The sequence below is a fragment of the Leptidea sinapis genome, chromosome 16, assembly GCF_905404315.1.
Source record: "Leptidea sinapis chromosome 16, ilLepSina1.1, whole genome shotgun sequence".
Lineage (NCBI taxonomy): Eukaryota > Metazoa > Arthropoda > Insecta > Lepidoptera > Pieridae > Leptidea > Leptidea sinapis.
In genome coordinates, this window is record NC_066280.1 from 9233446 (window position 1) to 9377624 (window position 144179).

The following is a 144179-nucleotide window of genomic DNA, read 5'->3' on the forward strand; positions in this document are numbered from 1 at the left end:
TATAAAACTTCTACATAGTGTTTCACAATTCGACAGTAGATCTTAACGGGACCAGGACACATCACTATTAAAACCAGCAATATTTCGTTCCCAAAATTTGTCAATACTATATACACGATACTTTTATCGTAAAACCACCGATATTAACAGGAACAGCCGCACATTATGCCTGCTATATTTTTTTCTAACAGCTGTATTAAATTCTATTATATTCTTTATATTGGGACTTTTCCGGAAAGGTCACCACAAATTTAGCCCATGTTAAATTCAGGTGGGCTACCAAGTAAAAACTAATAATACAATGTTGCAACGCATTCCTGTTTAACCGGTAATGGTCAGTGTTTTAAAACAACAGTCTTATTATTTTATTTTAAATTCTGAAACATAATATACCTACACATGCTGCACAAATGCGTGTTAGTGTAAAAAGTATAAATTGTATAGGGAAAAATGCATAGGATAACTAATGAGTATAGTATGGCTGTTATATGAGATAGAGCAGAGTATCAGCAGTAGACTATGAGCAAATCAGTGCATTCACCATTATTTAATATAAGAAAACAATTTTATAAATTAATTACAACTTTTTATAAGCATGACAAGGTAATAACTGCTTTGTAGTCATAGTAAACAAAAGTCACTAATTTCTTCTTCTATGAGTAAGACCTCTATGACACTCCCCCTCACGATGACCTTCAGGTCTGAGTGACGCCTATTATCTTTAGAAGCTTTAACAATCTTGGTTGTGGTAATGCCTTTGTAAAGGTCTGCCTCCATATGTTCTGTGTCCTTGTAACGGATGGTCTCTAATTTCTTCTGGACACAATCCCGTATAAAATGTTCCTTTATGCTGATATGTTTCGATCTCTTACCAGTCATTTGATTGTTTGCTAACATCTGTGCAGCCAAATTATCATTATAGGTCGTAACAGTTTGTTGAAAAACTCCAATATCTTCCAACAGATATTTTAAGTGTAAAGCTTCCTTCGTTGCTTCTGTCATCGCCATATATTCGGCTTTTGCTGTTGACAAAGCTACTGTTCTTTGTTTCTTTGATGCATAACTGATAAGACCACCACCATACTTAAAAATATAACCGGTATATGAACGACGGTCAACGGTACATGCCGCCCAGTCAGCGTCGGCCATGCCTGTTAGTGCCATTCCTGATTGTTTATATCTGATGGTTACATTCTTCGTTCCTTTTAAATAACGAATCACCCTTTTTGCAGCTTGCTAATGTGTATTATCAAAACATGTATTATATTGGCTCAAATAACTAACAGCAAACATTATATCTGGTCTTGTGGCTAGAACGAGGTACATTAGAGATCCAATTAACATTTGGTATGGTATATACTCCATTTCTGTTAGTCCATTACCCTTCTCCAGTTTCAGACCAGTCTCCAAGGGCGTTGACACTGGCTTACATTCAGCCATGTTGAACTTATTTATTAAATTTTCAATATAATTCTCCTGTGACAATGTTATTTCTCCCCCTACATGGGTGAATTGTATGCCCAGGCAATGATGGAGTGAACCCATATCTCGTAACTCAAAAACTTTTTGCAGTTTTGTTTTGACTTCTCGTAACAACATTTCTGATTTATATGCTAGTATTAAGTCATCCACATAAATGTTTGCAAACAGCTTTTCTCCTCCTTTTTCTAATATATACAAGCAAGGATCCGCTGAAGAATTCTTAAATCCGATTTCCAACAATTTCTCATGTAACTTTAAGAACCATTGTCTTCCTGCTTGTTTCAAACCATATATGGCTTTGTTTAGTTGACATATCCCATTATTTTTATATCTATTTATATCTAAAAGCATTTCTTTTGCTTTTTCATCACCTCTATGTCTTTTCCATGTGTAATTATGTTTTTTAAATTTATCCAGATTTTTCAGCTTCTTCATATAAATTTGTTCATCTAAGTCGCCGTTTAAAAATGCAGTACACACGTCTAGTTGGGATAACTTAAATTTATTTTCAATTGCATGTGCAATAAGTATTCTAAGAGTACTCATTTTTGCAACAGCTGCAAATGTTTCAGTGTAATCAATTCCTTCTTTCTGATTAAACCCACGCGCCACAAGTCGTGCTTTTCGTCTATCTATTTCTCCCATTGCATTATATTTATATTTTAAAATCATTTTACTATCAATCAAATTTTTGCTTTCGTTCCTGTATACAATTTTCATAGTATTATTTTTAAGATGAGATTCAATCTCGCTTATTATTGCATCTTCCCATTCATCCATGTTCTCGTCTATTTCACAGAGGAATGATTGTTCAGCATCCATCTCATAATCTTGATGCCATGCTGGTGGTTTTCTCTGTCTTTTATCAGTAGAACTAGTCGGATCTATTTCATCTGTTTCTGTATTTGCGTCAACAAATATTTCATCATTGTTCAATTCCTGGTCAGTTTCATCAATTTCATGTTCTATCAAATCTTTATTGTCTTCTACATTTTCTTTTTCAGGAAAAAATATAATTTCTATTTCCTTTTTATTAACTACATCTTGTTTTTGTTCTCCTTTGATCTCGTTTTCATAAAACATTTTGTCCAGTATTTTGACATCTCTGCTAATCATTACCTGGTCTGTTTTTGGGTTGAAAATCCGGTATGCCTTGTAATTTTCCGAATATCCTACAAAAATTCCAGGTGTCGCTCTGGCTTCAAATTTTCCATTTTTATGTACAAACGCCTTAGTTCCGAATATGTGAAAATGTCTTACTGACGGAACTCTCTTTACCCATTTTTCAAATGGAGTCGGGTTATCAATACTTGTGCAAGGACTACGGTTTGCCAAGTAGTTAGCTGTATTAATAGCTTCAGCCCAAAAAACTTCTTTCATTTTGGCGTCTATCAACATACATCTAGCTTTATCAAGCAATGTCCTATTTTTTCTTTCTGCTAAGCCATTCTGTTCTGGCGTGTATGGTGCGGAAAGTCTCCTTTTGATGCGATTCTCCTTCAAATATTTGTCAAAATTATTGTTAATATATTCTGTCCCATTGTCACTTTGTAAGCATACTATCTTCTTTTTGGTAAATCTTTCAGCCTCATTTTTGAATTCCTTAAATTTTGATAGAGTTTCATCCTTAGTTTTCATTGTATATACTCTTGTATATCTTGAATAATCATCTGTAAATGTGAGAAGTATTTGGAACCCCCTTTCGATGGCTGCCTCATGGGACCACATACATCAGTATGCACAATTACTAATCTTTCATTTGTACGTTGCTCATTTTTAGGTGCATTAAGCGGTAGTTTTGTTGCTTTGCCTTTAGCACAGACTTCACAGTCTTTAACTGTGTCACTTTTATTGAATTCTAAGCCTTTCATAATTTTCTTATTAAGTGCTATTCTCATTTGTCCTTCATTTAGATGTGCTAACTTTCTATGCCATTGTTGCATTTTGCTTGCTTCGCAGTAATTAGCTTTCTCTTCTATGTTTTCTTTAACGTAGTACAAACCGTCTGAATGTCTCTCTGCTTTTAACAGAATTTTATTGTTTCGCATCACGATAGCATTTTTTTGTTTAAATAAAACTGTTCCACCTTTGTCTGTTATTTTTCCAACTGACATTAGATTTGTAGTCAGTGATGGTACGTACAAGGCTTCAGTTAGTTTCAGATTTGGTATTTTATAGGTGTAAAGTTTTGCTGGACCTCGTCCTTCGTTTTGTGCAAGACAGTTTTCTGATGCTAACCTTAACGTTTTGTTATCAGCTTTGTCCATATTAATGAATCTTTTCAATCCATGACTCATATGTAACGTACATCCGCTGTCATGACACCATTTCTTAATTTTTTCTTTATTATCAGACGTATTTAGTCATGTTTCTTCTAAGCAACATAGACTTGCATTATTTTTATTAACTCCGTCCACTTTTGACCAGCATTCATGAGCTTTGTGTCCTTTCTTTTTGCATTTAAAACATTTAACAATAAAGTTTTTATTTTTGCCACGTTGTCTACTATACAGCGCCTCTTGTTCAGAGTTTTCTTCACTTGTACTAGCTATATTTTTTCTTGCCTCAGCTTCTTCAATTATCTTTATTTTCAAGTTGTCTGGATCTGGTAGATCATCCCTGGATTCTATTGCAATTCTAAAATTTTCAAAAGATTGAGATAAGCTGTAAAGCATCATAATACTTAGAAGATCTTTATTAATTGGTATGTCCATATCTGCTAGTTTATCGACGATATCCATAAATTTATTCAAGTGATTGACAATATTATCACCATCTTTCATCTTCTTCAATATCAACTCTTTTAATAGGCTTTCTTTTCTTGCAGGACCTTTGCTATAATATATGCTTTCTAGCGTATCCCAGACATCTTTACTTGTTTGTCAATTTTTAACTTGTTTTAATTCGCCCGGTGATATTATGAGAAATAGCTCGGCTAACGCTAACTCATCTTTTTCCATATAGTCATTCAATGCATCACCTTCTCGCGTTGGTCTCTTAATTTTATTTGAAACATAGCTCCAAAGGCCAAGTTTTAATAGTACGGATTTTGCATGGATCCTCCATGTATCGTAGTTTTCTCTTTTCAATTGTTCTATGTGCACGTGATTACTCATTTTTCTCTTTTATTCCCGTTTCTGGGCCCATAACCTGTATGTATGTATATTATATGAGATAGAGCAGAGTATCAGCAGTAGACTATGAACAAATCAGTGCATTCACCATTATTTAATATAAGAAAACAATTTTATAAATTAATTACAACTTTTTATAAGCATGACCACGTAATAACTGCTTTATAGTCATATCAACCAAAATTCACTAATTTCTTCTTCTATGAGTAAGACCTCTATGATAATGGCCCACATTTCTCTCATTTAGGCCACAGTCACATATACAGGGATCCCTAATCCTAGGTTTTGCCAGAAATACTGGTGGCCCGTGTCATCATAGACACGGGTGATTTTTAGTGACAGACGATAGTTGACATATGTCACTAAGCTACTAATACTAAACGTCAAAAATTGCCACTAATCACTAATGACAAATGACAATTCTTAATTCGTAATTTGCAAATTTCGCAATTAGTAGTTTGTTTAGTACTTGAATATAAAAATATCATTATTATTGTTGAATGTTCAATAAGTTTTATTTCATATATTAGTAATGGGATCTAAAAAGCACAAGAAGGATTCCAAAAAGAAGAAGCACAGGAGTAGATCACGTTCCCCTTTAGATGGCGAAGAGCGCGAGCGGAAACGCCATAAGAAACACAAAGATCGCAAGAAGGATCGATCTCCAGATGGTAAGCTTCCCATTCTCATGTAAATATTGAAACGCTGACCTCTGAGAATGATAATCGAAAAGCAATATTTGAGTAATTGACTTGTTATTCTAACCTTAAAATTATGCCAATCAAAGTTAGATTTAAGCACAGAATATCATTGCTGGAGGTAGCGTATGATAACGTTGACATGATAATGGCAAATTTTGCTCGTTTTCAGAGTGGTGCCATTCGAGATTAGTGTGCAACCTGTGTACTTCTCTGGTGTGGTGGGTATGAGGTAACATTGTCACAAACACCGCGCTATTATTTAATTGAATATAATTTATCAAATAAATATTCCCCTGATCACTTAGTTGCATTTTGAATTTTTTTTTATTAAAAAAATCAGAAAGTAAATTTTCTATATAGTTAAAAATATATTATACTGTCATCATTATTGTTTGAGTTTTTATTCATAGTAAACAGGATTAGTGCCAGCTATCTAGAAAATGTATGAAATATTAACTACAGAAAGTGTGAACTGTGTTATTTGGGTTAAAATGTGAGATTGGTTAACACATTGCTTAATAATATAAATATATAATAATAAAAAAGCCTTTATTAACAATCTATAAATAAGTGCAGTTACAATTCTAATCTTAAATCTACTATTTTAATTTGATTATATAAAAGTACTTATGTGATACTTTACTATATTAGACACCAGTTTCTAGATTGTTTTGCTTTTCAGCATAGGCCTCCCCAAGTTTTCTCCACAAAGATCTCTATCTCTTGCTGTCCTCATCCAAGTCGGACCTGCCACCTTTAGAATATCATCTTCCCATCTTCGATGCTGTCTTCCTTTATTTCTGGTATTATATCTTGGACACCATTCTGTCACTTCTTTAGTCCATTTCTCAGTCTTACTTCGTATCATGTGTCCAGCCCATTTCCATTTCAGTTGTTGGATATGATATTTTATATCTATGACATTGGTTCGTTTTCTTATTGTTGCTAGCCCACATCGCTTAATAGCTTATATCAATAATAACCAGTGACACTACAGAATTGGTTTTGGCAAAACATCATCTAAACATATGTCCACACCTAAAAAGAATGTGAATTTAAAATTTGTGCCCCAAGAATTAATTTGAACAGTTTTTGTCTATTTTGTAGCAGTTATATTAAAATAAATTTATGTTATTTTTTCACATAATTCAAATATGTTTTTATTTTTTTATTTTATTCGATATATTTTAAGTACAAAAAGGATATATCTAATATGAGCGCATAAAATTTATCAAATTTCAGTAAACATAATTTTTGATGTATCTGAAATTATTGTGGATGTGGTTACTGCCAGGTTTTGGTATAGTCGTTTTTTGGACAGACACAAATAAATATAAAGTAATATTTTTAAATATTTTTTTTTAAAAGGTTTAAACCGTGTATATAATAATTAAGTCAATACAATCAATTTAATTATCATAACATTTCACATGCTTTACAGCCTGCATGGTAACTGGTAACTTATTTTTGACAGAAGTAGAGACTGTAACATTTATGTGCTGAATGGAATATGAATAATTTTCATTTAGCAACAATGGAGGCACTCCATATCCTATGTATGGTATGCAAGAGGACCTTGATGACAGTGATCATCAACAGTCAATTTCAACATCCAATCCCAAGAAAATTAATTGAATTAGGCGTTACTTTGCGGAAATCCATAATTATACAAATGATGTAAGTTTTCTTAAGTGTTAATTCCGCCAATATTTGTTTTTAAAACAATTCCTCAACATGTTTCCTCAGGATGTGTTGTCTTGCCAAAATCTGGTATGAGACTCGTAATTAACACTAAAGAAAACTTAAATCATTTGTATCCAATCCCAATTTTGCTCCATTATCTCTATTAACATAAAGCAATCAATTCAGTCTGGAATTCAAGGTGTCAATCTTGTCCAAACCCATAGACTATATAGAAAGCTTACCTCTGTGAAATCTAACATTCATACATACACCAAGCCAAAAATACCAATAGTCATTCCAAATATGATTTGAAAAAAGTGGTCACCAAAATGTTTTATATAATACTAGCTGCCCCGACAGACATTGTTCTGTAGATAATAAAAAAATACTGTTTTATAGGAATTCGCCAATAATATTTCAAAACATCAAGAATTATTTCGTAAAAAATGCTCCCTGTTGTTATAATGAAATTGTTTCACAGCGGAACTGTCAAACCTAACCAACCATGTAGTAATCCCTATTAAAATCCGTTCATTACTTTAGGAATTCATCGCGGACAAACAACATGTCACGTAATTTATATATATTAAGATTGGTTATTGAAATGTCAAAAGCAAGTAAATTGATTATTTTCTAATTTAGGATTGAGTTTTGATATTCTCTAGTACTCAGGTGACATAATTTTTATATGTTATGTGGAATTCTAATATGAATTAATAAGAATCTATTTCATGCACATACCACCAACAATTTTTGATACTCATTCCTTGTATACCTGTATTTATTATTATTTGAACTTCCTTCCTTGTGTGGTGTTTCTGGGACAAAACAGCATGAATAAAAAATGCGCGTAGATCTTCCTTAAAGGCTGGCAACACTCCTGTGATTACTCTCGTATTTCAAGAGAATGTAGGCGGTGGTGATCACTTAACACCAGGTCAACCATACACTCATTTGTCCTCCTTTTCCATAAAAAAAAAAAACAATCAAAATCAGCAGTAACTCCAACAGAAATTTAATAGTTGTAAAACACTATGTTAATAATTATAACTACTGATTATTTTTGTGTACACCACTGTTTCAATTTTAATATTCCTTGAGTATTGTGAGCTGTTAAATTGGGTCTACTTTTCTATTACTAGAATAGTGCCCTTGTTCAAAACAAAAAAAAAACACTTTAATTTAAAAACGCTTAATTATTTTAGTTGTTTTATAGAAAATAATTTGCCAAATTATTGTAAGTTTAGTAAATCCTTAGTTTATATATATTTTATCTAAGAACATTTTGTTAATATGCTCAATTATTTGTTATATAGTATGTGTCTAGTAAATGTTTTTTATCATGAGCAGTACTTTAAGATAAATTACTTGTATAAATATTGCTAAAATATCGAAGTTCAGTATGTATAATCTTATATCTTTGAGCGAGCTATTCTTATATATATATATATATTATATTCTTATATATATATATCTATTCTTATATATATATCTCGGAAACGGCTCCAACGATTTTAATGAAATTTAGTATACAGGTAGTTTCGGGGGCCAGAAATTGATCAAGCTAGGTTTCAATTTTAAATAATGTAGTTTTATCCGTGTTTTAATGAGAAACTGCTACAATAACATTAGAATACAATGGTAGAATTCGCCACCATATACAATACTATAATAGTTCAGATGGGACATTGGGTGATCCGGAAAACAGAAGACCCCGGTTCGAATCCAGATGTCCTATTAGTTTTTTTTGTAACTTCATAAAAATCCGAGCAAGGCTCGGTCGTCCAGATATTATATATTATTTATGAATTGCTAATTTGATTGAAGTCAAAGTCCTTAAGCAATACTCCTGTGATTCCTCTGGTGTTGCAAGTGAATGTTGGTGGTGGTGATCACTTAACAGGTGACCGGTACACTCGTTTGTCCTCCTATTCAATACAAACAAATAAGTTATACCTGAGAATAAAACAAGACTATGTTTAATGTTGACTATATTGCCGACTATATTACAATGATAATTCTGAAGTTTTCCGAATGTTAGGCAACCTTGACAATAAATACGGGAAACACTATATACATCTAAATACAACAAACTTTTAAGGTTTAAGAATAAACCAAGAATATTGTTTTATTCTCAGGTATAACTTTTACCAAGTCAAGGCCCAGATAGCTTAAGTGTACTGGCTGCCATGGGAACTATTTCACTACACTCTTTTTGAAAACATGAAGAAATACCCAAAAATTCTGTCTATTATTGTGGATGAGAGCTGTGTTGCAATTTAAGTGTTATGTTTGTTGCAGTTGAGGAGGTACCTGTGGACTCGCATCTAAATGTCAAAGACAATGGAGCTGTACGGAGCCGTAGTCGCAGTACCAGTATCCCTCCAACTGACACACGCAAGGATAAAAGTCATGATAAAGAAAGGTATACCAAGAAGAATTTATTCAAACAATACAAATCTTATAACTATATTTCCAATACTATGACTACATAAAATTAAAATTATCATTACATGGAAGTGTACCAAGAATACTGGCAGCATTTCCTCTCTGGATAGCTAAGCTGATCCGTTGACTGAAATAGCTGCCAGCGCTTGGGCTTTCAGTAGTCTTATTGAGGCGTGAAGATAGCGCGCCAAGTGTCTTGACACCAAACGGCACAAAAATGTATGACTCACTGAGACCAATGTATTTGCGACGTTTGGTGTCTTCGGCAGTCGAAGCAGCAGCCCCAGCACCAACTGACGTAAATTGGACATGATGGCCTTCTCGGTGCCCAAGCCACCAGCGTCTTTCCATCAGGACGCTTGCCATCGCGGCGGGTAATTGGCTCTAAAACAGCTGGTATACCAAGAATGATTTTTATTATACTATTTTTAAAGTACATAGTTCAATAAACAAAAATTTATTAAACTTTCAAACCCTTACAACTTAAAATATTGTAATATGATTGTGTATTTCATGATTAGAATTATTTTCATGTAGCACACTAGCCACACAGACGAGAAAAAAAGAAGGACTCTGTGTCACCTTACATAACAGTGAGGCACCAAAACAAGCCGGTGAACGTGTAAATACATAGCCCCACGCATACACATACACTTACACTAATACAAGCCGATCGGCCGGCATTATGAGATTTGCCATCGTCTGTGACAGAACAGTTTGCGTCTCAATAAAATATTTTAAAAATGCCGTCGTTCGTTGTGAAAAAGTGTAAAAACAATAATATAAAAGTATTTGTGGATATATGATTAGGTATTTAAGGCAGAAAAAATTGTGTAACTGGTATACCCAGTAACCACACACACACACTAGCATAAAAGTGCTTCACTTGCTAATATCACGTTGTGGAGTCCTTCTTTTTTTACTAGTCCGTGAGCCACTATTGTTTTGCCATTACCTCCCAGAAGATGATCTTCATTAGCAACACTATCGAAAATTATACAGGATAATATGTTATTTTGATTATCAGGTTCAATTACTGGCCAGATATATTGATTTTTAAAAAATCCAGTGATGCAATTTTAGTTTTTATCAAAATTGGGCCCGAGACTCCCTTGAGTACCGTTTGCTTTTATAATAATACCAGAATTAAAGACATACTTTTCATCACCACTTCTAGGTTATATAAAATTAACAGATCATTTAAAAGCAATGGTGTTCGATTTTATAAAAAGTTGCTTCCTGAAAAGTTTCTGTCAATAAGTTCAAAGCCACAATATCTCAAACAAAAACCTATTGAAGAATCCTTGGATGATCCTTCATGGCAGGTGTCGTCATGCTCCTAAAATGCCAATGTTTGTTTCGGTGTCCTGGGGCGGGGCGTAAAATCTATACGATATGGTCGAAGAGATGCATCAGGCTCAATTTTTTATATTAGACGGGTAAACCCATGCACATGCTGGTATGAATCTTAACTCCTCTGGGCACTCCCAGAAGAACTCCTAGTAGATGCAGAAAGATCCCATGTCTCTACGCACCGCCAAAGAACCAAGCCGATCAGAGATGACTTGAACATCGATGATTCGAGCCGCTCTTTATTGTATGCGGTCAAATGGAAGAAGCCCAGAGGTGAGAACAGTACCATGTGAGTCCGAGTTTGCGCCTAATATATGTAGTTGGAGGCGGTGACTTGAATTGAAGTACTGTCTCGCTTAAGTACACCAACTTTTTAGAGAACAATTTGACCACGTCCCTCGATATATCGACGCCAAGTATGCCGATTCAGGCTGTTAGAGGAGTGATCTCGAATCGAGTGGATGCGACAAAGGGAAACATTTTAGCGGTGAACGCACAAACTTGTGTCATCCTGGGGTTGAATTGAAATAAATTTTGTCGGCAGACTTTGCAAATCACAGTCTCGATTTTAGACACATGTTTTTTCGGGTTCACGTCGACGCATTCCGAAAGATGGTGGGCACGGCCGAAGTAAGAAGCACTTCATACAAATGTATTCTTTGTCTCTGCTATTTCACGTTGGATTTAACTGTATCACTATACAGTTAAATCCAACGTAAGTTTATTTAGACTTAGGACGCAACATGGCATTTCCGCTTTTAAATTAAATATTTGTTAATTTCATACTTTTGACCTCAATTAATAAATAACTAATGAGTTGAGTTTACTGTATGGGAGTATGTTATTACTATTTACTACCAAGCCTAGTGGCTTCTTCATAAGAAAATGTTGTTAATACTATATATTATAATATTTTCAGACGAACAAGTGTTGAGAGGTCAGTGTCACCAATAGCTCAGCCGTCATCAAATCAAGAAAGCTTATCAATTGAAGAAACTAACAAACTTAGGGCTAAACTTGGTCTCAAACCTCTAGAAGTGACAGAGAAAACAGGTATGTAGTTATTTTAATAATAATAATAATATATCTTTATTAAAAGGTTTATGCACCCAGTTAAAATTACAATAATATATGTATAAAGTAAAATAATATAATACAATTAAATTTAATAATAAATAAATTAAAATACAATTCTGTATTCAGGTCTATTTATTTCCTATTAGGCTCCTGGTGCACTGAACGCCAATGATTGTGAATTGAGCAATCCAGACACCCGGCTAGCGTTTTTTTTTTATGGAATAGGAGGACAAACGAGCGTACGGGTCACCTGGTGTTAAGTGATCACCGCCGCCCACATTCTCTTGCAACACCAGAGGAATCACAAGAGCGTTGCCGCCCTTAAGGAAGGTGTACGCGCTTTTTTTGAAGGAACCCATGTCGTATCGTCCCGGAAACACCGCACAAGGAAGTTCATTCCACAGCTTTGTAGTAAGTGGAAGAAAGCACCTTGAAAACCGCACTGTGGAGGAGCGCCACAGATCCAGATGGTGGGGATGATATCCTAACTTGTGGGGTGTCGTGCTCAGGATGTCATTCTTGGATTCTCGCAATCAGCTGCAGAATGTTGCGATACGCGATCTCATGACCGCAAAGAATTCCGGTACTCTGGCCTCGGCGAACATGGCCGACGCGCTACAGTACCGAGGCACCCTGATGTTGTTGATGGCACGCCTGGTGTACTTTTCCCAGAGTTGCACCTTCACTGGGTCAGTACACTTAGCAAAGTGACACAACAGCACTATTACACCTAACAGATAAAGCACGTCTCTCCCGTTCTATAAATTCATCGTCCTTGAGGTACTCAGTCACAATGTGACCGAGATATCTGAACCGCTCAACCCTCTCGAGTTTCTCTCCATCCAAGAAAACATCGGGGAACCGTCCGGACCTCCTCCTGAACGGAACAAAATCGCAACTGTCTTCTTAACGTTATACCTATTAGATCCAATCTTCTTTATAAGTAAAATGATAGAGGTTTTCGTTAGTTTTCAAAAAGTTTTATTCCTTAAATACTTTAATAGTGAAAAAAGCTGTAGAAAGAATTGTAATTTTCAGCTGATGACGGTAAAATCAAAGATGATTTGGGAGAGTTCTACCACAAGCCGGCCGCGAACATCACCCAGCAGAAGAAGACTGAGAAGATACGCGAACGACTCGAGGAGCGCAAGGAAAAGAGGAAACTTGAGAAAAAGTATGAATATATTTAAATAATGTGATATGAATTCCTCAAGTTTACTGAATAATTTCTGTTCTAACAACCAATGAATTTTTAAATTATTTTTGATTTTAGATTAAAGACTACCCTTCTGGTGGACGAAGTGGCTTCAGATGACGAAGATGCCTCAGCTTGGGTAAAAAAGTCGCGAGAGATGGAGAAACAGAAACAGGAAGCTGCTAAACGGGTTTGTACTTGCTTTCCAATTTATACATCCTGTAGATTATTTCAATTAAGTGCAGTGTTGCACTGAAACAATCTGAAAAGTTAGTGACTATTTATTTATTTTGTAAATGACGATACAGGTAAACTGATGTTAAGTGATCACCACCACCCACATTCTATTATTTATTTTATTTATTTAGATAGTTACTCCAACAATACATCATTATACAATTAAAATTTTAGCAAATACACAAGGGATAGTACAATATGACATGTCCTTACAGGTGTAATAGTTATTTATGCAACTGTTGTGTAATAAGGGGTATTAAAACACGAATGTGGATTATATGTGGTGGTGATAATAGTATCACATGAGTGTTTTAATACCTAATTATCAACAGTTGCATACAAGACTTTATCTACACCCAGAATATGAATCCTCTAAAAGATTCTGAAACAGTTAGCTTACTGCTAACATTAAAACAGCCAGTCCTAGTAGTAACCTAATATCATCCATTACTTATATACAAATAAACTAAGTATTAATGAAAGAATTATTTATTTTAGTAGTAATTTACATTTTGTATAGTGCAATAATTAAAATTCACTTGAATATTATGTTCTTTAGGAAATTAATCGCTCATTTTTTGTAAACAAACAAAAATATCGAAGAAAAATGGCGGGGATTCGAATAACCTACTTTTTTTTACGGCGCGCGACGTTCTGGTAGTGTGGAACGCGCGTAAACCAACTGTTATTTTTTTGAAATTCATTCAGTTGCCACACATCGAGCAATAAGAATGTGGCTGTCTGTTGAAACTTTTTGAGCATGAAGGGAATGAAAAAAAATAGGAGTGTTGTAATGAAATTCAGTACAACATTACAACACTCGTTTGGATGATGTTAATGGTTATTAGATCATTGGGTGTTTTAATGTTGGCAATAAGCTAACTGTTTCATGATCTTTAATAGAGGATTTAAAGCATGGGTGTAGATAAAAGACTAGTGCGAGAAGAATAACAAAGTTGAACAGTTAAACATAATAAAATTAAAGAAATGAAGAGTTAAACAAAAATGATGATATTAAATGACTTAAATACTTTTTTACTTTAAAAAAAGAGATTTATAAAATTTATAACTATAACATAATACAATAATTTACTTCTTATATTTAACCTACATAACTAAGATTTTAATATTTTAATGCAGTTGGTTTTAAATTTATTGATATTAGTCATATGAAAGATATCTATACCATTTTTTGCAGTGATATTGTTGAGATATCGTTATTTATTGAAACATTAGAAGTATCACAGGAGCATTGCCCATCTTTAAGATTGTGTACTCGCTTTTTTTAAGGTAACTAAGGAAATAAAACAGGCAGACATCACTTTTACGGTTTTATTCTTGGTTTATTTTTAACAACTTTATTTCTGAGATGTTGACTTTAGATCATGCCCGAAGTCTCAAGATTCATGCTCGAGAAATGATTTTTTTAAAGAAATTTGATTTTGTGTAAACGATTACAATTAATATTAAAGTGGTTAACTGATCTGATCACGTGAATCTTTTATTGAAGGCGGCAATGTTGGATGAGATGGACGAGGTATTCGGCGTGAGTGAGCTGGTGGCCCAGGAGCAGCGTGGAGATGCGGAGCTCAGCTACCGGGAGCGGCACCTGCGAGGGTTGCGGGTAGCGCACGACATGGACCTGGTAACATTTGATTACTATACTTTAGTTATGTTGATAGTATTATGTCCTATGATATATTGTTATGGGGCAGTGCGGCCGATTTAAATACCATCTTTGAGCTGCAGAAGAGGGCTATTCGCGCGATTTATAACCTAGGTCCTAAAGAATCATTAAGAGAAAAATTTAAAGAAATAAACATTTTAACTGTTGCTTCTCAATACATTTTTGATAATGTTCTGTATGTTCATAAGCACATTGAGGAATTTTCTAGAATCTATGACATTCATAATGTTAACACGAAGAACAAACATAAACTTTTTATGCCTACTACTCGGTTGGGTCGAGTTAGTAAGTCTTTTGTTGGGCGATGTATATGCTTCTACAATTTGATCCCAGAAAATGTACAAAACAAATGTGTTACGAAATTTAAAAGAATTGTTGAAAAACATTTGTGTGGGAAAGGTTATTATAGCATAAACGATTTTCTTAATGACACCACGGACTGGGAATAAAGCGAACACCCTCAGGCTCTTTAATTATAAATGTTTATTGTAAGATATCACATTGTAATCCATATTTTGTATTAAAAGAAAAGCCCACTCAGTTTCTTGCGCCCATTCTTCTCAGATCTGAGGCAGTCTCTTTTGAATGGGTGGTAGTTTTTGACGTTCAATAAGTGATTTTAAATCCTATTTTGAATTAAAATATTTGAATTTGAATTTATAGCAGTACCTCTCTTACTGAAAATGAAATCAAATCTAGAGGAATTTATTTTGGAAGAAAAACTGACACATTCACACAAACAACAAAAGTTAGTGAAAACAAATATTATAATATGCTTAAACTAAATACTTAACGTATTACAAAAGAAAAAAAAAGCAATGCTTAATGTGGCAGTGGTCTTCCAAAACTGGAGTCCACTCAGTTGTGTCCATACATACATACTGTGCACGACACTGATTTTCAGTGAACCCATTGTGTGTCGTTTGGAGCTGAACTGACATATTTTGACTGCACTATGTCGACTTTCACGGATCTGACTCACCGGTTAAATTTAAAATATTTTAAATTTTAAATTATTATTATAAATTATTAAATTTAATTTTAAATTTACCCAGTCAAAAATAATTTTAATCATAAAAATTAATAAAAATATTGAATACCAGCTGATACCCGCGACTTCGTCCGCGTACACACATGACTAAGCACATAGTACTTATAAAAATCTTTATTTCTTAAAACTTAACGTTTATATTAAATGAAGATATCACCATATTTTATCTATAGTTAGCTAAAATTACGTTTCTTTTTTGCCTCCTGAGAAGGTTGGAATGATATAGAAATTCTAATTAGTTTCATTTTAAACTACTCAATATAAAAACTCAATTTGATTGCTGAACAACGGGGGATCATCACATCAAAGGAAAAATGATATTGTTGTTTTTACCTTTTAAACCTTCTCTGTACTTCCACAAATAATTCGAGATCAAAATTAGCCAAATTGGTCCAGCCGTTCTCCAGTTTTAGCGAGACTAACGAACAGCAATTCATTTATATAAATTAATTATGACATTAATTATGAAATGAACAGTGACACAACAGCAAAGAGCTTGACATTTTTTTTAAATAATATTAAATTAATAAATAGTACTGCTACTAATCTTTTGTTAAATTGATATTATTGTAACTAATGATTTAGAAGTGTATTTTGTAAAATTTGCACGACATAAATGTGGCAAACATATATTTTATATTCATGTAACATCAATCTAACATGTTTATGGAAATAAAAACTTTGATTTTTGATCTTGAGCAGCTGACTGTATCTTTGTCGCTCGGGTACACTCGGCGGACCTGAGTTCACCCGATCGAGCCTTTGACTTTACCACTACCAGTGGGAGGCTCCTTTGCACAGGATGCCGGCTAGAGCATTACTTTGTTTCGGTCTGAAGGGCGCCATAGCTAGTTAAATTACTGGGGAAATGAGACTTAACATCTTACGTCTCAAGGTGACGAGTGCAATTGTAGTGCTGCTCAGAATTTTTGGATTTTTTAAGAATCCTCAGCGGCACTGCATTATAATGGGCAGGGCGTATCTATTACCATCGACTGAACGTCCTGCTCGTCTCGTTCATTATTTACATAAAAAAAATACCTCAGAGTGTCACGGATGAACCTAACTTATTACCCACGAAAAATTGTGTACGCGGTGCACCAAAAGTTATCACTTAAAAAACTATTCCACATTTGTGTTTTCTGTACAGTTGCCCGAGGAGCGTGACACGATACTGACACTGGCCGATAAAGATGTCCTGGCCGAAGACAATGAAGACGTGCTCGTCAACGTGAATATTGTCGACGACGAGAGGTACAAGAAGGTATGAACACTTCATTATATGAGTGACTAGACGAATATTAATTAGGTCCTTTATTATAAGTATATTTGATTCAAATTTGTCATCTTATATGTACCAAATTCAAAATTCAGCTGGTCTTAATTGCTCATCTTTGGTTTGGTATAACTTAACGATTTGAGCCATTTGAAATTTTACAAAAGGTTGTTATCGGTTTTCTACTTCCAACTAAATTGTAATCATAATTTTTTTAAGCTATTGCATAGCTTCTATCGCGGGCCTTGAGCGTGGAGACCAGAATCCAGAAATTCCGTAACGAAAATAACCTAACACTTACTTACTAGATGTATATAGATATTTCGCCGCGGTCATTACAGTTGCCGTGGAACAGCGGTTATCACGTATGCTTTTTGAGCAGAAGGTCCCAGGTTCGAGACTGGGGTAGATCTTGATTTTTTTTATCACGTTTTTTTAATTTTTATTATGACAAGCATTTTAATTTTGTTTCACCTGTACCGTTGTCTGTCTGTAATCAAATCTTGCAAGTTAAATTTTACTCACTTCCCGTTTGCTTTTTTTAAAATTAATTCTATCAAAAAAAATACTGCATAAATAAAATAAATAAATAATTATAATTGCATAAGTTGATAAAAAATGCTATGCAAAATAGCTTTACCGCGGCAGTGTCGAGTGCCACACGTCTGTTTTTTTTTTATATTAACTGGCTCCGTCGACTGAATGTCGACGATTCGGCCAACGTCAAGGTGGAGAGATTTTTTTATTTTAATTTAGCTGATTTAAGGTGTTCCTGATGGGATATAAACTTTGATTTTTTTAGCTTGACTCAAAGAATAGAACTAAAAAAATACTAATAATTATAGCAGTTAGTTGATGTTGGTGGCTGGGTTTGTTATGGTATAATCTGGTGCGTGTGTGGGAATATATTTGTTATTCCTGCCACTTCAATTCCTCTAGAAAGCACAGTAACATCCTGTCCTACCTAAAGACTTCCGGGGTTGTATATGGGGTACCAAGACGTTGACCAAGTAAGTTGCTACACCTGGACAATGCTGAAGTCAAGCAGTTTCCTCTGCCACCATGTAGGCCCTGCACATGGGCCTGTCAATTATGTCTATATTAAATAGATGGCTGGGTTACAAATGATTAAAGAATGTTAATAATATTTCAGAATATAAAAGAGCGACGCAAGGCGGCTGCGGGCTACCAGGCGTATGACGAGGAGAACGAGATGGCGGAGGCTCTGGGGCTGCCTCGGGCCGTGCTGGCCAAGTATGACGAGGAGCTGGAACCTGGTGCGGCCGAGAGGAGCAGGGGCTTCCTGCTGGGGGAGCAGCGGTCGCGCGACAACGTGGCTACCTCGGTAACGCCGTCCTGTCACATACTAAAAGCATAGATTTAGAACATAGATTCTCAACGTGGGCGATAACGCCCCCTTGCGGGCGTTTGAGACTTTCGGGGGGGCAGTAGAAGACCCAGAGAAAATTAGGGGGCATTGAGATGGCGCAGATGGGGCGTGGGTAGATTAAAAAATATAGTCTAAAAAGGCAAAAAAATACACGAAAATACTCTAGAAAAAAAACATATTCTCAAAATGGGCGGTGAGCAAAATAAGGTTGAGAAACTATGATTAAGAATATGCTAGCGTACAGTCAAGACTAGATTCCTAGACTGCAAGACCGCCGCACAATTGATGCCTTAGAAATGTGGTGTTGGAGGCGAGTCCTGAAGATCCCTTGGACGGCTTTCCGAACCAACTATTCCATCTTAAAAGAACTGAAGATAAAAGAAAGGCTATCATCGACTGTGCATCTACGAATTCTGAAGTTCTTTGGTCACATCTCCAGAAATGAAGGATCGATTGAGCGGTTGATAATGCAGGGCCAGGTGGAGGGGAAAAGAGCGATAGGACGCTCATCACGCGTTGGACGGATCTTATCAAAGCAGCGACCCAGACACAGTGCTCCCGCAATGCTATAAACCGTCAAAAGTGGAGAATCGCGAGGGAGGCAGTGCGACCCAAAACTAAGGAGACCAACGGCGACTAATATTGTATCATCTTAGCAACCACGACCACTCTGACAAGAATGACCGATTGAAAAGAAGCGTACAGACAAACGAAGCGTGCGATAGGGATTATCGATTTAGTGACAATGATTGTTAGAACATATCAAATTCAGACTAGACGTCAGTACACTACAGAGATATATTCTAAGTCTATGGTACAAATACAAATCGTCTTTATTTTTTTACTACAGTTAGGTCCTTTTTTTATGGTAGAGGAAGATTAACAAGGGGACAGTTCTCCTGATTTTATGTGATCACCATTATGAGAGCAACATTCTCTTGTAATACCAGAGGAATCACAAGTGCTTTGCCATCCTTTAACGAAGTCTCCATGTCGTATCGTCCGTAAAACACCGCACAAGGAAGCTCATTCCACCTCTTGGTATTTACGTGAAAGAGAGTTCGTTGAAAACTTCGTAAAAAATAAAAATTAGTTTTTATTAATATACTAGTGGGAGGCTACTTTGCACAGGATGCCGGCTAGATTATGGGTACCACAACGGCGCCTAATTCTTCTGTGAAGTAGTAATGTGTAACCATTACTGTTGGTATGAAGGGCGCCGTAGCTAGTGAAATTACTGGGCAAATGAGACTTAACATCTTATATGTCTCAAGGTGACGAGCGCAATTGTAGTGCCACTCAGAATGTTTGGGGTTTTTGCAAGAATCCTGAGCGGCACTGCAATGTAATGGGTAGGGCATATTAATTACCATCAGCTATGTGAATGTCCTGTTCGTCTTCTTCCATTATTTTCATAAAAAATATAACTAAAAATTGTGCTCATGTTGAGGCGTTGGTCATGTTTTGGAACCATTTTGCAGGCCACACTAGTTTGTACTTGTAGAAATGTTGGTCCGGAAGGCACCTTGGTAATATAGGGTGGTGTGTTGCAACTTGCAGATGCAGGACCGGCTGTATGGTGCGGAGAAACGGCTGGAGTCGCTGCGAATGCCGGAGTTACGGGTCGCCTCCGACTACATGGATGAGCATGAGATCAGCGCCAAGTTCAAGAAGGTCAAGAAGAAGGTAAGGCCCACAGACAACTTTTTTATTCATTTATTTACTCGCCAACGTTACCTTTATCGGTGATATGGGCTCATTAACTTTATACATAACCTGCTAATAGCCTAATTGTATACAAACATAACATAAAATGGTTCAAATAAAGCACATTCAAAGGATTTAAACTGTTTTTATATTAGATTTTTGCGTAAAAGTTTCATTTTATTTAACCCGACGCGGACGTTTCAAGATCTTTTCAGGGGGATCGCAGATGAAATGAGTCAAAGATAGTATTTGTATAAAAAGTGTTTTATTTAAATGTGTAACACTCGCGTTAATCAAAGAAAATACTTAAAAATGGTACAAAAATTAATGTATAATAATGTAAGATGCGAGTATCTATATTATAACTAGATGACCCAGCAAATGTATTGCCGATATTAAAATCGCGATAAAAAAGTAACTGTTGATCGTAGATGGGTGAAAATTTGAAGTTGTATGTATTTTTTAATGCTGACTCATAATCAAACAAATTTAAAAAACCCACCCTTAACATTTAGGGGGATGAAAAATAGATGTTGTCCGATTCTCGGGCCTACCCAATATGCACTCAAAATTTCATGAAAATTGGTCAAGCCGTTTCGGAGGAGTTCAAAGTTTAACACCATGACATGAGAATTTTATATATTGGATAATGCTTGATGTCATGTAGTTCTTTCTATACTTATTACCTATTATTATCTAACAATACATTTTTAAGCTTTTTCTTAACTAATACAATCTTTATCTTGGGGGTCTGTCTTTATATGTCTATATTATTAAAAATACATAGAGTACCATATGTCTATCTGTTCGTTTACCGTAATAATTTGTTATTTTATTATTTACTAGCTGCCCCGACAGACGTTGTTCTGTAAATAATAAAAAAAAATACTGTTTTATAGGAATTTGCCAATAATCAAAACATCAAGAATTATTTCGTAAAAATTGCTCCCTGTTGTTATAATGAAATTGTTTCACAGCGGAACTGTCAAACCGTGCGTCACTAAATTCTCTCATAGAAAATATGTCCATACAAAACAAATATTGAAAATAAAAAGAATTATGGGTCCCACATCGAAATAAAAACTATCCTATCTCTCAAGTTGGACCAAATTGCACTCCATGGAGTAATCACCATTAAAATCTGTTCATTAGTTTAGGAGTCCATCGCGGACAAACAACGTGTCACGTAATTTATATATATTAAGATTAGCTTATGTTCCCTAACCTTTCTAGTATTACATTTATTATGCAGTCTCTTTATACTTTTCACTATAGTAGTAATAAATATTCTATAAGTAAAACTCCCACTCACACCTTTAGGCCAGAAAACTAGTTTGACGGGGTTATTGTAATGGGGGGGTCTTCTAACTAATTCTAGTAGTCTTCATAGGATACATAATACCTTTAACTGCACTTAAAGTCCCAGCCACTGTTCAGGCATTATCCTATTAATATTATAAATGTGAAAGTTTGTATGTCTGGATGTATGTTTAAACTTCTTTAACGCAAAAACTGCTGAATGGATTTTGATGAAACTTTACAATAATATAGCTTACACACCAGAATATTTATAAAACTATCGCGTGAATTATACTTTATATGGCAAAACAACGTTTGCCGGGGCAGCTAGTATATAAATAAATTCAAATGCATTTTTAAAAAAATGGCTCTGTCGTAAATCCTACTATTCCATATAAATATCTAAGTGTTGGGACAGCCTAGAAATAGATTATGATTATTTTATAACAATAACACAATATATTAAATGTTTTATTAGAGAGTGCCCAAAAAAGATTGTCGGGAGAGTTTCTTCTGTATCAAAGCGCCATTTGTTTCCGAAAATTGGTTGTCTACTTATCCTTAGAGGAACTCTGAGGTTTACGAGAGGAAGGAGATGAGGGGAATCAATTGTAGATTGAGCAGTTTTAACAAGAGTAGTTATATCAACATATATAATAAAATAATAGATTAATAGAGTCATCCTTCTTTCTTGGAGAAGGTAGTATGTGATGTTTTTTTGCACCTTAATGCTTCCAATTCACCTATGTTATGTATATCAGGGCAAGATGCGTAAGAAAGCTAAGCAAGAGCCGATAGATGTGGAGGAGTATGAAGCGGGCACTGCCCCATTGGAAACCGACGACACAGGTGATCACTTGCATTTTTTTTATATGAGAGGGGGCAAACGGGCAAGAGGCTCACGGGACGGGGAGAGGTGAGGCAACCGCCCATGGACATCCGCAACAACAGGTGTGTCAAGAAATGCGTTGCCGGCCTTTAAGGTGGGAGTATGCTTTTTTCTTGAAGGTCCCTAAGTCGTATCTGTACGGGAAGACCGCTGCCGGTAGTTGATTCCACAAAGTGGCTGTGCCAGGCAAGAAATTTCGAACAAAACGCGCGGTTGTGGAATGCCAGACGTCTACGTGATGCGGATGGTACTTTGCACGTAATGTCTGGTGGTGACTTCGGCCGCTGGAATCAACCCGAACAGCTCCTCTGAGCACTCCCCGTGATAAATGTGGTAGAAGATGCAGAGAGAACCCACATCTAGTAAAGTAAAGTAAAGTAAAGTAAAGTATGCATTTATTCATGACATCACAAAACATATATACATAGTTATATTAACAAATAAAAAAAAAATACTGGGTCATGAAAAGGACACCCACTCAGTATTTTTGGAAATGATTTCCAGTACTGATTTTCAGTAGGTACCTACCAAGTCGACTCGTTGACAGTAGCTGTAGACAACACGGTTCCTTTTGTTATAGGTCTTAAAAGTGACCATCCAAAAATAGTAAAAAAATAAAATAAAAGAAACTAAAAGATTGTATTGGAAATCGAGTTTAAAAATATTTTTATTTTAATTTTATTAAATAAGACATATTTTGATTTTTTATTTCGTATTTATTATTATCTCTACGTAATGCTAAAGAATCAAGCCGATCGGAGATGACTTGATCGTCGATGATTCGAGCCGCTCTTCGTTGTATATGGTCAAATGGAAGAAGCTGGTACTGGGGAGCACCCCCCCAGAGGTGAGAACAGTACTCCATGTGAGGCCGAATTTGCGCCTTATAAAGTTGCAGGCGGTGGCTTTTAGTGAAGTACTGTCTCGCCTTACTGAGTACACCAAGCTTTTTAGAGGCCAGTTCTTCCAAGTGACCACGGAACTGAACGTCGCTCGATATTTCGACGCCAAGTATGCCAATACAGGCTGTGGCAGTTAGAGGAGTGATCTTGAATCGAGGGGATACGACAAAGGGAGACTTTTTAATGGTGAACGCACAAACTTGTGTCTTATTGGGGTTGTATTGGACTAAATTTTATTTTATAATAAAGCCTTGACGTAAATAATGAAACGAAAGTATTTATGGCAACATTTGAATTTTTTTTTAGTTTTATAGGTGTTTTTTAAGCTAGCAAATGAGTGCTTGTATAACTATGACCCTCTCAAAGAATTTAGTAATAATGCAGAATTTTGAAATTGGTCATGTGTACTGGTGTAATAAATACTGATTTCCATAACTTTACAAGACATACATGAGACAGATAATGATAAAAAAACCAATAGTGGAAGAGCACTTCATAGCAAAAATCGATGTTTTCAGGGCTTGAGGATTTAGAAATATCTCGCATGCATTAATATTTCATAGAGTCAGCGTTTTGGACAGATGGGCTCTACAAAGCGCAGGTCCGTCCACACATGGAGTATTGCTGTCATCTCTGGTCTGGCGCACCCCAGTATCAGCTCGGTCCATTAGACCGCGTGCAACGCTGAGCAGCTCGAATTGTGGGGGACCCAGTGCCCTGTGAACGGCTGGATCACTTGGCGTTGCGTAGAGAAGTCGCTTCATTATGTGTCTTCTACTGCATTTATCACGAGGAGTGTTCCGAAGAGCTGTTTAACCTGATTCCTGCCGCCGAATTCCACCTTCGCACGACACGCCATAAGTTTGGATATCATCCCCACCATCTGGATGTGTGGCGGTCCTCCACAGTGCGGTTTTCAAGGTGCTTTCTTCCACTTACTACAAAGCTGTGGAATGAACTTCCTTGTGCGGTGTTTCCGGGACGATGCGACATGGGTACCTTCAAAAAAAGCGCGTACACTTTTCTTAAAGGCCGGCAACGCTCCTGTGATTCCTCTGATGTTGCAAGAGATTGTGGGCGGCGGTGATCACTTAACACCAGGTGACCCGTACGCTCGTTTGTCCTCCTATTCCATAAAAAAAAAGATGATGTTGCTTAGCTTGCCGGGTAAGTAGTCTGCGTCACTACTACGTACGACCGTCACTTATGTGTGTCATCCTGTAGAGGTGAAGTCGGAGCTGGAACGTGAGCTGCAGCAGGACGAGGACGAGGTGGAGGTGGACGCTGAGCTCCAGGCGGCCGTGGCGCGCGCACGACGGTTGAGACAAGCTCCGCCCACCGCTCCCACCACCTTGAAGGTCAGATATTGTGGAAATTAACATTATAAAAGTATTTAAACAATTCGTTATTTTTAAATTGATATCCCACTTCTGGCATTAATTAAATTAAATTTGTAACCAAAATTTATGAACGATGCGGGACTTGAACCCGCGACCGCTCGGGCTCCGTCCGACCACTCTTCTACTGAGTCAACCGTTCCAGTGACGTATAAAATTTCGTTTTCAAATTTTATTTGCGTATTAATCCTAGAAGTGAGGGTTATCACTTTAAATACATAACAAATTGTTCATAATAACCGCAGTTGCCTTGTGAAGCTCTTGCTAAGAATTTTGCTTTCGCACAGCATTCTTCCAGACAAACCTTGCTTCAGTTCAATCATCAAATGTTTTAATGCCATTTTTGAATAAATTTAAACTGGACTTAAAAACGGTTCAATGACATTCTATTTAAAAATGTGTAAATGTGCTGATTATAGTTTTGTTAATACACACTCTAGCGCTATATATTGAAATTAATTGTTTACTCTTTGAGAAAAAGCTCTTAGAGCACTTGATTTCGGAGCTTGATTACAGCGTTCTCTGGCATTTGCTAGCAGTGGCTGAACTCTTTAGAACAGAACTTACAGGACACAAAATTCTAAGACCCACAACAATGATCTTGCAATTCCTGTTTAATCGCATATAGGGCAGTGGTCTCTTTTAAATCATACCAAATATAATCTACTTTACAATCTTTTGCTATCATTCGTTTTGTATCGAATGTATTTTAGCTAACTATTGGTATAAAATTGCCTATGCGTTGTATAACATGAAATGAGCATAGTGGTGTCTAAGATTCTAGTATAAAAATGTCTATGGAAACCTCATTTTCTTTCTCTATCTGGTGTACAATTCACCATTTCCCTCTTAACTAAGAAACTCTTACATAAAAACATTTGTTGGATAAAGATTCAAATTAGTATTCAATAAAGTGTGATAGTAATAATAATCAGGTGGAAGACATCGAGAGGGTAAAAGAAGAGGAGGAGCCAATGGAGGAGTCGGGTGGTGAGGGAAGCGCGTTTATGGTGCTGGATGCGACGGCCGAGTTCTGTCGCACCCTGGGGGAAATACCCACCTACGGACTGGCACCCAACCGGGACACCACCACCGAGATCATGGTGGGTGCACGGGAACCACTCACACATTCACCACCAAGCTGACATTCATTGATGCTTTTATCAATATAAACAATACTCACAGTCTCACACCTAAATACCAACTGAATAGTTTAGTCTAATAAATAAACTTGGTATTAAAATTATGCCTGAGAATAAACCAATCATACGCAAAATTGGTAATCTTGGTTTATTCTCAGGTATTACATTATACCAAGTTTATTTGAACGGCAGTATATATGTGATGTATGTGTCAGGATTTCGAACGCGACGTGGATATGGAGGTGGAAAGTGAGATCAAAGAGGAGCACACGGGGGAGGTTGATGAGGAGGCCGCAGGCGCCTGGAGCAGAGTCGACATCGGAAAAGAGAAACCGGTCGACCTTGTCGCTGGTGAGTCAGCTGTTCACACCATTCTCATATATTACTTTTGTATTTTTTTTAACTTTTTGTATTTAAAACTTGTAGTAATCCTGACTGCATTAAATAAAAAAAATACTGGTTCCACTTGGGAGTGTCGGCAGAAGTGTAAACTTGGTCATTAATCTTGTGAATTTTTTAATATTTTGGAATGGTTAGGGAATAATTTCGCACGAATCGCTTTATTTATCAGTATAAAAGTACTGTTTGTATGTGGTTAAATAAAATATTTAACACCTTCAAAACTATTCCAATTATTTTACATTAAAAAGTTTTTCTCTCAGAAAAATCAGCTTTTATCCATAATTTCAACGTCTGTCTTACGAATTTTCGATCAGGTCACGTGTCCTGACGCGAATTTAACATTTTATCCCAATCCCAAGAAAAGAGCTCAACGCCGCTAATGAAGTTTTCACTTCAAAAAATGAAAAATTGTTGCTTTCATCTTTATTAAAATGTTAAGTCTTTCAAAATTAAATGTGTCGTTTTTAATTAATTTTTTTTTTGTTATTTATTGTAGAGTATTGTTACCGGCCTACACTCGTCTAAATTAAGCAGTTTTCAAGGAGCTTTCTCCCTCGTACTACAAAGCTATGGAATGAGCTTCCTTGTGCGGTGTTTCCGGGACAATACGACATGGGTACCTTCAAAAAAAGCGCGTACACCTTCCTTAAAGGCCGGCAACGCTCTTGTGATTCCTCTGGTGTTGCAAGAGAATGTGGGCGGCGGTGATCACTTAACACCAGGTGACCCGTACGCTCGTTTGTCCTCCTATTCCATAAAAAAAAAAATTAAACAGTACCTACACTATGACAGTATATCAGTAATGGAATTTGCCTATCTTTTCAAACTAACGTTTATTTACTCTCTCTTGCTGCGAACTACCAAACTTGTTTTCTACTCGCCCATTCCCATATTACTACAGTACCCAAACATTTTATTGTATGCTATATTGGCACTCGGACGAAAGTTTTCAACTATCTGCCTTTTCATTCAACTATTATTTAAACAATCAGTGAGATATATTTACTTTTAAAATATTAACTTTATTATAGTTAATATTTTAATAGTAAAAATTATTACTCACAACTCATTCCTTCAATCTTGTTGTGAACAAAGATATGTTAATGTAACAGCCAAATTAGGAGGTTAATCAGAGCATTATAGCGGATATTTCTTGATATTAATGTAGAGAGAAATAGCTTGTTATGATAATCCATTGAACTGTATAAATACCACTGGACAGGTTGTTACTTATGCTTGACACCAAATTTTTGTGCCTATTTGAAGCGCCACTCGCGAGCGTCCAGAGAACTAATTTTGACGAATAATACAAATGGCTGCGAGAGAAGCGTACAGAGGGCCTAACATCAACTTTTAATAAGCGATGCAATTCCGATACAGTTCAGTTTAGGTACCTAAACTGAATCGCTAAAATTCGTACCATGAAGTGCCATTTACTGAATGGTGTTTGGATCGCTTATGAAGAATGAACGAAATAAATTTGTCTGTGGTCCGCGGTGTGAGAAAGAGATGACGCTCTACAGTCGTTGCATAAGTTTGTCTCTCTTACTCGAACCATATGCGTTGCGTTTCGAAACTTAAAATGATATGATTTTAGCGGTTTTTTTGCGTAGAAAATCCTAAAAATACATTTTAAAATTGCTCTTTATAGCGTCAAATTATAAACCATTAAGACCTTTTTTGTACTTATTAAATAATAGTAATATAAATAAATATAGTTCTTTGAATTACAATTTTTTTTTTGTTTTTGTAAATAGTTTCCCACCATGTATAGATGTTTGTTTAGCTGAGGTGGTCATAACTAGTTTTAGTACCGCAGACTCGCTATGGTTAATAGCGCCAAAATGGCGAATATCAAACAGGCACAAAACCAGTCGGAAGCTCCTTTGCACTTGTTTTTGTGTTTACATGATGAATAAATGATGGAAAATACTCTTGTATCCGTTTTTTGAAAATTACTGAAAATTCCAAAAGTTTTTGAGTTGTTAAATAAATACTAGAGACATAGGAAAGTATGGAATAAAGCTTCGATCAATTACCATCACAACGTGCTGTCCGTCTCGTCCGTTACTGTTATCAAAAAAAAAACACTTTGACAACCAGTGGTAAATAGTAGAGGTCCGTGTGTAAATCTGATCGGTGGTATGCGGGACACAGGGTCGTCGGTGGGGCTGGAAGCAGAGCCAGCCTTGGGGGCTGGAGTGGCAGGTGCTCTCCAGCTGGCTCTCAGCAAGGGATACCTGGAGCGAGCTGGAAGTAGCGCGCCGCGACCTTCACGACAGCACCCGCTGGCCGCCGCGCACTACTCCATTGACGACAAGCAGCACGGGTGAGTTTTTTTTATATGAGAGGGGGCAAACGGGCAAGAGGCTCCCGGGATGGGGAGAGGTAAGGCAACCGCCCATGGACAACCGCAACAATAGGTGCCAAGAAATGCGATGCCCGCCTTTATGGTGGGAGTATGCTCTTTTCTTGCAGGTCCCTAACAGCCGTACCCAATATACTAATAATATATACTATAGTAATTTATCTCTATCTGTAGATACAGATAGAGATAAATTACTTACCTTCTACTGTCAATAATCTGAAGCTGTCTCAATATACCCGATAAGTAATTATTATCGCCTTATATTTGGACGCAATTCCATACAAACTTCTATGCCTGGTAAACAATACGTCGTCCCATTGACAGACAGCGTATACGGATAAGGCGAGTTACCGTCGTTAAGTTTATTGGGACAGAAAAGCCAACGATAATTACGATTTTTTATCTCAAGTAGACCTCAACCGTAGGTAGACTAAATATTGGGAATGGCGGGCGGTGGCCACAGTGGGTCGCGAGCTTTCGTTGCGGTTCCACGTATGTCAGGTATTGCTAACTATGGACAAGGATTTAGTATTTTTACTTGACAGTCCAATTTTGAGATTGTGTACACGAAGTAAATAAAAACAGAGAACAATGTGCTGAGTTTTTTAATTTGTATGAAGAATTGATGTTCATCATCAGCCGGAAGACGTCCACTGCTGGACAAAGGCCTCCCCCAAAGATTTCAACGACAATCGGTCCTGCGCTGCCCTCATCCAACGTATTCCGGCGATCTTGACCAGATCGTCGGTCCATCTTGTGAGGGGCCTACCAACACTGCGTCTTCCGGTACGTGAACTCCATTCGAGGACTTTACTGCCCCAACGGCCATCTGTTCGTCGAACTACGTGCCTTACCCACTGCCACTTCTGTTTCGCAATCGTTTGGACTATGTCGGTTACTTTGGTTCTCTTTCGGATCTCCTCATTTCTGATTCGATCTCGCAGGGAACTCTGAGCATAGCCCTCTCCATTGCCCGCTGAACGACAGTGAGCTTTCTCATAAGGCCCATAGTTAGCTACCACGTCTGCGTACCGTAAGTCATCACTGGCAACACACACTGGTTGAAAACCTTCGTCTTCAGACACTGCGGTATTTGGGACGAGAAGATTTTACGGAGCTTCCCGAACGCTGCCCATCCGAGTTGGATTCGACGAGTGACCTCTTTCTCGAAATTGAACCTGCCTAACAGGATTGTTTGTTTTAGACATACTTGTCGACAATTTCGAGAGTACAGTTCCCAATGTTATGGGAGTAGGTGCGACATGGACATTTGAGATGATCTTGTCCATGTTTATTTTGAGACCTACTCCTTGGAAAGCTGTATTGCCATCGAGCATATGGCTTAAGTCTTCCATGGTCTCTGCCATGATTACGATATCGTCTGCGAATTGAAGGTGAGTGATGTATTCGCCGTTGATGTTGATGCCCAGTCCGTTCCAGTCGAGAAGCTTAAAGACAGCTTGGCGATATGATCGCCTATTCTGACTCCCCGCTGCAGTCGGAAAGTCTTCGAGATCTGATCCTAGAGACGGACTGACATGGTGGCGTTTCTATACAAACACTTCAACGCTTCGATATATCGGTAATCAATGTGGCACCTCTGGAGAGACTGAAGCACCGCCCAGGTCTCGATTGAATTAAAGGCTTTCTCATAGTCCACGAACGCCAAGCATAGTGGCTGGTTATACTCCTCTGTCTTCTGTATAACCTGCCGCAGCGTATGTATGTGGTCAAAGTCTGCGCTCGAGACGATTCGTGATAACCCTAGAAAACAGCTTATATACATGGCTCAGAAGTTATATGGGCCTATATTTCGTCAAAAGCATTTTGTCACCTTTTTTGAACAACAGCACCACTATACTTCTGTGCCATGCTTGCGGCGTTTTGCCCTCGAGGATGACGGAATTGAATAGTTTCTGGAGGGTCTTAAGTACAGGGGTATCACCAGCTGCTCTCGGAAGCTCAGCTGTAATTCCATCATCACCCGGCACTGTTTTTAAGCTGTTTTAGGGTCATACTAATCTCGTACAGGCTGACGTCTGGGATATCATCGGTATAGTGTCGGGTTAATTTGGCTCTTGGGTCAATTGAGGTTATACCCTAAAAATTACTGTTCTGTGGATGTTTACTTTTCCATATTGTTGGTTTAGATAAATTTGCACTTACAAACAATTCAGTATTTTACCGCCATTTACAACACACAACATAAGTCTCGTAGTGCGGTCATAAGGCGCGGATAAGAACGTTTGAAACCTCTGCACGCTAAATCGCGCTAGGTTCCGCCTTAGTCACTTCAGTAAGGACGCGTTTCATGTTTGATATATCGCGACCATCGTCGCATACGCGCTAGGCTCGCTCTATGACACACACTAACACGGGTGTTGTGCAGGGAGGACGACAAGTACAGCCGGCGAGAGCGGGGCCACGACCGCGGCCACGGCGGGCCCGTCTCCGAGTTCCGCGAGAAGAACAACTTCCGGCCCAGCATCAAGCTGGAGTACGTGGACGACGAGGGACGCCCGCTGTGTCCCAAGGAGGCGTTCCGGTACCTCTCGCACAAGTTCCACGGCAAGGGGCCCGGCAAGAACAAGCAGGAGAAGAGGATCAAGAAAGCCGTTCAGGAGGGGGTGAGTTCCTCACACACTGGACATATATGATGCCTTGTTAAGCTGTAGCTCACACCTCTGTGTCATTTTCAGTTGATGAAGAAGATGAGCTCGACGGACACGCCGCTCGGCACTCTACACATGCTGCAGCAGAAGCAGAAGGAGACGCACTCCCCTTACGTGCTGCTCAGCGGCAACAAGAAGGAGAACAATGCCTGACTCCTACCTAAACACACACATACACGCGTGATTCATTTATAAGCAAAATAATAAACCTCATATAAGCAATACTGTTTAGAGAATTGTATGAACTTTTTATAAAACTCCCAACAATATTCCAATAGTATATATTATACTTCACAAATAAAAATTGAAATCCGTACATTATGTTTATTCCGTAATATTATGCTTGTTTTATTATTTTATTAATTACCTTTGAGACTTGAATTTTTTCCTTGTATCATAATGTTGTAGTTAAGATGAGTGATTTATACCTACATAAGATTAACTTTCAATAATGGTTCTGGTAGATAGACCGTACCTCCCATAAAATTATAGTCAACAAAATATACACACTCAATAAAAAATAGGTCTACGATGCGTGATACTGATGTGATAAATAAAAAAAGAACAATTATGCTAAACAATGGTCACACAATCAAATCAACGTCACAGAAAAGTATTATTTACGAAGGGAGTTTCTTGTTCATGCTGAAAGCTCTTTAGAAGCACCTGTATTAGTCAGCAGAATACAACAAAGAGGATGTAAAAACTACGTAGAAACTACGGGACCGTCTAAGTAAAAAGTGAAATTCAGTTTTTATTAAACGAGCAGTGATTTGACATAAGTTTGAAAGCGATGAAGTATAATCTGTCTAAGTTTGAAAGCGCACAGTTGCATAAAACGTGGTGGATTTCGGTTATCTTAGTTTTTTACAAGATTATAGCCGTCATCTGTCAATGACTGCACGTTTCATACAATCGAGTGAATCGCTTTTTTTCTTAGAAAGTCATTATCCGACTTAATGATGGCGTGTTAGCTATCAAGGAGTGACTTAGCAATACCATGGTGTTTCAAAATACGATTATTGAGAAGGTGGTAAATCCTAGCAACACTATATTCTAAACTCAAACTCAAATATAATTATATAATTATTCAAATTAGGATGTGAAATCACTTATTGAAAGTCGAAAAACTACCACCCATTCCAAAATGAATGTCTCAGGCCTGAGAAGAATGGGCGCAACAAACTCAGCGGGCTTTTTTTTTATCAAAAATATGTTTTACAATTAAAGTAACATTTACAAAGTAACATTGTACAATTAAACTTATTATTTAATAGCCTGGGGGGCGGTCGCTCCATTCCCAATCTGTGGTATCATTAAGAAAGTCATTTATGTTATAGTAACCTTTACCACACAAAGTTTTTTAACAATTCTTTTGAATAACGTAATACTTTTGCTTTGAACATTTTCTGGGATCCTGTTGTAAAAGCATATACATCGCCCCACAAAAGATTTGCTAAGTCGAGTAGTAGGCATTATAAGCTTATGTCTGTTCCTGGTGTCTATAACCAAGAAGGATTATTTTAGCAATCCTCAGCAGGTCTAAAGCTTGGTTGGAAGTGAACGTGAAGCTGAAGACTGGCCATCTAGTCCCGTTCTTAATCTGCTGGAATGTGATTTACGGTGAGTATTAAAGAGAAAGACGTGCTCTTAGCGCCCCGAATATTGAGAGTCCTTAAAGCAATCTATGAAATCGACAGTAAAGAACTTTCGTATTTAGAAATACGTTTTTCATATTGATAACTGGCGTTAAGATTTGTATGAAGGCCAGTAGAAATCATAATGGATGAGCTTAATTTTTTCTAGTGCCATAATGACGACAAACGAAAAAGTATTTAACGAATCGAAATCTGTATCGGAAATCATTCGTTCATAAGTGCATAGGTAAATAGACCATCTTGTACACGTAATAAGCGCTAAAACTGGGTGAGGTAAAACAGTGCCAAACGGCACTACCGATCTCTGCGTGTTTTAAAAACAAGTGCCCATACACATACATTATTGAGCATCAGAGTTGTGTCACAAATTAATGTAATTTGTATAATGAATCCTCGGAATCATCCGGTTCAGATTGAAATATGAACGTCGTCGGGTTACGTATCGATCTTTTTTACAGTTTCGTCCGTTTCTGATTCGAAAGTACTTAAATCCACCGAATAGAGGTTTTTGAAGTATGGTAAACGAAGTTCGGCTTTCATGGTTTCATATTCCTTAACAGAGAACGATATTCATTCCTTTAAGTGCATTGCTTACCAATTATATCATTCCATTTGTACTATTAACATCATTCAATTCAGCTTCATAAGATACATAACAGCTTTAAGGGTAAATGTATACACTTCTACAATAAAGTCCCAGCCACTGTTCAGGCATTATCTATAAATAAATTTAAATGTTTTATAAAAAAATGGCTCTGTCGTAAATCCTATTACTCCACTGCTGAATATCTAAATGATCGGACAGCCTGGGACTAAATTGTGATTATTTTATAGCGACTGTACAATATTGTATATTTTTATTGAAAAGAGCGCAAAAAAAAAGAATGCTGGGAGAGTTTCTTGCGCCGCTTCTTCTCTCTCAGAGCGCCATTTGTTTCCGAAGCGGTAGTAGTATCTAGTAGTATAAGAAATGACATCAAAAAGAATTCTAAAGGAATCAATTTTGAGAAAATAAATGCCTTTTATGCCTTTATTGTTCATCAGCGTGTGTTTACATTACACCATCTATTAGGTGGTCCAAATAAATCAAATTAAAAAATTTCACAATCTCCAGCAAATCAATAGTATTTACGTTTTATAAAAACACCCTTTATTTGTATGTAAAGATACCGAGTATTATATTATGTTATATCTAACAATGATAACTAAATAATTATTATATCTATAAAACATTAAAATTCTACTTTCAAAACATAAGATCATCCGACCATGCAAAAACCTAATGCGTCGGCCGAGTGTCGCTACTAAGGCTGAGATATAAAGAATACTCAGATTTTGCTCAGACTAAGACAGCCCAATACAAAAGTTAAGTTCGCGGTTTATCAAATTCAGCTAAGTTTTACGTATGTAAAGTATTTTTATTATAATAAGGGACAGATGAGCAGGGCGTTCAGCTAATGGTTATTGATGCGCCCTGCCCCAATGGAAATCCTGAGCGGCACTGTACTGCAATCAGTACAGTGCCGCTCAGGATTCTTGAAAAACCCAAAACGAACCCTAAACGGCACTACAATTGCGCTCGTCACCTTGAGACATAAGTTGTAAGTCTCATTTGCCCACTTGTAAAGGATAAGTCCCGGTTTCCACCAAAGCGGAGAGGAGACGTAAGCTGTGCGTGGCGGAGATGTGAGCTGTGAGAGCTCGAATACCGTCAACTGTTATCTACATAAAGAAAACGTCCTCCTTATTTTGAGTTAAAATACGTCGCTAAACTACTAAAGTCAGTTAAAAATACGTAAGGAACGCCTTTTGCATTCAAGATCAGTCAATCGAATAAATGACGCTTTCGGGTGTGCGACACGCGGGCAATAGGGCTTTTGACTTGAGATGTTGCTCTTGTAAATTTAAACAATATGTTATGTTTAAAGTGATAACCTTCACTTTTAGGATTAATACACAAAATTTGTTTACACAGAAACGTTTTATTTGTGTATCTGATTGTTTATTAAAACACGTCTCCTCTCCTCTCTACTTTGGTGGAGAACTCTTAAGTACGTTCTATATATGTCCAGCTAAGCGTGTGAGTCAGGCTCTCCAGGGTGCGTGTCGAAGCGCGGCCGGCGCGTGTTGTCTCTCCGGAGCCGCGTGGCTCGCACCAGGTCGGGAGTGGGCGGACGCCGCACGGGCTGCGTGGACGCCATGCGCAGGTGACTGTACAGCGGGATCTGGAACAAACACGTTACTTACGGTTAAGCTGACAGAGCGATCACTGATCTTCCTTCGCGTTCGAAGTAAATGCATCGAACAGCATTATATTACAAATATTGCTTAGTAGATAAAGTTAAATGTAATAAAACCATGTGTTGCCTTTATTAAGGCAGTACGGGATTGATTATACATTGATCGGGCCGGTCCTAGTTACCATTAACCATTACAGGACCGGCCCAAATAACGGGGACTCAGTGCTCTGTGAACGGCTGGATCTTCTACCGCATTTATCACGGGGAGTGTTCCGAAGAGCTGTTTAACCTGATTCCTGCCGCCGAATTTCACCTTCGCACGACACGCCACAAGTTAGGATATCATCCCCACCATCTGGATGTGTGGCGGTCCTCCACAGTGCGGTTTTCAAGAAGCTTTCTTCCACCGTCCACGTACTACAAAGCTGTGGAATGATCTTCCTTGTGCGGTGTTTCCGGGACGATACGACATGGGTACCTGCAAAAAAAGCGCGTACACCTTCCTTAAAGGCCGGCAACGCTCTTGTGATTCCTCTGGTGTTGCAAGAGAGTGTGGGCGGCGGTGATCACTTAACACCAGGTGACCCGTACGCTCGTTTGTCCCCCTATTCCATAAAAAAAATAACATTTTAACCATTATTATCAATGCATAGTAGAGATGCAGTACGCCAGTAACCATTGATCGGTCCGGTCCGAGTTACCATTAACCATTTGTCTATAACCATTATAGGACTGGTCCGAGTAACCATTTTAACCAATTAATAGTAGAGATCCGCGTACTCACAAGTAGAACCAATAATTATAGTTATTTAGCTAGTGTCATAGATTAATTTTGTATCTTAAGTAAATAAATACTTTTACTATAATACCAATATATATATATATATATATATATATCCCTAAGTGCACCCCTTTTCACTTCACGTTTTCTGCACGTGAACGTAACGGGAGTAGTACGTAAACGGTGAGGTGATAAAACCGGTGGAATCTGCTATATTTCTTGGCATAACTCTGGATTCCAAATTACAATGGGGCCCCCATATTAAAGGATTGGCCATCAGACTTAGTTCTGCAGCATTCGCGGTTAAAAAGATTAGACAAATAACTGACATAGATACGGCGCGACTAGTTCACTTTAGTTATTTTCATAGTATTATGTCCTATGGGGCAACGCTGCCGATATTAATACAATATTTGTGCTGCAGAAGAGGGCTATTCGCGCTATTTATAACCTACGACTTAAAGAATCATTGAGAGCAGAACTTTAAGAAATTAACATCTTGACTGTTGCTTCTCAATATATTCTTGATAATGTAATGTATTTTCATAGGCACATAAGTGAATTTGTTAGAAACTGTCATAACCATAATGGGAATAGATATAAACTTATAATGTCTACAATTCGGCTAAGTCAAGTTAAGTCTTTTGTGGGGCAATGTTTTGTGGGGCTTTTACAACAAGATCCCAGGAAATGTTAAAACAAAAGTATTACGTTATTCAAAAGAATTGTTAAATAACATTTGTGTGGTAAAGGTTACTCTAACATAAATGACATTCTTAATGATACCACAGATTGGCAATGGAGCGACTGCTATTAAATAATAAGTTTAAGTTGTACACACAATATTACTTTGTAAACATATTTTTTTTTTGGATGAAATAAAAGCCCGCTGAGTTCATTTTGGAATGGGTGATGGTAGTTTGTGACTTCCAATAAGTGATGTGACATCCTATTTTAAAGTGAAACTTTTATAACATCGTCTCAAACTTTTTCGTCTGTGTGTTGCATGTCGCGTGACGGTCGGGCGGCGCCTATAGCTCGCAGCAGCTGACCTTGTAGTGTATAGACTATTACTCATTTGGAATGAGTAATAGTCCAAGTATAAAATTAAGATTTATAAAGCGATTTTTATATCCTTAATGAAAATATTCCAAAAATTTTTAGCTAAATGTCTATAATGTGAACAGAAGTTTCACTTTTACCGTGGTTTCATAAAACCACACAATCCCTTTTTTTGAATAAAAATATTCAAATTTGTCTGTACCGTGGGAAGTGAGTCGTCGAGCACGATGGGATCCTGGCGATCGGGGCGGGGCGGCAGCTTGAAGTAGTGGCCGAGCATCGGCTCGGCGGGCGGCTCGCCGAACGTGCGCGTCTGGAGCTCGTGCTCGGTGATGTCACGCAGCGCGTCCACGGCCACCTGGCCCGGTACGTAGCGGGACACCTCGCCGCCGCGCCACACCTGTAGTACAAACACACACAGGACCTCATGTGTCACTCGGACAATTGACTCAGTTGGTGAGAGCGCTCAGACGGAACCCGAGAGGCGCGAGTTCGAGTCCCGCATCATCCATAAATTTTGGTGACATATTTAATTTAGCGATGTTGGAAGTTTGGGTGTTGAAATGATTAGTCTGACTGCGATAATAAGCTCCTTCATTATGCTATGCAGATCGTTTATACTAGTTGGAGAGATGAGTGTGTGTATAGATGTATAAAGGTTTTACACACACTACACCTCTCCCCTAAAAAGAAAAAAAAATAAATATATTACATATATTTTTTATACATATTTGTTCAATTTATAGTATCATTCCGTTAGATATAAAATCAAGAAAATACTTCAACATAGTTACTGAAATAATTCAAATAGGTGTTAAAACGTACACTAATTTACAAGTAATTTTCAGTTAATGACAAAAAAAACATTTAATTGTTTAAAGTTACAATTCCAAATAGGTACTTCTTGAATCATTTAAATTATTCATTACCAAAACTTATTAAAAAAAAACTATATGATAATCTAACCAATACCTAATTGAAATGATACAAATACATAAAAATATTTTATAAGTTTCTGTTTCTTACTAACAAAAGAAAACATAATGGAAACCTAAAAAAATACAGCAAAATTATTCACTAAACACAGTCTTCCAATTAACAACAAAATAAAATAGAAAATCAAAGATTTCTGATAACTTTAGCTAAAAAAAATATTTACTCACAACAAGTAATCCTTTAATCAATCCCAGAAGTGAGGGATATTACTTAAATTATAACAAATCACTCATACTGTAGTCTAAAAGTATCCTTCTTATATCTTCTTCAGGATTTTGAATAGATATCGTATTGAAGTACATTTAGAAACAACATAACCAACGTAAAAATTACACTTAGATATCTAAGTTCGTATTTCATTTGTCATCGTGCATACTGATGCACGATGACAAATGAAATGTAAAAATAACAACTGTGTTAGGCTTCTTCTTGTCAGATTGGTCATCGAACATAGAGCCAGATTCAATAGCATAAAAATGGCACCTGCTATATTTTTCGCACGCGTTAACCACGAGGTTACTAATCAAAGAAATTATACCTAATAAGTAGGCATACTTTTGGTGAATTGGTCGATGTAATAGTAGCTCGGTTAGAGATTGATAAGGTACATTTCATATTTTTATTATTATTGACACACTCTTACACAAATTATTTGCCATAAAATTGGGGCAAGACAACGATATATTTATTACAATATATTTAATTAAACATACATAAATACATATAAACATCGATGACTCGGAAACAAACATTCATATTCATCATATAAATGATTGGACTTACCGGGATTCGAGCCCGGAACCTCTAGCTTGGTTGCCAGGGTCACTAACCACTGGGCTATACGGGTCATACCTTGAAGGTTGTAAAACTAGCGACCTTCTGCACGTCGGGAGGGAAGCGCGTGGGTGTATCAATGTCCCACGGCACGAAGCTGCCCAGAGTGCCCACGTACTCCCCGGAGAGCCGCCACCCTCGCACGCTGTAGTCCGACGAGCCTCTGTCACCGACATTGACCATCAATAGACATTTCATTTTACTGAGCGGCACTACAACTGCGCTCGTCACCTTGAGACAAACGATTTTCAGTCTCATTTGCTCAGTAATTTCACTCGCTACGGTGCTCTTCAGACCGAAACACAGTAATGCTTATGCATTACTGCTTCACGGCAGAAATAGGCGCCGTTGTGATACCCATAATCACACATCCTGTGCAAAGGAGTTTCCCAATGGTGCTTTTAGTTTGGTGCTAGATGTAGAAAATATATATCTAGGTGTACTTCATTTAACAAGTCGTTATAACTTCTGCAGGATCTAGTAATGTGGCTATTTGCATGATAGTTACACCTCGCCACGGGAGTATGCAAGCCTGGGAGTGTCCAAGCATGCTAAGTAACTCTGTACAGTCGATGTTACTGTTCGCTCTATTGCACAAATACGCCAAATTTACCAGTGGGCTCCTTTGCCTTAGTAGCCAAATAAAGAATACATTAATTTTTGCACAGGATGCCGGCTAGATCACGGTTACCACACACGGCGCCTAATTCTGCCATGAGGTAGTATATGTAAGCATAATTGTTTCGCTCTGAAGGGCGCCCTAGCTAGTGAAATTACTGGGCAAAAGGTAACGAGCGAAGTTGTAGTGCCGCTCAGAAATTTTGAGTTTCTCAAGAATCCTGAGGGCACTGCATTGTAATGGGCAGGGCGCATCAATTTCCATCAGCTGAACGTCATAAAAAATAAAAACAAAACTGCTGTACGACGCCTCTCCTGAAGCGGCATCACAACTAATGAATGTGCTGTGGTCGGACTAAATAGCTGTGTTGTGTACAGTGTATGGCTCACGTGAACAGCAGCTGCAGGTGGTCCACGTAGGCCAGGGAGGTGATGCAGCGAAGGTGCGCCCGGTAGCTATTGAGCAGCAGTGGCAGTGGCTGGTCCCTCACGCTGCGCTTGGCGCGACCCTCAATCCGGTCCCGCCACAGAAACGGGAACGTCACTCGCAGTTTCGGCATGCTGATGTGAACCTGTAAGATGGAAGGAGAGATGATCATAACTATCCACCGTCTTCGCTTGCTGTTAAGCTTGGCTGTGACATATCTAAAAGATTAGAGTTAGTTACTTTTAGTAAATATAATAAATCAATGATTTTAAAAAATACACTTACTCAATACTTTTATACACATTATTTCTACGTAAGTGTCATTAAAGGATGGGGGCAGGCGATGGCTGGTCCATGAGTCAGTATCGTTACCCGGCGTTACTTCATGTGACTTGATGATCCTAAAACACTACCTCATGTCGTTTAAAAAAAATCTTATGAATTTAGTTATATACATTTTCGTAATTAGTTAATTAATTAATTTAGATAATGTAATCCTCGCTATAACTTTATTTATTTACAACGTACGTAGGTCACACTAAAAGTTTTGCGTAACTTAAAAAAACAAGATGTTATAACCAAAATTTTATGTTTATTGCGTTTCAAAATACTCTCCGTTACATTTTAAACATTTATTCATGTGACCAAATAATTTTTTAAAACAGAAGGACCACATATTTTAATGCATGTTTTCTACGTGCTGATTGAACGCTATTACTCCCTCTTCGGAATTGGTAAAAATGAAACCTCTCATCAAATCTTTGATTTTGGGGAAAATACAGAAATCACAGGGTAATCACGGGGGTATGTGCACGATGGGTGACGAGTTGTACTTTTTCGGAAGCTAAAAATGACTTAGTTTTGTTGGCCGTGTGTGAAGAAGCGTTGTCATGATGTAGGAGAACGCGTCGTCTTTCGCGAACTTTTTTTAACACCCTAGTCAAACAAACCACTGGGCAGTAACACTCTTATGATCTTCAAGTGGAATTGTGCAGATGGGACCCGTAGCTGAGAAAAAAAATGCGATCACTTTTGTTGGCCTGTTCTCATTTTCAGCCCGCTTCTGCTCCACTGTCAGTTGTGTCATGAGGGATCCAACGACAGCAAAGTTTCCAAACTTTCAATTCTTCCTATAAAATTTTCTGAATTTGGCTCATACCAATCCCCAATAGTCCTCGATTGTCTCATAGGTAATCCGCGGGTTTTCTTGAATAAGCCGCTTAACAGTAGTGTTCGGTCTTTGCATTGTATACTGTATATTATTTGATAAAGTGCCAGTTAATTTCAACTGTGCAAGATCGGACTTGCTAAGGTGCTATCTATCGCGACAGTACCTCAACACTAAGTTAAAACCGGTAGCATATTAGTGGTGCTAGGCGCGACAATTGCGTGACGTATGTATGGGCGGTTGACTAGCCTGCACACCAATTCTTCCACTAACGACCGCCGTACGAGAAAGTGCTCGGCCGCCCATCGATTGTTGAAACGTAATGCTGTTTATGGCAAGGAGCAGTACAGGTGCCTTAAGCATTGTTCTTTTTTTCACACTTGTTTTTATTACACCTACCAAAGGTTCTTCTACCAAACCTTCAGTCTGTACGGCGCCGTAACCAGTGAAATTACTGGACAAATGAGACTTAACATCTTATGTCTCAATTTAACGAGCGCAGTTGTAGTGCCGCTCAGAATTTTTGGGTTTTTCAAGACTGCATTGTAATGGGCAGGGTGTATCAGTTACTATCAGCTGAACGTCCTGCTCGTATCGTTCCTTATTGTTATTAAAAAAACAATATACAGTACTTATAATATCGAACACTCGTTATAACTTACTTTATCTACGGTAAGGTAGTTAGTCATGAGCCACACTTTGACGTAGCCAACTGTAGTGCCCGTGAAGAGGTAGTTGTTATCAACATCGGTTGCAAACGCAGCCACGTAGTCACCCGCGGTGTGGATACCCTGGAAGGCTCCTTGCAGTCCACCAGCCGGGTGGTCTGACCAGCACTGCACCTGGCCATTCTCCAGGGACAGTATCAGGGACGCTGGAACGGATAAGATACGAATACTGAGCAGTGAACTGCAGCTTGAACTTGTAGCTAAATGGGTTACGTATAGCTAGCTAGAAATGTCCTTTTTGTATTTATATATGGCGATATGTGTAGACGACCTGAGTCCTGACATATACAGTTATACTCGGCGTTATGAAAAAATGATGAGAGTGACATTTTAAGATGCTCAGCATTTCTCTAACACAAAAGTAACAGGTTGAAGTTGGTTCCTATCTGACGTTTGCATCATTCGTTATTTTTTTTTTTTGGTTTCTTCGTCCATTATTAGGACAGCAATGGGTTCAAGCCCATACAGCCGTATTCATTATTTAATAATTAATTGTCAAAGGCATCTTTGCAAGATTTTTACAAAATTGTTCTTTCTAAGAACGTAGAATAACTTAGATTTTTCCTTCGTTAGGCCAAAGAAGTACAACTTCTTGCGTGCATACATAAGTACACACACACTTGTTTTTATTTGTCAGTGTGTACGTTAGCTAGTGTTTTACTATTCAAAATACTGAGGAGCTATAAATTCCAAGCGTAGTCGTGATTATTTACAACTTGTATAAACGACTGTAATCGAAAATCGATTACAGTAGCAATAGGTTAGGTTACCTTTTCTTCCTTGCTGTCTCTCCGATAGAGATGTTCCTCTCTATCGCACTCATTTTGTCTATACACTAGTGTATTGTAAGATTTACAAACTTTAGCTCAAACTTGAGCATCACCAGCTGTTAACGTAATGACCACTTGACCTTTTCCTTTCCTGTCTAACGCGGTAAGAAGTCTTGAATGAAACTTGAATGGCTTTCATACTGATTTATTGATTTATACCAAAATTAACGATGCGGCCTTCAGGTCGCCGCAGAAGGAACCAAAGTGAGGGCACAGATTAATTATTACAGGACACATTTTGACATAAAGTATTACTGTCTAATATATAAAGGTTGAGTTACATTGTTAAGGTAGGTAACACATAAACATCAAACATCGAAATAGTAATTATTATGGGCCTAGTATGGAAATTGAATGTAAATTAAATTAATGTTAATCTATACTAATATTATAAAGCTGCAGTGTTTGTTTGTTTGTTTGAACGCGCTAATCTCTGGTACTACTGGTCCGATTTGAATGATTCTTTCAGTGTTGGGTAGTCCATTTATCGAGGAAGGCTATAGGCTATGTTTTTTTTTCAAAATTAGGGATCCGTAATAAAATTGCTATTTTGTAACACAAGGTGTAAAATCGAAAACCTATTTTTGCGTGCGCTGCAAAGACTATTGACAATAAAACAAAATGATGTACAGGCTATAATATAGGCAATATTTTATTACTTACAAAACTATCGCGTGAATTATACTTTATATGGCAAAACAACGTTTGCCGGGTCAGCTAGTAAATATTAAATGTTAAAAGGTTATTTTGACTGAACACCATCTAAGATTTTAGTATTACATCGATCAAGATCTACGGCCTTATAAATAAAAATGGCATAAAGTTATAACTTAGCATAAACCAAGAATAATATGTAAAATGTTTACAAATAGACATTTTGCTTACGAATGGTTTGTTCGGACGTATAACGTTTCCCGCGTTTATTTGCAAGGCAGCTTGTCATTAGGAAAAGTTTAGAATTATCATTGTATTGACAGTGTTGTCAACGATATTGTTAACATTTTGCATTTTCTTTGTTTATCATGAATTATATCTTTATACCAAGTTTATTTGTAAGGCCGCTAGAGTTTTATACTGAATATAAACAGTCGCTTTTATCAGAACCGGAGGAGATTCTATGCCAAAATATTATCATCGACTTAGATGAGTGTGATAAGCGGTGATGAAGACAAGGTACTTCTCTTCGGTTATCCATATTCGATTATAACGCGAAAAGGCAGCCCATGTTTTCAGAGTCGTCATCCTTGTGTAGTGACGGATCAGTCTAGGGGATTTCTTGAATAGCCTTTTTGAGAGACATTCTGGTCTCTTCGGCAATGTGGTACTTCACCTGTTTTCAATCACGTACTTACCCACGCGCATGTGGATGGGCCGTGTGGTGAGGAAGATCATGGCGTGCACAGCCAGCTGCCTCATGTTCTGCAGCCGCGAGGGAAGCGTCACCGCGGAGACGCGCCGTGCGCGCGCCTTCTGGACGGCGGACGCGGCGTCTATGACAGACTCGCGTCCGCCGCCGATACTGCTGCTTGCCGAAACCATACGTCACGATTAACAAAATAAATTTCGTCGATACTCCACCATCTGAATGTGTGGCGTTACTCCACAGTGCGGTTTTTACTGTTCTTCCATGTACAACCAAGCTGTGGAATGAGTTTCCATATTGTGTGGTGTTAGGACGATACGACATGGGTACTTGCATAAACTTGTACACCTAAATAAAGCCGGAGTAAATTCCTCTGGTGTTACAATAAAATATGGGCGGCGGTGATAACATCAGGAGATCCGTACGCGTAACGTATCATGGCGCTTCCACCTTGGAAATTCCTTCGAACGTGCTACGGACATGTGGTCCAAATCTGGCACCGGTCATTAACTGTCTTTTCCAGCTCTCAAACAGAACTGATGGAAGAAAATTTAGTGTCCACTCCTAGTCAACTACGGTTCTATCGCAAGTCGTTACCGCCCATTTCTACAAAGTTATGGAATTTATGTTTTTGGTTCATTGCGCCCATTGGTCCTTTCATCAAGGTTGTTATGGATGTGGCTTGTTCCAACTAATACCCATAGACGCTGGCGTCCCGCAAGGCTGCGTTCTATTCCCATACTGATCCTCCTGAATATCAACGATATGCTGCAAATCAGCCAACTCGAGTTGATTACCCTAAAACAGGGTAGGGTCTAGCCCCGTGGTGAGGACGTCGCGGATGTAAGCTGACGACTTTTATATTACCGCTGCTGCTAAGAACAGTAATGTAGTAAATTATAGCCTGTATGCGATATAGTTGCTCTGTAAGTGGTCATTGCTGTTTCTGATACCTGGGTCGCCGGATCATGGACGAGGTGCGCTGCGAGCCCTGGGCGGGCCCGGGCTGCGGTGACGTCGAGCGCTTGTTGTACACCATCTTGATTCTCAACATGGGCTCCGTGCACGAGAAACGTCTAAAGGTATGTGCAGATTAAGATAACCTATAATATAACTGATGCAAAAACGGTTTAGATATATTTTTTCTTAAACTCATAATGGCAAATAGATAGATAATTTTTCATTCGTCAAATACTTTATTAGATAGTCGCAAACAGAAAGTATGGAATGCTTAAGTCTTCTTTTAGTTATTTTATTTTGCTGCTCTGTTAATCTTTGCATAGCGACAGAACTAGTTGGATAGTGTGATGGTCGATAGTATAACGGCTGCACACCTGTAGGGCTGGCCGGTCTCCAGCTTCCACAGGATGAGCTCGGAGCTGTAGGAGGAGGTGGCCAGTGTGAGTGGCTGGCGAGCGGCGGCAGCCAGCACGTCATCCGAGTGCCGCGTTTCCCAGGCCTTGCCCGTGCGCCCTGTGCCGCCTTCCTCAAACTCCGTCACGTGCCGGTTCCAGCCCACCGCCATTATCCTGCAGCCAGGTGAGTGGGATATGTGGTTAGATATGTATTACTTAAATGGGTCCTGGGGAGAGAAATAATAATAATAAGTGACGTAAAGCGAACACCATCCAAACCGCCAGGGGCAACGGTCCTTAATACCACAGAGTAGGGTTGATACTTGCTAATACTAACTCTTTGCATTGCATTTTTAAGTATTAATTTTTATTAATTTTTTTAATTTTTAAGTTACATACATTGTATTGGGTTTAAAGGCATAAAGGCATTTATTTTCTCAAAATTGATTCCTTTAGAATTCTTTTTGATGTCATTTCTTATACTACTAGATACTACTACCGCTTCGGAAACAAATGGCGCTCTGAGAGAGAAGAAGCGGCGCAAGAAACTCTCCCAGCATTCTTTTTTTTGCGCTCTTTTCAATAAAAATATACAATATTGTACAGTTACTATAAAATAATCACAATCTAGTCCCAGGCTGTCCGATCATTTAGATATTCAGCAGTGGAGTAATAGGATTTACGACAGAGCCATTTTTTTATAAAACATTTAAATTTATTTATAGATAATGCCTGAACAGTGGCTGGGACTTTATTGTAGAAGTGTATACATTTACCCTTAAACCTATTATGTATCTTATGAAGCCTACTAGAATTAGTTACAAGCAATCCCTTATTTCTAGTGTTATAATAATGAAAATCACTATTAAGAGCAAAAAGGTGACGATTTTTGTGAACATATATTAAATTTTCATAAATGTACTGACAATAAACAGTCATAATATTTATTTCTTTAAATTTTTCTTTGAGAGACTGTCTATAACCAAGCTGATATATAGCACGAACAGCTCTCTTTTGCAGAGCAAACACTATATCAATGTCAGCAGCATGACCCCATAGTAATATACCGTACGTCATGATGCTGTGAAAATAACTAAAGTACACTAATCTAGCGGTCGCAACATTCGTGTACTCTCTAATCTTTCTAACTGCATATGCCGCAGAGCTGAGTCTATCTGCTAGATGGGCAATATGTGGACCCCACTGAAGCTTTTTATCTAACGTGATACCCAAGAAGACCGTAGTGTCCACAAGTTCCAATCTCTGGTCATTTATAAGTACGTTGGTTTGTACCTCCGCTGTGTTTGGTGTAATGAACCGTAAACACTTTGTTTTTTTACTGTTTAAGTGCAGATTATTCGTCTCAAACCAACGCACTATCTTTGAGAGTGCATTGCTTACCTCGTCGTCAATATCCGCACGTCGCTTCACTTTAAAAATAAGTGAAGTATCATCAGCAAACAATACAATCTCATGGCTATCATCTACCACAAACGGTAGATCGTTAATATATATAAGAAACAAGAAAGGACCGAGAATAGAACCCTGTGGAACACCTATTCGCACAGGTTTACCCGAAGACCGTTTGCCATTTACATCGACTATCTGAACTCTTTCGCTTAAATATGATTTTAACAGATTTAGGGCTCTATTTTTCACTCCATAATGCTTTAGTTTTAGGAGTAAAGTTTCATGGTGGACACAGTCAAATGCTTTTGACAAATCACAAAAAATGCCCAATGCATCCTGTGACTCTTCCCAGGCGTCAAATATGTGCTCAATGAGTCTAGTACCCGCATTAATTGTTGATAAACCCCTAGTGAAACCAAACTGATTTTTGTTCATTAATTTACAAAAATGCATTTGTAGCTGTTGAAGCAAAAGTTTTTCAAAAGTTTTACTAAAAACAGGCAGCACTGAAATAGGTCTGAAATTAGCAGGGTCAAAAGAACTGCCCGATTTAAACAAAGGTATAACTTTGCTGTATTTCATGAGGTCAGGGAACACACCCTCATCTATGCATTCATTAAATATTATTGCTAATTCAGGTGCTATAATGTCAAGTATGTATTTAACAATATTAGTCGAATGGCCCCATAGGTCTTTTGTATTTTTTAGGTTAATTAATTTGAAGATTTTTATTATATCGCTACCTGTAACATAATTAAATTTCAAGTCAGTAGAAGATACTGGTACGTGTAATTTAAGCATATCATATGCTGCTTTTGGCGAAGAGTTAAGGTATTTGGTCGTGACAATCGGGATTTCGGAGAAGTATTTATCAAATTCATTTGCAATTTCTATTTCCGAATTTATAACGCGATTATTAATATTTAAACAGATAGAGGTGTTACGGCAATTCGATCTACCAGTTTCATTGTTAATTACACTCCAAGTCGCTTTTACTTTATTATTACTGTTTTTAATTTTATCTGCAATGAAACGTGTTTTCGCTTCATGACAAACTATTTTAAAGAGCTTGGAGTATTTTTTTACATATATTTTAAATTCTTCACTATTATTGTAATGTTTCTCATAATATATACCTTTTAATAAAGTCTGTTATTATTATAGCGTACATTATGTTAGCAAAAAAAAACTGACCCACCGAACGCGAAGAACAGTCTAGTACGCGGTGCAACAATACGGAAACCAAATGGTGATCTTCTTGCATACCTCACCCATAAATGGGCGCAAGCTGTTGAATCGTAGGGAGAGGCGTTGTCGATGAGTTTGGACATAGCGAAGGCCTTCGATCAGGTGTGGCATAAAGCGCTTATAGCGAAACTGCCATCCTATGGGCTTCCCGAGAAGTTGTGCAAATGGGTCACTAGCTTTTTGGCCGATCGGAGCATCAAGATTGTTATCAACGGTGCATGCTCCGACTTAAAACCTATAAACACTGGTGTCCCGCAAGGCTGCGGGCTATCCCCTACACTGTTTTTTCTGCATATCAATGATATGCTGCAAATCATCAGTATTCATTGCTATGCAGACGACAGCACAGGGTATGCTTCCTACACTGGCCGTCCCAACATGTCCCCGGATAGCGTCGACGAGAACGGGAACAAACTTGTGTCTGAAATCGAGACTAAGCTTTGCAAAGTATCAGAATGGGGCCGACAAAATTTAGTCCAACACAACCCCAAGAAGACACAAGTTTGTGGGTTCACCACTAAAAAGTCTCCCTTTGTCGTATGCCCTCGATTCGAGATTACTTCTCTAACTGCCATAGCCTGTATTGGGATACTTGGCGTCGATATATCGACCGACGTTCAGTTCCGTGGTCTCTTGGGAGAGAAGGCCAAACTGGCCTCTTAAAAGCTTGGTGTACTCAGTAAGGTGAGATAGCACTTCACTAAAGCCACCGCCTCCAACTGTATAAGGCGCAAATTCGGCCTCACATGGACTACTGTTCTCACCTCTGGGCGGGTGCTCCCCAGTACCAGCTTCTTCCATTTGACCGCATACAACAAAGATCGGCTCGAATCATCGACGATCAAGTCATCTACGATCGGCTTGATTATTTGGCATTGCGTAGAGATGTGGGTTCTCTCTGCATCTTCTACCGCATTTATCACGCTCAGAGGAGCTGTTCGGGTTGATTCCAGCCGGCGGCCGAATTCCACCACCGGACATTACGTGCAAAGTACCATCCGCGTCACATTGACTTCTGACAGTCGCGCGATTTGCTAGAAATTTCTTGCCTCGCACACTCGCACACACTTTGTGGAATCAATTACCGGCTGCGGTTTTCCCGAACAGATACGACTTAAGGACCTTCAAGAAAAAAGCATACTCCCACCTTAAAGGCCAGCAACACATATCTTGACACACCTGTCATTGCGGATGTCCATCACCTCTTTCTATCCCGTGAGCCTCTTGCCCGTTTGCCCCCTCTTATATATAAAAAAAAACCTATCCCTTATCGAAATTTTATTGGCCACTAACTACGAGTTTAGTAACTAAAGGTTAAGTTGTGCACTTACCCACTATGTTCCTTTTAAATGCAAGCAATTAGCAAGTCGCATTTTCATTAGCTTGTTCCAAGCAATTAAGAAGCTAAGGATCGCAGCAGATGGAGGGAAATCGTACGGGAGAAACTGATGCAGCGAGGGAGTCCCAACCCTCAGTAACGAGGAAAACGACGCGAGGAGGAGGAAGCAATTTAATGAGACTCGGCCCTCCTTCTTAGTACTAAACGGGGCTAAAGCTTAGGAACGTGCTACCTGAATCTCAGTCGATCGGAAATTAAACTATACGTGAAACAAAATATGTATACAAAGGGGAACAAAAAACACTTCGCGTCATAAGACAAGACAACATTAAAATAATAAAAAAGAAAGTTTAACAATTTTAAGTATATTTTTGTAATGTTTTGTATTGTGTAATTTGAGTGTAATACGTTCGGAATTTTTATGCACTTTTTATTTTACGTTTAAATAATGGATGGATAAGTGACTATTTAAACCGTTTGGCATACTCAGAATCCTCAGATTCAGGTGAATATATTATATTACTTCATTTGACCATCCAGTAGTCATTTTATCGTACTCGCGCTATGTAAATAAAAGGAAAGAAAACAGCGCCGCAACGAAGACTCGAAGTACGTACGGCTTCGCTCACTGTCAGTGTCCTCCAGTGAATGCATGACTGGCGAATGCCGATCGTGTGGGCACGCGCATGCAACTACACGCGAATTCCCGTTGACGCGAGCGCAAAAAACCGACAAGTCATCGATCGCCGCGGTCGCTATGCCGATTATAGACGGTGATCGACGATTAGAAGCAAATAAGCCCTCCACATGATCGTGCTCGCGTGTCATCGCCGATTCTGAAGAGGTGCCATTACACGATGAATAACGATTAACTTGCCGATGACAGACGATCATACAAGTAACCAACATGTAACGATCATCGCCGGTAGTGAAGAGGAGGCATGAGGTGTATAAAAAATGAGAAATTCGGACAAAGATAAATTGTTTTATACCTATATTATGTGCCTACGATTTGTTTGCCTCAGGCCGGCTTAAATAACGAACGACTTCGAAAGAGTGCGTGGCGGCTAAACAGAAAGAGAAGACTTATCCTTTGCCGCGGACAAGACCTCGGACGGAAATAAAAGATCTTACCGTCCCTCAATCCAGAAACAGTTGGTAACTTCACACATGTGCTCAATCTCCATTTCCTTCAAACACACTCCCGTATTGAAGTTCCACACCTGTATTGCGTTTTCAGGCCGTTAATAACTTACGAGTAATGTGAATATTATAACTTTAACTTTTGAGTTTCCTACAGTTTCTTCCGAAAAGCTAATTCTGAATTTTTCTTCTTATATTTTTATTTATGGCAATTCAAAAATGAAATTAAATATGTATTAACTTTACCCAGTTATTCTTATATTACATCACTCAGGTAATATGGGTAGGCAAAGAGGATGTAAATACTACGTAAAAAGAGGCGGGACTGCCTAAGAAAAAAATTAAATTTAGTTTAATATGAAACGTACAGTGATTTGACATAAGTTTGAAATAGTAGTAATAACAGTATGGCGCTTGGCGACAAAGTATAATCTGGCTAAGTTTGAAAGCGAACAGTTGTTTAAAACGTAATGGATTTCGGTTATCTCCGTTTTTTACAAGATTATAATCTTCCGACATCTGTCAATCTATCAATGACTGCACATTTCATACAATCGTGTGAATCGCTTTTTTCTTAGAGAGTTTCGCTAGGCTGTGTGTAGGTATATATGGGACGTCGGAAGTACACGACAACCCGATTAGACAATAAAGTACCTGTGGTACTTTATTGTAAGTAAGGACACTACATACAGAGATGCGAAGTTTCCCAACGTCATTCGAAGCTAAATGTAACCGTTTCCGGAATTCAATTTTGTATTTCTTGTTCTTTCCTCTATTACCAGCTGCCATATTTTCGAAGGAATACATAACTAATAGCATTTACAAATATTTAAAATATTAATAAGTTATAAACGACAATTAATATTTAACACATACTCATTACAACGCCCAGCTTTTATATCAATCCATTTATAATTGGAGTGGGACGCTCCTTTGCACAGGATACCGGCTAGATCATGGGTACCACAACGGTGCATATTTCTGCCGTGAAGCAGTAATGTGGAAGCATTACTGTGTTTCGGTCCGAAAGGCGCCGTGAAAAGCTAGTGAAATTACTGGGCAAATGAGTCTCAACATCTTATGTCTCAAGGTGACAAGAGCAATTGTGGTGCCGCTCAGAATTTTAGGGTTTTTCAAGAATTCTGAGAGGCATTTCACTGTAATGGGCAGGGTGTATCAATTACCATCAGCTGAACGTCCTGCTCGTCCCTTGTTGTCATATAAAATCTATCTGATCCAGTTGTATCTTATAATCCATAGTGATTGTCCATACCCTTGCTCTTGAACCACCCACCCACCTTATGAAAAGTACTCTTCATCTTTGAAAGATTGATTAAGGCAATTGCGGTAGAGCGCGGCAGACAGATGCCCAAATGGTCTCCTACAGCAGCTGGACTGGATATACCTTGCCGCCTTACCTTGAGCGTGCCGTTCCTGGCGCCAGTGACGAGAAGCTGGTAGCCGGGGTCGAAGCAGGCCGCCGTGATCTCCACAGGAATTAGCTCCCCGTGCAGCAGCCGGGTGTGCGCGTCCCGAGTCAACACGTTGCGTTTACCTGGCACCGTCAAATCTTATTAAATAAAGTAGAATCTAATTTAAATATAATGATGACTGTAGGTACGAATAAATCAAAGAAAAATACTATAACATGAGATGTTACTGCTATATCAACATACCAGTAACTGGATCCCAATTAATGATGATACTGTCCATGCCACACGTGATGATGACTTTGAAGAGCGGGTTGTAGAGGATCTTGGCGACGGCGCGGGAGTGGGTGACGCCGTCCGTGTGGTGCGGGTTGATCTGCTCATCCAGCACGAGGATAGCTATCTTCATGGCAGCCAGGAGTAGCTCGCGGGTGAACGGGTTGTAAACGGCCGAGATCGGCGTCCGCTCGCCCACTTGCGCCGGGATGTCGATGTACGACTGTCAGATTTATTGCAGATCATTACGAGTGAGACATTAAAAAAATTGTCAAACAGACAGCGAACTGAAAGCGTGACGAAGCGTTTTCATTTTCATATGTATAATATCATTTGAATCTAGTCACATAAAAAAGCGAAAGCAAACCGAATACGTGGCGAACCAAATGACGTGTCACGCCGGACAAAGCAAAAGCGAGCACGAGCAGCGAGGCGTGAGCGAGATGTCAAACGTAGAACGAATGCGAGACGCGAAGCAAGAGCGAAGCACGACGGTTGTGTTTATTTACAAAACATAGATACGAATACACGAGTGGCGTCCCGAAACGCTTCGCTTTCGGTTTGCTGTGCCCTACTTTGTAGTTTGACGTCTCCGGTTCGGTTCGCATTCTCCATACTTTCAGTTCGGTTCGGTTCGCATTTATGTTTGACGATATACAGACATACTTATATAATAATTTGCTTATCGCTGTTTATTTGTTCCACGTGCATATTTTGCTAAAACTGTCATGCAACTGATTTCAAATGCGTGCGTAACGTAACAACTCGCTGTGTGGTGTTATCATGAATAGAGCATTATAGGACATATACGAAGACGGACCTGCATGCACACTTGCCCATGCACGTCCCACACCTTGATGACCCGGTCCCTGGACAGCGAGTAGACCAAACTTCCCCTGTTCTGCAGCACCAGCGCCACGATGCCGGCATGGTGCCCGTGGAATGTCACACTGGCCTTCGTGGGCACGAAGGGGTTCCACACTCGCACCACGCAATCTGGCCCACCCGTCGCCAGGACGTGGGCTTCTTCGTCAAACGCGAAGCACTGCACCCCCTACACATTCAAACTTAACGGTTGTTACTTGCTCAGCTTGTGAAATTTGTAGTGTGTTATGTAATAGTGTAATATTAAACATGACATTTCCAAATCGATTCATATTGTTTATTAGATAAATGACGACATTAGACACCAGTAAGAGGCTCCTTTGCACAGGATGCCAGCTAGATTATGGGTTCCACAACAATAGTTCTGCCGTGAAGCAGTAGTGTGTAAATATTATTGTGTTTCGGTCTGAAGAGCGCCGTAGCTAGTGAAATTACTGGGCAAACGAGACTTAACATCTTATGTCTCATAGTGACGATAGCAGAATTGTTGGGTTTTTCATGAATCCTGAGCGGCACTGCATTGTAATGGGCAGGACGTATCAATTAACTCTCTCTCTCCTATCTCGTCCCCTATTTTCACAAAAATAAAACTAACCCACAACTTGCATCAATCTCCAAGTGATTTCGTATGAAAATACATATTCCACCCAAATACTTAGGTATAACAAAAGAATGTAGATGAAGCCACAACCTGAGAGTTGAACAAAGCATACAAGATCTTATGACGATGCGTCTTTCGAACGGTTAGCTCAGGTGGCAGAGCACTCGCACGGAACGCGAGAGGTCGACGGTTCGAGTCCCGCATCGTTCATTTAATTTTGTTTTCAAATTTTATTTGTGCTAATTGTTTAATTAACTACTTATTACATGGGGCGTGACCCATACGCTAAACGCTCACCTTATCCAGGTGGAACATGTTGTGCGTCTTGGAGCCGGCCAGGTCGCACATCAGCAGCGAGTCTGGGCACGTGGCACACGACACGATGCAGTGCAGCGACGAGTAGAAAGACACCTGCCGCACCCACTCCGAGTGCACGCGCCTCAGCTCTACCAGGCGCAGCTCCGGCAGCAGGCGGGGCTGCCCACGTGTCCAACATTCACTTATACCAAAGCAAGTAAAAAAAAAATATGTGTGTGCTTATGTATGCACGCAAGAAGCTATACTTCTTTGGCCCAACAAAGAAAAAATCCTTAAAATTGTTTATTACTCGTGCTAAACTACGTTTGTAGAAGAACAATATTTTAAAAAAATTGCAACGATGGCTTTGATAATTAATTATTAAATAACGAATACGGCTGTACGGGCTTGAACCCTTTGCCTATCCTAATAATGGACGAAGAAACCACAAAAATAACTAATGTCGCAAGCGTCAGAAAATTTTAGGAACCAACTTCACCCTGTTACTTTTGTTTTACAGTGATGCGCGCGCATCTTAAAATTTCACACTCATCATTTTTTCATAAAGCGCCTAAAGAAGTATAACTTCAAAAATTTGGCAGTTGTAGATAGAAGTGAATTCAATTTATTTTTAAAAGCTATTTCCAATAATATACAAATCAAACAAAACAATATTTCAACAGTATATACACGTTGTACTTTTCACTAAATCCATTTAATTTCCCTTATAAGATATACACAGCACTAATGTTGCATAATACGTCAGCTGTATAGCTACAGATATACTGCTTTAAGCATTTCGGTAACGCGAATTCACGAGATTTGAGCCACCCAAAACGTGTCTAACTATGTATTATATTTAGGTATTTATACTTTATTTTTTTATTATTTATTTATCGTTTGCGCCAGTCATAAGCATAACCATAAGAACGAACAGAAAGAAGTTTTCACTTCAAAAATCAAACCGATATGCTAAGAAATTGATTCTGTCTCATTAAGTTTAGTTAATTTTTCAGCTTACTCTTTTCTGTAGATCAACATGTCTGAGTTGTATGAGCGACTTCCCCGGTTGGTTACGGAACGGTCCTCGCTTGATCGGCGAAAACGATAGCACCCGCACGCTCCCGCCGACGTCGCCGCAGATCAGGATGCTGTTCTCGTTGATGTCTTGATGGAAATGGTAGTGCATGGTGCATATCTGTAGGAACAATAGACTTACTATCTACCCGATATTAGACAAATAGCGTGCGAGAGACAATGACATCTCCAACGAAAATCCAGACTCCAGCAAAATAGAAAAGTAAGCGAAACTATAGTAACTAAAATTTGAAAACAAAATTTTATGACCTCTCGCGTCCCGTGCAAGTGCTCTCCCAACTGAGCTAACCGTTTGAGTGTCGTATCGTTATAAAACCTAGGCTTCATCTACAAGATCTACTTTACAGTTGATAACCTGCTCAACCCCAATATTTGCATATTAGGAAATTGACTTGAGATGCAATGTAAACGATGGAACGCGAGAGGTCGTGGGTTCGAATCCGCATCGTTCATAAAATTTTATATGTTTATTAATCTCAGAAGTGAGGGTTATCACTTTAAAAAACATAAATTGTTTTCTATAGTAACTGTAACCGATTATGATTGAGGCCGTAAACGCTTGACATTAGCTCCTTAATATAAAACCACTAGCTAACACCACATTACCATATGAAAATTGCTCCCGCATTATAGGGCTGTAACAACAGTAAGCAACGAGATGAGGAGGACGCTCAGGTGATGGTAATTGATACGCCCTGCCATAAGGATAGTTAATGCATGAAGGGTAATAGAATCCTGAGCGGCACTGTATTTTATAATACAGTGCCGCTCAGGATTCTAAACCCTAAACCCAAAAATGCTTAGTCCATGATAAGAACCTCAAAATCAACATGGACAAGACGAAGAACACGCCTAATTTCCATGTCGCACCTACTCCCGAAATTGTTGACGAGTACGTGTACCTTGGACAAACAATCCAGTTATGTAGGTCCAATTTTGCGAAAGAGGTCACTCTTCGAATCCAGGATGGGCAGCGATGGGAAGCTCCGTAAAATCTTCTCGTCCCTAATACCAGTGTCTGAAGACGAAGATTTTCAACCAATGATAACTTACGGTACGCACACGTGGTCGCTAACTATTGGTGACGATGATTGATGAGAAAGCTCACGGTCACTCATGCACATGCTCCGAGCATAGCCAACTTTCAAAATTCGCTGTGTTGGTAGATAATCTGACGATCTGGTCTAGATTGCTGGAATACGTTGGATGAGGGCAGCGCAGGACCGATCGTTATGGCGATCTTTGGGGGGGCCTTTGTCTAGCAGTGGGCATCTCCCGGCTGAATTTATAGGAAATGTATCTGTTAGCTGCACTTATTTCATTTATTTGACTTTTATTAACTTGGTATTGGTAACGCGGGTGAGTCCACTGTCAAAGGCCTGGTAGTGGATGGTATGAAACTTTTTTTGTTTTGTTCACAGTCTTCAATATCAACACTGAACACACCATGTACTCCCAACTGGTAATAACTATCTTGAGCGTGAAGGTCTTGGCGGTGCAATCGTAGAAGCGAAGTTCGCGCTCGGTGGAACTTGTTACTATGATGTTAACGTCCGGCATGCACGTCATGTCCAGTACCCAGGTGGTGCGAACCTTCAGGTGTGCTGGGAAATTAAAAGAAAAAAAAATAATTTATAAAATTAAAAGTAACTATTGACGTACAATAAACAACTAGACTCCAATTCGGCTATTAAATGGTCGTCAAAAAATATCCGAGCGCCGTTGTATATACGTATACCTTAACTTATACAGATAAAATTCAAATATTCATTCACAATAACACCTTATTTCGTGTGCAATATTGTTCAAAGTAGTAACAATACGGCATGCGCGAGACAGACGCGAACACGAGGCAAGCAATTTAAGTGTAATTTTTTTGCACAATTACTAAAAGTCGAGTTAGTTACACAATTTTGTTAATTTAAAGAGGCACCTACACTGAAATATGACACACCATCCTTTTAAGTTTGGATATGCTGTTAGTTGGACAGTTTTTCAATGAACCCTGACATTGCGTGGCGTAGTAATCAAAGCGCGGTCGACACACAACTGAACAAGAACTCTGCCTAATAGACGCGGTGGCAATTTCTGGGCGTGATTGTGAGTCTTGTTGTTTATTGTACGTCAATATTTTTATTTCTGTATAAATAAATGCATATTGTATAGAAGCATAAACGTCTCATTTGACAGGGCACTCAAACAAATGTCACACCATAAAAGTTCTATGTTAATTTGAAGTAGTACCTACTGTCAATGTACGTAACTGTTGAAGTTAATCTATTGCTAGTGTTATGTATTTTTAGCTATGTTAGTGTGAAAAATACCACAAAATTCAAGTCTAATTATGTCTATAGAAGTTAGGTCAGATTTTCATCTTATATGACGTAAATTTGCAAGAATAGATACACTGTTAAACATATTACTAAAACAGAGAAGAACCTGCGTAAAACCTTGTCATTAACAGCCTTAGTACCGCAGTGTAAGTAGGTTTAAAGTCTGAATTTATCATGTCAAGTGCATTTAACGGCTAAAATAAACACAATTATTTATTTACACAATTATTTTAGAGTGACTAGATGCCCACGTAAACCTGTAAACTTATTTGAAAAACCTCCTCGCATAACTATTTTGGGGATCAATTCACCTGTGTCGCGATTATGCAAAATTATAAACGATTAGAAATGTTTAGACCCATTCAGTGATTCGTTGCCTAGGTTTCGAAAACAATTAAAAAAATATATTGTTAATAAATAATTATTAAGTATTCTTGATGTGTTTAATACATTTATCTTAACTTATTAGGTAGATTTTGTTAACTTCCCAATTTCATTACATCATAGAATGGTTGTTTTATAACTTACTAGCTGACCCGGCAAACGTTGTTTTGCCATATAAATTTTTTTAGAGTTAGATCGTTTCTTGGTTATTGCTTTATTTTTATAAAATAAACGTAGCCTAAGTTACTCCTTATTACATCAGCTACCTGCCACTAAAAGTCGCCGTATTAGCCGGAACAAACAGACAGACAGACCGACAGACAAAAATTGTAAAAAATGTTATTTTGGTTTATGTACCGTATATGTATTCATAATATACATTTAGTAAAAAACGGTTATTTCAATATTACAAACAGACACTCCAATTTTATTTAAATGTATAGATAATTCACACAATATTTTTATAAATTATAGCCTATATGTTATTCTGGTGTGTAAGCTATATTATTGCAAAGTTTCATCAAAATCCATTCAGTAGTGTTTGCGTTAAAGAAGTTCAAACATACATCCAGAAATACAAACTTTCACATTTATAATATTAGTAGGATACTTTTTTTATATAACTATTTCACACATAATTTAGCATGCAGTATTCACCTTAAAAGGTAATGCATTTAGTAATAAGACCCTTGTAAATTAGCATAATTATAAATGTAATATTGTAATTACCGCTGGTGAATCTAATTAAAAAAATAAAAAAAATTACTAATACGGCTTTACTCGCGATTTATCGGTGTGCTACCGTACTCTTAATCACCACCCGCGCATCCCCTCGTGCCCTGTCCAGCCGCGCACTACGAGCACAAGACCGCAGTAAGAGATGGGACGTTATCGCGATCACACTACACTCACCCTGATAAAGGACCTCCGAATGGTCCGAAACTAGTCGGTACCCACACCGATAACCGTGGGTAAAGCCGTATTACTAAATAAGTTAATCATGTCTCACGAAAGTTTAAATAATTTAAACACAATTATGTGAAAAATATAATTTCCGGTTATGTTTGATTAAACCAATTATTCTACTAAATAAACTGGCATCACTAACGGCTGGAAGAGTATGCGGTTCGCAGCAACGTCATGTCGAGGGACCACCAGTTGATCATGCCGTCGCGACTGGCGGTGATGTACGCGCCAGACAAGCCGTCCGCACTGCGATCCTTGACATGTCACCATATTGAAGTTGAGTAGGCGAAATAAGACAATTGACTGACATAGATACGGCTCGCCGAGTTAACTTTTGTTATTGTATCCAACGTTAAATTATTATGGAGCAATGCAGCAGTCATTAATACCATCTTTTGCTGTGGAAGAGGCTTTCGTTCTATTTATAACTCAGGTCAAAAATTATCACTAAGACGAAAATTTAAAGAAACTAATATTGTATAGTAAAAAACTAATATATTGCAATAAGTTACAGATAATGAACAAAATACGTATGTTAGAAATCCAAAAGAATTGTTAGTAAATATTACTGTGATAAAGGTTATCACAGTAATATTGTATAATAAAAAACTAATATATATTGCAATAAGTTACAGATAATGAACAAAATACGTATGTTAGAAATTCAAAAGAATTGTTAGTAAATATTATTGTGATAAAGGTTATCACAGTAAACCACTGTAAGTAATTACTACTAATTCAAACTTATGTCAAATTACACCACGTTTCATACTAAAGTAAATTTCAATTTTTACTCAGGCAGTCCCGTCTCTTATTACGTAATACTTACATCCTCTTTGGTTACTATAACTAAAAATTACCTTGACACCACAACTTAGGAATGGAGCAATCATAGAAGCGATCACCTCATGTAATTTTATAAAAAAGAGAGCTTCGATAAATACCTAATAGAATAGAGGAGATGGATTTTGACGTTCAATAAATCACTTTAGAAATAATTGTTTTCGAATAAAAATATTTGAGTTCAGTGTGAGATCTGATTTCATAAACAATCTTTAAGTTAGTAACGGTATTAGGAACGCCGGATGAACGGGAGACTTACTTAGTACATTTTTAAAGTGAAAACTTTAGCATCGTTGATTTGAAAGGCGATGAAACGGAAAAGCGCTACAGTAAAAAGAGACACACACATAAATTCAGAAGTTTAACGTAGGTGAAAATGAGATAGGAAGTATTATACAGTGTTTTGTACCATGATTGTCATATGTATGACGCGAGTATACCTTAATATGTCATATATATAGATGCCTTCATATGTTAGCTGGTTTGTCCTTCTTTTCCATCAAAATATACATATATATATTCTGACGTCATGCACACATATGATGACGTATTACTACACAGACACCATGAGAACATAAATATGGTAGCGGTGATGGTAAATCTTTCATAGCGATTAAAATTATGTGTCTCCTAGTAACATGTACCAGGACTTCATATGCAGTTTAGAGGTTCATGCACAATGCAGGTTTCACATCTGACATGTGTACTTTATACACACGCAATTTTTTTTAAATTACGTGTAGAGGGTGATAGCGTGCTTTTCGCTTGATAGAATACGACGTACAGGAGGAAGATATCGCAAGCTTCATGTATTTAAGCTAGAGATATCCTCTTTTGTCTTATAAACTAATTAAGTTTATTTGGAAGAACTTCCAATGTGAGATTGTCACGGATGTCTGCAGAACAAGACGTAGTCTTATAAATTTTCTGGTTACCAACATTGCTACTACATGGTTAGGTACATAAAAAAATAAAATCAAATATAAAAATACATAATTCACGTAAATAAACAAATTTTCAACACCATGTGCCGTGTACCGAATCCGAAGCGGTAGTAGTATCTAGTATATTAGAAATTACATCAAAAATAATTCTAAAGGAATCAATTTTGTGAAAATAAATGCCTTTTATGCATTTTTAATTAAATCTTAATCTTTCTTATTCGATTTTTGTAGGCGGGATACCTTTGCCACATCAGGACAGAAAAGTATCCTGGAGATGGGATGACGATGCTGCGACCGCATGATGGTCGGTAGCCCCATGATGGGAAGCTGCAGGGAGGCTCGCTCATTTTCGGGATCATTCAGGAAGTAGCCGAGGAGCAGATGAGACACCAGCTCCTCCCAGTCTATTTCGCCGTTACGAGCTGTATTTATCTGAACAATGCAAACATTTTCTTTAAAGTACCTGTTATTACAAAGAACATTTTATTATATTGTAAATGCAAAATATAATAATGTGAGTTTGTATATTTGTTACGCACTTTCCTTTACACCGGATGCCGGCTACATTATGGGTACCGACGGCGCCTATTTTTGCCATGAAGCAGTAATGTGTAAGTATTACTGTGTTTCGGCTAGTAGCTAGTGAAATTACTGGACAAATGAGACTTAACATCCTATGTCTCAAGGTGACGAGCGGAATTGTAGTGCCGCTCAGAATTTTTGGGTTTTTCAAGAATCCTGAGCGGCACTGCATTGTAATGGGCGTATCAATTACCATCAGCTGAACCTCCTGCTTGTCTCGTCCCTTATTTTCATTAAAAAAAATGTAGACGATCGAAAGTAACGATGGAAATTTTTGACAGAGGTATTTGGCAGTAGATACTAATATAAAATAATACTAAGATTGTCATTAGGCATTATGCAGTCCAGTCTAGATTGGTAACAGAGTGTCGCCTTAGCAAAGAATATGTAAAAGTACAGAAGGCTATCTCCGCAAAATCATTTAAAGAAATAGGGACTCTTATAACCATACAAAAAGGTGCAATTCAGATTGCACAGCGCTATTAACCTACATTTTTAACCTAGAAGTTGCTCTGAAGAAGACAGCAAACATCTCAGTCAAATACTGGAAACTCAAGCGCTGGCTGTTATTTCGGCCACGGATCAACAGAGAGCTAGCCAACGACGTATTGATAAGATTCCACGTAGTTATACCTTTTACTACATAATATAATTATTTATATGCAGTTTTTATGTAAATACGGTGTACCTAACTATGGTACTTATCTTTAGTAACAATTACTCACTTTCATGAAGAGTATGTTAAACTCTTCGTCATCGTATTCGACATTCAGTTCTGTTCGAAGTAGATTCCTGAATTGTGATGGCAGTAGTTTGTTCCTGTAGGCTTCCGCGAAGGCTTCTTTCAGCTTCACCATATCAGCCATACTACAACGTTCGTGCAGGGGTGCGTTCTTCCACCGAGTCCGGGTCTGTGGCGCTGTACTATTTTCCGACTTCGAGGATATCGACATAATAGACTTAACATCCAGATCGTTCGCCATTTTGCTTATGTTTTATTTGATGAATAACAAAAGTAAATTCATTAAATTTCCCTCATCCTCATTAATGACAATCAAGTGTCTATTATGTATTTTGTAGTTGTCAACTTGAGCAATAAAATCTTATTAAACTTGATAAAATCATAACTATTAGCGTGCCCTAGACTACCATGCGGGATGACATGCATTTCGCGCACGCATGCATGACCGTTTCTTTATATTGATTGATGCGAATGACATGCAAACTATAGTTTGAAGGGTCATTGGTGAATTTGTGGCTTAGTTTGACCAATTCAAATTCGAGTAGAGAATTAGAGGTAGTCGTTGGTAGGTACTTAATATATTCGGACAAAAGGGCATAGGTACCTGCACACTGCTACAGAACTATATTATTTTAATCTTAAAGTTGGCGCTCATGTTACTTTCAAACGATACAAAGATCGCGGAAACGCGTCCTTTGTAACTGTAACTGTAAAACTGAACTGAAAATAATAGTTTTAAAAACTAAAAAACACACATAAATTTTTATTGTAAAATTTACTAATTATTTACTTATCGTAAAATTTACTTTAAATCAATACTATTGAGATGATGATTTGGACGCACCTACCTACTTATAATAATTAGGTTGACATATATCAGGTTTCGTTATTTTGCCTTTATCATTTATACGACTAAATAGACAGAGAAATGTGAAAATATCAAAAAAAATGAGGTTTACTGTTAACCCCTATAGCAATGCACGCAAACTAACCCAAAGTGATATGAAAATCGCGAGTGCACGTACACTTAAGCAATAAAGTGGGCCTGTTTTCATCGGTTGTCTAGCAGCAAGAAGCTCTATCTAGATTAATTATCTAAGGCCTAGATTATGAAATTGTGCTCTTATACTCTCATACCGAATATAATCGACTTGTAGACAATAAAAAACCATTAGTGTGAACTTCGAGACAGTTCTTTAGTCGATAACAATCGATCTTAAAGGTTGCATTGGATCCATATACATATTGGGAAAGCATTATTTCGTAATCAAAAAAATATACTTTGTATTTTTATCGTTAAAGTCCACTAGAACCATGGTTTATTATTATATACAAAGGTACTCTGTGGCCATGGTCATAATCATCGGCTCGTGCACAGCTGTGAGCTGACAGAGACACAACTTATTACTTAATGTCACAGATGACATACTGTCAGAGTTGAGACTTCGAGAGTAGATAGTAGGTACTTTATAAATTAAAAGTAATGTAATAAGGAGGTAGATAGTCTAGCTCGTTAGAAAATAGAAAATTAACAAGATAAATACAAAGGATAAATATTACTAATTTACATTATTAAATAGTCTGAGTGAATCAGTGAAATTCTGGAGAATGCATTAGATATGCGGATTTATAATCACTTTAGAAAATACAAAATATGCTCAATGCACTTCACACACCACTGTTGAAGTGTTGATAAAATATTACGTATGAGTACCTACATATTCTTTTTATTTTATTGAAAACGATTAACAATTTTAGAACCTCCTAAAATGGAAATATTTTTAGAATTTGTTCTAATATTGTATATATTTATCGAGCCTACAAATTTACAACTTCTTATAAATGTTCGGAATCAGGTATATGCAACATAACAGTTTTTTTAATTTAATTACTGTATTTAAAGCTTTTGTCTTAAAGCCCTTTTTTTCTTAAAACAGCGTGGAGATGTAATGCAGGAAAATATAACTGCTAATGTTTCCGAGGATACTGTTACTCTCGAGTTTCTTCGTCTTGATGGTGTTTATGTTTCTCAACTTGTTGATTTCACCAATGTAAGTAAATCCCTACGCATTGAATCCTTTAGAATTATTATTCTTGATATCAATTAGAGCATTTCCGCTACTTGGGAAACAAATGGCACTCAGAGGGGGAAGAAATTGCATAAGAAAGCATCAGAGTACCTTTTAGTGTGGTATAAACTATTTTTACAATATTGTAACATTTTATGGCTATTATTATAAAATGATTATAATCTTGCTGTTGCCCATGTGCTCATTTAGATATTTTGGTATTTTTTTTAACTAAAAACTTAAATTCATATATTGATAATATCAGAACTTTGTTTGAGACTTTGTGAAAGTGTACAAACCTGTACTGTATCTATTGTTAGTTACAATAAGAAACACTAGAGTATAAAGCTGGTGATAATTTTTGTAAATCACTTTGTAAAAATGTAATGTAAAAATGGTATCTGTAAATATTGATTTCAAAGAGTAGCAATGAGTTTCTTGCCATGTTCATTCCAAAATTTTGAGAACCAAGGTTTTTGGGGGATTTCATATTCCAATATGTTGTTGTCACTACCTATGATGAATAAATATATTATTTATTCTATTGTACTAAAGATGGAACCCACTTATTCATATTCATATGTATACTTTCACACACAATATCACAAATTCCTAAGTGGTAGTAAAATATATTAATACAACTGGAGTTTTGACATTAATTTAATTATTTCAGGAGGTGGAGGCAATGAAAATAATAATACCAGGAGAGGAAGAGTTGGGCCAAACTAATCATCAAATACTGTGTTTCCTCACTCATGCTGCTCAGGCAGATTTTATAGCACCAGATGCAATGGCCAAATTAAGACAGGTAGGAGGCTAAGATGGATAATTATTGTGGACATAATATGTAATTAATTATATTTTCATAAATGTACTGTGCATGAATAGCTATAATATTAATTTCATTCAAGTGCTCTCGATAGCTTATAACTATGTGATTTTACATACATGCCATACTCTCCTCAATTAAAAAGTCTTAGTTAACATATTAGTCAGCCCTATTTATGTATTCTTAATGTTACTAGAAAAACCCCGGAACAGTGCGTGTTGCGGAGGAGGACAAGGGCTGGCGACAAACAACAGCAACAGCTTGGGCCGGTCGTATCACACGTTTGTTGTCCCCAGCAGCAGCTCGACATTGTGGACCTGCTAAAGATAAGGTCTATTTACGAGCTGCTGACCTCAGTAGGTGGGCTCCTAGGCCAGGTAACTTACATTAAATATTCTAATTCTATGGGTACCACAATGGCACTTTCTTCTGCCGTGAAGCAGTAATGTGAAAACATTTTTGTGTTTCGGTCTGAAGGGTGCTGTAGCTAATGAATTTACTGGGCAAATAAGACTTAACATCTTTAAGGTGACCAACACAATTATTGTAGTGCCACTCAGACTTTTTCAGTTTTTCAAGAATTCTGTGGGGCACTGCATTGTTACAGGCAGGGTGTACCAATTAATATCAGCTGAATGTCCTTTTTCACATCTTTGTCATAAAAAGCAGATGACTGAAAGAAAAAAAAAATCCTGGAAATTTACTTGTATATTCATAGGAATGGAGCTTACTACCTTCACATCGGAAATCAACCCTTTTCCTGAACGAGCCCTGGCTGCCGACAGTGCAGATGGTGCTCCACTTGTGGGAGTGTGCAGTGCAGATACAGACCGGGCCACTGACTGCATCTGTCATTTTGAGGTGCATTTAGTATTAAATAATGTAACTCAGAGTTAAACAACTCAGAGTTTTTAAAGTGATAACCCTCATTTCTCTTTCACACAAATTTTATTTGTGTAACACAGAGTTGATGGTAATATATTTATTAACTCTGAAAAGTGTATAATAAAGTAATATTATTGTACTCACCTAGTATTATAGTATTAGAGAACATTTTTCTTTCATTTGCAAGGCACTATTATCTAAATAGTAAAATACACTGCCAGGACATTCACTTTTAGTTCATTTACTTTTGATTAATAAAACCTTAAAAAATAATATTGTTTGTGACGTCAATAAACAATATTCATACTATCTGGATGTTTGAAGGCCATACAGTGTATTATCGAACTTTTCAAACAATCTGTAGAGAACTGTAGTTTCACATCCCAGTGGCAGTGAGACTTCGAAATCTTAGTTCCTTTATCTTGAATTCCCTGAGGACCATATATTCTTGAATGTAAAGGGTAGGTTTTGATGTTATAATTTTAAACTCCGGCTAAGCAAGGGCATCTTGTTTCTAATTAGCAATCCCAATTTGCTCACCTTCATATCCACAGTAGGTGTTTGAGGTTAAAACCTGCCTCTGTTACAGAACACCAACCATAAAAATCAGAATCAACAGTTTAGGGTTGAATGTCTCTCCAAATAAATAAGGTAAAACTAATATGATATAAAACCAACAATACCCACAATATATGTAGTTAGTTTACCAAAGATCTGGTAGTTAAACTAGTATATAATGACAAAGTGCATGTGTAAATATGAAATGGTGTTTAGATTTGGTTTTCTTTAAAGTGTCAATAATATTATATTATTTTGCATAAAAATTAATTGTGATCATTAATTTCAGGTATGTGTGAATTGGTATCCATGTGGATTAAAATACTGCAAAGGGAAACCTCAAGGTGGTTTGAGCTATAGGTGCGGCATTAAGACATGTCACAGGTGCTACCGCTATCACTTCTATGTGAGGCACCGGGACTCTTGCCTCAGCTACATGTGACCCCACGCTGAGCCTGTGGGCTCACTCTGCCAAACTCTTGATCTAGTCATTGCCTTAGCATTTATAATGTATTTTTATAACTCATGTTGGGTGAAAGACAATAAGTACTTTTTTCTATTTTTGTAATGGATTTTTCTTGGTGCTGCATTATATAACTAAGAATAAATGTTACTTTTTAACTATTGTTTATTTAAGACTTTTATTTCATTTTAATATTACATAATTACAACTACACTTTCACAACATTCTAATGGCATCCCGGAAAAGGCTCATGACGATTTTTTCTGAGTACAAATTGTATCTTTCTTTCCATATCTTCATTATAAATTGCTTTGCATTTTTGATGGTTTACTCTTCTTCTTACCTGTTGAAATTAAAGTAAGCTTTCAGTAGGCACTACTAGATGATATTAATATATTGTTTTTATAGTGAGAGAAGGTACCTGGAAGGGCTTTTCATAATATCTAGTAAGTCGGTATTGTTCCAAGATTCCTTCTTTCCCCAGGATTCTGTTAATAAGTCTACAAGCATCATCAACGTTTTCGTTTTGCACAAATACTGTACGCGCAATAAATGATGGATGGCGATTACCTAGGAGCCGTAAAGTCAGATGCATTGTCTATTGCTGAAATTTAAAATTCTATTTAATAAAGTGTATTTAATTGAAAATGGAGCAAAGATTATTTTTAGTCAGTCTATTCGCATTATCACTAGTAACACCAAAAACAAAAAGTATCCTGTGAAGTGTCAATTTTGTCATCCATTCTATTATTTTTATTGGGGCTTTTCTGGAACGGCCACCACAATTTAGCCAACGTCAAGTTGAGGTAAGCCACCAAGTAATAAGTATCGTGATAACTCATGGTTGGCAACGGTCGGTGTTTATATAGAACTGTTTTAATTCTGATAAAAATACACTAGTTACGGGCACAGCTTCGGGGCCGGCACACGATAACACAAAAAGAAAAACGTGTTTCGGTGCAGTTGAAATAGTTAGCGCCGACAACGTTACAGAAAAACTAGTTTTTTCTGTTCTGTAGCACCGACTGAGTTCCAAGCACAATGAGTAAGTGAATTAGAAAATACAGTGTTTCTTAGCAGGAATAGCTATTCCACTAATAAAAGTGCATTGCAACTGCACGACTTATGGCCGTTTCCAATAACGTATCTTACGGATACATTGCTATCACCGTTTAATGACAAGATCTTATCTATCCATAGTTATGTCCAATATACTTATAGTCCAATGCTATAAGTCGATAGGTTATTGAAATATAAGTGAGCGTAAAAGGATAGATTTGTCTACATCTAGTAAGAAGAACTAATGATATATAGGTTATTGTACCGGCCGTTAATTGACAAGCGTAGCAAGGCAATTCATTTAACACAAGTGCCCTCAACGCGTGCTTGCGCTGCTGAAAACAGTCACGTTAAAACTTCATTATTGCTTCAAACATCTTAAATTGTGGTCTTGGTAGATTGATTCCGATATTGAATTATTGTGTAAAAGACGTACTACTACTAAGAAAATTATGTAGTGGGTAATAGATATACATATACACACATAGACATATAATATACTAACCTAACAGCCGGTTAATGCTGACCAATTTAGATGTGTGCGTTTAGTAAGTGGTATAATATTCAAAATACTAAGGTGCTAATGCCAAGCATTGCTGCGGGGAGTAAGCTGACTGTTAGTGCCAACGATTTGTGAATCAACAACAGTTATAGTAACAATAGAGATTACCTTACTTTATGTTTATTCTGACTCTGTCGCACGCTTTGTTGTCTATACGCTAGTATATTGTAAGTCTATGTATATATTTTACGTAACTCTCGACTATCGAGTCCCTGTGTAAGCATCATATTAGTGTGTGCTCGAGTCTATTTTATCACAGACGAAATATATACTGTTCAATGTTGTGAGTTTTGACATATGTTGGATTGGCATACTGAATCTATGGATGTGGAAGGGCGTCAAGGGCAATAGAACTTAGAAGTTAGAACATAGAATTCTGTTTGAGACAGCTCACAGCTGTCTTTTCATTTTCAGCTGATTTTTGTGTACAGATTCTATTTATCATTTCCAGATTGTAAAACAATATTTTAGTAATACGCAAACCGTGTATTTGTTGTGACTTCTATTAATTTTGTGTGCCATTGGCTTGGAATGTGTGAATCGTGACAAGCATCTAGAGTCCATTAACCGAGAACAAAGAGAGATGGTGCATTGAGTGCAGCGCGGGTGGCGGGCAAAGATCGTGACGTCACGCGGTGACGAGGCCGATGCGGCGAGGATCGTGACGGGAGGAGCGCGGCGAGCACGCGCAGCCGAGAGGGCCAGCCTGGCCTCCAGTGACTCCGGAGAGGAGGGCCCCCAGCCGCCGCGCAAGCGGTCGCGCAGGCTGTCGCCGGAGCTGACCATGCACCAGCCGTGCGCCAACGGTGCGCATATCAACGGCGATGCCTCCAGGAATGGAGATGTTGCGCCTGGACTGTGTATGGCCACCACTGACCAGGAGATTGTCCGTCTAATTGGTCAGCACCTGCTGTCAGTCGGACTTGAGTAAGTTCCTTTACCACCAGTCAAAATTAGGTACATCAAAAAACAAAGAATAGTTAATGCAAACTTATTTTCACTAGGTATTCTGATATAAATTTATTGTTTGTTAATTCTAAAAGATGTTGTGTACTTAAGTGATAACTTTTTAACTGATGTTTTTTGAAATTTGATCACAAAATGCTTGAGCTTAATAAGATATTTCATCCGTTTTGAAACTTATCTTCAAATTATTCTATACTATTAAAAGTCCATCCATCTACCTTTCTTCTGAAACTGGATCTTATCAATGTTTATTTTAACTGTAGTAGACATACTGCAGTGTAAAACTAAATAATTCACACCCTTACACTAGAGGATAAGGAAAAGAATAAAGACAGCATCACTAGCAATCACATTACAAGTGTATTTAGAACACACCTACAGCAATAAATAGGTGTTTCAATAGATGTCTTTCATTTTCAGTTTTCACACACAAACCTCGAGTTTTAGTTATTTTTGTCATGCATTAACACAAATAATGTAAAGTTAAATAGAGACTTGATTATCCTCAGTTAAATGGATTTGCAATTATAAATATAATATGTTGTGCAATTGTGTGAAAACCAGTTTACTATTTGCAAAGTTTTTATTTAATTTTAACTTGTCACAACAGATTGTGTTGTTGTGATTTGTTGGATAGACATAATTTGTTGATGATTACATAATTTAAATTAAATTGACTAATTGATTATAATAATATGATTAGTGGCATTTGCGATTTTATTTCATTGTCAACAATCATTAAAAGAAACAGGAAAATGTAAGCAAAGGCTACATATGAAGGAAAAATTGTAACAAAAATTATTTGCTTGAAGCTCATTGTAAACTCCATCATGTATTATAGGGGACTAAACGAAAACTAGCCAAGTAATATTTATTAATAAGATTGATTCCATTGCATTCTCTTGTTTTTGGGTTTCCATACCTTGTATTTGAGATGCCATACTTTGTGTGTTTTGTTTAAATTTTTTTTTCCAGAACAATATTATTTGGGTGGGTTTGAATAATAAGGAATTTGCTGTCTGGAAGTGCTATATCCTCACAGTTATAGTTTGTTTCCATAAAGCAAAATACTACTGGTATTGGCATCACAACAGGCGCAGCGCAGCACTCCTCATGGAGGAGTCGGGGCTGCACTTGGAGCATCCGGCGGCAGCTACGTTCCGGCAGCACGTGCTGGCGGGCGACTGGGTGAAGGCGGACCACGACCTGCGCGCTCTTCATGACTTGCTCCGGGACTCGCCTCATGTCGACCCTCACAACCTCGCCGTGAGAACACACATGGCTCATAGCCATTTACTTTCTAAAAAATCTAAAGCACACAATCATTTTTTACAACTAAATAAACACTCACAGGGCCTCGGCTTTGATCAACAGCAACTGTGTTCAGTTCACCCAACCAAGGAGACATAGTGTGACTAGCTTGAAACTCATTTGAATAGAACAACCAACAATTGAGGCACATGGCTAATGGGTCACTCTCAAGTATAAGATAAAATCCCAGCGCAAGCAGACTAAAGTGTTGCTCATTGTTGGCAATTACCAACAGATCACAAACAAGAGCAATAAAGACAGAAGAGATAAAAAACTAATTAAACATCCAATGTGGTGAGTCGTCAATAAAAACACACGACCCAGACGTTACATTATAATTTAGTTGAATCATCTGTCCATATTCCTTGAATTGTCTGACGACCTGTTTAGCCGAGTGTTTAAGTGTTTTTTTTCTCCTCTGATATTTTCTGCCATCTTGGCGATCTGTGCCTAGCACAATAAGCCTATTTATTGTCTCTTTGGTGGTTAATTTTTGTTATGTCCTTCATTTTTATAGTCAGTTCCTTCGTTAGATCTTGGTCAGTACGATCGTTAGAACTGATCTACACATTTGCTGACTATCTGGTGGTGAATCTTATCAGCAAGGTTAGGAATGCTGTGTCTTTTCAGTCTGTTGTATATGACACTACCAGTGCCCTCCAGTTGGGAAGCCAAATTATTTATATGGCATGATAGTCACAGCTGGTACTTTATGCTGTAGTTGGTGATTTCCTCTTTCAGAGTGTTTAGTTTTAGATCATCATGCATCAGCGTGTTGCTAATGTACTGGGGAATTTTACACATGTTTCGTATTGTTGTGCTTTGAAATCGTTGCAGTATTTCTACATTGCTGTTCTTTGCTGTGCCCCATAGTTGAATCCCATAGGTCCATATTGGTTTAAGTATCGCTTTGTAAATGGACATTTTCTTACTGTTTGACAACTTAGACTTGCGTCCGATCATCCAGTACATATCACTCACTCTAGAATCTAGTTGTTTCGTTTGGCCCATAAGTGTTTTCGCCAGGTCAGTCTGCGGTCTAGATTTATTCCTAAGTACTTAGCATCATCCGCTTGAGGAATGTTTTTTTATAATATTTATTTAAAATACAATATAGTTATAGCTTACAATATAATAACACACACTTAAACTTTAGGAAGCTTATCTGTGTGTGAAGCCGCTTAAAATTAAATTACATAATATTTATAATGAATAGAACAATTATTTTCAATTAATACAGTTATTACAAGATCTTATTTTAAACAAAGTATAGAAATCAATAAAATGCAAAATAAAAACTAATTATCAACTAAATGTTAGTAATTACAAATTAGTTGTCTACTTAGCTTAACGTAGATAAAATTATATTAATGAAGGATTTTGTAATAAGTACTTTTTTAAAAGTACTTTTTTTTATACAGATAAACTGGAGGACATGTTTGCTTAGCAAGTGTGTAGGTTACGTGGACAGACTTGTTTTGATTTGCTTCTATTCTCCATTTATCAAGCAATTCTTCCACTTCCGACAGTTGTAATTAGAGGTCAGCCGAGGCCTGTACTGGGTCATCATGTACTGCTAATAGGGCTGTGTCATCAGCATAGGTTGCAGTTATTTTTGTGGCATATGTGGGAAGGTCGGCAGTATACACAAGGTAAAGGATTGGACCCAATAGACTTCCTTGAGGTACCATTGAATTAGGTATATTTTAGATGTTTCGTTATTACATTTGATTTCGAAGCATGTGTCGTAGGTACGATCGAAGGATGGAGAAGAAGGAATGAGGCAGTCTTTCTATTATTTTATACAATAATCCATCATGCCAGACTTTGTCGAACGCCTGGCCGATATGAAGAAGTATATAGTATTAATGTTTTATTGTTTAAGTAAGTATATTGTTAATTTATTTATTTATTTATTCAGGAACAAAACAGTCTTTTACAATAGTGAGTTACAAATATACATAAACAAGAAGACAAAACAGTTCCATAAATTAAATACTAAATATGTTTACAATGGACAATAAAGCAAAACAAAAAACAAGATAGATATTTTAAACCAAAAGTAAAAACTACAAAATTACAATATACAAAACGAAAATTTAAACAGTTATTAGAGTATAGTTAAGAACAGGACAAAACAACAATGATTTTATTGTTTAGTATAATATCACCTACTATTTTCTTATATTTTTGTATATTTAATGAAAATATATCAATTTCAGTAAGATGTACATTGTAAAAACTACAAGAGCGCCTCACAAATGTATTTCCTGCATAATTGCTTGTATAAGGTGATACATTAAATGTAATCTTAGAACGAGAGGAGATTCGCGGTGTTATAAATTTAATTAGATTTAACATTTATTGTTTTAAATAATATATTGTTGTCTTGCAACCCATAACACAGGCTATATATTCCTAATTCGGAGAAAGATAATTTGTGTAAAAAGTGTGTCAATATTATTAGGTATATTGGCGTGTGCAGGAAATGAAATTCGTGGTGCTGGAGCAAAAGTATCTCGAGCACCTGGAGGTGGGACGCGTGTTGGACGCGCTGCACGTACTCCGCAACGAGCTGACGCCTCTGCAGCACGACACGCCGCGTGTACATCGTCTCTCTGCCCTCATGATGTGTGGTGATGCTGAAGAGTTACGTGGACGTGCGCAGTGGTCGGGCGGCCCAGGGTCTCGGGCAGCCGTATTAGCTCGCGTGCAAGCCGTGCTGCCACCTGCCCTCATGATGGCTCCAGCTCGCTTGCGTGCGTTGCTAGCGCAGGCCGCAGCTTACCAGGCGCAGCGCTGTCGGTTCCACTCAGCTCCACGCCCCGAGCCAGACCCCGACCGCCTGCCTTTCTCGCTGCTCGCAGACCACCAGTGCTCAGCCGACCAGTTCCCCATACATCCCTTACAGGTATCCATTGGTATACTAACTAGATAGATTCCTCTGGTGTTGCAAGAGATTGTGGGCGGCGGTGATCACTTAACAACAGGTGACAAGTACGCTTGTTGTACCATAAAAAAAAGAAGAAATGACTCTTATCTTAATAATACGACGACCCATATAGCCGAATGGTTACTGACCCTGACTACTAAGCTAGAGGTCCCGGGTTCGAATCACGGTAGGTACAATCATTTATATGATGAATATGAACGTTTGTTGCCGAGTCATGGATGTTTATATGTATTTATGTTGTCTTGTACCCATAGTACAGGCTATGCCTAGTTTGGGGCAAGATAATTTGTGTAAATGTGTGTCAATATTACATTATATTAAAATAATAAAAAATATGCTATTATTAATCTGTAGAAAACCCTTTCTGAATGGACTAAAGAAGTACTTATTAAGCCTACTAATAATCTGTTTAATCTTAAAGCAACTAATCGATAATATTTTGTTATATCTCCTTTAAATCTTGCCTAAAATCCTTTTAGCTATCCAGGGGGCTGATAATGGAAAATTAATTATTGAATTTATATCAGCAGAGAAAAACACGTATTTTTACCATTTGCTTATTGATTTGCCATTGCCATTGCAATTTATTTATTTATTTATTAAATTCCGCCAACAAGGTATACACTAATATAAACACAGTATAATAGAAAAACATTCATATGGTAAGTGATGCCTCAATTATAGGCGAAAATGACATGTTATTCAATTAAATAAAGCCTCAAAATAAAATATGAACTATAATATATTATATATCTACGAATACAATCTTAATATAATTGTCGAAAAATTACGATTGAGGTCATCCCTCCCTTGAAACAATCGTTTTAATATATTTTTTAAATTTGTGTAAGTTGTGATCAAATATGTCGACTTTATCGCGATGACTATTATATTCCCTGGTAATTCTATTCAAGCGAGAGAAATAGCCTAAATTAGATCCTGCATAATTACAGAGAAATGGATTATATTTCTTACACGCTCTCAGTTGAGTTTTTGGAACAGCGTGGTTAAGTTTCGATATAAGATGAGGAGAATCAATTATGTAGTAATTTAAAGGGGAACATACTGTCGAGCAAAGTTCTACGGGACTTAAGTGAGTGAAAATACTGCAGTCTACCTGTAAATTAGTCATGCCATCATGAAAATGGGAATTATGATTGTGGTTAATTTCTATAGCAGCTGTTACCACAAGACTCTACAACTGTCGTTTAATTAAATGTATTTTATATAATATTAAAGGTTCTCAATGAGCACTGCGATGAGGTGTGGTACTGCAAGTGGTCCCCGGATGGCACAAAGCTGGCATCTGGCTCCAAGGACAACACCGTCATGATATGGGACTTCGACCCTGTTGCGAAGAGACTGGCATTTCGGTAATGTTGTTTTTTAAGTACATCTACAAGTTTTTGATATTGATACGCCGTTACTCAAACCATTTTAGAACATAACACGTGGAATGGCCTTTACTGTTGCTGTGGCAGTATACATACCTATTTATTAACTAGATTTAGTTTCGTGAGTTCTAGATGTTTCCCATTAACGCATTTTAATGATAACTATATGATAATCGCTACTGGTCATTGAAGGAGATCATGAAAAGTAAGGAGATTCCAGCACTAGAAAAAGGCAAGATTTTAAACACCTGCATAACACCATGTATGTCCTATGGATGCCAAACCTGGGCCCTTACAAGCAAATATATGAGAAAACTGGAAGTATGCCAAAACCATGCAGAGGAGCCTATTGGACATAAAATTAAAGGACAGATAAAGACTAACGGACATAAGAGAAAAAACAAAGGTGATCCCCATAACAAAAACTGTGAAAAAACTTAAGTGGAAATGGCCTGACCATTTCCACTTAAGATCAGAGGCCCAAACAAGTGGTCACAGAAACTCACCCATTGGTACCCGAGAGATGCTAAAAGAAAGAGAGGCAGACAGATAATAAGGTGGGAAGATGATATAAAGAAGGTTGCTGGACCAGTTTGGAGTAGAGAAGCGCGGGAGAGAGAGCACTGGAAGGTCCTAGAGAAGGCCTATGTCAGTGGACAAGCTAGATATACAGGGTGTCCCGTAATCAGTGGACCAACGGGATACCCGTGATAGGGGTGGTCATCATCTATCGAAAACACCAAATTTTACTGTTCTAGGGCCAGTAGTTCAAAAGATATGATTTTTTAAGCATTATTTTGAAAATTCTACCCTTATCAACACAAAAGTTGAAAAAAAATATTTTTTATTTTTATTTTGCCCTGTTTCTTAACTTAAGGTGGCTGAGGAAACATGTGTCTTCACAATTAAATCCATTTTTGTGAATAAATATTGCCAAATTAAAAATTAAAAACCAAAACATGCGCAAATATCAAATAACTAAATTTGCAACGTGATGTTTGAAGCAAGCTAGTGCAAAAAAAATGTATGACAGCCTTGCGGACCATTATTTAAAAAACATCTGCAGTTCATACTGATTCCAAAAAGGTATAATTAATCATTATTGTGAAACAATAAAAGACAATAATTATTTTAAATCAACATTAGATAGCAATTTCTTGGCGGAATTTACAATAAAACAAAAGTAAATAGTTAGAATTTTTTTATTTATTTCTTATAATAAATGTTCGAAATGTCTTCCTCTTACTCTAAGGCATAGCCGGCATCTTCTTATAAAATTTCTTTTTAAACTTTTTAACGCCCTTTCATTATTTTTGACTTTTTCACTCACCACATTCAGTTTTTGTCTTAGCTGTCTTTCGTTATCGTTAACGGTTTCATATACGGATTCTTTAAAATATCCCCATAAAAAATAATCCAATGGATTAAGATCAGGTGATCGAGCTGGCCATGGGATTGTACCTCCTCGTCCAATCCACCTACTTGGGTAAGACTCGTTTAAATATTCCCTCACTTGTCTGCAATAATGAGCGGGTGCGCCATCATGCTGTAACCACATCCTCTCACATACCTCCTGTGGTACATTTGCTAATAAATTACTTAAGTCATTTCTTAAAAATTGCAAGTACCGAGCACCATTAAGCCTCGGTGGGAGCTCAAATGGACCAATAAGTTTACCATCTAAGATTCCAGCCCACAAATTGACTCCAAACTGGTGCTGGAATCTATCTTCTCGTACAATACGTGGATTCACAACAGCCCATTCATGTAAATTATGAATGTTAAACACTCCAACTCTTTTAAAACACGATTCATCGCTCCATAATATTGAATTGAAAAATAGTGGATCTTGTCGGCATCGGCGAAGCATCTCTGCACAAAAATCTATCCTCCGTTGATAATCAGCAGGTAATAGTGCCTGCACTCGTTGAATATGATAAGGGTATAAACTGTTTCTTTTTAAAATGCGATGTACTGTTGTTTTTGCTATACCAGTACGTCTTGAAATACGACGAACACTCGTAGAAGGTTCTTCTGTCACTTCGGCCAGTATTTGAAGTTCATCGACTCTTCTAGGTCTTCCCACGTTGTTTGCAGCTCCGGGAATTCTGCCTTCTAAATACGCGTTATTTACACGGAGAAAAATTCGATGATCCGGATAGCGGTCGCGATTAGGATAGCGCTCACGATACGTACGGGCTGCTTGCCGAGCGTTTGCATTACACAGACCGTAAATAAAATACATCTCAGCATATTCACGAGGAGTATAGGTATTAGGCATTTTATAAAATCCGGGCAAACAGTATCCAAATCACAAAGACAAACAAGGTCCAATTCAAGCGTCAGTCACCAAAAAAAAGAGTCGTAATGGTAGCGAAGTAAAAAACACGTGTGCAGCTACGAGCTATGAGCAAGTCTCTGATGAAACTAAGAATAATTTGAAAAATTAGGGTGTGGGGATCATAGGCGTCGGCCAATAGGACCCCGTAAACGAAAAAGGTACCTGAGCGAGAAAGAGATAGCATATTGTGTTATCTCTCTCTCGATAACAAAATAATTCTCAGAATAGATAGCGCTTAAATGTTTCTCGCAATTGGAGTCTAAAATTGGTTATTAAGTTATTTTTTTTGTAAAATGTAATATTGTTATACCTTTTTGGAATCAGTATGAACTGCAGATGTTTTTTAAATAATGGTCCGCAAGGCTGTCATACATTTTTTTTGCACTAGCTTGCTTCAAACATCACGTTGCAAATTTAGTTATTTGATATTTGCGCATGTTTTGGTTTTTAATTTTTAATTTGGCAATATTTATTCACAAAAATGGATTTAATTGTGAAGACACATGTTTCCTCAGCCACCTTAAGTTAAGAAACAGGGCAAAATAAAAATAAAAAATATTTTTTTTCAACTTTTGTGTTGATAAGGGTAGAATTTTCAAAATAATGCTTAAAAAATCATATCTTTTGAACTACTGGCCCTAGAACAGTAAAATTTGGTGTTTTCGAGAGATGATGACCACCCCTATCACGGGTATCCCGTTGGTCCACTGATTACGGGACACCCTGTATTGTTAAAAAATAGAGGAAATAAAAAAATCATATAAGTATGATAATCACACAGAATCTGTGTAGCAGAATCTATATTAATCTGCACTTTACATCAATTTTCATTAATCATCCGAAATTTGTCGAAATCTTACCCTTTAAGAAGACAGCTGTGCAATGTTGTCAGTTTTCTAATTTAGTTTGTTAAGCATGTTTTTTTTCCAATGAAAGTCAGATGAGTTGACTGGGAGTAGTTTTAGGATCTCTGTATTATTTATGAGTGTCGTAGGCTGTATATTAACGAACGTAAAAGTTTATTACGAACGCTGCCTTAACAATGAGAGTTACACATATTATGATAGTTTCGAAGATATACAGGTGGCAGCATTGGAAAACCAACTATGTAATATGGTTACACTGGTAAATACGGATGTCACGGGTAACAGGCAACAGCGGGTACTTCTTGTGGCACATCATTTTCGTAGGCAATCTGATGAGGGCTATTCAAATAAATGAGACTTCATTATCATGCTCTAGTTTAACACTATATGTTTCCCACATGTATGTGTACTGGTTCATGTGTTGGTGACATATACTGGATAAATTCGATGCTAACGGGCGCTGCTTGTGGTGGCAGGATGATCCTGTTGCCGGGGACTCGGTTTCAGATTCTTAAAAGTTATTGTGTGTATATATATGTATGGATATATACATATTTATTTATTTATGGTGTATGTGGATGATGCAGCTACTGTACTCGATAACTTTTGTATTAATTTACATTTACTTTTTTGACTTACTGTCTGTTGCATCATTTTACATATTATATTGTAATTTGAAATGATTTGTAAATCGATGTACTAAAATGTAAATCTTGATATAAAAGAGTGGCAATGAGTTTGTTGCTACTTCTTCTCATTAGCTCAACCCTTTACGAAGTAGCGGTAGATTCAGTAAGAAAAATATTTTATTTTCTTTGACATTCATAAGTGTCATTTCCGTGACCTACGTGAATAAACTGATTTTGATTTGATTTGATTTAATTAGGCCTTTGCTGGATCAACTGATCTTGGGCATGCAATGATTTCTGTAGATTAAACTCTCACATAGTGAATGACTGATTTTTGTAACATGTTGCATATTATTTCTTTCTAGGAAGTCACTGGACGGCCACTCATACGGCGTTTCGTATCTGTCGTGGAGCCCCGACGGTCGCTACCTCATCGCCGCGGGACCCGAGGACTGCCCCGACCTCTGGATATGGAACATGGAGGTATACACGCACACATTTCAATTCGACATGATGATGGCTTTATCCTCCTTTGTTCGCAATTCAATTAATTTCATAAGGTCTTGTTTAATTATTGACTACACGTCATATTAATAATTTCTCAATACTTTAAAAAGAAGAAAATATTTTTTTGAATATGTAAGGTTCCTTTTTTGAAACTATTATTTATAATAATTACTACAGGTACGAACCGCAGCATCAAAAGTTACTTATATTTAATTTTTTTTATGGAATAGGAGCACAAACGAGCGTACGGGTCACCTCGTGTTAAGTGATCACCGCCGCCCACATTCTCTTGTAACACCAGAGGAATCACAAGAGGGTTGCCGGCCTTTAAGGAAGGTTACCCGCTTTTTTTCGTCCGCGAAACACCGCACAAGGAAGCTCATTCCACAGCTCAGTAGTACGAGGAAGAAAGCTCCTTGAAAACCGCACTGTGGAGGACCGCCACACATCCAGATGGTGGGGAAGATATCCTAACTTATATTTAAATGTTGTATTTCTTCTGAATCATATTATGTGTATCGATATTTATTAGGTTGGGGAAACATTTTCTTCAAAAAGCTTACGTAATCATTTACCTACATTTAATTACAGTAGGTCACTGACCTTTACTATATACTTACTGGCGCTGTTGGCCATGTAGCGAGAGTCTGCGGTACTAAAACTAGTGTTGACAACCTCAGCTAAACAAACATCGATAGGAAAACTTTGTACTTTATTACATTGATTCCTGAAGTATAAATAGCACAGAAAACGACCGAAATAAATTCAAAATGCAATAATACTTCAGAGTACTATGCGCTTCTCTCGCAGCCATTTGTATTATACGTCAAAATTAGTTCTCTGGACGCTCGCGAGTGACGCTTCAAATAGGCACAAAAAATTTGCTGTCAAACGTATGGAACATCCTGTCCAGTGGTATTTAAACGGGTCAGTGCAGTAGGTACCTACATGACATGAGCCTCTTGCATGTTTTCCCCCTCTTATACAAAGCCCGTAGTTAATATAATAGTTTTGTTTGTGTATCCCAGACGGAGATGCTGCACATCAAGATGTCGCAGTCGCAGGAGGACTCGCTGACGGCGGCGGCGTGGCAGGCGGGCTCGGAGCGCTTCGTGTGCGGCGGCGCCCGCGGCCAGTTCTACCAGTGCTCGCTAGATGGCGCGCTACTCAACAACTGGGACGGCGTGCGGGTCAACGCCCTGGCGGCCCGAGCCGACGGAACTGTACTCGCTGCAGACACGCACCACCGCGTGCGAGCCTACAACTTCGCAGACCTCACCGACCGTAACCTGTGCGTATGCTGCATTCATTCAAATAAAAGAAATGCGATAGAAATTTGCACAGCCCTATGTGATTGAAGGCCTTTGTTACATCCAAAGTAACTGCCAATCCTACTCCCTTGCTTTCAATGCCCCCCCGCGCGTCTTACCTAAACAACCATATTTTTTTTGTAGGGGAGGAATAGTAGATTGTTAACCGAGGGTCGAAAGAATCAATTCCCGAGGTATTTAGACTATAGTCCAAGTAGGAATTCTTTCTTTTCATTCCGAATATGAGGAAAATAAAACTATTTGTTTATCTAAACTATTCATAGATAATATGTAATAATATTAGTAGTACCTATTTAAAATTAATTGTCAAATTAGGACAATTTATGTCGACTTTTGAATTTTAAATATGGAACTCACCGGGGAATTTTAGCGGCTTATTCCGCTCAAAGAAGTTTGTGCTAAGTTCACACTGGCTGTTTAGAAAGTCACATTGTATGAGTTTTTCCGTCTCTGTGGAGGGAAGCAACATTTTCTACCCAATAATCAGATCAAAACAACAATACTTTCAGAGTATGAGAAATGAAAAATATATTTACGTATTGAAGACCCTGAAGCGGGGTCCATATGTTGGATTGGGTGACTGCTGCCTCCTACCGACTAAAAGCCTCTGCTGCTAGCTCTAAAGGCTTTTACAGTGACAGGACGTGGGCCGTGGAGGCCTTAAGAGTCGCGGGGCGTCTCTTAAGGAGACTCGAACCTCGGACCAGCTGTGTGCTTGTGGGAAGGAAATTAATATTGTACAACTTATTGATGGTATTTTTTCTAGAAGAGGACCTTAAAGTATACTGGGAAAGTTTTTTTGCGCCCTTTTCTCTCACAGCGCCATTTGTTTCCGGAGCATTGGTAGTGATTCAACTGCCATCAAAATAGATTCTTAAGTTAATAATTTTAAGAAAATAAACAAGTAGCCATTGTGTCGATTTCTTACAAGTATGTGGTGTGCGTTTTCCAGCATTCAAGAGGAACATGCCGTGATGGCCATGACGCTCAACTCCTCGGACACCATGCTGCTGCTCAACGTGGCCAATCAGGGCGTGCATCTCTGGGATATCCGTATGTACACACTCAATGTTTCAGCTATTGTTTTCGCTATTACTTCAGACTAACGGCTGCATTGCCCGCTGAAAACACACTTATAGCTTACTAGCTGACCCGACAGATGTTGTTCTAATCAATTTGTTATGTTTTTAAAGTGAACCCTCACTTCTAGGATTAATACATAAATAAAATTTGAAAGCCAACAAAATTTTATGAACGATGCGGGACTCGTTCATAATAATTAATATACTGTTTTTTTTATGAAGTCGTTAATAATATTTCGTAACATCAAGAATTCTATCCTAAAATATGGTCGCTGTTGTTGAAAAGTAATTGTTTCACAGCAGAACTATCAAATCGTGCGTCAAAAAATTCTCTCATAGAAAATATGTCCATACAAAACAAATATTAGAAATAAAAACAAATTATCCTATCTCTCAAGTTGGACTAAACTGCACTTCATGAAGTAATTCCAATAAAATCCGTTTATTAGTTTAGGAGTCCATCGCGGACAAACAACGTGGCATGTAATTTATATATATTTAAGATTACACGAACGTCATACCAACATTTGTGAAAGTTGTACGCGCTTTTTATTAGGGACAAATGTCATATAAATCAGAAGTGAGAGTTTGTCAAGTGAGAATTTAACATGTGGCTTAAAACCCCATCAAGATTTTGCTGTTTTATAACAATCTTACAATTCATAGAGGGCACTATGAGGGCCTAAAAATGTGGTAACTCTGATCCAAATTGCAACATTGACTCTCCAGAGATGTCAGGGAGCATTTAAAAGCGCCAGGTTGCCAGAAAGCTTAGGCATTAGTTGCCAGAAAGTTTTTTTAATATATGCTGCATCGGATATAGTGTGTGTTGCCAGAAATGACTTACGTTACACAGACGTGGTCGCTTACCATGGGCCTGTTCGGAAAGCTCATGGTCGCTCAAAGAGAGAACTTTGGAGAACCAAATTCACCGCCATAGCCCTAATGATTGCTAAACTGAAGTGGGCACGTCACATAGCTAGGCGAACAGATGGCCCCCACAATATGGACTGGAATAGGTTGGTTCGGGGTATCGCAGGACCTATCTTCGTGGAGATCTTTTGGGGAGGCCTTTGTCCAGCAGTTGGCGTCTTCCGGATGATATGATGACTCATACATATGTAATAAGTGCCCGTCGAGCCGCACGCATATTGTGTAATGAAAACCGTGAATTTAAATCTTTGCAGGGGGCCGCGCTTTGGTGCGCCGGTTCCGCGGTCTGTCGCAGGGACACTTCACGATACACGCCTGCTTCGGTGGCGCTCATGACGACTTCATCGCGTCGGGCAGCGAAGACAACAAGGTAAGACCAGCCCTAACATGACAAAATATATACCTGCTTGACAATGTTTAATTTTATTATATACTAGCTGACCCAGCAAACGTTGTATTGCCGATATTAAAATCGCGATACAAAAGTAACTGTTGATCGTAGATGGGTGAAAATTTAAAGTTGTATGTATTTTTTAATGCTGACTCATAATCAAACAAATTTAAAAAAAAATAAAAAAAAATTTGGCGTGGACCACCCTTAACATTTAGGAGGATGAAAAATAGTTGTTGCCCGATTCTCAGACCTACCCAATATGCACTCAAAATTTCATGAGAATCGGTCAAGCCGTTTCGAAGGAGTTTAACTACAAACACCGCGACATGAGAATTTTATATATTAGATAGTTACGAAATGTCAAAGTAAAAGTCGATATTTTTAAAAATTGATTGCCACTCGTTCATCGATACTTGTATCGAATCAAAGTATCGATACCGCATTCAATACTATATTAAAGCATCGATACTTGTGGGTAGTCAAAACTTGAATCAATTAACATTATTTAAGTCATAGCTGAGGATTTATCAGACATCCATAAGAGAGATGGAGAAAAAAAGTTATTAAATTTATAATTAATGCTTTATTATGTACTGAGGTCGCTGGCTGGCTGGCCGACACCAATACGATAGTACTCAGGAGGTCTGTTACCAAAAGTCGAATGAGAAGTTTTGGTCCGAAACGAAAGAATTGAATTAAATCTTATTACCAACATACTTCGGAGCCAAATAGTGCGGACGGATTTCGTTTCGTTATCATAAAAAGTGAAGTTATAGTTACAATCACAGTAATGTCAAACAATGAAAAAGTAAATGTCAAGTGAATTTGGGAATAAGGTCAACGAAAGACAAAATATCTAATCGCTATCTTCCGATCCGAAACACTTTCGTAATAGGTACGTACTTCGTACGAAACTTCGTATTTCGATATTGGTAATGGGCAGGGCCGGATTTAAACTTAATGCCGCCCCTGGGCAGCGGAATAAAATCTGCCCCAACACTGTAATTTTACTTAAACTTATAGTTTATATATTTTATTTTTCAAAACTAAAATAACTAATTTATTGCAGAAACTTTATCAAAAAAAAAATTCTAATTAAATTTCTTTAGGTCCAGAAAATAAAAAAATCTATTATTATTTTAAAACTCCAAGGAAATAAATTGATTAAATCATTTTTATTCATTTAATGGATAAATTGAATTTCTTGAATTATCAATTATACCAAAAATTATTAATTAACAGAATGAATTAATTATATTGAGCAATCTTGATAAGACTAGAAAAATTTTTTTCACTTCCAAAATTTTAGTGTAAATCCACCGCTGGTAATGGGGCTCCAGTATCGAGAGTTGCCAATATTCGATAATGAGTACTCGTATCGTACGAAAATATCGATACCTACCATCGTATGAGTACTCCTAGTTTAAATACTCGGTTCCCATGTTGAGTCTTGTTTGTAGGTCACGCGCATAGTACTCTAATACTTGCTAAAAAATGTTAGATTTTTTGACTGCTCCCACACTGATGGAAAATATTAACAAACATTTTATAACATGTCATCGTACGACGCGGAGCACGCAAGAACGGGCCCCGCGCTCTCCGCATACCCTGCTGTCGCCCGGATTTATATGTTTAGAAGCAAATGATAACAAGTGTTTTAATTATTACAATTTGTGATATTTTTATATAAAAATAACGGACGAGACGTGCCGGACGTTCAGCTAATGGTAATTAATACGCCCTGCCCATTACAATTCAGTGCCGCTCAGGATTCTTGAAAGATTCAAAAATCTGTGCAGCACTACAACTGCGCTCGACACCCTGAGTCATAAGATGTTAAGTCTCATTTCCCCAGTAATTTCACTAGCTACGGCACCCTTCAGAGCGAAACACAATAATGCTTACACATTACTGCTTCACGACAGAAATAGGCACCGTTGTGGTACACATAATCTAGCCGGCATCTTGTGCAAAGGAGCCTCCCACTAACAATTTTGTTTAAAAATGGTGGTCAAATGATTGTTAATATTATATATAATTTTTTTTATTTATTTATTTGGAAACAAATACAGATACACACTTAAACATAAAGTAAAAATAGAAATATGAACACAACAGTAACACTAAGTACAATTAATTTTTAAATTTACACTTAGTAGCAAACAACCAGTTAATAAATAAATCTAACATATGCAGTTGTAGACATTGTTAGAGTTTAGAAGAAATTTTGTGATTTCTAACTGACTCTGTTTGTGCCAGGATTTGTTTTATTCTGAGTTTGTAAATTTTGAGCAACACGAAAACATACCTACATAACCACGGACGAGTAAAAAAAGAAGGACTCCGCGCCGTGAAATTAGCAAGTGAAGCACCGTTATGCTAGCGTGTGTGCGGTTACGGGGGATACTAGTTTCAAAATTTTTACTCCCTTAAATAATCATAAATGGCCACAAATACTTAAATAGTATTGTTTTTACACTTTTTCACAACGCACGACGGCATTTTAAAAATATTTTATTGAGACGCAAACTGATCTGTCACAGACGATGACAATTCTCATAATGGCCGCCTATCGGCACGTAGTCGTGTAAGTGTGTGCGTGGGGCTATGTATTTACACGTTAATCGGCTTGTTTTGGTGCTACACTATTATGTAAGGTGACACGGAGTCCTTATTTTTTTTACTAGTCCGTGCAACATAACATATAATAATGAATTCAGCAGAATACTTGATATTATATTGATGGGGCGCCGGCAGGTGTACATCTGGCAGCGTGAGACTGAGGAGCCGGTGGCTGTGCTGACAGGACACACGCGCTGTGTCAACGCCGTGGCCTGGAACCCGCGCTACCACGACGTGCTGGTCTCCGCTTCTGACGACTACTCGCTGCGACTGTGGGGCCCACGGGACCCCACCAACTAGCGGGCCACGGGACCAGCAGTGATGACGTCACCTGACCTAATCATCTGGACTTTATATACAGATAGATATCAACCGGTCCAATTCAAGCCAGAAGGTTTCACTTTTATGTCATGTTCATGTCATTTTTAAATACCTTTATATATTTTTTTTAAATTGCATAGCAACAGTTTTGAGATTCGCCATCTTGTTTTTTTTTTTGTGGAAATAGTAATATACAGTCAGTTAAAGTTTGGTCATAATGATGAGATGAAGATTATGAAATACAGTCCACAGTAAAAAGTTAATGCTGATATTGAAATGTCAGTAATGATGTTGCCAGCTCAGCGTTACTGAATGTGGATATTAAATAAATAATGAATTATGGTTTTTAAACAAAAATATATTTAATCAAATGAATTATATATATTATGTCTTTATAACTTTCTTAATTGCTATTTGAAATATATAAACTTGGCTCATATCGGAATATTTCCATCAAATTAATGTGATTGGTATCAATAAAAATATTACGAGATTTTTGGTCTGACATGTAAGATCGTAATATCAAACAATTGCAAAAAGTAACAAATAAATGTCATAATAAACAGGCAAAATTAATGCAATGGAGCCGAGGTAACGTCCGGGAACTGGCAATTGAATCACAGCGAACACTGTGTTTGTGACAGGGATATTGCAATAATAACAGCTATAACGGTTGCTAGAGATCACATGTGACATAGAATTAATTGTTTTAGTTCGAGTTGATGGCTTAGTTGACAACATTCGAAATAAATAAAACACAATAATCACCAGTGATCCGGTTGTGTCCGGTGACGAGTTGTTGGTGTGATGAGTGTGGAATGGTAAGGGAGTGCTCAATCTGGCATTACATATTTCTGCTGAGGTTTTTATCAATTTTACAAATCACAATAACGTGTGTACAGTTTTTGCATAATAACTATATAATAATAGTTTAGTGCCGGCAACCATGACAGGGTCTTTTATTCAATGTTAACGGTGGTAAAACTTATAATTGGCGCGAGCAAAATTATAATGAATAAATAATTAGTATATTCAGGTGGGAATTAATTACAGAATATAAAAGGGGTTTAAATTTTCTTAGAATACTTATTATTAATACATTTAAAACAAAAATGAGGGAAATAGACCGAGAGACAAATGTAACAACAATGTTTCAAATACAGGATCAATCTTCAGGGTTCATAAAATCAAACCTTTACTATAACATATTTTGTCATGTAAAATAAACCCTATTGTTAGAGGCCGAACAATATTTGGTTTGGTCTAAGGTAGAGCTGACTGGATTCGCTCTGATAGGTATAGTGGTGTTGTGCATAGATTTATATTTAGCGTTAAGTTATTGATAAATTTTAGCTTATTTGAGAGTGTGACCATATTAACTAACATTATAGTGTATTTGTCGTTGAAAGACTGTTTTATTTAGTAGTGTGTATAAATACTTGTGTAGTGGCGAAACAGCCAGACAGACCGTTGCATTTTTTTTATATAGATTCAAAATTAAAATTAGCTACAGGCATACAAATATTATAATAGATGTTACCAGTATCAGAAAATGGTCTGAAGTGTGGTTAGTGTTGCTATCGCGTGGAACGTAGTTCATATGAAAGTTCTGGAATATTCCATAAATACTTTGAATTATGATTATCGCGATCACTCTTTTAATGTCAGATATTTTGTGTTCTATATTCTGTCACTGGCTCGCATTCTAGATTCGCTTACATGTGGAATCTAAGTTTTCTAGTACTAACGAGCTTATTAAACTATTTCATCATATTACGATACTTGCAAGTTGTTAGTTTGTCTGTCTGCCTGTCGCCTATAGTTCGCCGTGATATCATCAATGTGAGGAGCGCTCCCTTACCTCCCTCGAGGTGCTTAGACTATATAATAATTAATATAAGACTCTTTCGTAATAAGGAACTAATATATAGAGACAGATAATTCGAGTAGTGTATATTTTTATACCGAATCTCCGGGACTAGGCTGGCACTCGGCCACTGCACCATCACTACCGGGGCGGGCGGGGTCATTATGTTACTATTGTGTACTCAATGGGCTCCGGTTATATTTTAATTTAATTGTTTTTCGACTGAAATGTGAGATCAATCATTATATGTTTAATTACAAGTATTGGCTAAAGCCAGACATACCGACTGTAAGTTATTGTTACGCGATGTTTCATGGGATAGAGATATATCTGAGACAGCATTACTCACAGCCAGGTGATAGACGCTTGGTTGTCATGGTGACTGATAAACAAACATAGGGCAGTGTGAAGTTTGTATTTGTTAGACGTAACAGGCTCAGAATACAGAACAAACTAGAAACAATCAACGCTGAGGCGTGACTATATTGAGGCGGTGTAAACAAGATCGTTAAATTATTGTCGATTAGCAATGGCCGATCCGCGTACAGTTTGCAGCAGATGCCAATTTTTAAATATTACGCCGTAAAATGCTACCAAGCATGCGAAGAAATCGAATGGGATTACATATAAAATTACAATACTAGCTGCTGCCACTATTCATTAGTTCGCCCGCCGCCCGACCGCACCATAGTATCGCGCACTCGGTTGGTTATCGTCGTAACTATTAAAAATATTTGTCCAAATAATGTAGTGTAAAAGAAAAAGTTTATCCACTTTTAGTGTCAGACGCTATGAAAGTATTTATTTTGATATAAGGATCAATTTGTTACTACCAAATGTGCGTTAAAAATAAATTGTCAATTTTTGTAAGTCTAATTTAAGATAAATATTTTCATTGTACATTATACATATATAACTTTAACAGTTGTCGCGGCATGCGCCAGAATAGCTAGCAGATGGCCGAATTTTTTCCTACTTACTTGACACTTATCGTTATAATTTTTATAATTCATACAATATCTTTATGAATTGTAGCCTATGTGTTATTCTGATGTGTAAGCTACATTATTGAAACTATCCATTAAAATCCATTCAGTCGTTTTTGCGTGAAAGAGTAACAAACGTGCTTCTATTATTAGTAGGATTTTTAAAAGAGCCTTAAAAGCGGTATCTAATGTATGGAGCCTTTGTAGTGCTGAACGCGGGCAGGGAGTTATGTTGGATACAGTCTACTGCGTAGAAATTTGATTGATCACTCCTAGTTCGTTCTGTATTCTGAGCTAACACGGTGCGATCGTTGGCTTATATTATCCGCGACCGCAAAATCTCACGCCAACACATAGACACACCAAAACTACATTTATTAATTATTCAATTCGATAAAACATTCATAGTCTAACTTATTTAAAATGATAAGGCAATAGGTCCAGAACTATATACCGACGAGCCTTTATCAGAGGCACAAGTAGCCAACTCTCTGGGGCCCGAGCTGAGTCCAACTTCAGACTCTAAGGCTGAGATATAGAACGTACATAGACTTCTCTCAGACTTTACTTAGGTAAAACTGAGCTGAGTGTAGGCAAGGTAAAGATTAAGAAAGGTAGGTAAAGATTATGCTAAATCTTTGTTTTCGTTTCTAAGACAGTCCATAACCTTACTATACTAAAGCAATAGAGAAACACTCTCATTACGGCCGGCTAGACTAAATTTAAAATGTTCATGTGTGTTAGTTTTACAGATGTATTGTCTAAAACGCAGAACTGTGTTCTATATCCCTAGACAATCCCTATGAATGATAAACGGCGTTATATTCACATATACAATATATTGTTTTATAAAGCATATTTTTTAAATTAATATAATCTTTAGATAATAGTAATAACTGCGTAAAAATAATAACCACCACGAAAGTAGAATCGTATAATCTTATATCAGTATTTACCTATGAAATGAACACACAGAACAATAACGATGAAAACACTAAAATTTAAAAGCGGTTCAATTTGACAGGAGACTATTGGACACTAAAATGTTTCAAAATCGTTTCATGGTCTTATATCACTCTCACAGGGTTCGCCTATTTGGACAGTATATTAAGTTTATGGACAGCCCTATTAAAGAGTACTAAAGAGCCCTAGTACGCGTATTATCACACTTGGAGTGATAAAACATCACACAAAGTCTGAGAAAAGTCTTAAGTACCCTCAATAGATCTGAGCCTAATACCTTCAGCCAAACATTGTGTTCATTCTGTTGTAGGGAATTCATTGAAGAATATATTTTACTTAATGGGACTGAAACAATTTAATTAGGGCTTACAGAAATTCGGAACTCTTCTCCAATTAGTTGGCGCATAAAACCGAATAATATACATTTATGTTAATGTAAACAAAACGTTATATCGTATTTGTAAAGCCTGCTATTGGTTATTTATAGTTTTATATGAGAAGCTACTGTAATACATATCTTTGCGAGTTCTCATTTAAATATTTTTTCATCAACAATTGCATTACAATTTACAGATGTGAAACTTTTTTTACAATTTTTATTCTGTTTTGAAATAATTGTAACTGCTAGTGGAGCCACAATAGTTATTGATTAACGGCCGTTCCCAATATATTATCTACAGATAGAGATAAATAACTAACTTCTACTGTCAGTAATTAGCTGTCAATAATTTGAAGCTGTCCCAATATACCTGATAAGTCATTCCTATCGCCTTATATTGTAATTTCCATACAAACTTCTATCGCTGGTAAGCTATACGTCGTCCCATTGACAGACAGCGTATCGTATTATCCGTACGATAAGGTGGGTTACCGTCGATTAGTTTATTGGGACAGAGAATCAACGATAGTTACGATTTTTATCTCAAGTAAGAGATAGACTGAATATTGGGAACGGCCGTAAGTACATCTGAGTACTATTTCATCTCTACAGTTTGTTATTGTTAAGTGATATCCTTCACTCCTGAGATTAAATATACAATTTATGTAATTTGTACAAAGGTATACGTTCGATGCGTTATTCAGACTGTTGGCTGAGTTGGTAAGAGCGCTCGGACGGAACCGAGAGGTGCGGATTTGAGTCTCGCATCGTTCATAAAATTTGTAAGTATATTTCATCTCTGTTGTCTCGCTGTATATGCATTAAGTGGCTTCCTTATTTGTTAACTAACATTATATTATGTTTATTTTACTATTGACATAGAATACGTATGGTAATTAATATATTAAGGGGATCACGCCCGCGGGCGCGCGTCAGTAGGCTTGTGGAAGTACAGAGAGAGAGATGGATGCAAGATGCGACGCCTGTCACCGGGGCCTTACATGCGAGTAGCGTAGATCACTTTGAGCAGCATGCCTCTTATGTTAGCGGTGGAGACTGGCGTTCAAATGTTATAAAAAATAAATAATTATAGATATTATATTAATAAATTTTTTATCGCAACCGTGTGTTTATTTAAGATCCAATTTCCAGGAGGTGTGAGTGCGTACCTACTCTGTGATAAAATGTCTTTTGTCGATAACTGCACATAAAATAGTGAGAACACGTATCAGACATAGACCAAGTATAGTAACTAGACTAATTGATAGCTTCCGTCTCACTCACACGAGAAAAAGAAAAACTTATACGAGTCTTATGTAAAGAAATGAGATAGAGGGATTAGATTTTTTGTTTCGCCATGCGTGCCGGTTTTTTCTAGGTCAGCACACCCGGTGTGCTAAACATACTTGACAGCGCTGCACAGAAAACGTGTGAAATATCCACTATTTATTCAACATCAGTGACAATTTTAAGTAGAATCGAAGGAAATATGGTGCGATGTTGTGTTTTACGATGTAAAAGTGAAAGGTAAAAGTGATAGTGAAAGAACACTGTTATATTATGTAGGTACCTATTGTATTGTCTCATGTTGGCCACGCTAAACCGATGTCTAGATACTGTACTTGGTCTATGGTATCAGAAGTACGTCTAGAAGGAATATGGAATACGAACCTTAGTGATGTAATGGCGACCCTCTACAGTCTTCCCCGATAGACACAATATACTACCGTACATACAAACAAAGCGTGCGATGGAGAACAACATGATAGGGTAAGGGTAAGCGAATCTGTAGTTACTGTAGTCGATTTTGGTTGACAAGTCGTAAGAGCTAACGCAGCACATATTGACATATCAAATACAAATATTTTTATTCAAAATCACTTATTGAACGTCAAAAACTACCACCCATTCAAAGAAGACTGCCTCAGACCTGAGAAGAATGGGCGCAAGAAACTCAGCGTGCTTTTTTTTAAATATAAAAATAGGGATTACAATGTAATATCGTACAATAAACATTTATAATTAAAGAGCCTGAGGGTGTTCGTTTTATTCCCAGTCCGTGGTGTCATTAAGAAAATCGTTAATAACCTTTCCCACACAAACGTTTTTTAACAATTCTTTTAAATTTCATAACACATTTGTTTTGTACATTTTCTGGGATCATATTGTAGAAGCATATACATTGCCCAACAAAAGACTTACTAACTCGACCCAACCGAGTAGTAGGCATAACATGTTTATGTTTGTTCCTCTTGTTAACATTATGAATGTCACAGTTTCAAGAAAATTCCTCAATGTGCTTATGAACATACAGAACATTATCAAAAATGTATTGAGAAGCAACAGTCAAAATGTTTATTTCTTTAAATTTTTCTCAATGATTCTTTAGGACCTAAGTTATAAATCGCGCAAAATTGGTCAATCAAAGTGGTCTTCTATAAGCTAGTACCTCCTATTCTAAGTCTGCACTATCCTCATGTTAGCGCCGCCAACTACGATCCGTAGTCCTACAGTGACTATAATCTGACTGTTTACGAATCACATAAGGCGTGCCATTGCGACGCGAACCCGACTATATTCTTTGCACCCGTCACGATGGAATATCTCAATGTGTCGCCACAATCTTCATACAATAAAACGAGACAATAAATAAAATAATATTTATAGGCTATATATGTATAAAATGGTGTTCGTTATTTTTACACACAATCTATCCGATGATCATGAAACTTTTGGCCCATGCCAGTGGTATGGAAGAGGAAGACAAGACATACGAGTCACCTAAAGTTAAGTGATCACCGCCGCTCATATTCTCCTGCAACACAAAAGGGATCACAAGAGCGCTGCCGACCTCTTAGAATAGTCTAGGTACGTGCTATTGTGAAGATATCTACCCATTGGGTATCATCTTGAAAAACGGCATTAGGAATCTCATGCCATAGTTTGGATAGAGGCTAGACATCCAGATGGTTGGGATGATAACCAAGTTTTTGTGGCATGTCATGCAAAGGTGGAAGTCAAATAGCTCTTCGGAACACCCCGTGAAAATGCGGTAGAAGAGACACAATGAAACGAGGTCTCTACGCAACGCCACCTAGTGAGCTAGCCGTTCACAGAGTATGGATTCCACGATAATTCGAGCTCTGCATTCCACGCGGACAAATGGTTAAAGTTGATACTAGGGTGACTTACCAGAGGGCAATACCACATGTGGCTGGACCTGCGCTTTGTAGAGCGCTAGAAAGTGGACAAGCTTGAAGTGTTATCGGGCTGTATGTATGACCCCCAATTACTTGGTCTGTGAAGCCAATTTGGCTTTGCTTTCAAGATAACTGCGGAATTGGTAATCACTTGAGATTAAGCGAACCAGTATTCCGATACATGGCTTGTCATCTGACATTTAACAGAGTAGACGTATATCGATAGGTTCTGTATTTAAAATTATAAATCAACGAACTTACTGCTATAATTACAATAAAAGTGTTAAGTGTGCACAAAGTTATCCATTTAAATAGTGTGGTGATCGGTGTTTTTCAATCAAAGTCTCTTGAAATAGTACTAAAATCAGTGTAAAAACTTCACGGTACAGAGACGAATTTAGTAGCATTAATAAATAAATGTGAGTAATTCGTCGCTACAGTAATGCGTTCCGTGGCTGGTCGGTAACTACAACGTCTACCTCAACGCGGAATCTGATACGAATCTCGCCGCGCGCCGCTTTTTGTTTTTTTTCAATCTATATTACTTTGGAAATAATTGTGAACAAAATTTGCAATGGTTGGAACTTGTGAAGCGTGCCAAGCACACAGTGTGACGATGAAACGCATACAATGTATGAATTGTAACTACATATACCACTCTGAATGTGTACGATTTACTGGCGATTCAACATCCGCACGAACGCAGTGAAAGTGCCCTAAATGCGTGGCAAATGAGCAAAAAAAGGTGGAGATAACAGTAACACTCCAGTACGAGTAGAAAAAATAAACAAAACCGCGCGAACTGTAGCCGCCAATTCCGACATTTCAGTGACTGTATGCGATGTCCCTGCAGCCTCGAGGGATAATGATCCAAACCTAATAATTAGTCGTTTGGAAAACAATCTAGACGCCAAGCTGCAGTCGATTAAATATGAAATTGTTGAAGAATTAAAAGCTACTGAAGACACCGAATTAAAAAATGAAATAGCTTCGTTATCTTCCCAAATTTGTAACGCTTTAGATTTAATCTGTAATGTTACATTGCATCTTTGATAAATAAATAAATCAACTCTTAAAAATGTCTCAGTTGCAGACTTTCTATAGTCAACTTCAGGACGAAAACGACCATTTTAAGAGTGACGTACGTACACTGCAGGAACGTATCAGCGTGTCGGAGGTTCAACTATTGGAACTGCGTTCACAGTTTTGTAGACAACAAGCGAGAATGAATAACCTAGAAATTGTAGGGTTGCCACAAACCAGTAGTGAATCGCCTGTCGATTTGGTACTGAAAATTGCTGAATATGCTGGCGTGGTGCTTAACCGTGGGGATATTGACTTTGCACATCGCGTCCAGCCTCAGAAAGCCATAGCTGGTAGACCAAAACCCATTGTAGCTAAGCTAGCGGAGCGTCTATACAAAGATAAAATACTCTCTGGCCTGAAAAACAAAAGGGGCATCTGCACCAGAGATATAGGCATCGGTGGCACTGAGAAAAAATTTTTCGTAAATGAGCACCTAACTCCTGAAAACAAACAGTTATTAAAAACAACTAAAAATTTAGCAAAGGAGAAAGCGTACACGTTTGTTTGGGTTAGGAACTGTTACATTTTTTTAAGAAAAAACGAAGAATCGCCGACCCTTTACATTCGCCTCGAAAAGGATTTAGACAAGATAAAGTAACTCTGTGCGTTAAACTATTTTTGAGTTATCTTTTTACAGTTAATTTGGTTATTTGTATTTTCTTTTTGCTCAAGATTACTAGCGTTTTTGTAAAATTCCACAACATAATAAACATCTACTTAACCACACTCAATACACTAACACTTACATTCATCAATTAACACATACACACTTTATTAAGTTTTACACAAAATATATTTCTTTTTTAACTTGCACCCAACAACCACCACCACAACAATTACCACACCCATTCTAAGTTTTAAAAGAAACATCAAAATTAAAATTATTCCGTTTCGAACAACAAGCAAATGTTACCTTAAGTATCCGTACAATTTAGCTTATCTTAACTTACTTACAATATTGTCCAATACTATACCAAAATGTGCGTGGCGTACGCACTTAAACAAATGAATTTAGACAAAACATACGTAACTACGATTATGACATAATTTTAATAACAGAATCATGGCTGACTAACGGTATCTATGATAGTGAGATCTGTGACAATAGATTACATTTTTCATTGTGACTGAAACCAACCTACTAAAAATAGATGGAGGAGTTCTACTATGTGCTTCTAAGAAGCTACATGTCCAACATCAACGCCAGTGGACCTGTGATACTCTCAAAATTTCGGGGAATCTCAACATCCATATCGGATTAGTATATGACTCACAGTTACCTATAAGACTCGAATCAATCTATTCTCGACTCGCAGAAGTTTTGGCAACCCATCCCAATGACTATTTCATTTTATGTGGCGATTTTAACTTACCAAATGTTACGTGGACTGACTCCGGACCTACACTGCAAAAACGTGGCCCAGTGGAATTGCGAAATGCTTTTGTAAATATTTTAGATATTTGTAACCTCTCTGGTTTGAAACAACAAAACACTATCTCGAACAGTAAGCGAAAAAACACCTTAAATCTATTATTTAGTAACATTGACTTTGAAGTTCACCACTGCCTTACTCCCCTCGTTACAGAAGATGTATATCATCCATGTCTACAATTTAATCTCTCGAACCTATTAATTCGTAATATTCGTCAGAAACCCGTCAATAGGCCCAATTTCTATAATGGGGACTATATCAAAATTAATAAATACTTATCACAGATTTGTGATAAGTATCAAGTATTGAATCAATTGGCACGAATAACTAGTAGCTGATTCAATTAATGAAACAATTAAATTGTTTTATTCCATTCTAAACGAAACAACAAATAAATTTATACCAGTTAAAGTTAAACATAAAACTAATTTCTCTGTGTGGTATCCTAAGTCTCTAATTCACATAGTGCAAGAGAAGCTTCAAAAGCATAGACAATGGAAAAAAGATAAAAATCCTCGTGATTACGAAGAGTTTGTTATGCTCAGAACTCGCCAAAAACTCGTACAGAGCCGGTGTTACTACACTGAGCGTATGCAATGCTTCATTCGTAAAGATCCTGAACTACTTTTCTCCTATACTAAATCAGTTTGTAATGGATTCAGTCAATACTTTGAGAGCGTCTTTGTAAAACAAGCAAACTCGTACGATGAACCAAGTTCTCTAAACTTGAATCATAATGAAACCATTTGCAAAATTACTATAAGTGAAGATGAGGTTCGTAAATTGCTGAAAGATTTAAAATCTAATAAGGGAGCTGGCAGTGATGGCATCCCACCGATTTTTTTAAATAAGTGTGCTAACAATTTAGCCTTACCGCTATCCATAATATTTAATCTCTCCATTAACGTCTTCAGTAGTTTCCCTGATGTGTGCACTTATAGTACCGATACATAAAAGCGGATCAAGATCCCAAATAAAGAATTATCGGCCGATATCGATTCTGAACGCAATGAGTAAGTTATTCGAAACAGGTGTCTATAGATACATATGCCCCATTATAACTAGATCTATTCCCTACAAGCAGCACGGATTTATGAAGAACCGTTCTACCGTTACTAATTTAGCTGTTTTTACGGATTACGTAGTACAGAGCATGGACGAGAAATATCAAGTGGATGTGATCTACACGGATTTCGAAAAAGCATTTGACCGAGTAGATCACGTAATTCTACTGCAAAAACTAAGCGTGCTAGGCGTAAATGGGAGCTTACTTCAGTGGTTTACTTCATATATTAACAACCGTATGCAAGCAGTTGTGAACTTGTGACGGGTAGTGCTAGAAGTAACTTTGTAATAATATCCTCGTGAGTACCACAGGGATCCATCCTAGGTCCGCTTTTATATAACGCTTACCTATTTGATATTGGAAGTTGCTTCCACCTTGCACAGTATTTAATATTCGCTGACGACAAAAAAATATTTGTCAAAATACGTTCACTTGACGATTGTCGCGCACTACGCAAGGAACAGAATCATAGTTAATGTTAAAAAGTGCCATCATATTACTCTGACTCGTAAAAAAATACAATTGAATTTAACTACAAAATTAATGGCACATGCATACCCAGAGTGACTGCCGTTAGAGACCTGGGTATCCAAATCGATGCTAAGTTTTCAATGAATGAGCACGTTGATAACATTGATAATGTTAAGTAATAGAGCTTTCAAAAAACGAGTGATCCGTTCCTTCAGTAATCTGGAATGTATAAAAGCACTTTAGTTTGCGTATGTCCGGAGTATTCTTGAATACGCATGTAATTTCTGGACACCCAATATATTATACATATCGAAAGGCTTGAAACCATACAGAGACAGTTTATTAAATACTTAACTTGTAAAGATTTTAAAGAATTCAAAAGTTATGAGGAAGGGTGTTCTCACTATGGTATCGGATATGGTATCACACTGGAACAAAGAAGGAATCAAAGGGACATGTTACTTCTGCAAGAAATGTTGAGTGGCTCCATCGACTGTCCTAGTCTACTGTCAGCCTTTTCATTAAACGCTCAATCTTTAAGATCGCGTCACACGCGCCTTTTGCATGTTCCCAAACCTAATACAAATTATTCCCAAAATTCCATAACTCCGCGTCTGTCACGAACTTACAATACGCTGAGTTTGACGTATTTCACTTATCAAAAATTAACTTAAAAACAGAAATAATAAAACATCGTCGTAAAAATAATAATAGGTAACGCAGCACTCACATACAAACACGCGCATAAATAACGCGCACTTACATAAAGAATATTTTTAAGTCTATTCTGTTAATATATGATTTCTTTTTATAATTTAAAATTTTCGTAATCCTTTGTGGCTTTATGTAAAACCTAGGTTAAGATTGTGAAAATAATTGTTGTGTACGCTGTTGGTTACATTAATAAATAAATATATACTAGGTCAGATGTTAAGGGTAGTATTGTCGAAGAGCAGAGGTACAACAAATGAAGAGTTGATTTAGTGTTCCGGGGGTTAAATTCAACATGATTCATGTTACCATGAATGCTGCGCCGCTCAGTGAATAAGGTGGTGCGAAACTTGCATTAACTCGGAGAGAGTGGGAAGCCTCCATTGACTTTCTCCACATAGGTATTCTTCATCTTGGGTTTGGTAGGGCCATTATAAGAATGGCTAATTATGTCACTCTTAATATATTTGGTGTTTTTAAAAATGGAATCATTCTTTTTGATATCTTTTCATGATATTACCAGAAACAAGAAAGAACCACAAATTAATATAAATTATAATTCCTTAAATAGCTAATATCATACAATATTATGTTACATGTAATATTATAAATATAAATCTATAAATTAGCTGTTCCAGACTTCTCTACCAGCTCCAGCAGAGTGTGAAGGGACGTATCGAACAATTCGCACCGGATCGGCATCTCTAGGGAGTAGAAGGGGTTCTTGAGAGCGTAGTCGGTGTACAGCTCATATATCCTCTTAAGCACCACATCACTGCCTTGCATGCTAGGCTCCGTCACCAGGATGAACTTTACTCCTGAAACATCCACTTTTCTTTGATCATCAAATAATTAAACTCTGTAGCGATAAAATTAACAATAATGAAAATTAAAATGTTTGCTGAAATGTTTTTCAAGTATTATAATAATATATCAGTTATTATGGGGTGGTAAGAAATCACTTTGCCAATAATGTGATGTCTATCAAGTTTATTTTAACCTCAATAGGTACTTACTTAAATCCAACAAACCTTCATTTCATTTATTGTAATGGTGATTGGTAGCCCCAATGGAAATCATTTATTATCTAACCAAAACTAATTCCAATAATAAACTAAAACCAATAGTAATTCAGAGTGCACTGGTTATGTAGTGTGTTCGAGCAAATCATTTTGATAAAACCTACCTAAAGTTGACTAAGTTGCACTAGGCTAACCTGAGTATTTTCACCTAAAATCGTAAAGCACATGTCAACTTCTAAGTCAGGGGTGGGCATATCATATAGGCAATTAGGCAGTGCCTACCTTGTTACGAACCTAAATAAATATAGCTCTAGTATTAAAGTTAATTAAGTTTAATTTGGTTTCTCTTATTTAACATCCACTCATTAAAATTTTTCCTTACGCTAGATATTAAATACCTCCGGTAAGCAATCCTTCCTTGTTCCAAAGTTACATCCACAGTGCCTACCTTACTAAAAAACCAATGCACGCCCCTGTTGATGTTGCTATTAGAATAAAGGATTTAAAAATCATTACCAACAGTCAATTAAGTAAAAATGACTGAAGAAACTGGTGGTGGTAATCAATAGAACATGACACTACTTCAAGCCGACCACCATTCTAAAGATCTTTAAGGATCAGATTCTGTCACATATAGGTACCTACTGTATACAATAGAATAAATGATAAGTAAAATGAATGAGTATACTTTAATAATAATGACAATTGAACAAAATGACTCGCTTGTCTTTCTCTTTGATGTCAGTATAAAGCTCCTTCATATTTGTATGATAAGTTGTCATGGGCATCAAGTTGTCGTTCTCTAGGCACACTGCAATGTGCAAGACAGCTTTTGATGCAGAGTCATGCCACAGTTACTTTCAGAGGAAGTTTCCAATTCTCGTCAGCCAAAATATGGAATAATATAAACTAGGTTTTCGTAGTAAGCTTAAAGTGTTCCTTAATACTCATCAAAAAGTTCAGGAAACTCGTATACTTGACACTAGTGCTATTTGAAAATAAATTATACGAACTGTTATTGTCATGAGTTCTTTTTAGAGAGATTCTTATTAATATCAGCAGAATTAACACTCATTCATCACTTGTTATTATTATTATTATTTTTTGCTATTTAGTGTTCTTAATTATATTAATAATTATTGAATTAGGTCAGGTCATGAAAGTTGTAGTTATACTTTAAGTAGTTTGACAATCCGCTAGACCACCTGGGGTTCTCCGGAAGACTAGCGCTGATCATATCACTTGTGGGTATGATCAGTAATTTGCTGAGGTGAACTCCAATTCTGCATGTTCATGTAAATTAATAAATAAGTGTACTTGTTTAGGTTTAAGTTTCAGAATAAATGATGTTCTTCTTTCTTTCTTTCAATTATTCTATTCAAAACATTGTGCAAATACTCAATCAACACAGATAAAAGTTGTTGCACAACTGTAAAGAATATAATAATTATACTGTAACCATGTCTGAAGCAGTATATAAGCAGTAGAAATTTTAAATACCTGTTAATGTCTGGAAACAAGACAACTTGAATGTGTCTGCTGTAAGTGTCTCTATGCCAGAACACTTAGGTACTGGGCTGAGTTGGCTGGCCAATGCAAACAGAGGGTAAAACATACTTGCCAATACTATCTTTTCATTTGTTGTAGCTCTAACACGGCCAAATCTCAAACTCATTGGGAAATTCTCCTGAAAAGCAAAATGTTTATATTATAAAGTGCTATTAATAGTTCTGATGCACAACCATGCATTGTTGATCTAGATTGAATGGGAGACTTCCTATAAAGCAATAGTTTGACCATTCAAAACTTTCATATATCATTATTGGTAAGAGGGACAATTACCACATGCAATTTATGTAAACACTACAATATTTGAAGTTAAAATAAATGACTATTCTATTCTATTCTTCCTACTGTGGCTTCTGTGGAAGATATACCACAGATTTGCCAGAATCACGTTAGATTAGACTACCAAGCTTTGAGTATGTGTCTTCTAAGTTTAACGGTAATAATTGGTGTTCAGATTACATAAAGTTTAATTTTCTAATAATATCTGAAACAAATAATATACATGCTTGTAAGACTATAAATGACATACACAAATAGAAATACTTAAATAATTAATTAATATAAGTACTAAATAATATTTACAACTTAATCTTATTTATTTTAATATATTTACAAAAGGAGTGAATAGAATGACTGAATAGAATATAATATTATGTGTAATTGGGTATAAAAATGTTTGGTATGCAGACTTAATAAAGAGTAGTTTAGTTTTATAAGTTGTTTATAAAATGAAGTGATAAAGTATGATTGAAATTGAATGACACACCTTTGACTCAATAAATTCAAATACATCTTTTCCATCTTCTGTGGTCCTTCCTGTGACCGGTGATCCATTCACAGATAAAAGAACATGACCGACTAGAACATAAGAAATTTTAACAGCCAATAAGCAATAGTAGTGGTTAACTTACAAATGTTTTGTCACAAAGATTATTCATTATTATTGAATTATAGTCTTATGACTTACCCTGGATACCGTCACGCTGTCCGAAAACTACAACAACTTTTTTGTTTTCGTATTGTAGCTTTAGGTCCAAAGGGAAACCAAAAGTTTTTTCAGTTTCGATTCTTGGAATGTTATGATCATAATTATATATTAGACCACCAGATTTACTAACAATAAACACTCCATAAATAACCATTGTTAATATGTTCGTTAATAATCCCTTAATTCATATCTGTTTGGTGCAGAGTTACTCAAATAATAATTTATTTCCATAAAACAAAAATACTTCTACAGATGGCCCTATTTGTTTACACTTTACTGTTGTAAAACTTGTAATGTTGATTGATATATTTGACAGTTTTATTGACAGCCAGACAGGTGTTCTATTCCATTATTTTTTTTTATAAAAAAAAAAGGAAGGGGCACCACAAGTCAGTAGTCACATAAAAAGCAGACCACCAAGCTTAGAGCATGTATATTATGTATGTAATGGACAAATACAAATAATCTATTTATATAAAAGAGAATGTATGTTCCCTAATAACTCCTAAACTATTCGACCGATTTTAATGAAATCTTGTGTAATAGATTCGTTGAAGCTCAAGGAAGGTTTACATATATGGTTTATATATTTAACAACCACGCATTTACCATATCTCTCGAACCGTTTATTGACAGAACAACGTCTGTCGGGTCAGTTAGTATTACTTAAATAAAACATTTATTGTGTTAGTCATAGCTTAATATTATTTTGTTTATTATATTTACATAAAATATTTACAAAAGGAGTGAAAACTAGAAAAAGGAGGCATTTCATGGGAGTGGGGCGGGGGATTTTAGGAGCTATACAATTATATAAGGAAGACTTTATTAGAAGCTAACTAAGGAACAAATAGTCCAAATTTCCCTCATCTAGTCCACAGTCGTACAGAGAATGGTCTCTTATTCTAAGTTTGGCTTGAAATACTGGAGTGCAAGAGTGGTTTAAGCGTAACGGGCAAACTGTTGAGTTTATTGTTTAATTTGGGATTCTCAATTTTGAGGACCAGGGTTTTATGGGAATTTCTGGTTGAAGTTCACAATAAAATTTGCCTTTTTTAGTTTTGGATATCTGCCACATGTTGAACCAACTCTCAAACATCTTAGGTTTTAAGGTAGTGCACAAGTCATGAGAGAAGATTTGAGAATGTTGTTCGGAACCTGTATGAGTAGCTGACTTGGCACAAGAATCTGCATTTTCATTACCAAAGATGCCTGTATGGCCTTGGATCCACGCTAGAAGTATGTTGATGTTGAGATCATAGCACTCCTTCAAATTTACTCTGATAGGTATCCTACTTTTTTACGTAATGGATTTGAGAGCATTGATTAGAGGCAGCTTTTGGGGTATAATACAATTGTTCAGGCCATGTGATTTGATAAATGTGGGTCGGCGCGAAGTAAGTATTGTCTTGCTTTATTTATGTCCCTCGTTTCTTCGAAGCCAATCGGGACTTGCCTCGCAGATGACCGCGGTATTGGCAATTGCTAGAGACATAACATCCCAGTAGCGGCAACACTCCCCGTGATGTCGAAGAGAGATGCTAAGTGGTATTTTATCTGTAAACGTGGAAATTTTAACATTCTAACATTTTACCCTGAATTGCAGCTTTAAAGAGAGGCCTTGATAGAAGATATGAAGCGTCAGAAATGGCATCAAAAATAATTCTAAAGGAATCAATTCTGAGAAAATAAATGCCTTTTATGCCTTTATCATTGTTAAGCAGAAGAATTAATAGTGTAGTAGTCACTCAGCCTTGAGGTACACCATCGTTTACATGCTTAGTGTTAGAACGGCAACCTTCGAAAACGGCCAGCTTTTTGCTTCGGCAAGTGAGAAAGCTGGTGCTCCACTTGAAAATGCTCTCGAAAACCTCATATGATGTAAGCTTGGTTTGAATAACCTTGTGGCATACTTGATCATTCGCTATGTCATTCCTCTATATAAATAGTCAATTCTTCCATATTGCTGCCATCATCTAAACATCGAATCGTGCGAGCTGTGGGCCCGACGTTTTCCAATGTTACAAAAGCGGCCAAGTGCGAGCTGGACTCGTCCATGGAGGGTTCCGTAGCAGCAAGTAACATAATATAAAAGTTCGTCTTCTCGTTGTAAGGATTTATGACGCATTAAAAAAAACTATTTACTAGATCTCGGTCAAACCAATTTTCGGTGGAAGTTTGCATGGTAGTATAATGAACATCATAATATATATTTTTTTAAGTTTCATCATTCTCTTATTTTAGAAATTACAAGGACGCACACACACACACGCACACATTTTATCACTTTTCAAACTATTCTATATAGATTGATGAAAAAAAAATTGAGTTGCAAAATTTATTGTTTTTTTTTTCTATTTTTGTGTAAATATCTTAATGCGGTTCACAGAATACTTACTAAGTTCCAATAGTATAGTTCTTATAGTTTTGGAAAAAAGTGTACACGGACAGACAGACAGACATGACGAATCTATAAGGGTTCTGTTTTTTGCCATTTGGCTATGGAACCCTAAAAAAGAACCATAAATCTATTTTAAGTACTTAAATATTTTCGCTGCAATTGTAATAATAATATTAAAACATTTATTTTCAGGCATTACCCATAGATAAACAAGCAATCTTAACTTAAATTAAATTAACTACATAACATTGTTGAGTTTCATTTGATTAATTAAATTACAGATAAAATTACAGTTAAAAATTTAAGATATGTCATAATCACAATTAAAAAGAAAATAATTAATAATAATAATTAATATAATTTATTACAGACAAAAAACATCCATAATAATTGTTAGTAAAATGTCCTAAATTATATTAGTATAATTATAATTAAACAGGCACATGAAGCCGCATAAATGCCTTTATAATTGGCGCATCATAATGACTAGCAATGGTTTCCAGAATGATAAATGTAATTCTAAATTCAAAAATACTATATTTTTCAAGTTTTTAAATGTGATGGTCTACTTCAAATTAAATTTTATGTTACCTATGTAATAATAAGACTGTATACAAAATAATATGTAAATTGAAACGCCACATTAATTACAACTCAACTTTACGTTACTTTTATCATTAAGTTTATGTTATAATTCTCTTTTGTAATATGTTATCAGTTACTAAAACTAGTTAGCAGATAAAATTGATAGTGCCAATTCCAAAATGGAGCTGCAATGCTCTCGGCACTAAATAATGTTCGTCTTCATAGTACGCCCAAAAGAACGGCTGCAACCCATTAGTGTATACTCCTGACAACGTGTATGCATTTCATGATAATTGAAGGTGACAATCAAACAAAATGTTCATATTAATTGTTTTTTTTTTTTTGAAGTATGCGTTACTTTGCGGAAATCCATAATTATAGAAATGATTTAATTTATTTTTGAAACAACAATAATTATAATTTTTTAGATGGGCAACGACAATGTTAGGAAATTTTATATATTTTTTAATTGTTACTTGTTGTAAAAAGTACCGTTTTTGTTTCGTTAAAATATTTCGGCAGTTTATTTACTAATAGAAACACGGAATTCGGACGAAAATTAAGATTTAGCCGTAAAATAGGAACATTGATGGCCTTAAGTGGTTATCTAATGGTATTACATTAAAAAAATATTGAAATAAGTTAAATTATAATAATAAATTATATAAAAACACATTTTTTATGTTATTGTTTTATTTGAAATAAAAAAAAAACATCATTAGTTTCGCTGAGGACAGGATTCGAACCTGCGCGGGTAAAACCCATTGGATTTCAAGTCCAACTCCTTAACCACTCGGACACCTCAGCCTTGAGAGATTGTTTGAAATTGTTGCTTAAATAATAAAGACTAGTTTTGACTGCGTTTGCACAACTGACTCATACTAGATTCTTGTAACGTGAATATACATATTATTATTTTTCTATGTGTAACATTATGTAGCTGTGACTTCGTTCGCGTGGATTTAGATCTATTTCGCGATCGTTGGAGTTTGTTTATTGGCCAATTAATGATAATTAATTTAAGATAACGGAAATAATTCAGTGACGCCAGAATTAATCAAAATATGTCTACTTGTTTACTGTAAAATAGCACCAATCATAATAATAATACAGGTCAATTTAGTACTACAATTTATATTTATATACTTAAGGTGTCATTTTGAAAATCGATTTTGAACAAAGTGAGAAAAAATATACAAACAAACCGACACATAGACAAAAAAGAATTATAAATGTTTTTATTTTACGTTAGTTATTATTCAATAATGTACAGAGTCAACTTCCTACATATTCTAATCTCTAGTACAGAGTTTAGTATATTCAACAATATTTTGCCAACGTATAGATAGTAGTATTTTATTTGATTACATGTACAAATACGTATTTTGGTAGGCTTCTATCATTAATAAACACTTTTCTTGAGACCAATCCATAATTTAATCGATATAGGTATGTATACAATCGCTAGAACACAAGAACGCTTTGAAGAGACCGCTCAGGGGCGCGAGCACTTCCGAACACGCAAGAACGCTCTAAGCAACTGTTCGCGCGCTCTAGCGCCGTTTACATCGAGCGAGCGAGCATTCTTAGAATATTGCATAGAATCTTTGCGAACGCACTAAGAACAACGAAAGAATGCTCTACGCCTGTTTACACTAAAATAATTTGATATAGTGGGGATAGAATGAGCATTCGCTCGTCTGATTTAAATCGACCTTTAGCCTTTAGTAGCTCGTAGTGTGATTCGCATCTCGAGTTTGCGATGTTCTGAGTACTGAGTTGTGTGCACAGGTTGTGGGGAAACCCTATGTGTAACGTCCAATGCGGCGAGTGGTGCGCGTCACTCGTCTATTTGTAAACTGTCGCGTGGATGGTTACGTTACAACATATAAATGAATTTTCTGCATTGTTTCATTTCATGTCTACACTCGGTGGTAACGAGACCTATATCACGGAGTATTAGGAGGATTTTATTAAAGTAAAAACTTGAAGCGCTACACGCTGTTGTCTATTATAGATAGCAGACATTTTTTTTTATGGAATAGGAGGGCATACGATCGTCACCTGGTGTTAAGTGATCACCGCCGCCTACATTCTCTTGCAACACCAGAGGAATCACAAGAGCATTGCCGGCCTTTAAAGAAGGTTTGAAGGTACCCATGGGGTATCGTCCCGGAAACACCGCACAAGGAAGCTCATTCCACAGCTTCGTAGTACAAGGAAGAAAGATCCTTGAAAACCGCACTGTGGAGCACCGCCAGACATCCAGATGGTGGGGAAGATATCCTAACTTGTGGCGTGTTGTGCGAAGGTGAAATGCAATGCTCATTCACCAACTTCTGGATTCCAACTACAAGCTACAACTGCAGTCTTTCCGATCACCGCTACGATCTTCAAGCAAGGAGCATCGTGTATGTAGGACATCTGGTATTGCTCATATCAACCCAGAGGACTGCTGTAGTATTCCTCTGCAGTTAGGTGAATTTTCTTTTGTTATAAATATTTTAAAACATTACATTTCTAGAATATCAACTTAAATATCTATATTGCAAGCGAAGGTGATTGAAATCACTGGTAGAGGCTGAAGCCAACCATCTCTTTAGTGATCTATGTAATGGGCATAAAAGGTGACCATTGGGCATTAATTGTTATACAAATAATAACTAGAAGCTATAAATTGTTTAATACGGTTTCATTAGTAATATTAATAAAAAAATATAAATGAATCATAAGGAAATACAAAACTATGATATAGATAAACAGACACACACAAGACGTCACCGCGACCGGAAGCATGTATGAAAAAATAGAGTGGTTCATACAGAAATGATTTTGCTCACAGAATACCTTTTTTGATTTATGGTGTATGTGGATGATGCAGCTACTGTACTCAATAACTTTTGTATTAATTTACATTTACTTTTTTGACTTACTCGTGTAAGAAATTGACTATTTGACGTTTGAGTGTGTTTGTTGCATAATTTTACATTTTACATATTATACTGTAATTGAAATGGTCTGTAAATCTTGATATAAAAGAGTGGCAATGAGTTTCTTGGTACTTCTTCTCATTAGCTCAACCCTTTACGAAGTAGCGGTAGATTTAATAAGAAAAATATTTTATGTTTTTTTGACATTCATAATCGTCATTTCCGTGACCTACGTGAATAAACTGATTTTGATTTGATTTGATTTGACATATGACTACAGATAATCTATGGATATCACCTACCAGTTAACACACTGACCTAGCTAAACGTCACATTTTTCATAAACTATTGAATGCTTCGTTAGTATGAGCTGTTAAAAATAAATGTAATCGTTAATTAAACAGTGCTATTCATCATCTTTAGATATTTTAAGTTCCGAGTTCCGTGTTCCGATATTTAGAGAAGTCGGATTCATGATCTATTGAGTCACAGCTCGTCTGTAGCATCTCGTAACTCGCCCGGCGCTCGCAACATGTTCCACGGATTCCCAGAATGCGTTTTCCTCGTCACCGGAGTTGCCTGAGCCGCGCGGGCGGGAGTGACAAATCGCGACGTCACTCGTGAGTCGTGACGTGAAACTTTAATAAAAACCGCGGCAAATTCGCGCGCTCGCCTATACAACGTGCGCGCTCGTGAACAGCACTTGTTCATCATCGGTGATCTGTGCAGTGCTCAGTGTAGTGATTTGTGATCTGTGGCACACTGGCGCCTCGCGATGCCTGCATGGAGCCGCTCCCTGCGCCAGGGTCTGATAATGAAAGCGACTCTGGAGACGAAACTGTACCGGCCGGTGGGTTAATAAATTAATAAAACCACATATATTGCGTAACCTTTCAAAATGTTGCATTCCTATGCATGTAATAAAAACGTAACACAAAAAAACTGACTTTAAAAACTGAAAAGTCTCAAATAACTAAAAATTTAATTTAATACACCTTTAACTTTAATATTAATAAAATACTATTATTTATATGTGCTACCTATTGATAGGTTTTATGTCGGTCAGTTTTTGAAGTCGGTTTTTTTAAACGAAGTTTTATTTTATTTTTACTTTTTAGTGTCAGTTAATAATAATGTATAATCAACCTGAATGAAAACTCTAAAAAAAAAGTACAATGAAAACAATTATGTCATCCAGGTAGACAAAAATTTTAAATACCGATGAAATTGAACCTCCACCTTTTTGAAGTCGGTTAATAAAAACTGTAACACAATACTAGTTCTATGTTCTCAAAACAAAGCCAAAAAAGTAGTTTATAGAGTTTCTTATATGTACGCATGTCTAGGCAAAATGCAAAAATCTAAGAATAGGGCTAATTCAAACCTTACAAAAATATTAACAAGAGCTTTGGCTATTAACTTCTGGGTATTATAAATAAAGCTTTACTTCTGTCAACCATTCTGTAAAAGCATGCAATAATAGTTTATTCGTATAATAAACTGAAATGTGACTAAAAACATGATTTTTTTACTTACAGACGAAACACGAACTAAAGTTTAAGACCTGTAAAGTCATTAACGGCCGTTTTCAATAACCTATCTACCCTTAGTTTAACTTACGGATCCATTGCTGTCACCGTTTAATGACAAGATCTTATCTATCCATAGTTATGTCCAATATAGTTATAGTCTAATGCTATCTGTCAAAAGGTTATTGTAATGTAATTAAGCGTAAAAGGATAGATTTGTCTACCTCTAGTAAGTTAAACTAAGGATAGATACGTTATTGAAAACGGCCGTAAGTCAAGCAATAATCGATAATTTTTCACCATAGATGGTGGGTGCGTCTTATTAACTGTACCTACAAGCTATTTGGTGTTTTAAAGAAAATCTTTTCTGCAAAATTGGCTGTTTATATATTATTCAGGTCTTTCTTGCAATATCTATATGGTTGGTCTTCCAATATTTCATTTACCTATTGTTAGTCTATTCGATCTTGTATGGGCATACATAATTTCTATTTCTGCCATATTGTTTCATTCTTAATTATATTTTTTATCATCTACATTCATGTTGTTATAATTCTCTGTTTCATTTCGTTTATGAAATTCCCTGTCCAGGAAAACCAACAGCTAATACAATTTCTATAGATACTTAAATAGTAACAGACAGCCAATTACAGGTTTTCACTATTAGAAGTAATGTAAAATATAGTAATGGTACGTGGACACTATTTTTTGGCTCAATTTCATGCCAATAAAGATACCTTAAGGAGATTAAATAACAATACATTATTTAAAAAGTTGAGGGATATGCACTGCCTTGCCTTGTAAATGCTTGTAGCAAATATGTCAATATCTAATAAACTACTAACATCATTCACTGTTCTAAACGGAACATGTAACATATATGAGTTTTGCCTGTAGTTGCTACTAACAGCAGGAACACCAAGTGGAGGGAGCATATATAGATATAAGAGATTTTTGAGGTACATTAATTCCATTATGCAGCAGATCTGGGCAATCGACATGATTGCTTATAATTTTTAAATATTGAACTAGGCAGGAGACAAAATATCTAATAAATTGGCGATAAAGTCTCTTCGCATTTTATATGAAAGCTCAAGAAATTTTTTCGAAAGTTTTTTTACATTCGATTACAGTACATATGTGCTATTTTGTTCAACGACATTTTGTAATATTGTAAGTAGTGAAATAATCCCGTTGCTGTAAATTTATTGGAAGTCTGACCGAAAAATGCTACCAGTAATTTTGGTAGTTTTCTCTTCATCACAACTTGACACTGCCTAAAGAATTCTTAAGAGACCGAAACTGGTGCAAATCTGAAGATGCAACGTCAGGACTATTTAGAGGATGCATGACTATATAACACCTCCCAGCCAAGCTTCTTAATTTTTGTTGAGTAACTAAAGAAGTATTTGGTCTAGCGTTATCGTAAATAAAAACCACACCCTTTCTAATGATCTATTTCGGCCAGTTCTTAATTTAGTCTCATCAGTTTTTGACTGTAGCGATCCGAATCAATGGTTCTACCCGACGGTAATAGTTCATAATGAACAATGTTCTTCCATCCCACTTTTTTTTTAAATAAGGGACGAGATGAGCACGACGTTGAGTTGATGGTAATTGATACGCCCTACCCATTAAAATACAGTACCGCTCAGGAAAATTAAAAAACCCAATAATTCTGAGCGGCACTACAATTGCGCTCGTCAGCTTGAGACATAAGATGTTAAATCTTATTTGCCCAGTAATTTCACTAGCTATGGCCCTTTAGACCAAAAAAACAATAATGCTTACACATTACTGCTTCAAGGCAGAAATAGGCGCCGCTGTGGTACCCATAATCTAGCCGGCATCCTGTGCAAAGGAGCCTCCCGCTGGTTTTTTTTTTATTCGAGAGGAGGAAAATACATTTACGTATTGAAGACCCCGAAACGGGGCCCATATACTGTACTGGGACTAAAAACCTCCTCTGTGCTGATAGTCCTAAAGGCTTTTATAGCTAAGCCGGGGCGGGGCCCTTGGAGGCCGAAATTGTAGCTCACAGGCGCGGGGCGTCTCGGAAGGAGACTCGAACCTCGGACCGCCTGCACACTAGGCTGGATGGAGAGAAGATCACTAACGATGTAATATATCTGTTCACCTCCCGCTGGTAAATACACACACGGTTTTGCCACAGTCTGTGAATCCTGACCGACCTTTATCTGACGTATTGTCGTACGTAAAAGTAAAAGTGGATACTTTTAATCACCAGCCATCAATCTCTTGAAAAACGGTTCGGTTGTATAACGTCTCAATAAAAATAATATTTTCATTTAATAATAAAAAAATACCTAGGTGTAGGTATTAATAGTTAGATCCTAAAATAATGTTAGTATTATCCATCAAGCCAGTTGTATTGACTACAATTTCTCTTTATTTTGTGGTATTGATATGGTGGTACTCTGATAATTGGACAGTTAAGTTCCAAATTTGATTTTATAAGTGGCCTTCTGAACTTGGTTAACATGACCGTGACTTGGGTAAGTATTAATAAGTTTGTAAGTGTTCTTACGTCAAATATTATGATGTAGTAGTTACCCACGCAATAATTATCGATTTTAGGTACCTATACCTATAAAAAAAGCCAAACATTTTGCAACGAGTAGGTAGTTAGAAGTTTATATAGTGAAAAAGTTCAGATTTAGTCATGTAGAATGAAGTTCCCCGTCTTATAATACTTACATTTAATACCAAAGAGTATATTATAATAGTACAGGTACTAATACTAAATGTGAAATTGTTTGTTTGTTTGTCACACTTAAGTACTTAACGATCAATTATGTAAACCTGAAAATTGGGAGAGCGCGCTACGAAGTTTAGGTTGTGTCCACATTATATATGGAATGATGACAAAATAAAGCTATGGAAGGAAAGGAATCATTTAGATACATAATAGCTTTAAGGGTAAATATATACTTTCTTTACTTATAATAAAGTCCCAATCACTTTTCAGGCATTATCTATAAATAAATTTGAATGTTTTATTAAAAAATGTCTCTGTCGTAAATCTTACTACACCACAGCTGAATATCTAATCGATCGGACTGCCTGGGACTAGATTATGATTATTTTATAGCATTAACAATGACAATATAATGTTGTATATTTGAGTTAAAAGAGCGCAAAAAAAATGCTTGGAGAGTTTCCTGCTGCTTTTTCTCGCTCAGAGCGCCATTTTTTTTCGAAGCGATAGTACTGTCTAGTATATTAGAAATGACATCAAAAATAACCACTTCTTTCAAAAATAACGCTTTACCACTTCCCATCTATCTAAAAATGGCGTAAAACGAATTTGGGATTATTTGTGTAAACGTTAACTAATACTACAATTTTCAAAAATTATAACTTTCATTATAACTCAAGTATAAATTTGGGACTGTTTTTGAAATGCACGGTGGCTGCCGCGCAATATAATCTATTATTTTAAATTTTAATCATAGAGGAACACGGACCACTTATTGGCCAACATATTTTTAAACTCTTATATTTCATTGAATTATAATATTAGAAATTTAAATATTCAGTGAGACATTTCTCATCTTTCACATACTCATATTAAGACTTCCCGAGGGAATACGCATACGCGATACGCATTTAACAACGAGGACATAATGGCGGCTATAAACTGGTATATTGGTAATTTGAAGAACCGACATTCAGATGTCCTAACGCCACACTACCTTTATCAAAACTGCTATCTTTAATTTTGGATTCTGTGGGATTTCACCAATCTTACCTCGGATTGGACATGTATGTTCCGGAGCCTACACGCATAATTCCATTCGCTTGATTCGCTTCGGAAGAATTACCCCTACCGCATTAGTCACCATCGTTAGGATAATGTCATGTCAGTGTAAAGCTCGTCAACACCAGCGTCGTTCAATTTCATGGCGAAGCTCGGGAACTTAGTATGCATACTGCCTATACACTGAAAATAATAATGTACAATGTATTGAAAATAGTTGAACACATTCTTATTGATTTATTATAGATCCTGAGACGTGGGTGCGTCGAGATGTGCTGCGTTGTGTGCGCTGGGTTGCGCGACAGTTCCACGTGCGGGCTCCCCGCAGACACCTGCTGCCGGACAGCGGGGCGAGTCTACTGCGGCTCACTGACGATAACTGGCTGCAGGTACGTTGTAGGCTCTGGGTGGAGCGCGATTTCTACGTACTAGCGCCCCGCTGACTCCTGCTGCCGGACAGCGGGGCGAGTCTACTGCGGCTCACTGACGATAACTGGCTGCAGGTACGTTGTAGGCGCTGGGTGGAGCGCGATTTCTACGTACTAGCGCCCCGCTGACTCCTGCTGCCGGACAGCGGGGCGAGTCTACTGCGGCTCACTGACGATAACTGGCTGCAGGTACGTTGTAGGCGCTGGGTGGAGCGCCATTTATACGTACTGGCCCCCGCAGACACCTGCTGCCGGACAGCGGGGCGAGTCTACTGCGGCTCACTGACGATAACTGGCTGCAGGTACGTTGTAGGCGCTGGGTGGAGCGCCATTTATACGTACTGGCCCCCGCAGACACCTGCTGCCGGACAGCGGGGCGAGTCTACTGCGGCTCACTGACGATAACTGGCTGCAGGTACGTTGTAGGCGCTGGGTGGAGCGCCATTTATACGTACTGGCCCCCGCAGACACCTGCTGCCGGACAGCGGGGCGAGTCTACTGCGGCTCACTGACGATAACTGGCTGCAGGTACGTTGTAGGCGCTGGGTGGAGCGCCATTTATACGTACTGGTGCCCCGCAGACACCTGCTGCCGGACAGCGGGGCGAGTCTACTGCGGCTCACAGACGGTAACTGGCTGCCGGTATGTTGTAGGCGCTGGGTGGAGCGCCCTTTCTACGTACTAGCGCCCCGCAGACACCTGCTGCCGGACAGCGGGGCGAGTCTACTGCGGCTCACTGACGATAACTGGCTGCAGGTACGTTGTAGGCGCTGGGTGGAGCGCCATTTATACGTACTGGTGCCCCGCAGACACCTGCTGCTGGACAGCGGGGCGAGTCTACTGCGGCTCACAGACGGTAACTGGCTGCCGGTATGTTGTAGGCGCTGGGTGGAGCGCCCTTTCTACGTACTAGTGCCCCGCAGACACCTGCTGCCGGACAGCGGGGCGAGTCTACTGCGGCTCACTGACGATAACTGGCTGCAGGTACGTTGTAGGCTCTGGGTGGAGCGCCATTTATACGTACTGACGCCCCACAGACACCTGCTGCCGGACAGAGGGGCGAGTCTACTGCGGCTCACTGATGATAACTGGCTGCAGGTACGTTGTAGGCTCTGGGTGGAGCGCCATTTATACGTACTGGCGCCCCACAGACACCTGCTGCCGGACAGAGGGGCGAGTCTACTGCGGCTCACAACTATTACGAAAAGGGTCCTAAAAGAGATATCACCCCAGGAGAGTACCGGCTCTACTAGAGCAATCGAGAGAATCCCTCCCCGAGCATTCTCGCTCGGGCTGCCCCTCGTATTCTGGGGAGGGCTCAGTACCGCGCATGGCCGAGAACAAACGAGACAGTAACACCACGGCACCCCGATCCACACTTAATGTTATACTTTTGCAACATTTGGCTTTTATGATATTAATCAAATAGGTACTCATATTTTTGTGTGTGCTGATGTGTAATGAGATCTATTATAATTCTATCTACTTAATCATCTTTTTAACTCTATCTAGGTGTAATATAAATTGTAATTGGATAGTTGGATTTTTAAGTATGTTTTGCGATGTGTTGGACGTTGCAAGTAACGTTCTGTGTTGTTGGTGACAGGTGTGCGAGGGGGACGGGGAGGCGGCTCGTATCTTTCGCACGTACGTGTTGCACGCGCACGCCGCTGCCACGGGCCGGGCGCCGCCCCCGCCGCTGCCAGAGCACCAAGCCTCCGGCGCCGCCACCTCGCCTGGCACCCACGACTGTGAGTACCACTGACCAGCCATGTGCATGTTTCGATCTACGTTACTAAAAAGTTTTAATTCAACCCGACAAAATAACACTCACCGCGATTTATAAAAGATAGCGTTGTGATCACTAACTGTCACTTGAATCTAGAACAATTCTTTCGTTTTTCCTGTCATCAGTCATATTCGTATAGGTTGGAGTGCGGCATAAGCTTATGCTGTAAAATTTTAAGAAGATATTTAAAAACTCCTTATATTTTCATTTTTAAAGATCGGAAGTCAAACGGACGGAAAGCCCGCCAAATTACCTCATTTAAGTTCCATCTTCATTTTGACCTGCTACAAGTACCCACTACGGACTTATTTTCAGAGAATTTAATATTAACTTACTCTAACGAGTAACGACATATTATCTTTGATTAAAATTACCTCCAACACCCGTGATATTGTAGTTTTATATTATCAGAAACAAGAGCTAAGTCACAATATGATTAATAAACTAAAGGTGGCTAAGTAGGTAGGTATTCCATAAATCGTGTAATTACGGGAAATGGCGCGGAAGTCTTTTTTTTTGCACGCTGAAAATGTAAGGTGATTGATTACATTTATGTAGCTATACAGCTTGTTTCAAAATTATAATTTTCGTGATAAAATGCATATATTTTATAAGAAATTATTGTGAATTATAAATAATTTGATAATAATTATTGTCTTTTCGTCTAAATTAAGTACACATTTATTTATTCTAAAAATATTAACGGATTTTCACGGCATAAGACCTCTTTGTTGTTACAAAAAACAACTGTACCTAGGTACTAACTTAATTTTGTAGGGATAATTCTATTATGCACCAGTGTGTAATATTATATTAATTCGGCTTATGGCCCCAAGAAAGATGTAATAATAAAAAGCAACACATTACGAGTGAGCAAATGTGTTGAAAATATTAATATGTGACAATGTACTAAAAAGCGCCATCTAGTTGCTCAGGAATCAAGCATAGGACTCCCGCCAAAAAGTTATGAATGGCGATCGATGAATCACGTTCTCGTTCCATTCATCTCCCGCGTAGAGCGGCCGCGGCCGTAACAACTGACTCACACGTTCTCGGAAATCAAAGTAATTTAGCTGATAGTTGATAGAGGCTAGCGCCGTGTTCGAACTTCACAGTCATGCAATCATTTTTCTCTCAAGACTTTCTTATTTTATCCTGCGTACCTTTCTATTCATTTTATAAACATATTTCATTATGATAAGTATTCTAATAATAATTGTACTTACATTGGTAGCTAGTGTTCAACAATAATTATCAGTAAGTAAGTACTTTGATGATTTGTGTTGGAGTTTTTGGAACATAATGTGATCTTGTTTAAAAATGTTTTATCTATTTTCCACTCGCCTATACCTATCTAGTGAGCTGGTACAAATAGTAGCTACACATTGACCATTGTGTAATAGAATATTGAGATATCCAACTAACTATTTTAGTTAGATAAGGTTATAAAATGTCTTCTTTAAACACAACATCGTATAGTGCCTCGCTAGAGTCGTAGTGCATCCAATATACGATAATTTATGTTAGTTTTTATGAAATATTTGGTATTCATAAAAATGATTTAATTATTGGTTGCAGCACCTTAAATACTAATTTTTAGTATAGGTTTAAAATCCATTGTAAATTACTCTATTTTTGATTCATAAGACTGACCGTTGAGTCGATTAACACGTTGGTGGACAGAAACGGTCACAGGCGTCTATGTAGCTAAGAGTGATACGGTAGTACGCCTGTCGACGTATGAGTTTTTACTTGCATAAAATCAGTACTTACGCCAAACGACGACTGATTTTCCATACTATCATAAAGAACGCCATGTTGTACTGTTACCACAGGTATAATTAAGACTTTAGTACTGTCACAACACAATTTCCAAAAAATCGCAAAAGAAAGTACCTACACGCTCACGTTCTCGTTTTTTATGGTCCCCTCCTTAAGTACACTACGCTCGTGGGCGTCATAGTTTCATACACGCTGCGGTGTTTATGTTTTCGTGCGCATTTTTTATCTAAAATGTTAAACTATTTGTTTTCAATGAAATTTTATTGTTTTATGCATTAGTACTAAATACTAATTAGAGACTAGTTGCAAATCTAAACAACGTATTTACGTTGATAATGTTTGTTGTACTAAAGCGCTTAGAGTTTATTTGACTTTGACTTTGAAAATAAGTACTTAGTAATCAGTTTCGGTAATAATTGATAAGTGGCAGAATAAAGCGGGGTGAGTAGATAAGATGCGTCGGCCATAACGAGGCGATAATGTGATCGCAAGTCCCAACTTATCTACTCCTTGATCTCGCTCGCCGCTCGGTGTTGAGTATTGACCAACTCGCTAACCCCCTTACCCCCGTCCACGTGGGCAGCGGGCAGTCGGGACACGGCAACCGGCACCCATACCCACCGGTCTTGGTACCCATAATCTAGCCCTCATCCCGTGCAAAGGAGCCTCCCACTGGTAAAATTATATTACTTTGGTAGTAATGATAAGAAGAAAAAAAGCTATATTATCAAATAAAATTCTCGTGTCGCGGTGTTTGTTACCAAACTTCTCCGAAACAGCTGAACCGAGTTGTGTGAAATTTCGTGTGCATATCGGGTAGGACTGAGAATCGACCAACATCTATTTTTCATACCCCTAAATGATAAGGGTGACCCAACCCGAAATATATATTTTTTAATAATTTTCATTTTATTATGATTCATCATTGAAAATTATATACAACTTCAAATTTTCGCCGTTCGATCGACGATCTACAACTATTTTTGTATCGCAAATATTTTTCTGTTCCATCCACAAAAACGCTATAGGGTTGCAAGATGGCAATCGAATAGGTACAATAAATGTAGTACAATATATTTGGTACGTCTGAGATTAGGTTGCAGCTATTTTTTACACCCAAAAAATTTTTTTTAAATAACTTTATTTTTATTTTTTATATGGCAATACAACGTTTGCTGGGTCAGCTAGTTATTGCATATATTTTAAAATTCCCAGTACCTCATCGTGTACCGTGTGTATAGTCCACTTTCTATTTCACGTGCGAGCAAAGAATAAGACATTTAATATCTTAGATCATTTATACGTCTATAGACTAGACTGTGACAGATGTCAAAAATGTCGAAAAAAATTGAGGTTGACGATTAACCTCTAATTCGAGCTATGCGCGCAAACAAATTGTGTTACAAAGTGACATACAAATCGCGAGTTTGAGACGTAGCGTGTCAGGTACACTAAAGTAATAAACCTGGCCTGTTTTCATCGGTTGTCTAGCGCTCTATCTAGCATAGGTTCTCAACGTGGGCGATAACGCCCCCTTGTGGGCGTTTGAGACTTTCGGGGGGGGCGGTAGAAGACCCAGAGAAAATTAGGTGGCATTGAGATGGCGCAGATAGGGCGTGGGCTGATTAAAAAATATAGTCTAAAAAGGCAAAAAAATACACGAAAATACTCTAGAAAAAAACATGTTCTCAAAGTGAGCGGTGAGCAAAATAAGGTTGAGAAACAATGATCCTAGACGTATAAATTAACAAATTTTAATATAATAGTGGTGTGAGCACTAACTATAGGCAAAACTTAAAACAAACAATATCAAATTAGTTACACTAAAACAAACAACATAGTGATTCACAAATTCTCAATATTTCGGATTCCCGGGCGCGATGACTTATCATCTCCGGCACGCGACACGCGGCGACAATCAAAATGGAGCCAAGAATGTGTTTCTTAAATAATTCTAAATCGTATTAACTGTATGATCTTTCTGTTTGATGTTCACTGCTGACTATGACGTGAGTTTAAAAAAAAATGCGGCGTGAGGTACTCCCGCTGACCAGTTTGTTTCTTAGCTAGTATAGCAATAGAGAATGGAACATTGCAACAGAAAATTTATCACTAAAAGAGTCTCAGTTTCCATTTAGATACGGTATTGGTTCAGGTGCAACTATAAACATATTGTAAAAGTTTTGAAATATCGACAGTACCGCCGTCTTGGATATATTTCTAATATATAAAATTCTTCTGTCATGGTGTTAAACATTGAACTCCTCCGAAACGGCTTACCGATTCTCATGAAATTTTGAGTGCATATTGGGTAGGTCTGAGAATCGGACAACATCTATTTTTCATCCCCCTAAATGTTAAGGTGGGTCCACACGATTTTTTTTTTTATTTTTTGACATTTTTTTTATTTATTTGATTATGAGTCAGCATTAAAAAATACATACAACTTCAAATTTTCACCCATCTACGATCAACAGTTACTTTTGTATCGTGATTTTAATATCGGCAATACAACGTTTGCTGGGTCAGCTAATTATAATATAAACATCATGTTGCTTGTGTTGGTGTGCTCCTCTGCCATACTCCAGCTCCAGTGTTGGTGGGAGTGGCACCACCATACACGTAGAATATATGAACGTATATTCACCATAAACGTAGAATAAATGACAATTTTTGATTTGCGTGGTGTTTCACACCAGAATAGCACACCCCATCTCCTCCCGTGGGTGTCATAAGAGGTGACTATGCGATTTAAAGAACGGAGGATAGCACCACCATTAACTTGCCTACCTGCCAAGCGTGGCAATTGTAGCAATACCCCCATTTTGGGGGATGCCTTTGTCCAGCACTTACCGTCTTCCATCTGAAATGATGAATGATGATGACTTTTTGATTTGTCAATGTGTGGGTTAGCTAGTGGTTTAATATTTAAAAAAAAGGAGCTAATGTCAAGTGTGACTGACTGTTTACGACTTATCAATCGAAATCTGTTACAGTAACAATTATAGATTATCTTACATTTTCTTTCTTCAAAAAAGCGTGTACACCTTCCTTAAAGGCCGGCAACCCGCAACGCTCTTGTGTATAATCTGGTGTTACAAGAGAATGTTGGCGGCGGTGATCGCTTTACACCAGATGACACGTACACTCGTTTGCCCTCCTATTCCATAAAAAAATATTATGGAATGGGTCCCAGTTCCTAACACTAGAATCTGCGAAACAAAGTGGAGTTTGGCTCTTGGATTTAATTTTCGCAACTAACCTACTCTAACAAATGTTCGAATTCCTTATCGTTTATCGTTACCATAGACTAATATTTTGATTTTTGTACGATGTTAGTGTGAATGTAATATGTTCAAACCTAAACATTATCTGTGCTATGTCGCTGTTAAGTGTCAAAAGTCAAAACATAGTTAAGGCGCTAATCGCCAGACTCTGCACCACCAATTTGGTATCATTTACACATAATGTAAATGTAAAAAAAAATGTGTAATGAATATAATATGACCATTTCAAATTGAATAAATAATAGAAAACTTGCGGATAATAAAATGTAAAAAAAAGTAACTCAACCCTTCTTGTCGACTTCCTATTTCTCAGGCGGCCATAACGATCAACAAAATGACTTAAATAACTTAGTCGTAAAAAAATCCTGTTGAATATTTATTAAGTATGTATATTGTATGGCAAATATATCTATACAACTTGAAACTTTAATAGCATCGACAGCCTAGAAGGTGTCGTAAAAGTGACGTTTGATTATTTGTGAAATTCGAATATTCGTCTCTGACGTTTTCAACTAAGAGTAGGGTTAGCACCGATAATAACGAATAATGTTTCGTTCGTTCAATCATCGTTTCGACATTGATTACGATGTAACTAAGAGTAGGATTCGACACGACTAATGCCACGATTTATCGAATATCGATTTTAGGAGTCGAGTCTAATCCGTTCACTGTGTCTGTGACAGCAGCGTGACTCTCAGTTCAGTATTTCGAAGGTGTATCATACCTTATCGGTTATTAATTCAACTGTCCCTACAAAGGACATCGAGATACGTCTTGGCATGGGGCGACCAATTAAAGGCATAAAATGCATTTATTTTTCAAATAGATTTCTTTCAAAATCTTTTTGATGTCACTTGTAACACTACCACCGCTTCGGAAACAAATGGCGCTCTGAGAGAGGCGAAGCGGCGCAAAAAACTCTCCCAGCATTGGTTTTTTTTGCGCTCCTTTTAATAAAATATGTAAAATTGTACTGTCATTGCTATTGCTATAAAATATTCATAATCTAGTCCCAGGCTTTCAGATCACTTAGATATTCAGCTGTGGGGTAGTAGGATTTACGACAGAGACATTTTTTTAATAAAATATTTAAATTTATTTATAGAAAATGCGTGAACAGTGACAGGGATTTTATGATAAAAGTGTATGCATTTAGCATTAAAGCCATTAAGTTTTATATTATTTTTTCAGACTCGTATAATAAGTCAAAAATAGTATGTTAAACAGGCAGATGCAGCCATGACTGCGCCCGTCACTCTCGATAGACGAGAGGAGATAAGCCGCGAAGCTGTCCGATTATTTGCACCAAAGCGAAGAGGAGATGTGAGCTGTGAGAGCTGGAAATCCGTCAAGTGATGTCTACGAAAGGCCCGCATACACGCATCTCCACTCTGCCGCGCCGCTTGATCGCTCGACGTGGCACAAAATTTCATAGAAAAAAGAGATATCTCCTCTTCTCTCCGCTCGATCCATTTCCACCGAAGCTAAGCATACCGCTTTGGTGGATACCGGCCTTAATCCGCTAGAGCGGAGCTGAGCTCTGTAAACCTGACCGTTGATGAATTTAATATACAGTCAGAGTATGATTAGAATAATATTTGGAGCAGTGATTCATAGTCGCCGGTAACTATTGACTCACTTCCTACTTCCGGCAGCCGATGACTCGGTGGGAACCTCCGGCATTTATCACACTGGTATCTAGAGATATGTTGCGTCACGTAACATGTGGCGCCGTGGTACCAATCATAGGTAAAATGTCCGGGCGTTGAGAATAAGGGTGACCGCCTTAATAATGGTGGGATTTCGGAATGGGCTCATACATAGATAGATTGATAGAAGATTGACATTATATATTATTATTATAATGATACAGTGCAGCGAATTACTTGCAAAGATATCATTTCAAAGTAGGTATCACCCTATCGGCGACCCAGTGCCCTGTGAACGGTTGGATCACTTGGCGTTGCGTAGAGACGTCGCTTCATTGTGTGTCTTCTACCGCATTTATCATGGGGAGTGTTCTGAAGAGCTGTTTCACCTGTTTCCTGCCGCTGACTTCCACCTTCGCAAGACACGCCACAAATTAGAATATCATCCCCACCATCTGGATGTGTGGCGGTCCTCCACAGTGCGGTTTTCAAGGAGCTTTCTTCCACGTACTACAAAGCTGTGGAATGAACTTCCTTGGTGTGTGTTTCCGGGACGATACGACATGGGTACCTTCAAAAAACGCGCGTACACCTTCCTTAAAGGCCGGCAACGCTCCTGTGATTCCTCTGGTGTTGCAAGTGAATGTGGGCGGCGGTGATCACTTAACCAGGTGACCCGTACACTCGTTTGTCCTCCTTTTCCATAAAAAAAGAATACAACAAAAATGATTTCAAATAGGTACCAAATTTAAGGACAAATTATGCTCAAATTCAGTTTTATGCCGTGTTGCATAAACATATTATAACAATGATTATTCTAACTAAGATCTATATCATTTGTGGAAATATAAACTAAAATCTAAAATAAGGAAAATGCACAGAATAAAATTAACACACACACACACAACACAAGACATCACAGGAACAGTTTGACCTTCTGCTGTAAATTTTGACTGTGTAATCCACATTTAGCCATATAAAAACTGTTTTTTACTACATGTATAAGTATATGAATATATATACGGTACATACACCAAAATAACATTTTTTACAATTTTTTGTCTATCTGTCTGTCTGTTTGTTGCTAATCTCTGAAATAGCTGGACCGATTTTGACGGGACTTTTATTGGCAGGTAGCTAATGATCTAATAAGGAGTTACTTAGGCTACGTTTATTTTAGAAAAATTATTGGTTGAAAAAGTATTGTTGCAATGTCCAAGCAACAGTTTAACTCTAAAAATAATTAAAATGGCAAAATAACGTTTGCCGTGTCAGCTAGTATTTAATACAACAGTATCGAAAGCGATGCTGGACATCGGAAGACTAGGGCCCCGTAACATTGCGTTTCTTCTGCCTTCTTGTATAAAGAAGTGTCGGTCACACCTGTGGACTGTGGTAAATTGATGTTTGTTTAAGGCGACACTAAATGCCAGCGACCTTGAGCGATATGAGTTCACCGCTGCCAGCCCGCCATCTATGTAACAAAGCCAATATTTTCAAAATTCTTGAGTGGAAAACAGTTTATATGGTTACAATCCTTGTTAGTCACTACTTATCTGAATAAATGAACCTACACAAAAAAGTACAAGCTATAAGAATAACTTTTATGAGAGAAGTACCAAAAAAATGCGTCATGCCATGCCAAAAAACTTGTTTAACTTCAAAGAAAAGTGGAAGTTCAAAAACTATAACCAACAGCAAGCATTAGCAACCTACAAATAAGACTTAAGGATATGTGTAACAGGATTAAATAGTGTTCATAGCTCGAAATGCTATACTTTAACCACAAAACTTGTCTAAAAACACCATGTTTGCGTGCTTTCTGCTTACTCTTTCGCCTTAAATATTAGATAATAATATACTAGCAAACTAAAAAAAGTGTGTGTGTACTTATGTATGCGCGCAAGAAGTATTACTTCTTTCGCCTAACGAAGCACGAAGCAAAAATCATTAAAATGATTTATTCCTCGTGCTATTCTACGTTTTTAGAAATAATAATTTTGTAAAAATCAATGTAACAAAGCCAATTTTGAAAATATTGGCTTTGTTACATAGATGGCGGGCCGGCAGCCGTGAACTCATATCGCTCAAGGTCGCCGGCATTTAGTGTCGCCTTAAGTAAGTTAAGAAGGGACCCCTTTGTCAAATAAAATATGATGAGAGGCTTCTCCTCAAACGTTCAACACCGACATATAATTAAATGATGATTGTGCTGGGGTGTCCCTCTGCGGGTGTCCGGGAGGACATTAGCAAGTCAATGCGAGGAGCCGGCCCCCCGGGTCGAGACGGCTGCGGGACGATCTCGGGCCCTCTGAGAGGGATCAGCGTGTCACAGATCGCGCGACTGATGCGCTCAATAGATTTATGGCACAATCAAATGAAAATGGAGACTAAAGGGCTTGTTCTGCCGACCCTCGCGAGCTTATCTAAGTCGAGATCTTCTGTAGTATTTCATGTATTAACTCATTCTTGAAATGGACCGCCGCGCCGTTAGGTAATTGAGAACGGTCAGAACTCTGTTTATGGCTGATTAAAATTTTAATTTGATTTTTTAAGATTCCCAAAAATTTTATACTCTTCTATATTACTTCTACTAATGACACACGTACAAAAAAATATCCATATACTGTAAGGTCTCCGTTTTTTTTACAGTTTTTTTTTTTCGAAGTGTTCACAAGTGAACACTTCAAAAAAAAGCGGCGCACTGTATACCTCTATTTTTAGCAACGCACGCACACTAAAACAAAGTGACTAACAAATCGCGAGTATTACGGCCGTTCCCAATATACTATCTACAGATAGAGATAAATGACTGCCTTCTACTGTCAGTAATTAGCTGTCAATAATCTGAAGCTGTCCAAATATACCCGATAAGTCATTCTTATCGCCTTATATTGGGACGAGTGAATTGCAATTTCCATACAAACTTCTATCGCTGGTAAGCTATACGTCGTCCCATTGACAGACAGCGTGCACGGATAAGGTGAGTTACCGGCGATAAGTTTATAGGGACAGAAAAGTCAACGATAGTTACGATTTTTATCTCAAGTAAAAGATAGCATGAATATTGGGAACGGCTGTAAAACATACCTGTCATACTAGAGTAATAAACCTAGCCTGATGTTATGTGTTTCCCAAAGGCAAGAAGCTCTGTCTAAACCTTTAAATAATATAAAGTTGCAGTCTATCTTGTATTTAGCTGTTAGTTTTCTTCTTTAGCATGTTTTTTTTAAACTCTATTGTGTGTACCTATGAACATAAATAAATAGATAGATAGGTTATAATAAGCTGTAGAAAAATTTAACCAATAGCATGCCAACATGGTCTTAGTCAAAAAATTTTATTTCAATATAAATTAATTAATATTATATCTACACAAAATAATAATTTGCTATATTACAAAAAAAAATATTAAGGTCATGATAAGAATAATCTACTTAGAATGCAATGTCACAATCCTTTACTTTATTTGTGGTCAAAAACTCTTCTATACAATAAAATGTGTCTTGAAGAAGCCAATTGTGTGAGGATATTTTAAATCTTGGAAAGGGTAACATCATAAATTAATCAGGGATCTTATTGAAAATTTTCACGCCAATCTGAAATTGACTGCTATACAGAACGGCTCTAGTGACTAACCTATAAGCTTTCCTAAGTATTCTAGTACTGTGGGTGATGGGTCATATGTTTTCACTGCAAGTATAGAACATGGGAAATTTCCTTCACAAATTTTGCCATCTCGTAAATGTACCGGGAAGTCTAAACAATTTCAGTGACTTGAACAAGGGCTTACATGTAACGTCAGGCTTAATACCACAGATTGATTTGATGAACTTTTTCTGTGCAATAAATGCTTTTTTGATTTTTGAAATAACACCACAATATGACACCATATCTAAGTATTTACTTTCCAGCAAAACTCTGCACCTTTTCACAATTAGGCACGAACTACCCAAAGCTTGGCTTGAAGTAATTTTTCCAGACTTAATAAGAGCTACAGACTGGCCATCGTCTAGCCCAGATCTGAACACCTGAACTATAACAAATTATGGTCCTTTTTAGAAGACATTGCCTGCTCTAAATGACACGCGTCCGTCGAGTCGTTTAAGAAACAAGCAATGACTAGATTTTCATTGATTCTGTAGCCAAAGAAATCAAAGCAAAAAGTTCTTTTCGAAAAGATTTTTTATTTATTTATTGCCAGAGACCAGTAAATAAATTCATAATTATAAGTTATATTTAGATCACATTACCGCAGTAGATAATATGTCTACTGTGACATTACGTTATTTAAAAACAAATTTATGGAACAAACAAGAATTTATAAGACAAAATTTCTTAGTTATCGACAATGTTGCTTTTAAATTTCTGGTTCTCTTAGAATCGTGAATATATATTATAACCATACCCCCGCACACCGCGGAACAGTTAAGACACATATTCGTAATCTTTTCGAATTAAATTCGCAAAAAGTGGGATAAAGCGTATTTTTTCTCAGAAATACTACACAGTTTGTCAGTTAAGAAATACACCAACACCTAAAAAGCAAATCTATAACGAAAAGTGAAGTGCTGTGATTAATTAAACGTAATTTGTAAGGTTCAATGTGCAAAAAGAATCCAAGTGATTAGCAGTGTCGGCGTCACAGTGTACAAACCGGTCCAGCCAAGAGACAGAAAAATAGGTATAACAGAGACTTCCATCACTACTATCATTTACTATTTTCAATTTGGATAGAAAAGCATAAGTGGCGTTGTAGGTATATTTGAGGTTCTACTCAAACGCGACGGACTGAGTTCGCATCCCAGTAATCTAAGATATTTTTTTTTCTATCGTTTTTCTTATAATAGAGATTTGTAACACATTGGCGTATTTCAGCCCTATTGAGCATCTCACGTAAATTTACTTGTAAATTTGCTACACAAATAGTTGTTCAAAGACTGTCATCAATATGTTTGCATGTGCTAGCTGTGGAGCACAACACTCTGACGGAACGGTATGCAGCGTCTGTAAGCAGCGATATGACTACCAATGCTCAGGTGTTTCCGAGGTGGGCTACCGCAAACTGGGTGACAGGAAGAACTCCTGGAAGTGTCCCAAATGCAAAACCAGCCAATCGGCTACCCCAGCCACCACATCACCGCAACCCCTTCAGCTAGAAAAAATTCATGAACAACTTAATAAAGTTATGTTCCAATTGACTCCGCTGACCTCCCTAGCGGAAGACATAAAAACAATAAAGAACGAGGTAACTAGTATGAAGGAATCGCTGGAGATGGCCTTCCACCTCATTGGCGTTCAATCAGAAAAGGTCAAAGACCTAGAATCTCGACTGATAACGGCAGAAAAAATAACGCTGGAGGTACCTGCTCTTAAATCGGAAATCGCCCGAATCAATCGAGAGCTACAAGATCGAGACCAATGGGCAAGAGCAAATAATGTGGAGATAAGAGGGATTCCCCAGAAGAAAAACGAGAACCTATATGAGATTGCAGAGAAAATAGGTCTAATTTGTGATGTTCATATAAAAAAGGAAGAAATAAATTATATTGCACGCATACCAACACGAGCACCTAACACAGAAAAACCTATAGTAATCGCATTCAACTGCCGTTACTCTAAGGAAGAACTTGTAGCAGCTTCTCGTAAGAACAAGAAACTAAATCTAACCAGCCTCGGCTTCAGTACTGCAGGCAGCTTATACTGCAATAAATGTAATACCTATGTAATTATTAACATATAATATATAATACTTGTATAAGAAAAAATAAATAAAAAAGACGTACCTATATTACACTATGTGTTATTAGAAACAAAATGCGAAAACTATTAAATGGTGTAAAATGTTCACACTATTATTTAGTAATTAAGTTATTGTAACACTGTAAGTTTTCCAAATAAAATAAAATAAATAAATAAATAACGCGGGGATTTCCCACATACATATTTCTGTATTTGTGCATTTCTTAATTAGCTTTTCGTACTTTTCCACTTGTGTATTAAAAACCTTAATAAAATAGTAAAACTAGGCAAATAATTGGAAACACTTGTAACGAATTGTTATTAATTATTATTTTTACGAATTACGAGGTCGTCAAAACGTGTTACACGGGACTATGTCTATAACGCGTTTTCCTATAACGCGGAACGTCTCTACCGCGTTATAGGGTGGATCACTTGTGAGAAACCGTTCATTAGTTGCTAACGATATGTAGAAAGATTGTATTCTTGTAAGTAGACACAGACGAGAGATAGTTTGCGTTGGTGATGGTAGTTGCTCCGGGGCTCGTGGGAACCTGCCGCTTTCACATTCTGCACGGGTGACTCATCGGAATGCGGAGACTGCTCGCTCAGAGCTGACCAGACGAGGGCCATCCGCCCAGCGTCTGTAGCCACAAAAAATACAAAACATTCTGAATAAAATGAATCATTCAATGTACTATTGAATGAAACAGTATCTATTCTTATCATAAACATTATGGCTTAAATAGAGTTTATATTTAGAAGCTTAGATTAAGGATGGTCTCCGATGCCGCAGGCGTAGTCAACTAATACTGCGCCCTTAATTTCAGTGTAAAATAACACGAAGCGCATGTTACAAAATTTATAAGATGCCATTCAGTGACAAGATGCAACGCACACAAGCATCTAATAGTTGCCGTAATAAAAAAGCTATTGTTCTTATGTAGTCCGGTATCGAGTTGGAGCGCAGCGTAGACCAACCGTTAATCTAAGTTAAGAAGGCTAAATTTATTTATTTACAGCTAACCCGACAGACGTTCTGTACAAAATAAAAAAAAACTAATAAATTTATTATCTAAACCTGACGGTGTACGATGTGTCTCTTACTGCCAAACAACTGACAGTTATTTCAAATATCGTTAGGGCTAAGGTTACAAAAAGTTTGAAGCTATTTATTTATTTATTTATTTATCCATAAAGGCTTACCAACTAGATACAATTAATTAACCTATGCACTAAGAATTAAACAAATATAATGAAATAGTTTAAATGTACTTAAATTATAGTTAGGCACAACATTACTATAAGAAATATATGTGATATTTTAAAATCTAAAATCTATAAATTTTGGAGAGCAATATAAATTTGTTTTTTAAAATTAAGAAAGTTTGAAAAGAAGATATCAGTGTTTTTATCTATATTAAAACTACATACTGTAGAGGAGAGTTTAAGCCATAATTACTGTGGTGGAATTTAATGTGCATTGGGGAAAAAGTACTAAGCCGACAATTGAAGGCAGGCACATGCAAACCGATTTGTGATAAAAGCGAAGGACAGTATCTATACTTCTATACTAATATTATAAAGCTGCAGTGTTTGTTTGTTTGAACGCGCTAATCTCTGGTACTACTGGTCCGATTTGAATGATTCTTTCAGTGTTGGGTAACACTCATCACTACCCAGTCCATTTATCGAGGAAGGCTATAGGCTATGTTTTTTTTTCAAAATTAGGGATCCGTAATAAAATTGCTATTTTGTAACACAAGGTGTAAAATCGAAAACCTATTTTTGCGTGCGCTGCAAAAACTATTGACAATAGAACAAAATGATGTACAGGCTATAGTATAGGCAATATTTTATTATTTATAAAACTATCGCGTGAATTATACTTTATATGGCAAAACAACGTTTGCCGGGTCAGCTAGTATAGCTATAAAGATAGTATGCCCTGTCCTTCCCAGGGGCATTAAAATAATAGGGAACGATGGTTGATCCATGCGTCAAACCGTGAACGGGTGCTGCTTGTGGTGCCAGGTCATCCTGTAATAGTTATATTCCATTGTATTTCTTGGATGCAATTACTTAGTAAGTGGAAGTAATTGTGACAGTTATCACAGTTACTTTTTAAGAAATAATTTATATTATTTAAACAGGACTCATATATTGGATGCAGCACCTTACAAACTAATTAGTTATGTATATTACAGCCATTTCAAAATACTCTATTTGATTGAAAAGAGTGGCCGCTGAGTGCGTTCTTCTCACGAGCTCAACTTTTTACGAAAATGGTAGATTCTGTAATTTAAAAGAAATATTTATAGTGGCGTAGTGTTGGTAGGCCCCCCCACAAGATGGACCGACGATCTGGTCAAGATCGCCGGAGTAGGTTGGATGAGGGCAGCGTAGGACCGATCGTCATGGCGATATTTGGGGGAGGCCTTTGTCCAGCTGTGGACGTCTTCCGGCTGAAATAATGATGATGATTTATAGTCAGGATTCAAAAGAGCTTTTTTTGACTTTGACAAGGGTGTCATAAGAGGCGACTAGGGGCTAATTTACCCGTGGGAGCACTCCTTAAGAGTACTCCTTTGCACTGGAAGCCGACTAGATTATGGGTACCACAACGGCGCCTATTTCTGCCGTGAAGGAGTAATGTGTAAACATTAATGTGTTACGGTCTTTGGCGCTGTAGCTGGTGAAATTGCTGCAAATGAGACTTAACAGCTTATGTCTCAAGGTGACGAGCGCATTTGTAGCGGCGTTCAGTATTTTTGGGTTTTAAAACAATCATGAGCTGCATTGTAATGGGCAGGGCGTCTCAATTACCATCAGCTGAACGAGCTGCTCGTCTCGTCCCTTATTGTCATAAAAAAAGTCATTGAGTTTATTATTTTTCATAAGTTTCCGCGCAATTTTCTTAATTTTCTACGATGCATTAAAAATCATTCACAAAAAAAAGATGAATGAAATCGGTAACGCCGTTCTCAAGTTATAGCGTGACCAGAAGAATATATAGATTTACAATATCTCACAAAAACTTACAGCTCGACAACAAATAAAAGTATAAAACATGCCCTGGTAGATGCACGTCTAATCAAGGCTAATTAAATATATAATTTAAATTTTTAACTTAGATAATATTAGAATTGATAAAATGAAGGCATAAAAGGTATTTATTTTCTCAAAATAGATTCCTTTAGAATTCATTTTTGAAGTCGTATTTAATATACTAGATACTACTACCGCTTCGGAAACGAATGGCGCTCTGTGAGAGAAGAAGCGGCGCAAAAACTCTTCCAGCACTTTTTTAAAGAATATATTTGAATTTGAATCTAACTAGTCGTAGTTGTGGTTTGGAATATGCAAAGGCTGCTTACTGTAGGTATCTAGTATGTAGCGTAAGAAAAAATTTTATGAGTGGGTGGGTGTTCAATAGAAGTTTGGTTCACAAATAAAATTTGAAAAACAAAATTTTATGAACGATGCGGGATACGAACCCACGACCTCCGGCGTTCCGTGCCGGTGCTCTAACTAACTGAGCTAACCGTTCAAGTACCGCCTCGCTATAAAATTCTGTTTGCTTTGTTCAACTCTCAGGTTGTGGCTTCATCTACAGGATCCACTTTACAGTTGATAACCTGCTCAATATTTGCATATTAGGAAATTGACTTGAGATGTCGCTCTTGTAAATCTAAACAATATGCTATGTTTTTTTTTAAAGTGATAACCCTCACTTCTAGGATTAATACACAAATAAAATCCCACATCGTTCATAAAATTTTGCAATGCCTAACGGAACCAAATTAAACTAAATTAACTTTAACACTAGTGCTATATTTATTTAGGTTTACAACGACGAGGTAGACATTGCCTAATTGCCTATATGATATGAGCGCCCCTGAGTTCCAGGCTAATAGATGAAAATATCAACGAGTAACTTTATTTAGCGTTTAAGCTTTTTTTTATGGAATAGGAGGACAAACGAGCGTACGGGTCACCTGTTTTTAAGTGATCACCGCCGCCCACAATCTCTTGCAACACCAGAGGAATCACAGGAGCGTTGCCGGCCTTCAAGGAAGGTGTACGCGCTTTTTTTGAAGGTACCCATGTGGTATCGTCCCGGAAACACCGCACAAGGAAGTTCATTCCAAAGCTTTGTAGTACGTGGAAGAAAGCTCCTTGAAAACCGCACTGTGGAGGACCGCCACACATCCAGATTGTGGGTGTGATATCCTAACTTGTGGCGTGTCGTGCGAAGGTGGAATTCGGCGGCAGGAATCAGTTTAAACAGCTCTTCGGAACACTCCCCGTGATAAATCTATACTCTCTTACATGCAATAGTGGTCAATAAAGCTACCTCACTGTATAGTTACCGAGTTAAACAAACGGGAAATTCTATTAATAAATTTTTCAGTTAACTTTACAGTTACATGCCTTTTTCAAGTGGTGGGTAATTTATATAGGCATTGAAAGATGTAGGCTTATGAGGTGCGGCCAGTTATAAGAAAGTTCTAAGTATGTAGTCATTCTCTGAAAACTTTCCATTTAACCTACTTACTATCAAAGCTATATATTGATCATTTTAGCTGTAACTTCGGTCATAGATATAGTTTTTACATAAAACGGTTAAGGCGCTATAGTCCTAAAAAGTAAAATTTTTGAAAATCTACTTAAAATAATTCTACAAATACTACGGTTCCAATTTTTTGACATGTTTATCTTCATTTCTTTATCTAAAATTATTGCAGTTTCGAAAACACGATTACGAAAAAAAAAAAACTCGATTGATTTAATTTTTGAAAAATAGGCTTTTTTATATGAATCGCTCGGTTCGTTCTCAGCCATGCCCGTGTCCATGCGTACCTATCGAATCTTATAGATATATGTTCGAGCGATTTTTGCCTAAAGTGTTGGGAAAACCTCCCCTTAATCGACAAAAACGGACTTTTTTGTAGATTTAATTTATACTTATACCAGCGTTTCCCATTTGCCGGGTTGCGACCCGGTACCGGGCCATCGCAATAAAATACCGGGTCGCAACATTGCCGCATTGTTTTAAATCCATACCATAGGATAAAACTTTAGTCAATTTCCGCAAACTTGGATTCTTTAGTAAAAAAGTAAACAGGAGCTCCACATTCGCACTAAAATTTAGTGACTAAATTAGCGATACCAAAGTATATAGTAATAATAAAATACAAATACAAAATCATTTAATTCGCACTTTTCATGTACAAATTAACATTTCATACTGACCCCCACACTAGGCGTTGCCTGTCTCGTGGGGGAAATAGTAGAATTATCAGAAAATAAAGATATACAAGCGGCTAGTGACAACAAGCTGATTACTAAACTTTAACTAATCATATAAAGAAATAAACTAAAAGGAATAACTATACAAGTATTAATTGTGTGTATATATGTAGGTGAAAGTGTGTGTTGTATTAAGTAAAACGTTTTTACTATTAATAACTGTGTATTATTTTACCAAATGATGTCACTAAGTGAGTCACGACGGGGAACTGTGAAAATTTCCGGGCGATGGCAGAACAATGTATGGGAAACACTGACTAGTGACTGGATGATCTTGTTACCGGGAGGTCTGCTTGATGTGTTTTTTATTATTATTATTTCCTTTAAAGTTAAAGTTATTATATATTTTATTTTATGAAATGCTCACATAATGCCTCTATTTATTTACGCTATGTGTGGATTGATGCATCTACTATACTCAATAACTCTTGTGTTTATAACTATTAATTTATTTTTTTTCTTTTCTTGACTTACTCGTGTAAGCCTTTCAGTTTTTGATGTTTGAGTATTTTTGTTGCGTCAGTTTGCATATATTGTAATTGAAATGATTTGTGAAACAATTTAAATGTAAATCTTGACTTAAAAGAGTGGCAATGAGTTTCTTGCTACTTCTTCACATTAGCTCAACCCTTTACGAAGTAGCGGTAAATTCAATAAGAAACAATTTTTTTTTGACATTCCTAAGTGTCATTACGTGACCTACATGAATAAAGTGTTTTTGAATTTGAATATGTATGTAGAGAAATTATAAGTCATGTAGAAGTAAAATTAAAAATAAATACAATTACAAACCCACACACCCAGTTTCATGTATTATTCTTCTTAACGCACGTCACATTTATTGATTTATAACATTCTGTTTACAAATTTTATGACATAGACTAAAAATGACATAATCACGGTTCCCAACTTAGGGGAAAAAAATGTGGGATGGGATTTTTTTAGGGGTATTTTTAGGGATTTTTATTACTTCAAATATATTTTTTTTTCTTTCAAATTAAGCAAATAAAGGAGTTATAATATAGGCCCTAAGATAATCTAATTTAGCTTTATTTAATTGATAAATAAATAATTTAAAAAAATGATATTACTGAATGAAATTATTTATTGATTGCTTAAAATTTATTGTTTCTTTAATGATATTTTATTATTTTAATGTATTATTTATTTAAAAATATTTAATTTATTATTTAATAAATATTTAAAAAAATCTAGGCAGAACACTGGACATAATCAGGAATTTGGTTTCACTCAAATTGTTTTGTTTCTGTAGGGTGAGTATTCTGATTCAATCGAATGTAACAAAATATTAGCTGTAATATGTAGGATGTAAAGTTATGAAGTGACGTCACTGTCGGAGGCACCGGAGGCTGTCGGGTCGGAGGTGGGCCGGCTTCAAGCTCGCTCCTCCCTAGTACCTCCTCCGTCGCCGGCGTAGTTGTACGGTCCAAGTTATAAGAGAGAGGCTTTTTTACAAAACGAACTCAAGTTGAGTTGTGTTGAGAGCAAAGAGATTCACAATTTAATTTTCGTAGTTAATGTTATTTGTAAGCATTTTAATCATAGAGTTCATTAATAGATAATAATAATAAACTTTATTTCACAAAAACAGAAGTTCACAACACTTAAATATCTTTATATATATAATTCTTCTGTGAATGAATGTGTGTATGTCACTGAACTCCTCCTAGACGGCTGGACCGATTTGGATGAAATTTTTTGTGTGAGTTCAAGAGGATTTGAGGATGGTTTAGATTCACAATTGAACTACCTCCTAAACGGCTGGACCGATTTTGATGATATTTTTGTGTGTTCCAGTGAATTTGAGATTCGTGTGTGTCTTCAGGTGGATTCGAGAATGGTTTAGATTCACAATTAAACTACCTCCTAAACGGCTGGACCGATTTTGATGATTTTTTTGTTTGTTTCAGTGAATTTGAGATTGGTTTAGATTCTCAATTCCGTCCATATAATATAATTCTCTCCGTCCATATAAATAAGAACTCCTCTTAACGGCTGGACAGATTTTGCAAATTTAAGACGTGTGTACAGGACAACGTCTGTTGGGTCCACTAGTATATATATATTTTTTTAACTTATCTTAAATAAAATACGGTGTTGAATTGAAACTCTGATACCCATTATATGATCTAACATGTGTTATGGGTACCAGTGTTTGTGTAAATCAATTTATATTGGCTTAAGATAATAACAACATTAAAATGAAGAAGCACGCATACATCTCATCTAAACAACATATTACAATGATTCATAATATATGTAGAATATTCCAAATTATTCGAGGTCAGGCATCACCTTATGATAATAACTGGCTTGTCAATAGGTAATGGAGCCAATACAGTGACCGGTTTTTGTCAGCATAGTATCAGTACTGATACCGCTTACTATAACTCCACGTCCAGCAGTGATCGAAATTTTCCCAGAGTTCGAGGGACGCCTTTTCTTAAATGGATGCCTACTGAATTGAGTAATGCCAGTATACAACACGTTACTTTTTAGAAGAATTAGGATACGCCACAAGTTACGATATCATCCCCACCATCTGGATGTGTGGCGGTCCTCCACAGTGCGGTCTTCAAGGAGCTTTCTTCCTCGTACTACAAAGCTGTGGAATGTGCTTCCTTGTGCGGTGTTTCCGGGACGATACGACATGGGTACCTTCAAGAAAAGCGCGTACACCTTCCTTAAAGCCCGGCAACGCTCTTGTGATTCCTCTGGTGTTGCAAAAGAGCGTGGGGGGCGGTGATAACTTAACACCAGGTGTCCTCCTATTCCATACAAAAAAAAGAATAAGTTGGGAAAACAATTTTAAGAGCGACTGGTGTTGAAATTGACTCACATTGCGATAAATCGCTGTAGAGAACCACAATAACGATAATTTTTTTGTGTTGTTAGTATTTAGTGAACATAGTGTAATCGCCAATGTATTGGCATTACCGAGCGCCCTTGCAAACGGGTGAGATCAATGGTGCAACCCGTATATTTCGTCATTAAATTATGATGAAATTGACAGGTTGGGAGAAAATTCTTCTCACTTTCTACAATTTATTAGAATATGTACACATATTGACTTTGATGTTAATCGCTTGAGCAGAATCAAATCGAGGCTTTTATACGTTTTGTTATTTTTGTTTGAAATATTCCTGTGTTTGTGTAAAATAACATAATAATGTCAAAGTTTGAACGCAATCGTAACTTATGACGGCCATAACTTAAAAGCTATCATGAAATTTGGTAAGAGTAAAACGTACCAGAGTAACTTAGTTTCTTTTTACCTTCATCACTTCCTAAAAAATCATTAAACGTTTTTTATCTATTTTTATTTGGACAAGTCGGTTCTATACGTCCTTCTTAAAAATATTTTATATATGAGTGGGTGATGTTAAATTCTTTAACTTCCAAATCATATTTTTACGAGAATTCCACATGCAGCTGGTTCAGTGATAGAGTGGTGCCGTAACGCATTACGTTACGAAGTGGTTTACGTATATAATATAATAATAATAATAATATTGACACAATTTTTACACAAATTATCTTGCCCCAAATTAGGCATATATAGCCTGTGTTAGGGGTTGTAAGACAACGATATATTTAATACAATATACTTACTTAAACATACATAAATACATATAAACATCCATGGCTCGGAATCAAACATCCATATTCATCATATAAATGATTGCACCTACCGGGATTCGAGCCTCAAGCTTAGTAGGTAGGATCGCTAACCACTCGGCAATACAAGTCGTCGAACAGTATATGAACATTATTTTGTCCCCGTTTGTGCGCTGCCCGCGGTCCACGCTCATCGCTTATGACTTAACTTTAGATTTCGCACAACGATTACCGAATCTTATTCAGGGAACTGTTGCGGCCTCCGCAACCACGCAACTCGCGTTTCCGCAATATGGCCGTGCAACCGCTCTCCGTTATTACACATCTACATTTGCTTAATCATCATATTCAGCCGACATCATCTTAAAACTTTCCTGGAACACATTTCGTTTTTATACTTATAGCCATGCGTCATACACCTCTGAGTATGAAGCCAGTTTTAGCGTGTTTCCTAGAGCAGGCAATGTCATACATGTCGAAAGAGATATCAATTCATATATTATTATATTATATCTACTAGTTGACCTGGCAGGCATCGTACTGCCTCAATCGATAAATAAAATACATAAGCTTTTGTATAAAATAAACTTAAAACAAACAAAAGGAATCCTTTTGTTATTAAAATAAAAACATGCTCGGCATGAATGAAATTTTATTATTATTTTAGATTTTTCCTGAAATACTGGCTATTTATAAGGTTTCAATTTGAAATTGACAGACACAGTTATGAGCTAAGCTTTCTGATAAACTATAATTTTTGATTTGGTGGTGCGGTTTGGTTCAGAAATTTAATTTTTTGACAAAACTTAAGATTTATCAATCTACATAACAAAATCTGATAGTTACTATAGTTACTTAAGATTAAGTTTATTTTTTATTTCCTGTTTAAAACTTAGAATGATATAAAAATTATAATTAGTTTTTCATTTTAAATTATTATTTTAATTTGATTTTTGAACGACGGGGGACACATCAAAGAAAAATGAAAATCGTTGTTTTCATTTAATTCCAAACATTTTCATATTTATTCATCTTTTAAACCTTCTCTGGACTTCTACAAGGAATTCAAGACCAAAATTAGCCAAATCGGTCCAGTAGTTCTCGAGTTTTCTCATTTTCTCATCATCTACGGTTTTAAGAATCACTATCTACTCTCTGATGACCTCACAGCTTCTCACCTACTTTACCCTAAGGTTGATCATCAAATTCAAATTATTCTATTTTAGTATTTTTTTTAATAATCATAATTTCATTTATAAATGTTTATTATTTATTTATTTTTTGATTTTATTATTATGTACCTTTATCCTAGCCGATTTACTTAAAAATATTTTAAGAAAAAAGGGACGTAATGAGAAATTCGTTCTCCTGATGTAAGTGATGTTCAGTCCATATACAATGCAGGAAAAACCAACGTTCTCATAGGCAATGCCATTGCACTCGTCATGAGGATATTTTTTTTTATGATAATAAGGGACGAGATGAGCAGGAATTTGAGCAGATGGTAATTGCTAGACCCTGCCCATTGCAATGCAGTGCCGCTCAAAATTCTTGAAAAACCCCTAAATATTCTGAGCGGCACTACAATTGCGCTTGTCACCTTCAGACATAAGATGTTAAGTCTCATTTGTCGAGTAATTTTACTTGGTACGGTGCCTTTCAGGCCAAAACACAATATTGCTTACACATTACCTACTGCTTCACGGTTGAACGAGGCGCTGTCTTAGTACTCAGTACTCATTCTGTGCACAGGAGCCTCTTAATGGTAAATGCCTTAAGTCACTTCTTACACCCTTGGGCCTGGGACTTTCTTATTCTTTTTATGCCCCGGGGAAGCACAGGGCATGAGACGTTAAGTGTCATTATAACAATAATTTCACTAGCTGTGACGTCCTTCAAACCAAAGCAACAATGCTTGCAAATAACTGCTTGAATGCAAGTTCAAATTCAAATATTTTTATCCACAATAGGATATAGGATAGTCAGAAACTACCAATTCAATAAAGTATGCCTCAGACCTGAAGAGGGGAAGAAGAAAGGGTGGAAGAAACTCAAAGGGCTTCCATTTTTTTTCATAAAAAATGATTACAATCTAATATTGTACAATAAACTTTATTATGTAATCGCCTGAGGGAGGTCGCTCCCTACTCAATCTGTGGTATCATAAGAAAGTCTGTTATGTTGTAGTAACACACAAAATCCCCTCCCACTGCTAAATACATTAAATAATCATAATATAATCTTAATTTTGGCTTTCGGTAGGTGGAATGAGAAACAAACAAGTATTAAGGACTTACATAAGATAGCTTAAATTTTACCCAGTAGATATGAAGTAAATTAAAAATTAAGGCCTTAAAAATGCCAGTGTCCTTGCTCATACAAGTCGTATTTAAAGGTTAAAATGATTATTAATTAATAATATTTGTCGACTAAATAAAATACAACCACCCCAATTTTCTTGCTGGTAAGTTTTCCCTTTTCATATCTGAGAGATCCCTGACAACAAACAGAAGACGGTACATACATTATTCATGGAACCCAGTGGCGAACGATGGCGTGCTGTGGCGAGCTGTAAATCAACCAAGCTTAGTTGAAAGCCTACAGACTATTAATTTAATTCAACATTTTTAATATCTTTTAATATATCATGAAAAGTTTTAGTAGATTTACTGGCTCTTGAATTGCAACTTACTAATCTCAAACTAGTTCAGAATATTTATTGAATTAGGCGTTACTTTGCGGAAATCCATAATTATACAAATGATTTAAGTTTTCTTTAGTGTGAATTCGTGCCAGATTTTGGCGAGACAACACGTCCTGACACTCCCTTTTAAAAACAAATATTGGCGGAATTAACACTAAAGAAAACTTAAATAATTTGTATAGTTAAGAATATTCAATTTAATTGAATGTCTTATAGTTTACCACTACTCAATTTATATATTATGATAAATTATGTAGTTAGTGATGACTTACGGTTCGCAGACATGGTCGCTTATTATGGGAATGGACTATGCTCGAAGTATCGTCATCGAATCAGAAATGAGGCAGATCCAATTTCGCGATAGAGGTCACTCGTCGAATCCAACTCGGATGGGCAGCGTTCTTCGGGAAGCTCCGTAAAATCTTACCGTCTCAATTAAAGTGTCTGAAGACGATAGTTTCAACCAGTGTGTGTTGCCAATGATGACTTACGGTACGCAGACGTGGTCGCTAACTATAGGCCTGATGAGGCAGCTGACTGTCGCTCAGAGGACAATGGCGAGGGCTATGGTCGGAGTTTCCCTGCGAGATAGAATCAGAAATGAGGAGATCCGCAGGAGAACCAAAGTCACCGACACAGCTCAAATGATTGCGAAACTGAAGTGGCAGTGGTCAGGGCACAAAGTTCGACAGGCAGATGGCCGGTGGGGCAGAAAAGTTCTCGAATGGAGACCACGTACCGGAAGACGCAACGTGTAGTTCACACGATTTGATTTGATTTGAATACGTTGGATGAGGGCAGCGCAGAACCAATTGTTGTGGAGATCTTTGGGGGAGGCGTTTGTCCAGCAGTGGACGTCTTCCGGCTGCTGATGATATGTAGTTAGAAGTTATATCTATGATGATAACATTAATGTTATGATTAAGTAAACAATAGCAGCCAATTGCTTTTAATTTGTTATTAGTTCACTAATTTGAAAAAAAATCTTATTTACTAATAATAACCAAAAAATTGTTGGGGATGAATAGGTTCAAATAATTATCATTATGAGTCAAAGTGTCAGTCCAAGATAACACAGAATTTAGGACGCGACTTGCGTCGACACTCTGGCTCCTTCTCAAGTCCAAGTTACTTCAGTTGGTGCTGGGGCTCCTGCTTCGACTACCAATGACAGCAAACGTCTCATATATTATGTTAGTCTAAGTGAGTCATACAACTCTGTGCCATTTGGTGTTGAGACACTTGGCACGTAGGGCCTAGAAGTGCGGAGAATGTACAAAATACTATCTTCGCGTCTCAATAGGGCGGCTGGAAACCCAGGCGCTGGCAGCTATTTCGGTCAACGGATCAGCCTAGCTATCTAACGAAGAAATGCTGCCAGTATTCTTAGTACACTTCCACCTAACGATTGTTAATTTAATGTAATCATAGTTTTGTAAATACAATCGCGACAATGAGACATTCTATAACCGCGCGTTGTCAAAAACCTTTTCATCGCACAGTCATTTCCGATACCGATACGACTCCAGCGTCTTTCAAGTCTAGACCATACCTGTACTATTATATATTCTTTGGAACATACTCCCATCTCAAATGCCGGGCACTCATCTCTTGAATTCTGGTATTGTGGCAGCCTGTAGTATAAGCTATATTATGTAAGTTTCCATAGTATAAGTATTCATAAGTACGTTCACTTATCATGAAGGCCGACAACGCTTGGAGTATGTCAAGTAGGTACTTACTATCCCGGTGGTTGTGATATAACGTTTAATATTTTTTTTATGCCAATACGGGACGAGAGGAGCAGGACGTTCAACTGATCATAATTGATACGCCCATCACAATGCAGTGCCGCTCAGGATTCTTGAAAAACCCAAAAACTCTGAGCGGCACTATAAACGCGTTCGTCATCAAATTCAAATTTTTTGATTATTTTCCCCGTACTTTCAATAGCTACGGCGCCCTTCAGACTGAAACACAATAATGCTTACACATTACTGCTTCACGGCAGAAATAGGTACCGCTGTGGTCCCCATAATCTTGCCGGCATCCTGTGCGCAACGGAGCCTCCCACTTGTAATTGCCTCCCACTTATAAAAAGAATGCTCTATACTTTAAATGAAGTATTAAAGTTATGACATGTGAATGTGATAAAGTTATTGCAAGAGAAAGTAGATAACATTTATGAGAGATATACTCTTAAGGATTACATGCACGGCGGCCCGGTATCGCTCAATTAAGGCTCGGCCACACAGGTGTGTGTTGCGTGCCCGCGATCAGGCATCCCCAAAGTTATAATTAAGTTAATCGATAGATTATAGCGCCTATTATTCGGCTAAGTCGAGTTAGTGGGTCTTTTGTGGGGCGATGATAAAAGACTACACTTTTACAAAAAGATCCCAGAAAATATTCAAAACAAATGTATTACGAAATTCAAGAGAACACAAATAACTTTCTTAGTGATACCACAGATTGGGAATGGAGCGACCGCGCTCAGGCTATTAAATAATAAGTTTAATTGTACAATATTATTTTGATTAGGACAGGCAAAGGCTTCAAGCCCATACAGCCGTATTCATTATTTAATAATTAATTGTCAAAGCCATCTTTGCAAGATTTTTACAAAATTATTCTTTCTAAAAACGTAGAATAGCACGAGGAATAAATCATTTTAATGATCTTTGCTTCGTTAGGTCAAAGAAGTATAACTCCTTGCGTGCATACTTAGGTACACACACACTTTTTTATTCATAGCGTCTGCTTTATATCGCAGACGTATCGGTGTAAATAACGATTGCATCTGTGTGTTATAGTCTTTAAGTTATAGTCGGGGGTAACGCAGGGGACGTAGATGATGTGAGGTCGGAGGTTAGGGCGGGCCGTCACCTCCTATTTGGAGACACTCTCTCGTTTCCGGACTGGTATCCGGTCGTATATCCGGTGCGCGGAAATAAAACATACAAAAACCAATTGTATTTAAATGTTTTAAATAGAAATTTAAATGTTAATAGTTAAGTGATAAAGGGATCATTTAGTGGGTGTTAAAGTTGTAGTGACATATATTAAGCCATAAGTGGTGTTTGGGAGTGGTGGCTGTTAAGGTGCCACGCGAGCACCATGCGATGCTGTGGTTCCGGGCGCCTGCAGGCGGATCTCGCTACGGCCGCGGTCAGCTGCAAAGACTCTATCATGGTCAGCTTGATATGATACAAGCATGTTGATGTGAATGTGCAATGTTATAAATAAAAAGTAGAATAATACAAATAAATGGAGATACATTATACTTATAGGTTCATATAATATTTAAAAAGGCATTTATTTTCTCAAAATCGATACCCTTAGAATTCTTTTTGATGTCATTTCTAATATACAAGACACTACTACCGCTACGGAAACGGCGCAAGAAACTCTCGCAGCATTTTTTTTGCGCTCTTTCATTGCTTTTTCTATAAAGTTATCATAATCTAGTCCCAGGCTATCCGATCACTTAGATATTCAGCTGTGGAGTAATAGGATTTACGACAGAGGCATTTTTTTTATAAAACATTTAAATTTATTAATAGACTTTATCATAAAAGTGTATATGTGGGAGACTTATAATACAGGTTCTACCTAGTTTGAGCTCCTGTCTCCCAATTTCTGTAGTTAAACATATTAAAAGTTATTATTGCTTGGATGATATAACATTGTAACCATACTTTTTAAGAATTATGAAAGAAAGAAGCCCGCGCTCTGCTCTGGTCTAATTAAGTGATGTTATATCCTATTTTGAGTAAAAAAAATTGAATTTATGTTCACCTTGGTCGACTAACTTTTACGAACATTTCCATCTACAATCGCTCCTTGACAAAACCAACTTAACAATAACTTCTACTTGTGAAGAATTTATGCGTTTGTATTAGAGGGGGTAATTACCAATAAGGCAAATTTTATATTTCGCTTTATTCAATGCTTTATTAGTAAAGAGTGTTATGGTTTTTATCAGAGAATTAGCTCAAAATTGTTTATAAAATTTGGAGTAAAAAAAACACTTTCAGTAATCATAATAAATCGTAGACGTTATTACTTGCTTTTTATTAACTTCACCTGTTTGTATGTTTGTTTGCAACCGATACATTTGGGCACGATTTTGACCCAGTTTAAATAACCAGATTTTGTTGAAAAATAGATTTATCGAGATTTTTCAATTTGCAATAAAATATTTATGTATAATTTTTTCATGTATCGTCGGCATAAGGCAGGAATTGATGTTCATTTTAAATTTCAACCATTATCTTTTCAACCATGGCGTTTAATTAAATTTACTCATTAGTGTAAATTTTGTTTTCTCCAGCTTTGTTCAAAGTGCAATTTGCACCATAAGTGAATATTTCTCTTGGCCTTAGGTTGCTAGACTTATGTTTTCTTAGCACTTTACAACAAAGATAATTCATTTTTTTTGCGCAACCGGATACCTGCATATTATAATCGCTATGTTTTTGTGATATAGAGTTTCATTTGATAGTTATGCTGGGATGTCTGCCGAGTCTCAAATTTTTTAATTCAAACTAGAAATACTGAGCGGCACTACATAGTAATGGACAGAGCGTTTTACTTATCACCAAGTGAACGTCTTTTAATTTAAAAAATAAAACTCGTTATTAAAGTATTTATTTCCACCATAGTTAATAATACCAATATCTGCATTTAAAATTCCTATTTCCACCATCTTGACAACATCACTTTTGGCGT

At 37.2% G+C, this 144179-nt stretch overlaps 6 protein-coding genes, 1 long non-coding RNA gene and 1 other non-coding gene across 9 annotated transcripts; 3 read left to right on the plus strand and 5 right to left on the minus strand.

Moving 5' to 3' along the window:
• Positions 1 to 528: 528 nt before the first annotated feature.
• LOC126968787 (uncharacterized) lies at positions 529 to 4881 on the minus strand. Its single transcript, XR_007730291.1, has 2 exons — positions 4830 to 4881; positions 529 to 666 (listed from the first exon to the last, which is right to left on the minus strand). It is a non-coding gene; the product is annotated as an uncharacterized LOC126968787 (long non-coding RNA).
• Positions 4882 to 5035: 154 nt separating this feature from the next.
• LOC126968678 (U4/U6.U5 tri-snRNP-associated protein 1) lies at positions 5036 to 31809 on the plus strand. The gene is made up of 16 exons (XM_050813724.1): positions 5036 to 5287; positions 9302 to 9425; positions 11721 to 11854; positions 12917 to 13052; positions 13152 to 13263; positions 14821 to 14955; positions 17199 to 17312; positions 18478 to 18669; positions 20275 to 20400; positions 22482 to 22569; positions 24736 to 24869; positions 25844 to 26011; positions 26266 to 26401; positions 28610 to 28781; positions 31210 to 31447; positions 31520 to 31809. The coding sequence occupies exons 1-16, from the start codon at positions 5149 to 5151 to the stop codon at positions 31643 to 31645; spliced, it is 2274 nt and encodes a 757-aa protein (XP_050669681.1). The 5' UTR covers positions 5036 to 5148; the 3' UTR covers positions 31646 to 31809.
• A 2468-nt stretch (positions 31810 to 34277) lies between these two features.
• On the minus strand, positions 34278 to 62371 carry LOC126968668 (WD repeat-containing protein on Y chromosome-like). Of its 2 annotated transcripts, XM_050813702.1 has the most exons (18): positions 62057 to 62371; positions 60990 to 61181; positions 59105 to 59216; positions 56726 to 56883; positions 55203 to 55379; positions 54182 to 54361; positions 53219 to 53452; positions 52369 to 52621; positions 52111 to 52247; positions 50684 to 50772; positions 45532 to 45726; positions 45151 to 45273; positions 44187 to 44356; positions 41939 to 42150; positions 40072 to 40253; positions 39082 to 39226; positions 37436 to 37633; positions 34278 to 35375 (listed from the first exon to the last, which is right to left on the minus strand). In XM_050813702.1, the coding sequence occupies exons 1-18, from the start codon at positions 62312 to 62314 to the stop codon at positions 35223 to 35225; spliced, it is 3168 nt and encodes a 1055-aa protein (XP_050669659.1). In that variant the 5' UTR covers positions 62315 to 62371; the 3' UTR covers positions 34278 to 35222. The 2 variants fall into 2 exon arrangements, with proteins under 2 accessions (XP_050669659.1, XP_050669660.1); XM_050813703.1 differs by lacking the exons at positions 56726 to 56883; positions 59105 to 59216; positions 60990 to 61181; positions 62057 to 62371 and having other exon boundaries at positions 54182 to 54383; positions 55203 to 55343.
• Positions 62372 to 63531: 1160 nt separating this feature from the next.
• Positions 63532 to 67045, plus strand: LOC126968735 (out at first protein). Its single transcript, XM_050813842.1, has 6 exons — positions 63532 to 63929; positions 64011 to 64124; positions 64816 to 64950; positions 65168 to 65348; positions 65690 to 65832; positions 66704 to 67045. Exons 1-6 carry the CDS (start codon positions 63843 to 63845, stop codon positions 66854 to 66856), a joined length of 813 nt encoding a protein of 270 aa, XP_050669799.1. The 5' UTR covers positions 63532 to 63842; the 3' UTR covers positions 66857 to 67045.
• LOC126968763 (28S ribosomal protein S21, mitochondrial) lies at positions 67025 to 67597 on the minus strand. The gene is made up of 2 exons (XM_050813876.1): positions 67299 to 67597; positions 67025 to 67220 (listed from the first exon to the last, which is right to left on the minus strand). Exons 1-2 carry the CDS (start codon positions 67470 to 67472, stop codon positions 67104 to 67106), a joined length of 291 nt encoding a protein of 96 aa, XP_050669833.1. The 5' UTR covers positions 67473 to 67597; the 3' UTR covers positions 67025 to 67103.
• A 1113-nt stretch (positions 67598 to 68710) lies between these two features.
• On the plus strand, positions 68711 to 91465 carry LOC126968691 (WD repeat-containing protein 26). The gene is made up of 9 exons (XM_050813748.1): positions 68711 to 69425; positions 70559 to 70730; positions 73261 to 73686; positions 74968 to 75101; positions 79324 to 79441; positions 80494 to 80756; positions 81749 to 81849; positions 83066 to 83181; positions 85963 to 91465. The coding sequence occupies exons 1-9, from the start codon at positions 69283 to 69285 to the stop codon at positions 86125 to 86127; spliced, it is 1638 nt and encodes a 545-aa protein (XP_050669705.1). The 5' UTR covers positions 68711 to 69282; the 3' UTR covers positions 86128 to 91465.
• Positions 91466 to 98851: 7386 nt separating this feature from the next.
• On the minus strand, positions 98852 to 102177 carry LOC126968747 (trafficking protein particle complex subunit 4). The gene is made up of 4 exons (XM_050813858.1): positions 101869 to 102177; positions 101668 to 101759; positions 100833 to 101019; positions 98852 to 99128 (listed from the first exon to the last, which is right to left on the minus strand). Exons 1-4 carry the CDS (start codon positions 102041 to 102043, stop codon positions 98929 to 98931), a joined length of 654 nt encoding a protein of 217 aa, XP_050669815.1. The 5' UTR covers positions 102044 to 102177; the 3' UTR covers positions 98852 to 98928.
• A 3423-nt stretch (positions 102178 to 105600) lies between these two features.
• On the minus strand, positions 105601 to 105682 carry Trnas-uga (transfer RNA serine (anticodon UGA)). The gene has a single exon. It is a non-coding gene; the product is annotated as a tRNA-Ser (tRNA).
• Between the last annotated feature and the right edge of the window lie 38497 nt (positions 105683 to 144179).

Excerpts from the sequence above, each read along its gene's own strand:
- LOC126968747 (XM_050813858.1), bottom strand. The coding sequence starts at position 102,043 with ATGGTTATTTATGGAGTGTTTATTGTTAGTAAATCTGGTGGTCTAATA. Across the intron at positions 101,760-101,868 it reads ACAGCGTGACGGTATCCAGG|TCGGTCATGTTCTTTTATCT; the intron begins GTAAGTCATAAG and ends CTTATGTTCTAG. Across the intron at positions 101,020-101,667 it reads TTGAATTTATTGAGTCAAAG|GAGAATTTCCCAATGAGTTT; the intron begins GTGTGTCATTCA and ends TTTGCTTTTCAG.
- LOC126968668 (XM_050813702.1), bottom strand. The coding sequence starts at position 62,314 with ATGGCGAACGATCTGGATGTTAAGTCTATTATGTCGATATCCTCGAAG. Across the intron at positions 45,727-50,683 it reads TGTTTCTGGATTGAGGGACG|GATAATGGCGGTGGGCTGGA; the intron begins GTAAGATCTTTT and ends ACCTGGCTGCAG. Across the intron at positions 45,274-45,531 it reads GAGACCGGCCAGCCCTACAG|ACGTTTCTCGTGCACGGAGC; the intron begins GTGTGCAGCCGT and ends ACATACCTTTAG.
- LOC126968735 (XM_050813842.1), top strand. The coding sequence starts at position 63,843 with ATGGAAATATTTTTAGAATTTGTTCTAATATTGTATATATTTATCGAG. Across the intron at positions 64,125-64,815 it reads AACTTGTTGATTTCACCAAT|GAGGTGGAGGCAATGAAAAT; the intron begins GTAAGTAAATCC and ends TAATTATTTCAG. Across the intron at positions 65,833-66,703 it reads ACTGCATCTGTCATTTTGAG|GTATGTGTGAATTGGTATCC; the intron begins GTGCATTTAGTA and ends CATTAATTTCAG.
- LOC126968678 (XM_050813724.1), top strand. The coding sequence starts at position 5,149 with ATGGGATCTAAAAAGCACAAGAAGGATTCCAAAAAGAAGAAGCACAGG. Across the intron at positions 17,313-18,477 it reads ACGACGAGAGGTACAAGAAG|AATATAAAAGAGCGACGCAA; the intron begins GTATGAACACTT and ends ATAATATTTCAG. Across the intron at positions 31,448-31,519 it reads AGAAAGCCGTTCAGGAGGGG|TTGATGAAGAAGATGAGCTC; the intron begins GTGAGTTCCTCA and ends TGTCATTTTCAG.
- LOC126968691 (XM_050813748.1), top strand. The coding sequence starts at position 69,283 with ATGCACCAGCCGTGCGCCAACGGTGCGCATATCAACGGCGATGCCTCC. Across the intron at positions 69,426-70,558 it reads CTGCTGTCAGTCGGACTTGA|GCGCAGCGCAGCACTCCTCA; the intron begins GTAAGTTCCTTT and ends GCATCACAACAG. Across the intron at positions 83,182-85,962 it reads CGGGCAGCGAAGACAACAAG|GTGTACATCTGGCAGCGTGA; the intron begins GTAAGACCAGCC and ends GGGCGCCGGCAG.
- LOC126968763 (XM_050813876.1), bottom strand. The coding sequence starts at position 67,472 with ATGCATCTGACTTTACGGCTCCTAGGTAATCGCCATCCATCATTTATT. Across the intron at positions 67,221-67,298 it reads ATTATGAAAAGCCCTTCCAG|GTAAGAAGAAGAGTAAACCA; the intron begins GTACCTTCTCTC and ends TAATTTCAACAG.